Source organism: Rhyacophila brunnea, unplaced genomic scaffold, assembly GCF_057557595.1.
Source record: "Rhyacophila brunnea isolate RB1 unplaced genomic scaffold, BYU_Rbru_1.0 scaffold_16, whole genome shotgun sequence".
In the NCBI taxonomy this organism is placed as follows: Eukaryota; Metazoa; Arthropoda; class Insecta; order Trichoptera; family Rhyacophilidae; genus Rhyacophila; species Rhyacophila brunnea.
Window position 1 is genome coordinate 39,491,462 of NW_028232816.1, and position 140,365 is coordinate 39,631,826.

The window sequence follows — 140,365 nt, forward strand, 5'->3', positions numbered from 1 at the left end:
ACAATAATTATTATTATTGTTAATTTTATTTTTCTCAATATCGCAGGTAAGGTTTTTTTAAACTGACTACTGACACATACCATTATTATACAAAAATTGGATTTTAATTTATTGGAAACCTGTATTATTAATATATTATTGTAATTAAGTAGGTACTAAAATCGTTTAACCAATAACAATATAATATTATGTATTATCATTCATGATGTTTCATTCGTGATGATGAAAACCTAATAACATTGAGGCAAAACAAGCTGACCATAGACTAAGTCAGGCCTTCTCCTTCGTCCGACCTTCTGTAGGGCCAGTACACATTTACTTCACCTTGCCACGTCCTAGCATTGGAGCATAGGGCAAGGTCGCACCACTTCCCTCGGTCTGATCTGCAGCGCCCAGATCGCTTTGTAGTATCGCTACAGGGTGAGAGGGTCAGCCACAGCGATGGAACCCTTGAGGTTATGCTACAAGGGTACGGAGTGTCAAACTCTCTGGCGGCATATCCCAGCCACGTGAAGCGTCTCTTCATGACTTTATCATGTATTATCATACATAATCAATACTTTAATCTCTAGTGTATTTAATGGATGACTAAGTGTATCAGCACTTTAAAAGACTACAGGCAGGTCACCGTGTATTGATTGTTTGCGGTCCGTGTGTACATAATAGACTCCCAAGTGTCTAGTGCCAGCAGTCTGAGGATATGTTCAAAGTGCAAGGCGAGGTGAAGGATGCAAATAAACACAAACTAATACTTTTAAAATTTATTTAAGTACATACTAATAATTTATGATTAACAATTGCAAATTCTCCTAGAAAACGTAGTCGATAATAGTTTTAACGTTTTTTCTTTAGGGGGTTATCCATCATTCTCTCACGGTGGACAACATTACATAGTAAACTATAATATAATTTATTTTACTAAATGCCATCATTTATTTTGAATATATTCAACTTTTACCTTTTGGTAAGATATTTTAAACTTATTTTGTAGTCACTACACATGAAAGTGTTTAAGTTTTACATTATGTGTTTCGTTGTTGTTTATTTAATAAAACGCATTTTTTTTTGTAGTACTTATTCCACTTTTAATCAATAAATTAGGACCGGTTTCATCCGCCTCAGAGGGACATTTTCAACTAAATACATTTTTTTTTTTAAAAACAATATTTATCAAACAAAATCCAAAGCGACAGAAATGATATAACAATAGGACCATAAATTATTCGTCCATGTACCTATTGTTATATTATTTCTGTCGCTTTGGATTTTGTTTGATAAATATTGTTTTTAAAAAAATATGTATTCAGTTGAAAATGTCCCTCTGAGGCGGACGAAACCGGTCCTAATATATTGATTAAAAGTGGAATAAGTACTACAAAAAAAAATTGCGTTTTATTAAATTAAACAACAATACAATGCAGTTCCACCATGAATTGACAATTAACAAAATAAAAGAAATTATGTGTTTCGTTTACGAAATTGACTTTACTTTGTAAAATGAAATTGATTTTAAAATAGTACATAAAAAACTATTGGAAATTTATAATTGTGGTCAAAGTAATATTATTTTTTTTTTTAAATATTACATTAATTTACATCTCTGTGTTACGGAATGTATCGTAATATAAAAAAAACACGTTTGTTTGTAACTGCGAAATGTAAATAAACACATTCAATTAATTATGTGACAGAATTCATAAAATTGACAAGACCTTTATAACTTTTAACCGTCACAATCTACTATGTAATATGTCCATACCTCTGACACATGGAACCGATTTTGTTTTATCTCGACAAAGACAATATTTTAAAAAGTGTGGGTCACATTTCGTTTACATTAAACATTTTTTCAGTCTTCCAATACCTCATATTATTATGATGACGGCATGTTTATTGCGATGCGTTATCTTATATAAAATAAAATCAATTCTTTATGTAAATTGTAAAGCTTATTTAGTTGGAGAGATATTTAGTTGTTAGTAGTGTGTTAATAGTAAAGTTAATTATTATATGAATGCTTTTTTTGTAGAACATCTACGAATACATATTATGAATCAATTTACATTATTTCATATTCCTTAATTAAATGGAACAATTCAATCGGTGATAGAATCACATTCATAATCTATTTAACTGCAATGTTACACAACCACAATATAGAGCATTCACTATTGAATAATTTCAACAAAAGAAACCATTTTATGACATAATATGTACTTTCTAAAACAGTAGAACATTCATGATCAATATTACCAGGTTAGCGTTCTTCACGTAAGATCTAGCACTTTTTAGCAGACATTAAGAATACTAAAAACGCATCTGGCATGTTAAAATCTCAGATTATCTTTAAAGTTTTCATAAAAAATCAAAATTTCATTGCCTGCCCGTTTTCAGTTAAATTTAAAACGTAGACAGTTTTTTGTATAGTCTTGTAATAAAAAAAACTACTGGCGATGATTTATTTTTGAATTCTTAAAATCTGCTTCACGTTGACCCTTACAGTAGAAAAATAATGAATTTTTCCCTGACAAAATTTAAGATCTTTTATATAAAATTTAGGACAGTCCTCGATCAGTCCTCCGAGACAACAATAACTTATTGAACAAAAACAGCTGAATGTAGGTATTTATGCAAATTTTGGGCTGTATTTAAATAATATTGATTTGATTTTTATGCCATAATTTAATATTTATTACATAACATTCCGGGGAGTGCATTGTTTCCATTTTAGTTTACAGTTTGCCAAATTAATTATTGTCTATAAGTTTGTGTTTAAATATTTAGACAGGATTTCTGAAATTTGGCTCGGTAAACCGACATCTGTTGAGGTTTAACACAGACATACTTGAAGCTAAGATTCAGAACATATTTAAATTAAGCATTCCGATTGCAAATAAAATTGAGTACTTATTGAATACAGCGCCGACATTTGCATTTAGATATTAATTTAACCTAGATATAGTATTTAGAAAACGGGCTATAAAGTCTCTCATCACATCTAAAATAAAAGGAGTGTCTCCGAGCCAACTATGTCACTAAATACTATTAATTTATAAGGTGATTGATAACTAAAACGATTTGTTGTCATAGGTTACTAAAGCAATACGAATAAGCATATTCCGCTTGTGTCGCTAATATTTGCTGTATTCTTAATCTAATAAAATCAGCTATAGAAAGGTATTATATTAATGGACAATATAATTATAGGAGGTATCATATTTCTGTCAGAGTCTATTCGTATATATATGAGGATAATAACCCTATTTATTAATTAACTAATTGACTATGAGAGAATTCATATTTGTTTAAAACTGTTACATATTATTATAAAAAGATTTTAGTGTAAATAACAAGTGAGCCCCGTTAACAAATTCATACCCTGCGCTATCTGACAAATTTTATAATACATGAAAAGATAGCACGTTCACATTGTAATATAATATATATATCAAACAATTAAAAATATATTATTTAATGTGTTTTTGGCCATATGATTTTACAGTGTTCCTCAGTGGTGATATTCTAATCTACTATGTCATCATTAATAACGGGTATTTTAAGACTGTTTGAAATTACAGTACACTCTCAGTAATCCGCCGCTCGATTATCCGACAACTACTATAACCCGCCGTTATTTTTACTAGTTGAAAGCACAAAATCAAGCTCTATAATTCGCCGGTATTCGATTGTCAAATTCAGTAGTCCGCTGTGTACAAGTATACAACGCTGATGAGACGGGTTTATTTTGGAAACATCTCCTTCGTAAAACGTACGTTCATAGCGAAAAAAGTAATGTAAGTACCAGGGAGGAAAGTGCTCAAGGACAGCTTCACAATTATGCCGTGCTCCAATGCTACTGGGACACAAAGAATGAAGCTTTTGGTCATAGGGAAAGCCAGGAATCCTAAGCCATTCAAGAATATCTGCCTCACTGAACAACTGGTTGTGTCAAGTGATTTACTGTTTAATATTTAGTTAATAAACTCAGTTTATAAATATGTATAATTTAGTAAATACTTGATTTTGATTATAAATAATAACGTAATTTGCTAGTACGAATATCTCAAAAAAACTATTTTTACGAAATATTACCTATTTCAATTTTTACCATATTTTGTATGTATGCACTATAATCCGCCGCTTTTACTAAATGAACGCTTGTCTGTTTTTTGGGGTGGCGGATTGCTGAGACAGTACTGTATACATTTTTTTTTTTAATTTTTCCACGATATATTTTCCATTGTTATTAAAGTTATTATTTTCTATTATTATCTTGCTTATAAATTTTCAATCCATTCTAGGTCATCAATCAAGCTGATCAACATCCTTTTAGACGTCATCTTTTTTGCTAAACCTGTTTTAATGGGAAGATCGCAGAAAATATGGTAAGTTGACAGTGCCTGGTCAGGAAAATATGACGGATGTGCCATGACTTTCTAATTAAATTGCCTTTTTTTGGAGTATCTATTGTGACGTACAGGGTCTGCCATTACCTTGATTAAAAAATTATACATCGTCTGTTGGTCTTTTTTTTATTGATTGCATAGGCCGGCCCATGGCCCATGGCACACCCGCCATATTCTCCTGACCTGGCACTGTCAGATAACATTTCCTTGTTTTCTGCAGTCTACAAATTCATATTACATGAATATTGAAGAGCAAGTTAGGAAGAAATCTTACATAAAAATGGATGATATATCTTGGATTAAAAATATATTTTCTTATATCATTTCAAACACTTAAAATACCACAATATTCATGGAATGAATTAATATTATGGTTTTGCCTCAAAAACGGGAGATTATGTATTTACCAGCGTACCCATTAGAATCTTTGAGAAACACAGATATGTGAAAATATTTAAAATTCAATCATTAACAGCAGATATTGATAGGGATAGGGGCGGATGTGCTGCCTCTCTGTGAGGACTTTACCCACAAGAGAGAATGGCATAAGCATGATCCTTTCTGCTGTTAATTGAATTTTTACAAAAAACTGATTTCTGGCAAAACCTTTTTCTTTCTTTCTAAATTTGGGTTTTCCCAATGTCAAAGTAATTAACTATCATTATAATATATTTTATAATAAAATGTATAAAACTTTTATTTATGAATATGTCACGTTAGTTGCTCGGTTAGGTAGACACAACATAAAATGAATCATCAAAAATTCAAAACATAATAATTAACGGGTAACCTAGAATATATTCTTTTTACAATAAAAGTGTGAGTAAAATCCTTTTAATAATATCTCCCGTACAAACACTAGCTACGATGGTCTCATAGCGTTCATTTTGAGAAACTTGTTATGGGTTAATTTGATATGCATGAGATGGAAATTTCAAATTACATGTAAAAAATTCGAATTATACGAAAATTTTAATTACAGGTGAATTAAAGAGGTAAATTTAATATTTCACAATGAATTCTTTCATCAATTAATTTCAGTTTATGAGATCTGTTATATATATGCATTTGCGAACTAAACAAATACTATATGGTTCTAAGGTTGACAAAATGGGCCTCTACAAGTATGTAATCTCAATAAACATTCTCACGTAGTAGTCTAGTCTTAATAAGTGCCAAATTTGAAACACTTGCTGCACTGGAACTAGTCTGTATTCTATAACCTGGCGTACACGTCACACGGAAAGCATTGTGCCATCGGGTTCAACTGTTGCAAGTTTTCAATGGGTGGGAACAGGTTGGATACTGAAATAGGGGGGAAACCGGCACGCCAGCTTATAGAAAACAGACTTTAAAGAGCAGCGTTAATTAATTACAAAATCCAGTTTGTGAGAAAAGCATAAAAAATTTTAAACATGACATAGGAAATTCAGAGCAAAATACCATGCGACCAGCAGAATGCAAGAAGAGGGTTGGCCGAGGTAGTTATACTACGGGGTTTATTTTTACGTCAGAGATTTGCTTAACTCAATGGGGTCTATCCCCTGGATTCAAACAAAAATAATTGTAAAATTAATATGTGAATTTGACCTGGTAGCAGTATAACCAGCCTTCAGATCTGCTGATTTAGAAACAGGCTTTCACGCCATAAAATGAAAGCTACAATATACAGTCGAACCCCGATTTTACGTGCCTGGAATTCAAATTTTCCCGCTATTTGCGGGTAGTTTTTGCGCTCTCAGTGCATTTAATTCCCGGTTTTATGTTTCTATTTCCCGCAATACGTCTGAAATATTCATTCATAATTTAATTAAAATTATGTACGTATTGAAATTAAAAATAAAATTAATTTGTATAATCCAAATTCAATTAAATGCATTGAAATGAATTTCAGATGAATTTGTACAACGCCCATGATCAAGGTTATACTATTGACCGAAGGTACTTGATGGAATTTGAATTTAAATTTTGTACTATTCCATTTGAGTACTCAAAAACTCAGTACTCAAATAGAATACTACAAAACTTACATCCATTACAATTTATACAAATTGATTGTATAAATTTGTTGTTTTGTTCAAATAATGTCTGAGCAATGAAAAACATTGTCGTTTCTAGAGAAAAGAAGGTCTCGAGAAAGTTGAGATAATGTATTACCTACTGTATTTTTAATAAAAAAATAGATTTACTTCTTACGTTTTCCCTCTATTTACTACATTTATTTGGTCAGTCCCTTCAAAAACGTAAGATTGGGGTTTCACTGTACTATTTCTGCTTTTAGGCAGCTGAAAGATTATTATGCGCCGGCTAGACAGCAGCGACTTGCCTGCGCGGTATAGTTTGTGCAACAAATACAAAACATTTTACAGCGCTTTTCGATTTGAGCGAGCTACAGTTTTTCTGTCCATACACACGGGCTTCCTGATACAAACCGGTTTGCGCAGGCAAGCTTGTGGTAAAGCATGAGCGTCTAGCCGGCGCTTTAAGGAACATTGCAGATATTTCACAATATTTGAAGTTTATTCTAGGCCAAGTCCACCAAGCTAGGATTTGTCATTTGACGGGAATTAATTCTGAAAACAGTCACATGATAACAATCAATAAACAACATAAAAGGAATGTTTTTTTTCGCATAATCCATAAAACTAGTAAATAAATATTAATAATACATAACTGGATAAAGGATTACATAGACAATAATTCAATTACACACATAAAGTTATTACTGTAAATTTAATCTATCAAAATGTGAGAATATTTAATTAATTGACGAGTGGACAAGTATTTAATGTTACTCATTTATTTAGATCTATACAATATAACACTTACAAAAAGTTTAATAAATTAGCACCGACACATCGAAAACGGCATTATTATTCTTATGATTCACCGTTTCCGGGCAGCATATAAATCTAGATATTATTTTATTATTAAAACTACATGTCTCATTATACATAATCGATAAAAATATTTATAGTTCATAGACAACAACTCTCGAGTGCTGTACACTTTAAAAAATACACATTATTTTTATTGCAGAAAGATAACATTTATAGTTGGCACCACTGAACGAGTCAGTGTTATTTTCATTAATGATTAATACATCTGTGTATGACGAGATAATTTATATTGACCAATTTATATTTTATTACGAGATAATTTATATTGACCAATGCTCAGGACAAAGTTTTGATATTGCGTGCAGTTCTTTTGTCAAATAGATCTGGTTAACCCTTGGTCATCACGGCCGAGAGCGACTTCATTATATTGCGATTGATTTTTACTTGTCCCGCACTTATTTTGACAGGTGCCAAGTGGCAGGAATCGTCATAATAAATGGAATCACGCTTGTACGATCAGATTATTTGACAGTTATCGACAAATGTCCGGAAACTTGTAAGTATGCAGTTCGCCGTATCACACTTCACCGTGAAATGTTGTATCGGAAATATATGGCCGTATATTAAAGACCGTTCAACCTCTTTGGGTCGTATAGTACTGACATAAAATTCATGTCTAAATAAAACACGGTTCTTGTCGGTTTACACTTTACAGGAAGCCAGCAGCAAACAAATTTTGAAAATAGCCAATATAGGTTAGCCTGGTTAGGTTCGGTTTTCATTCTTAAATTTTGCCAAAATCGGCTATGAAAATTGAATTAATGTTCATATTGAATCTAATAAAATTGGAGACCGTATAGTATATGGTCATCTTTTTCCGATCGATACAAAGCTCACGGCGAACTGTGCCACGGTAAAATGTTTTATGTACAATTTACATGTAACCAAATTTTACATAATAAGTGAAGACAGGCCAAGTAGGGTAAACGATGTAGTTTCCTTTCGCAACATGGAACAAAATGAATGTTATTTTTTCAGTTTCTTAGTAAGATACATATTATTTTAATTTGTTTTGTTTTTCAAATCCCATATTTTTTTATTCAAGATTTTTTCATATATGAATGTTGCTGAGGTGTTTCCAAATTATGCATGTATATAGTTGACATACAAATGTGTTCAGATTGTAATGGTACGTTTACATTTGACACTAATATCGTCATATTTATGTATGACACCATATTCACTTAAGTGTAAACAGTAAGTATATTTGTATCTGCCACTTATTTTGCGTGTGTCGACTCTCACCTACCACTTATTCAATCTACTTATATACGCAAATGTAAACACCGCGTATTCGACAAGTTCGAACTTGGAGCGATATATCACCGAAGTTGGACCACCGTCTACTTTTATGTCAAGTACCTGACACAATATTCGTAGTTTGACAGGTACCTAGTGAATTGCATATGTATATTTCTAAAACAACGGACAATCAATAATCATAGGTACACCATGAATGTATGCCCAACGTTTACGTTAATAAATGTACTGTAGCGATCTGTCAAAAATCATAGACAATGAGAAATAAATCGGATGTGCCGTGTTCTATGGATTTTGTTCGAAAATAAAATATCGCTTGTTCTCGGCACATACGATTAATTCTGATGCACTCTGTGAAGAAAAAATGCGCTTCAAATGGTATTACCTAATTCATTTTGGCCCACACCTGCACTCGTATTAGGTACGATAATATTATATTGAATATGCAATGACGATCAAGTGCTAGATATCGCAATGTTACTGTTAATCGTTCTTCTACGCATTTCTGAATTGTGTGTCTTGTTTTTTGGCAAAAGGTCCAATCTTGCAATCTAAAGTTCACAAATTGAGTTGGATCTTCGATTTTAAACTCTGACATTAAACGGAAGGCACCTAGTTCTTCTCGTCGCTGAATCCATTCCCGCACCCATCTAGACCATTTTTTCCTCCTTTTTGTTGCCAAAAGACTTAAAATAATAACACTCGCTGCTTTCTTTTTTAACATTCCCATATTGACAACTGACATAACGTTTTTGAGAAGTATACAAAATAAGTGTCCGAATAAATTACAATATCATATGTAAACACCGCATATATTTATTCCAATGTTGCCATTGAATAAAGTGTCGAGACTTTATTTCAACGAGAAGTATACCAGAATTTTATGTCAGATCCATGCAGGTGTAAACAGTAAATGAAATTTTATGTCCGACACATAAAATAAGTATAACGGTATAAGTGTCAGATGTAAACGTACCATAAGACTATATTAATTGATATTGAGCTGAAAAAATGAACATTATGCTTTATCAATATTGTATCCCTGCCCTACACAGACTTTACCTACTAAGTTTTTCATGGTTTTTAACAATCAGGTTTTTTAAGTTATTTTTGTAATTCTACTTTAATTGAATCATTTACGTTGACTATACAATATAATATAGAGGGTATACTGACAGAAAGCATTAACTCATTAAAACAAGTTCAGAGATAATTGCAAAAAGGACATTAATTTTTTTTTCAAAGCGTTCTCCCACGTAGATTTTTTTATGATTTAAAAACATTTTTTCTACATTATAAAGACTAACCTTTATGGCAAACATAATATACGACATGTTGTAAGTCCTGTATTTTGTATACGCAGAACGCATTAGGTCGTTATCATGCTTTCTATCAGAATAAAAAAATAACAATATGATTTAATAATGTTTCTATTTTCTCACCATTTTATCCTATGCCTTTGTGCGTTTTACCAGGACGTAGAGCGTAAAATTGTATACATTTTGACATTTAAAACGGAAAAACAGCAAAAACTGAAATAATGCGTTCTGTCAGTATACCCTCGAAGTTGACTATAAGTTATAGTAGACTGTTCCGAAGATTGCTTTATAGACCAAAACAGCCGTTAATGTAAATAACTCAATTACAGTATAATTAGAAAAATAACTTCGTTTCAAAGCCATTATAATGTAGTTCTACCATGTAAACGCCAGTTCACTCAGTAAGTTTTTCATTTTAAATGTAGTACCTAAACACTATTAAAAAAAAAAATTAATACATACCACCAATACTGCCGTCGTAAAATGAATACCTTCAACTCACATTTTTGTTATTGTGGAGTTCATGTTGGAGGTCAAGGTATAATATGGAGCTATATACACTTTATGGGGGCGAAAAGATCACGTGGCATATGAAAATGCAGAGACTACGCTGGATCGGCCATGTGCATAGAATGCCCACCGGCAAGACGAGCTATGTATGCAACCCCTGATGACAAGAGAAGACCTAGACGGCCGAAACTGAGATGGCTGGACTGTGCCACGGGAGATTTAAAAATGCTCGGTCAAAGCAATTGGAGAGTGTCGGCGCTGGACTCACCAAGGGTTGTATTGCCATAAATGATGGAGTTCATGTTGGAAAATTGTGGATTTTATATAGTTTTAAAATACATTATTAGGTAACCTTTCAAAATTTTTTAAAAGAGCCAGTCCGGATCATTATTAAATTGTATTATATTAATGTATATCCAGCAATATGAGCATTATTTGATGTCTCATTTCAAATAATACAGAGTTTTGGACATTTATTTTAAGAAGGCAGTTTAGGACAGGAGAGCGAATGAGGAATGAATTTTGCCCAAATGATATTCAATTTTTGAAAGTGTTGTATTTTGTATACATACATTCGCAATATGAACATAGTTAAACACACAGATCAGTGTTTGTGTGTTTTTCCTGTTTCCATCAGCAGATTATTCCAACTACGGACCATCAGAACACCTTTTTGTTATTTTTCTAGAGCCCAACGACATTGTGTTACGGACGTATTCTGTATGCAAGACGGTAATCTAAAATAATTGGTAGCCCGGCGTCAAGTGAATCTTTGAGTTGACACCCATGTTTCTTGAAAATATTTAACATAATAATAACAGCTTGCAGGTATATCTAATTAATGCGACTGGCTGACGTGGTGTTAACCAATGTTATTTTTTACGTTTTATAACCCTGAGATACTAGATCTGCAGTTCACATTTCATCAGGTAATACATATCAAATTCGCTAATCATTGATCTTCTTAAAATATCCAAATGAAGAAATAGAACAGGTAATGTCGAGTCTACACTTATATACATCTATCTGCCTGCAAATTAATTATACGATTGTTTCTACACGTGCAAACAAACGTTTGTTTGAAACAACGCCAGCAAACATAGCTATCAAATAAAATATAGTTTGGACAGTCCACATTATAAAAAATGCGTGCTTTAATGAAAACAACGATCGACGAGACTACGCATCACGCTACTTCCAGTGAAAGAGTAAGTGTTCATACTTATGTCTTGCTTGTTTGTCAGTGCATTTGCACATGTTTTAAATCGATTTAAAATGTGGGAATTTTGAAAAATGGTTATTATAAATTTGTTTGTGGGCAGATATATGTAGTTCTGTATCAACTTAAATAAAAATAACATACACGAGATGGACGCTCACCACTTTTCGATAAATCCAAATAAAGTTTACATTAGTATAACAATGATTTAAAAATATATCAATTTTGATAGCGAATGAAATTATTTGATTCTGCTAACAATGTACCCTAGTTCACAATTTTGCCTGAATAGTAATTACGAAATTGTACAGTTTCCTTGGTCCGGAGACTTGGAAAGGCTCGGCGTGCTCTCCTGCTGCTGGTAATGCATCTCAGAAACTTTGGGAGATTCTTTGCGATGCGACGACTGCCTAGTGGAGTCTGAATTGTTCTGTGAACTGTTGCTGGGATCGGATTGCGCTATCGAGGTCACACTGTTCACTATCTCTTGCTGGGTTTGATGATTGGTCGTCATGGGTATGCTCTTTGCGGCGGCACTGTACTGGCTCTCTCGGCTCTTCAAGATGGTCGAGAGGACGGTCACTTGGCTTTGGATCGTCACCATGAACGGCTTGTAGCCCAGACTGAAATAGAATTAAAGACTTCACAAAGACCATTACGGCAGTAACATAATGTGGAATTATTTCAGGGTATGGACTCTAGATTGAAGGGGTCTTACATGCATTTCGTATTGGGAATTTTGAAGGCAATTCGATTTTTAAATTATTTAGATTATAAATGTGGTTGTTTGGTAACAAGTTCATTACTTTATTAATCCATTTCTTTTATTCAACGAATAATTCACAAGATTTGAGAATGTTACATATATTGAACATACATAACTTGAAAACACCTCAGATATATACCCACTGTCCACATAATGTGTTCAATATTTTATATTACAGTAAAACCTCGTTAATACGAATTCCACGGGACCGAAAATCGAAAAAAAGTGTTTTTATTTATATTTCACATACAATTTGCGTATAAAAAAGTGTTATATTTACAAGTTTTGTTTTAGATTTTACCTACTAAACTTGAATGAAAAGAAAGATTTTCGATGTTTTTAGATAGAAAGTGACAAAGGACTAAGTGTTGTGACTATTTTTTATTTGTATTTCGGATTCGATTTGCGTATACAAAGTGTTTTATTTACGAGTTTAGTTTTACAAATTTTATTATTCAAAATGGATGAGATCGACGAATTTGGTGAAATCGATAACCTTATCGAAACAGTTGAATCTGAAGACGATGGAAGTGATGATTTGGATGTCGAACTTGAGGAAACTTTGGAAGTCGATGAAAGTGAAATTATCACACCGGAATCCACTGAAAGACCGACATTTGAGTGGAAATCGGATATGTTTGAGCCACGCGCATTTTCCTTCGATGCTAACTTTTCGGGATGCAATGCTGATAATTTGACTTCGGATGCACTCGAAATGGACTATTTCAAATGTTTCATCGATATTTCTTTTGTTGAAATATTAGTCCGAGAGACCAACAGACAATTTGTATTTGCCACAAAAAATATCACAGTTTTGAGTGATCGTCTACAGCGATGGGTAGACTGCACAATTGATGATATGTACACATTTTTGGGGCTGTGTATGCTAATGTCAAGGAATTCACGGAATAAAATATCTGAACACTGGTCTATCCACAGATTGTTATTTTCACCACGTTATTCCGAAACCATGTCCAGGAATCGTTTCGAACTGATGCATCGAATGTTGCATTTTTGTGACAATGAAACGCAGGTTCCCGGAGATCGACTATATAAAATTAGACAGGTCCTGAAGGAACTGAAAATTTCTTTCAAGCAGTACATGTGTCCATATCAGAACATATGTATTGCTGAGAGTCTTCTCCTTTTCAAAGGCAGACTTTTATTCCGCCAATTCATCAGGACGAAGGCTAGTCGTTTCGGAATAAAAATTTTTGTAATGGCTGATTGCAAAACTGGTTTTGTTTTAGATGTAATCATTTATACCGGAAAACAAACTGAAATTGAGAAAAATAATTACATTGGTATATCGGGCAACGTGGTGGTAACGATGCTTGGACCATACTTGGAACTAGGGCATACATTGTACATTGACAACTGGTACAGCAGCCCAACGTTATTCAAGTATCTTTATGATCACCGGACGAATGCCTGTGGAACCGTAAGGAGAAACAGAATTGGGATGCCCAAATTTACTAAGAAATTGAAAAAAGGGGAAACCGATACATTCCATACTGACGAAATTATGGCTTTGGCGTGGAAGGATAAAAAGGATGTTACGATGTTGTCCACAATTCACAACAATGCATTCAAACCTACTGGAAAAGTAGACTATAAGGCTAAAATTCCGATTTCCAAGCCGGAATGCATTGTTGATTACAATAAAAACATGGGTGCTGTGGATCGTAGTGATATGATAATTTCTTCTGTAAATTCGACAAGAAAAACTGTCAAATGGTACAAAAAACTTTTTTTCCATTTGATAGATTTATCTCTGCTGAATGCCCATGTATTGTTCCAACAAAAAACTGGAAAAAAACAACCGCTGGGTGAATTTCAATTGAAAGTCATCGGACAACTTATCGAAAAACATAAGTTAGAACCAAAAACTCTTTTGAAGCGAAAAGCACCCTTACCCTCTAGGCTAACAGAAAGACATTTTTTGGGTAAAATACCACCTACTAACAATAAAATTAATGCGGCAAGAAGGTGTTATGTATGTGCCAATACAAAAAATCAGAAAAGACGGAAAGAAACTAGGTATTTGTGCAACCAGTGCGACATTGCTGTGTTTTGAACCGTGCTTCGAAATTTTCCATACACAAGAAAGTTTTTAGTGATTTTAATGTGTTTAGTATACTTCTTAGTGCTATAAGTATTTATGGTGACATTTTACAAAAATACTATAAAATTTATTTTTCAAAATACTTATATTAAAAAAAAAAAAAATTCAACTAATTCTTGTAAGTGCAGTGTTGTGAAAACCCTACCATACCTGAAAATTTTCAGACATTTTCACGAAATTGTGTATGAAAAACTTTTTCGCCGAACTTCAATTGAGGTCTCATATATGTAAGTGCATTATATTAAACTTTTCACTATTCTTTTAATTTTTTTGTGTATACCTAGTACTTTCAGCTGGGCTGTTAAAAGGTTAAAATAAGTAATTTATGATGTTTTACGAAAAGTCTGTCATAATTTTCAATGACTGGCTCATGAAATAGTGTAGCGTATTACGATTTATTGAATATTTTTATATGCCAGGACTCTGAAATAAGTTCGAATTACGAAATTCGAATTAAAGGTATGGTTTTATATGAAAAAAATGTTCATGGGACTTTTTTTTCGCGAAAATTTCGAATTACGGAGAATTTCGAATTATCCGTGTTCTTATTAACGGGGTTCTACTGTATTGGCATCAACAAAAACAAAATGACAGCTGCATGCAAAAAAGGATCTCTGCTTAGTATATAGTCTTTTATAATCATTAACTATATAATTTTTTGGTATACAGTGATGTGAAAAACTGCTTCTAACATTAATCTAACAATATCCGTCATTAATTATACTACTTTATTCATCTGCATTTCATTATAATTATTGTACGTTAATGTTAATGGAACAAATTTATTATTAAATACAATGTTTCAATACTATTGCAAATTCAATTATCTAATAGTGACATGAAACATTAGAGGAACAATATTTAGTGGAAATCAGTCGCTTTTAATACACTTTTACCACGTAAAAGTCAGTTAATTAATGCTATTTATTAAATTGATAATATGGAGTCAATCAATAGTTAAAAATTTAAATAGGTACATACCATTCAGAGTTAATCCAAAAGCAGAGATCTTGAAAAGCCTTTTTCAGCCTGATGACTGCTTCGATGGTGATGTCGGGTGACCTGGCCGCGTTTGTGGTTCGCAGTACGGCCATTGCATCTTTCAGCAAGAACGCGATCAAAAAGGACCACTCCAGACAGCCAGCTTCCGTCATTAATTGGAGCAGATACCTATCGGAGCACAAACCATCATTCAAATATAGCCAACTGTACTATACTTTTTCATTAACTTTTTCAGAAAGACTTTTACACAGGTTTTTTATAATATCAAAAAAGGACAGCAACACTGCTTGGAGGGCAAAATACAAAATTTGAAAGTCGCCGAGGACATAATAATATATAAGTACACTAGAGCCTCGAGTTGTGTCGTTTCAACTTGCCTCATTTTCGAATTGCGTTGCTAAATTTTTTTGTACTCGAGTTGCGTTGTTTTTCAAAGCAACTAAAAAAACATTTTTTCTTATATTTTTCGGGGATTTCCTCGATACATACATATGAACATTGTTGTGTTCAGTTCGGTCTTAGTTTTCTTGTTGTTCTTGGACATCCCGCAGTTTTTAATACGCAAATCATAGAGGTGTGTATTTTATTATTAGTTTGGTTTAGTCTACATATTGTTTATTTTTGTATCACATAATTGTTGGTTTACAGGAATTATGAATCAAACCAGACAAGACTAGAAAAAATTAGAGAAAAAGAAAAAAGTAATATCAATGTCTAGGAGTCGTCAAAATGACTGTCGATGGTGTTGTAGATGAAAGACGATCGTGGTTATTCGTAATGATGGGAGTGAGTTTATTTATGGTTACATAAGTACAAGAGTACAATCGGTACAATAATATAGATAAACTGACAGTACATAGACTGAGATAGTAACGGACCAGGTACTTAGATTCGAGTGACATGTCCGATGAATTATTATTCGCTATTTATACAATCAAAATAATATCTACCCATTATAATTTAGGAAATAACTATATTAATCTAGTCAGCTACTTACTGTTATTTGTGTCAATGGACATACGAGTAGCTGACTAATGTATAAAATATAGCGGAAATTACTTATTGTACTATAATGTGAGACTACGGAAATGCATATAAAAGAATTTGTAATTGCGGTACAGTATTTAATATCGCCTATCAATCTGCTGACACAGCTAATGCGTTGTTTATCGCCATAAATGGATGTAAAACTTGATATTTTACAGCGGTTTGAAACAGGAGAGAAAGCTGCACACATAGGGAGGATGCTGAGTTTAGGTCCAACAACAATCATAAATATTAGTAATCGGGATGCAACCAATATTAAACAATTATCCGAAGTAGCAACTGGTTCATAGATAAAAAGTACTTAAATGTATAAATGGAATCTCTGCTGTCAATTTGAATTCAACACCAAACTCACCGAGTAAGATAGTGATTCAAAGATAGCCCTCAAAATTTATGACGATCTCCAAACCCAACTATCGTTATCCAGCAAAGCGACATTCGAAGAATTCACGGCCAGTGGCGGTTGGTTTGAAAGATTCAAATATCGAGCTAACCTCCACAACATTAATTGTTCAACAAAGCAAACCTAATATTCTCTAAAGAAAAAGACCGTGTTTTTTGTATTTCAAGAAGTATGAATTACACAATAAATATATAATGTAACATAAGCGAATATTTTATGTACATAGTTATATCATAAATTTACTAAACAAAATTGCACCTATCTTACTGTACATCGAATACATTTAGCCACTTCATACATACAAAATCGTCTCGTCTATGATATAGTCATAAATTAATCCTCGAAGGATGTTGCAACTCTCGCCCGAAATTCACACCGGTAGGAGTAGCAGATATGATGACTGGCAAATTTGACGGTTGGATTAGAAATGGCCGACTTGTAGTGTCTGCGCAATCGTATCCGCCACCAGCTGATTTTTTTCATACTAAAATGTCGCATTCAAGCTGTGTGCGGAGGTACATTAGGTTACATGTGTTTTGCGAATACCAAGGAAATCACAGCAACATATTCGATGTGTTGTGGTTGAGACAAGTTTACACGTGCGACTAGGCTTCCAAGAAAAATATAAGAAATATGACTAGATTTTAATTAAATAGGACGACATTTAAAGAGTTAATAAAGTACACTTTTCCCATTGAGTAAGACAGTATTTAGATATTTAGCGGCTGGTAGTTTACAACTTCTTTGCGAGTACCGCATTGCCGACCTCTCCTATTGATTGTATCCCGGTCAGGTTCAAAGTTGTATCCTCATTATTCACTTCATCTCTCTCTTATCTTATCATTTCTAGCAAACACACGCTTTTAAACTTTAAATATAATTTCTTCGATAACGTGCAAGCTAACCTGAGTTGTACTTCGGCACGGGGCGTCCCTGCCTCAGGTTGCTGATGGGAAAGTCTGTCCATGAGAGCAGCATATTGCCTTTCCCCGTCGCCCCATACGCTCACTGCTTCCGCCTCGCTGACTACACTCATCGCTTGGCCAACCTATAGGATATATTGTCAACATTATAATAATCCAAAGATGGGAAAATGGAACCTAAATGTGTATTAATTAAATTATTAGCAAATGCAGGAACCAATGACATTTATATGGACGAATCATCTGGAAAATAAAATGACACTCACTTTGTGTCGGGTCTGCCGGATGGCGAAATTCATATTTTAATATCGGTATCCTTCGCTCAAATGAACATTCCGCTTGCAAGCGGTCTGGCGACACCGCTGGGTCTGCCCATACAAAATATCGAACTAGTTGCCGTTCGCGTCCGTTACATTTCGACACCGCCGTTATTATTGTGTTACAAAATGCCAATGTGCCTAGTTAAAAATTGTAAAAAAAATTCTACTAAACACTCCAAGAAAGATGGGATAACTTTTCATGTGTAAATATTATTTATTATTGATAAAATGCCATTTTTAGATATTGACGAACGTTTATTCAATGACAGAACAATTTGACAGAAATGGCCGAACATATTTACGCAGGCAGCGATGATTTCTCCGTTCCTATAAGGGCTCAACGCACAAATGGTGATTTATAAATTTGGTCCGTATTGTAATGACAGTAAGGTATATATTCGTTCAATTTTTCAAATATGGTAGTACTGTTTGCACCGTACTTCAGCTAATTGATTTGCATGAACGGATTGGTAATATTATTTTCAATTTATTATATGTAATTAAACATATTTTTTGAAATCGTTTGTTTAATTTAAAATACTTTTTGTCGCGAAATCGATAAATGTATTGGGAAGTATATATTTTTATAATTGAATCGCTACAAATTAAAAAGTGAAATAATGAAGAAGGGAGAATAGTAGTATTATGTCAATGGATTTAGCTTTTTATGACGGCGTTTTTTTTTTTTTTTTTTAAATATATCTACTTAGTTAATTGCATGCAGAACTATATTTTAAATTAAAGATATCATCTGTTTTTTTTTACTCCCGAATATTCCCATTTACTTTCTTCTGTTTTATCTGTTAACTTAATTATTGTTGTTCATTACGGTTATTTCTTCTTAGAACGCCATAATGAATCGTAATAGAATTGTTATCATTGTCATACTTCAATAGTATTTTCCACTTTTTATGTTTGCCAATAAACCGATACTGGTTTCGTTTTTAATCTCATATCATGTGCTCCATTTACTTTTTATGAATATTTCTATTTACTTTCTGTTGTTTTCTCTGTTTGCTTGCTCTCTGAATTATTAAAACATGCACCTATAATATAACGTTAAGCGTGTATTTTTTATAACTTGATTCTTGATCATTTCTTGTTGTGATTCTATAATATTTAAATAAATAGTAATAGAATTGTTATCATTTTCATGCTGAAATAATATTTTCTCCAATAAACTGATACTGGTTTTGTCATTAAAACATTTTCAACGGATCAATTTTCAGTTTCAAAATATTCTTATTAAACGCCGCTTCAAATTATACCAAATTATTATATTGCAATTCAATAACCATCATAATATGTTATTGTTTAATCTCAAACATCTTAAGCAAAGCAATATGATCAAAACGTGAAAATCTAATTACATATTCGTTGATATTTATTTGTACACTGTATGGTTTGTTAGCGCCGTAGCAAAGAATATTTTGTTTAGACAAACAACTTTTCTCAAAACTACGTAATATTCGTATTTCTTCCACAATTTGCCGCCCCTCATAATGTGGCGCCCCTAAGCAACGTTTGGTCTGCTTATCGTGTATTTTTTATAACTTGTTTTGTGATATTTTTTGTTTTCATTGTTTATGTCATAATAATTAAATTAACAATACCATTGTTATCATTACCATGATTTGATAATATACGGGTATCGTTGTTATAACATTTTCCACGGATCAACTTTCAGTTGAAAATGTCGTAATGATGAAACTGGTATCGCCTGTTTGAAAATAAATGTACGAAGGTACATACGTCAAACATACAATAATAATATATTTTTATAACTTGTTTTTATCTCGAATAAATGGCGTTCAATAAAAATTTAATTGTGTTTGACTATTTTTTTTTGTTATATTTATCTATCTCCGTTCTCTTGTATTATTATCATAGGTACCTATTTTCTTTTGTATTCATACTTCGAAACTGTGTTATTAATTGATAAAAGGCATGTATTTATTATACACACAACAAAAAGAATAATAATATAAATAACGAGTTACAAAAATATTTAAAGTTATTAATTAAGGGCAGAATTCCCAGTTTGCGCCTGGAATCGTTTCGCTGAATCTCCGGAAGACGTAAGTAACCCGAGAATCTATTTCTAACGCGATGACATTAATACGCCATTACAATAAAGGCTATATTACTCTAAATTCTCGAAGCACGATATCGTATAATGGAAATGCAACATCATATGATCACGTGACGTCTACCTATACATCTATGAATAAGTTTCGTGCACTATTTCTCGTGCTCGCCGATATGAAATGAGTTGTCCATTTAATATGTCTTTGGCAGGAACATTATAACTAAAATTTGAAGAGATCCTGATGTCGGCTAGCGATTATGACAAGTACCTATTATTTGTATCTTGTTTCAAACCACAAAACCTGATTGAAAAAATTAATGCAATTTGTATATACAGCTAGTTAATTTCGTTGTAATTAGATAGGACGCATGTGGTTCAATTGGTAAAGCATATTGGCGTGAATCCAGTCCAGTCCCGTTTAAAAATTAAAAAAAAAAAATTCTAGTGAGTAATATATCTGCGGCAATGACATTATTAATGGACAACGCACTCCGTACAGTAGCTAGCAAGTAAACAATGCAATTTCCATTATGCGATATCACGCATCGGGAATTTATAGCAATATCACCTTTATTGTAATGGCGTTAGAACAGTGTTTCTAGTGTCAATGTTCATTTGAGCGAACCCGCTCGAACCGAACGATTCGGCAGACCCGACAAAGAGCATCGGGAATTTATAGCAATATCACCTTTATTGTAATGGCGTTAGAACAGATTATGCCATTCGGCAGACCCGACAAAAAAGTGAGTGTCATTTTTTTGTCTAGATGCTTCGTCCATATTAATGTCATTGATCTGCGGTATTTTATATTATATAGGTTTAATAAAAAAATGTTCGTTGAAAAAAAAAGGTTATAAAATTGAGCTGTAAATGTTATGTGGCTACAGACATTAAACCAGAATGAAATCCTCCATTTTGTTTTTGGGGCTGCCGATAGAAGAATAAAACAATGAACTTATTACTGATACAACCACAAGTTAACCACAAACAATCGTTTGATTTGAAAGATCGGAATGTCTCCAATATTCCTAATACGGAATGCGTATAAAGGTTGGTACTGACTTTAGCTTGCACGAACGAACGCAGCGGATGCTGCGCTCGTAAATTTACGCATTTCAGTACAAGGTCAAATTTGCATGCGGGTATACTTTTGCACGCACGAACACTATCCGTCGTTTGTCAATTTTTTCGATTTCATCAAAGAACTTGTGTGCTCAGTCAGGTGTGCTTAGTATTCACTCCTATGTACGGCTGTGCGCGTACAACTAAAACAACTGGAGTGGGATTTTACGCGCACGAAATGTAAAAAATGTAAGCTCTAATTACGAGGGTGGGTCAATAAGTCCTTAGAAAAGCCGACAGGTGGCGCGACTAGTACTGTAAGCGGTTTGTTTTCGTGCAGCGGCACTACCGATTCAGTATGCTGCGAAGTTTCAATCAGATTGGTCGGGTTGTTGTGTGTTTCTCGTACATTTAAAAAAAAAATTTGCTTGTGGAAAATGGAAAAATGGAAAATGGAGAAAATTGAGTTTAGAGCTGTTTTTAAACATTTTAATATAAAAGGGTTAACAGCAAAGGAAATAAAAAATTTGTTGGATTTAGTTCACGGCATATCTGCTCCTTCACTTGCAACTATTTATAACTGGTTAAATGAATTTAAACATGGTCGTACATCAACAAAGGATGAACCACGCTCAGGACGTCCTGTAGAGGTGACTACACCAGAAATGATCAATAAAATCCACGATATGGTGTTAAGTGACCGAAGATTAAAGTTGAGTGAGATAATTGAGGTTACAGGGATCTCAAAAGGTAGCGTCATTTCTATTTTACATGACAAATTGGGCATGAAAAATATTTCTGCAAGATGGGTGCCGCGTTTGCTCACAGTCGACAATAAACGCAATAGGGTGGTGGCCTCTAAAGCCCTGTTGTCGCTCATGCACCGCAATCCGGATGATTTTTTTCGTCGCTTTGTGACTGTAGATGAAACATGGATACACCACTATACTCCCGAGACGAAAGAACAGTCAAAGCAGTGGATTGCGAAGGCAAACCATGTCCAAAGAAGGCGAAAACCGTAAAATCAGCTGGTAAGGTTATGTCTACTGTATTTTGGGATGCACGTGAAATTATTTTCGTTGACTATTTGGAAAAAGGAAAAAAAAATAACAGGGGATTATTATGCATCTTTATTGGACCAGCTAAAAAACAAAATTGAAGAAAAACGGCCTCATTTAAACAGGAAAAAAATCCTCTTTCATCAGGACAATGCCCGTGTTCACACATGTTTACGATCAATGGCTAAAATTGAAGAATTGAAGTTCGAATTGGTCGACCACCCACCGTATTCGCCAGATTTAGCCCCCAGTGACTTTTTCCTTTTCCCAAACTTAAAAAAATGGCTAAGTGGACAACGTTTTTTTTCAAATGAAGAAGTCATCGATCGGACAAATGCTTATTTTGAGGACCTTCCGAAAACTTATTTTTCTGACGGTTTAAAAAATATTGAGAAACGTCTAACCAAGTGTATTGAGCTCCAAGGAGATTATGTTGAGAAATAAAAAAAAAATACAAAAATAAAAACTGTTTTAATGCTTTTTTCTAAGGAATTATTGACCCACCCTCGTAGCATCGAACATGGTAATTTACTTTTTATTTTTTCAAGAAAATGGGTTTCTTTAAAATTCGTGTTTATTCGTTTATAGGTTCCAAAACAACTTGTTATTAAAATATTAGTTCTCTACGTACTCTAGTACGATTGACATTATCTGATGTCTGTTGAAGAAATTTATCGTTTAAAATTCATCTTAACCTGCATCTCGTGGGTGTGACAGTCAACTTGGTGGTCTCCCAGGGCCAGCGAAACATATCCGCTGTCTCCTCCGTAACTGGCACGCTCTGTCGGCGAAGGCGTCGAAGGCACTGTAATCAATGACATCGGCGTTTAGATTGAAATATTTACTAAAATGAGATGTGATTTTACTCTTGAGAACAATTTTGATTGTGATCTTACCGATGGCGTTGCTCCCTTTCCTGTGCATGAGATGCGAGAGAGGCTGGTGCAACACGGGATAGGGCCACTGGAAGTCGTCGTGCAGCTGCTTCAAACACCCCACGGCATTCTCTACGCGTGCCGCCCGTTCCTTCTCATTTCCCAGCCACGCCACCAGGTGGAAGTCGAGACGAGACGCAAAGTGGCCCAGTTGCCACATTCGCCCGCCCGCCAGCAGTTTGCGGGCATGTCGCTGTAGCATCACGTCGATGAAGAACTCTTCAGCTGTTCCCGAACACGACTCCCTATAAAAAAAAAGTAAGACGATTTCGTTCACAAAATGACGACAGCGGACATATTCTAGCAGGCAGATAAAAATACCACCTACCCACTAATACGGCTTGAAACGAGGACCCTCGGGATAGAGATGGACGATGGTTGTGAAGTTGGTCATGGACTTCAATGGTCTGTAGCACCAGCTCAACCCATTGATGACCAACTTTATTTTTGTATATAGAATACTAAATTGACTTCCAACAATCAAATATTAATAACTCAAAAAGTATAAAAAAGTATAAATGGAAATCACTTGATTTTGTTAATACGAATAAAAAAAAGCATGCTTTAATATGATTTAAAAGACAGAAAAGAAAAATAATATATTAAAAGCGAGACACGGAAGTTCAAAGTTCAAAAAAAAACTTTCATTTAATTTTCTTCAGAATTTTAAGTTAAGTGCTAAATAAAAAACCAATTACGTCCTAAAGATTTAAAAAACAGCTTGTATTATAAAGTGTAAACTATTTTCAAATGATAACCTATAAAATATCTAAAAATTATTGACAAATGACGTACTTTTCGCATTTCTAGCAATACGTGTAATTTCGCGAACTTATTCTGAAGTTGCAGAAGATACGATTTTTTGTTCCATTACTTAAAAATACAAATGACAATTTGTAATAAAACTGTTCCCTGTATTAATCCTGTATCTAAAATCGCTTCCAAAGTTTGTAAATATTTTAACAGATGTTCATTCTTAACGGCGATAAAAAAAAGTCAACAACCTCGATGGCACTCATTTTTAAGTGTATTCCATAACGGAAACATAAAAACTTCATTTTATTCTGTGCAGTGAACCATTTTACTAAATATTGGACTAAATATTCACTCAACAGATGTCACAAACGGAAAATTAAAAAAATATTTCAAAAGTAGTAGTATTTTTTTATATACTTCTAAAATGCAATATTTTAATACTGGTTGGTAAGAATCCCTGCTATCTAATATGTTCACCTGTAGCGTTCCTGTTTATAAACATATTTAATACCAGCAATTTTCAATAGATGCCCTAATATAGTATTATGACACCGTCAGGGTTAAGTATCTATTTCTATAGCCTATGCCAGAGATACAGGTGTCACAGACTTCAGCATTTCTATGAAGAGGAAATGTGTTATAGCTAATCCCATAATGGAGAACAAGAAAAAGTATGCACACTGAATAGCCGGTGCGGATGGAGAAGATAATATGAAGACAGAAAGTAATATATGAACTCACTTATCAGTGCGTCCAGTAGGTACAGATTTCTTTCTCCTAGTGACCACACTTTGATTGGCAGTGACAGTGTTGGGGGTTGTGGTGACCAGTTCGCTGTTGCCGTGCTTGCTGGAGTCCACTGTCACGCGGGGAGTCACCGTTGTGCTGAAACTTCGACCTCTGCTGACCTGCGCAAAACATATTCAATATAATACGGCTGGTATCGAGGACATTGAGAGACTATTTAGCAAACTCATGAAGCATGGTTAAGTTTTGTTTTTCCAATTAAAAAGTAATGCAATATTATTAGCTACGTTTCTACTCATAGTGGCGGATTGTCTTTTCATTCACCCTGCAAATTGGCAAATAAAAGTCATAGCAATAGTTCGAAGCTCTGGAAATTAACTTACACTGCAAAGTCAATTGTAGTAAACGTAATCAGTGGACCATAGTTCCTTTTTTTGTGCTTCAATTTCATACATTTAGGCTCAATCTCAATTAAAGAAGGTTTTTTTTCTTTCTGCATATAGCGTGCATAGGTAGAGATTAAATCTGACTGCTTTGTGAGTGAAGATAAATCCAAAACATCGTGCGTACGGTTGAGACCTGGGTCTCGTATACTTTTCTTGGGAAACTTTCTGACATCCACTGAGCTGTTGAAAATCTGAAGTATGAATTGTTTCTGACAAAGTGATTTTGTTAGTGTCTGTGCGTATTCGAATGCTGTCTTCTACACCCTGTCGCCATACGAATGAATAAAAATAACAATGTTGATATGAATGTGTACGTGCACGCGATCGAGTGAATTACAAAACACCAAAACCGGGAGAACTTAAATTGAGTAGTGCTTACCTGCATACTGCCTAGTATCACCGACAAGTCCTCGGCGTTTGGACTGACGGGAGCATTCTGTTGGTTGATTGAAAATTTGGGGCCCATTATAACGGATGTCCGCGGCGATTCTACGTCATTGGGATCTGAAATTAATTGAACTAAATGAATAGGAATTACATGAAATTGATCAGCTTTCATCAAATCCGACCTGAGATTCGATTTAAGCAGAAATTGAGAATGACATTGACCAACGCACGGATATAATTTTATTCTATAGTTACTGACCGATCTAACCCCTTCTTTAGATAATTTGATTTAAGAAAATGTTTGTAATTATATTTACCGATAGCTCTGAGGAAACGGACAAGGTCTCTGGCCAGGTCCCACCGTCCGCTTTGTAATGCCGTGTCCAATAGAACAGTTGCCAGTTTGCGACTCACTGCCGAGCTTTCTAAATTCTGTAATAATAATAATAATTTATAATTAGAAACAAGGAAGAGCGCCTTGAAAATGGATGGACCAAATCGAGAATGCTACAGGTTTGCCACCGACTTAACTTCTATGTCATTGAAGGCGAAGAGGGATAGAACCGATCCGTGAAGAAGGCTGTCAAACAGCCAAATTATTTGAGACACGATCCTTAGTTATGAGGTTCTGACAAAGAAGAATATGAAGTATATTTAACATTATGCACAATGACACCTGTCTCGATCCAGACTACCCTTTGATCAGCCATGGACAGAATATTGAGAATGTTGGAGAGTTTCAGATACATTGCAAATCGCTATCCGTTATCCAAATGGAAGTGGCTAAAACAGCATTCAACATGATACGAAATGTCTGGGATTTCCAGTGGTACCTGGTCTGAACTAAGCGACACTGGTTCAAGTCTTTCATTCTGATAGTACTTCTTTACCTTACAAAGACTCCAATAATTGAATGCTGAGCAAAACACAACAAAAACTGGAGATGCTGTCTCTCGTTCACATGCTATGGATGCCTCACTCTGTCCTGCCTTTTATTCAAGCTAACCAGATTACAGAGCACAAGACGTGGCAGGATGTAAGAATACTGTTGAGTAACAGTGATTCTTGGAGGCAGCATATCGTGTCCATATACTCCACCTAAGAAGTGGACATGGACTAATCTAAAGCAATTATTCCAGATACCTACGCTACTCCAAGTGATCTTTTCTAACAAATAGTAATTATAGATCTATAAGTAAAAGTTGTCCACCGAATGAGGGCGCTGCATAGTAATGTTTGGCATATCATTCAGAATTTCTTACATTGTGCCAAGCTTAGATCCATAGTGAAACACCAGACGATTTATGTTAGTACATAATGTTAGTATATTTATAGTAATATGGACTGCTTCCCTACCGTACATTCTTTCACCCAAATAACTTACTCACCGCCCCAAAGGGCCATTGCTCTGAGTGCACAGGTATTTAACAAAAATAACACATTCAAAGGCAATTAATTCAAGTTTCACGAAAATGAAGCTTGAACAAATAAATGCATACAGGACGACTTATGTAAATATCAATCAAGTCATATCAAGAGAATAATTCATTGCTTTCTTACCTGAAGAATTATAAGGTAAGAGGCAGCCGTGTCCAGCATTTTTCTACTCAAGCACATCTGGAAGAGTTCTTTGGGTTTGCCAGCGGCAGAAAATAAATATGACCAGAGCGCTATCTCTGTTTTTCTAGCGCACTGCACCACTGTCTGTAAGGAATATTATTAATTAGATACCACTAAAATATTAATCTTCAAATGCAAATATATATTAGTCAGTCAATATAGTCAATATAGTCAGCAGATTTTTATCTTTATTTAGTAGAGGTTGTCATTGAAAGTAGACGTTATGCACCTGAAGGTATACTGGAAATTCTTGGATGAATTCAATAACGCTGGGTAGCTGAGCATCGGGAATCGGTTCTTTGCTGGTGGCTTCTTCTTCCAAAACCTGGAAAATAAACATTACACTCATTGGAGGTTACATCTCGACTCATGATGTTACAAGATGCTACTCAGTTCATCTTTTAATTTTTTATTATTGATAAAGTCAATCAGGTTATGCCCAAACTACACAATTGACATGGATCCGGCTCGATCGAGAAATGTTACTTTGTCGCACTGTCAACGCTGTCAAATGGCTGTTAACCTTTATAATAACAGTCGCTGGACTTAATAAAGGACTTAAAAATAATCAGACAATAATAATAAGAAACAAACATAATATGCAGTATGAAACGGTGACGTTTGAAGTATGTAACAAAATATGAATGTAGACTGCTTAGTGTAACCGCCAACCTGATCAATCAATATTTTTTGGTATAGGTACTTATAATTTTTGATACTAGCAACACAACATAATATATTATGAACCGATCACAACAAGTGTTGAGATGATCGAATTGGAACCTGGATCATTACATGTAATTTCTATTTAAGGTTGGCATTAATGATTAGCAAGACAATGAGTCTGCTCATTTGAATAGAGCATTATTAGATAACAGTGGCTTGTGGGAACAATAGCCCAAATCTAGGGGTCACTTGCTTATATATTAATTTTTATTTCATTGTGATATATTTTATTTTTCCATTCATCTTGGGGACCCGAGCCCAATCAAATAATTTCAGGTACACATAATTATACATACAGTACTCTCTCAGTAATTGACCACCCCTTTACCCAATTACTGAGAGAGTTCTCAGTAATCCGCCACCCCAAAAACCAGACAAGTGTCCAATTAGTGAAAACGGCAGATTATAGTGCATACATACAAAATATGGTAAAAATTAAAACAGGTGTTTCGTAAAAAATAGTTTTTTGAGTAATATGACGTACTAGAAAATTATGGTTTTATTTATAATCAAAATCAAGCATTTACTAAATTTTACATATTTATTAACTATTAACTAAATATTAAACAGAAAATCACTTGACACAACCAGATGTTCAGTGACGCAGATATTTTTGAATGGCTTAGGATTCCTGGCTTTCCCTACGACCAAAAGCTTCATTTTGTATGTCCCGGTTGCATTGGTGATGCGGTCCTTGGGCACTTTCTTCCCTGGTACATTACTTTCTTCGCGATGAATGTACGTTTTACGAAGGAGAAGTTTCCAAAACAAACCCGTCTCATCTGCGTTGTATACTTGTACATGGCGGACTACTGAATTTGATAATCGAATACCGGCGAATTTTAGAGTTTAATTTTATGCTTTCAACTAGTAAAAATAACGGCGGATTATAGTAGTTGTCAGATAATCGATCGGCGGTTACTGAGAGTGTACTGTACTTATATGTAGATAATATTCAAAATGAAACAACATGTATGACAAGTGAAGTATTCTCACTTCATGAAGCAACAGTTCCAGGGAATGTGGAAAATATGGTAGAGATGAGCAACTGCGAGCTATTTCCCAGGCGTGGTGGCCCAGATTTCTCCTCAGCAGCTGTCTGAGTATTTGATGTAGGTACACTTGACTCTGAAAAATATAAAACAAATTGATGGCGGATTGTACACTTATATATTATAAGCTGTCAAACAAACTCTACGTTTGCACTCGAAAATTAAGGCATTTCAATAGATATTTGTCTCAGAAAGACAAAATTCAACCTCCGTCGCCAACTCTCTCTCACCCTGCAACAGTGCTGCACAAGGGCTCACATAGCGATAGGAGCAAAATGTGACAATGGACCAAGGGACGTGCCCTTGTGCTTGCCTTAAGCTCTGATGAGCGGGGGTTAGAAGTATTGTACAGTACCTGAAAGATTCTGCATTTTTACTTTTATACATTTACATTGACGAAATCATATAGTGATTTGGAGAGCCTTAACCCAATATAGTCAAGAGAATTTTTAAATGCAATGCTGTCTTGTACGCAGTGACATCTCAGTACAGCCATGTCCTGAGCTGGCGTTTGTCTCTTATCAGGATGCGGTGTAATCCGGGTTCAATAATCAAAAAATATATGCAATACTTTAAGCTGTCTGGACTGTATTACAGGGTAGGTATACTAGAATCATCATAATATCTTGGCTATGATTTTATAGCGCTGAATGCAGTGTTACGGACTATCTCGGGGGTCGGGGGCATAGATTTATACCTGAAAGCGCGGGGGGGATTCTTAGTTCCCCAAATCACCATTATGACGTCCATAACCAAGATATAATGGTAAGACTTTAATAGGTCCAGCCAGGCTATTGTATATTTGAAGTCAGTGGTAAAATTGTTGTAAACAAAGAAAGAAAAAAGGAATGATTTTTAAGGTTGGTGGTACTCACAGTTCGGTTTAATACACAGAAGGGTAATGAGAATACTGAATCAGAATCGGAAGAATAAAGGACGGTATCGTTTTCAGCCCCCAACAGGATTGCGTCTTCAAATAATATTGCTGAAACAAAGGAGACAAGAAACAATAACATTATAGCAGCTCTTGTAGTCCAGTGCGTAAGGCACTGGCCATTCATCCGGGGGCCCCGAGATCGATTCTCGATGTCACAATATATCTCTTCTATTACTTAATACACTAGTCATTGGGCCTCATGGGCGGTTGAAGTGTTAAAAAGACACATTAATAGTTTTGCTCGGTATACCCGAGAAGTAGCTCGTTATAAAAGTGAATAAATGTATAGAGAAAATCATAAACTAAAATGTCAACGAATGTTTCCTCATTACATCCGAAATCTCGCTATTTCCGTGATCGTAATAACCAAGTTCGACTGTATTTGCAAGCCTGCCATAATATGAGTGCTATCCTGGAGTTCGGGTATTACAAAATTAGTACCTAACAATTTTTAACAGCTAAAATTCAGTAATCAATCAGTATATCAGATATTATCCCGTCGGAAAGCCCGCATAGCGTCTGTCTGTAAAAATACCTGATTTATATTATAACATTGAACAAAGTTTTTATTTATTTGTCTTTGAAGTTGATTCATTCGACTCGGTCACCGTTGCACGTGTATTAATCCACAAGTTCCCAATTTATGGTCTTAACAGTCCATCATTCTCACCTAGAGGGTATATCTTGAGGTGAAACGGCAGCATGATCCTCTTGGACATAAAGGTGTGCGTGCGGCAGGAAGCTGGCGGAGGCGGGGGGAACAACGGAAGCCACACCCTCATTCCGAGCGCACCGCACCAGATCCACAGGGCGGCTGTCAAATGAGGCTGCTCTCTGCTGGAGTGGCGCGCTGCCCACACTGATTCCACACATGACGCCAGTACTGTCCCCGGTAGACATTTGTAAGCCTGTAGAAGAAGATAATAATTAGAGTAAAAAGAAATATACCTCAAACGGTTTTTAGTCCTGTGTTGAGTTTGTAATACATACGTATTATAATGATACAAATGAATTAACTTTAATAATTTAAATTCTAAATGATTGAAGTTTTCTACTATTTTTAATTTTTACTCATTTTTTGTGACCCGGGTTTTGGTTTTGCTTTTTGTCATCTTGCACACTAATCTTTGGCAAATGCACGTTTATACAACAATAGAATAAAAGAAGGTGAAAACCATATTATTATGTAAGTGAAGAAAGAAGTATAAAAACTAGTGTTTGGAAATACTATAGTGGATACATTAGATACCCACTAACCTGATCCGTGCCACGGATGAATTAACTCGTCAAAGCATGTATGTCGCATCAGGCCACGGACGAATATATTCGCGGGTTTTTGTAAACGTCATAACTTCTGAATAAACATTCTGTGTATATTTTCTAAACAATATTTATCATTTTAGTGTGAACATATTCACGATAAACTTGATAAACATGTTGTGTTGCTAAGTTTGCACAAATATTTATCATTCCGTTCCTATTTCATATTTTTTAAAGGATTTATTTTATTCCAAAAATAGCTGGCCTAGTCAAAATTGGCTGGCACTGATAAGATACAATTAGCAAGCACATTAAAAACTGGGCAAAGTGTTGGGAAAAACTAGGTAATGTAAAATATCACTGAATATATTAAATAAATAATGTCAGTTTACCTATTATTGTGGAGTGCGCTTAGTGCCTGAAGATGCCGAAAGGCGAATCTCGAATCGCAAAAGAAAATACTCTAATGCAGGGGGGGGCAAACTTTTTGGATGGAGGGCCAAATTCAAGAATTCAAAATGAGCGGCGGGCCGCAAGTAAAATACCATTTTTAGATATACACCTACACTATTTATTATCACGAAATATAAACATTACAAAAAATTAATGAGAAGAATGAAACTGTTGTACATTTTTTAACATTTTTTTAAATTCAGGTGTTAATTTAGTAGTTGATATTCTCAAAACTGCTTCTAAATGGGCATCGGAGATATTTGATCGTAAAGAATTTTTATTGAGGTTCATGATCGAAAATGTTTGTTAACATTATATAGTATTATATATACATTATATAGTATTATATATATTATATATACATTATATAGTTGATCTAAAAATAACGAACAATTTTCTTGAATAATCTTTAAGTTGGTCGAATTTGTCTGAATTAAGGGCATTGCGACGATGCAATTCTCTCAAATCAGTGTCACACTGCAGATCAATAATCTCAAGTTGTAGCTCTGTCGGTACACTATCAATATCTATTGATCTACATACAATATCTACATCCAGAGCGAGATTACAATCCGAAATTTCTTTCCATTCATTCCCAATCGATGTTCAACGTAGAAAATAGTGGTTACATAGTGTGAGACGAGACGCAAGAAAGACGTACTGAGATAATACATTTACGAAACAACAAATTCTTCAAATTTTAATCTATTGTCAATATTTTTTTTAAAAATTATAAAAAAGTTATTCGTAATCAGAAGTACAATTATTGATGGCAGGCAGCAAACAAATACTCGGCGGGCCGCAGTTTACCCCCCCCCCTGCTCTAATGGAATAGTACAAAATTTAAATCAATAATTATAATATTATGGTCAGATGTCAAAGGGAGGCATCAAAGAACTATATGAGTGGCGGTGAACAAGTTCAAATCCACTTAATTTGAAAGGATTATTTAATATTGAATACGACAATTCTTGAATTATTGAATAGGTATAAAGCAAAGTAAAGTATTATTTTCATGCTCTGATTAGTTCATGAATCATGAAGTCGATTAATTCATAATTGGTTAATCAAGATATGTTCACGGTCTATTGGCATCTCAGATGCAGAAGCGTGCATCACCTGTGCTGCATGTGGAAGATTTCACTTCTTAATTATTATGCTAGCAGCTAGGTGTTACACATGCTATGCTAGGCAGAGGAAGGATGCAATTTAAGTGCATCTGTAATTTATACAAAACTATAGATTAATATTAAATGGAATCATGTCAAAGGTAATTAAGGGAAACCTTTATGATAATTTATGGCAACTCTAATATATTCAATGTGAGCATCCTCAAGTCTAAATTAATATAAATTGATGTAACGTCGAAATACTCAGTTAGTAGTCATTCGATTTCCTTAAAGTGGGTTTCCTTAGACATGGTGCTTTTAAAGGTATGTCATTTTTAAATAATAATATCCGTAATCGATTCTGAAATAATCTATACTATTATTAATTTGGTAATACATAATATCTATCTATTTATTTGATAATGTAACATTTTTCCACAGATTTTTTGTCTAGGCCTTCTGGCAACAGTTGCCTGTACCAGAGATCCAATACATAAACACATTCTCTATGCCCCGGGTCACGCTTCATTGGACTATTACGTATGGACAATCTCTAATTTTTATTTCTTAATTATTATGTAGAACCCCGATTTTACATGCCCGGAATTCATGTTTTCCTTCTATTTTTGTGTAGTACTGTGGTGCAGTCTGTTTCATTTTAGTATATTTAATTCCTGGTTTTACGTTTTTATTTCTCGCTATTTTCATCTGAAATAATCAAAATTCAATTAAAATTAAAAATCAAACTCGTGCATGACATCATCGAAATGAATTCCAGACGCATGGGTGCAGTGTGCCCAAAACTTCACAGTTTTTTTATGTTTACGCCCCTGTTCAATTATGTCTTAAAAAAAAGAATTTTCAATACGTTTTTATCCCTTGATAAAATTGGGGTTTCACTGTACCTATACATATCGCTGAAAATTTACTGCAGTCATTTAGATTTTTTATACATATTATCTTTGTTTACTTTATGGCTATTGCATTATTACAGAAAGTATAAAAAAAAAAAACAGCTTGTGTAACCTATTTAATTGGTTGCACACTCAAATTAATCAGTATTCTAAAGGAAACATTGAAAATCTGTATTACCAAACGTAATTTGTGGTGAAACAATGTGTTTAGAAAGTTATAAGTTTTTTTTGAGGGAAAAAAATCGTGTGGAGGTTATATCTTAATATTCTTTAATGAAATTCAGAGCACAGGTGACTTATTACTCAAAGATTGAAATGCAATTTTACAAAGTACCCTTTTTTTATATTTTTTTTTTGCAGCCACTGCACATGACTGACAAAATTGTGTACATGTTGTGTACAATAATACACAAGTGACCTTTATTTTCATTCGTAAATTGTGATTTAATGGATTTAGTTCCACAAATACATTTTGCCTATAATGTAGAAAGAATAATTACGAACAAAACTACATTTATAACCCAAAATCGTCAAAATGTCACAAGTGCCCTTTTGCTTTTGGGGCGACGATACGAACTTCCAGAGTGAATGTTAAATTAACAAACTTTTTAATGTGAAATGGTTGTCAGCCATTCGCCCGACTCATTTGATCCTTGTACTGAATGAAATAAGCATTAAAAACAATTCAGCTTTACGGGTGGACACTTCACTGACTACACCACTGCGGGTGTTAAATGTCTCATGGATAGTCATTATTAATTCTATTCAATTTCAGTAAATAGGTAATAATTTTATTTCAAAAAGTATGTGAATATGATCACATGTAATTGTTGTCCAGGTATGATCGTGTGATATTATATGAAAAAATGCTGTCATATTAATGGGTCTCTTGAATTAGGAATTCACACTTATTCCCTAATGAGCTGAAATAATAAATTTCCTTATATTTTAGGGAAATCAATACAAATTCTATAAATCTAACCTGATAATATTTAATATATCTTTACATTATTGATACTGTAGGCTTATCCCAAGTACGCTTTTGACTATGGCGTGAACGACCCACATACGGGAGACCATAAAACGCAATGGGAGAAGAGAGACGGTGACATTGTCAAAGGTAAAATTATAATAATAAAGCTCACCATGTTCAAACTAATTTTCACTTAATCAATTTTCGGTAATCCGACCATATTAGAATATCTTTAAAGGCATTAACTGTCAATTCTTGTTGAAAAAACATTGTATTAGATAAAATAAAACAGAATATTATAGTTACACCACAAAATTTAATAATAAGCAGGAATTCCAACACTTTAATAGGACATTGTCAACTGCTGCAAAAGCTACAATATTATACTAATAGATTAAAAAAAAAACACAATTATTATTTGTTCAAGGTATATATTTTTTAAAGATGTCCGATCCTAAGAAGATCGAATGGGCCTCCACTGAGTGGAGGTTGTATAACAGATTTTCGCTTTTAAGAGAAAAAGGATGTTAGCCACTTAACCTATGACATTATAGGCCGACACATTATCCACTCGGCTATCATTGGCGTTAAATTGTTGAAGATATGGACAATAATAAATAAAATGGGATTCTAAGAAATCCTTTCTTCAAAATATAATTTTCATTTTTATAATTTGTTAGTTCGGTAATAGCTGTAACATTGTATATTAATTTATACCAGTTGAGAATTTCCTATTTAAGCAGACAAAACTGGTCCTGTTGATAAGTAAATCATGTGAAATAAGTACTACATTTTTTGTTTTATTTTATACATACTACTAGGATTAATATAGTATCACTCCGGTGAACGGAGAATATGGAGATCCTCTTCCCGAGGTTACTACCACAGAAGTGGAATATGCTATAATGTGCATGAAGAGTGGGAAAGCCCCGGGAGAAGATGGGCTGACTATCGATGTTCTCAAACGGGCCGGGAGGACGGTGAGCGAAGTGCTCGCACGTCTGTTCACGTCTTGTCTGCACGAAGAAAACATCCCAGAGTCATGGAAAAATGCCTCCATTATTATTCTCCATAAGAAAGGAGACACTGAAGATCTGAAAAACTATCGACCAATTAGTCTACTGCCAATTCTGTATAAGGTTTTCACGAAAATACTCTCAAACCGTCTCGAAACAGTTCTAGACGAGAACCAACCAAGAGAGCAAGCCGGTTTCAGAAGAGGCTACAGTACTATGGATCATATACAGGTCGTCAGGGAAATCATAGAGCGCTACCAGGAATACAAACTGCCATTATATCTTGGTTTTATAGACTATGAAAAGGCGTTTGATTCCATCAAAAAATTCTCAATTATAGACGCCCTTAGCAACCAAGGAATTTCCAGACGCTACATAAACATATTGAACAGTATATACAGTGATGCCACAGCATGCGTGAAACTCCACAAACGGTCATGTAAATTCCCCATTAACAAAGGTGTCCGGCAAGGTGATACCATTTCACCTAAACTATTCACCGCTACTCTTGAGGACTTATTTAGGAAACTTGATTGGGAGGAAAAAGGTGTTCCAATTAATGGGGAGCACCTCAGTCACCTGCGCTTTGCAGATGATATTGTTATACTCTCACAAGACCCGAAAGACCTCCAAAGTAGAATGCAAGAACTCGCGGATGTCAGTCAAACGGTCGGTCTAAAGATAAATGTCTCAAAGACAAAAGTGATGAGGAACTGTATTTCGGACCCTGCGATTATCTGTATTTCTGGCACCCAACTCGAGCAAGTCAGCAGCTACGTCTATCTCGGACAGCAGGTGTCCATAGACGGAAGCATGCACGATGAAATTGCTCGAAGAACAAAGCTCGGATGGAGTGCTTTCGGACGTCTGAATATTATCTTCAAGAGTGACCTACCATTATGTCTTAAGCGTAAGGTGTTCAACCAATGTGTGCTACCCGTGCTCACGTATGGCTGCGAGACGTGGACCCTCAACACGAGAGATGTCCAAAGGCTAAGAGTCACACAGCGAGGCATGGAGAGGTGCATGTTGGGCATCACGCGAAAGGACCGTAAGAGGAACGAATGGGTTAGGAAGCAGACAAGAGTACGCGATGTAATAGACGTTGCCAAACAACTGAAATGGAGATGGGCGGGACACATTGCTCGCCGAAAGGACGGCCGCTGGACAAATGCCGTCATCCAGTGGTACCCAAGGGGTACGAAACGGCCACAGGGTCGCCCTAAAAGCCGCTGGATTGACGAACTGGTAAAGTTCGGCGGAAATACGTGGCAGCGAACGACACAGGACCGAGAGAGTTGGAGAAAGCTTGGGGAGGCCTTCATCCAGCAGTGGATTGACCCCGGCTGATGATGATGATGACTAGGATTAATGAATTACACTAGTACAATGACCGCAGTTAACTTCACAGTGTTCTGGCAGTTATTGACAATCATTGCTTATTTACTACATATGCACCTGAAACGTAAATATGAACTTTGAAGACCTGAAATTATAATATGTATCCAGGTTTACGAGGAGTATGTGAGCACCGGCTTTACAAGTGTCTTATAGCATTCTTTAATACATTCGCAGACACATGTTAGCCAATAGCGATATGACACATTTTTAAATTTTCGATTTAGATATATAGAAATGAAAAAGTCTTGAGATGCGATACTATTTAATGGAAATATGTTCGCACCGTGACACAAGTAGCCGGCAACATATTGTTTTAATCCAAAATACGACTTCTACAAACGTTATGTCGTATTCTGTTCCATAGTACAGGACGTCTATGGACGTCCTGTCATATCACAAATTACTATGTCTACAGACGTCGTGTCCGCGAATGTGTTTTAAGGATGTTATTGCAGAGGCCATTTTTAAGAAATAATGTTGTAAAATACACTGTACAATACACAAACTGCAGTGTTAATAGAAAAGAATCTCTTGCAAAAACCCAAAAAGTGCAATTTATATGTAGTATTCCATTGACAAAGATACAGAAATATTTTGTTTTTCAATAGTTAATTGTTTCCTGTCACTTTCCCCTATTCAGACAATAAGTTTACAAAACAATCATATATCCGTATTTGTTAATTTCCAGGAGCCTATTCGTTGGTAGAGCCCGATGGTACAATCCGGGTTGTGGAATACACTTCCGATCCCCACAACGGCTTCAACGCTATCGTCAGAAAGATCGGCCATGCAATCCATCCCCGGAAGCGTCTGCGCAAGCCACACTTTTTGCCGTACCCATTATCCCTGGCGAAGAAACACCTGATCTCAGATTACGTACCAAGCGTACCTCTCTTCAAGCCCACTATTTACAGAAATCTTATATCTTAATAATATGATACAATCGGTGATCAACTAAACAGTATAAATAAAATTTACGTGTCTATTTTAACTGACGATAATAATATGTATCTATTTCTGTTCTATATAATATATTGTGATTGTGAGCATTGAATAATTAATAAATATATATTTTATATTCTATGAGTACCTGGTTTTAAATTTAAGTGGACTGAATGAATGGGTGGATCGAAGTACCTATAAAACACACAGTGTGGACAATGTATAACAATGGAGATCATACACTTTTGCGATGTGGACGATTTAAGGATCAGTCTAAAAAACAGTGTACGTGTAGGAAAAATAGACTTACCGGATCACCGTCAGAATCATCTGCTTCGGTTTCTTCTCTTTGTACCAAGAGGAGTCTACCGCTGACGTTTAATATCTGGGGAAAAAAAAACCAAATAAAACTTTCACTTAACTACGCCACAGACGAATGTGAGTTATTCACGCCGCTTGTGAATATTTCGCATTGCCCTCATGATGTTCGTATTGGCTAACGGATAAGATCAAGCTTGCACGTCAGTCTTGCATCTAGTCTATTGTGTTTTTTTTCAATGCGTTGTGAATTTTGCAATAGCAAAGGTGGAAAAGTTAATAGAAATAGTTTGAATGTTTCAGTTAAGAGAAGCTTTATTTTTCATCCAAATTCAACAATCATTATTGATATAATTCATAGTAAGAATTGTAGTTTTATAATTTACTAGCTGAAGTACCCGGCTTCGCATGAGGTTGCTTCATCGTTCAATATACATTTATCTTACTTCCCAAAACAATAATAATTACATTTTACAACATTATTATTAGGTCATATTCTTGTTTTTCCAGTACAAATCTTGCAATTGATTTTTAACTAACTTCCCGACTAGCTAGACATTTGAAACTTTTAGAATACTATTGCTAAGGGGGTGGTCCTAGCAACTAAATTATTAATATATACGTGTGTTACTATGGAAATCAAAATGAAATGTCAAAATGACATTTCAGTACCGTCGATTGGGGTGAATAGAGACTGTGGGGTGAAAAGAGACAAAAACATGGTATGAATTTCAACATAACTTTATTAAGTATCCTACGTATTTATCATGATTATGTGAATATTTTTTGACTGCTGGTAATTTCATATTTCGGATGACAACACCAAAGCAACTCTATAATCTGTCAAAATTTAAACAACTGCGTTAGACTTCGGTGTCCGTGAATCGTTACTTTTCGACTGCTCGAAAACTTTGATATTATTCCAGAAAACATAAGTATAACTGTGTTAACATAATAATTTACATTTTACTGCAAGTGTTTTTTACACTATAAACACAAGTTTGTATAGTATTTCATCGAATTTCGGCATTATTGGGTTCTTTATACAGAACTTGAAATTTTCACATATTTTGGGGTGAATAGAGACGAGAAGGGGGTGCATAGAGACAGTGATGATACAGAAAACTGAAATTTAAATAGTTTGAAAAGTGACTATGTTTGGTATAATATTTCTTCTTTTTCTTTGTTTAGAAAGATCACTGTACAATATAAACATGCCAAGTGTTTTAAACCAGATCCCCGAAGCACCAAAAGACACCTCAAACACAACCCATAGGTTTTGAAGATTGCTGTACAAGCTATTATATTGGAAAAACTTCCAATAATACTAATTAATATTAATAACTAAATAATAATGATTTTATTCATTGATAAATATCTTTTTAAATAGTGCACATGTAAAATTAATAATTTCATTTAATACCTCAACTCCATAGATTTGAGCATTTTTAATTTTCAGTTACCTACTCATCTACCTAATAATCTCACAATATTAATTTTATGTAACTAGATACCTACATATATTATAATATTTTCATAATTGATTGATAATTATCTTTAAAAAAGAAACCTAGTGCAATAATTGTAAAATAAATATTTTGATTTTATAAATTCCATAAATGTATGTAAAATTAGTGTAAGGAAACGAAATGCTTATATTTATATTTTATATTATGTTTTATAAAATTGCACTTGTAACATTATAATTCGATTTAATAATCTCAAATGTATGCATGTTTATAAATGACCTACATCTACCTACCTCCCTATACATTTTGTCTCTATTCACCTTCCAAGTCTCTATTCACCCCCCCTCTCGTCTCTATTCACCCCAATTCAAGTTAAATAGAGACATCGAACAAAATTGGCTGTTCTTTAATAACCTTAAAGGATATTTGAAAAATATGTCCATAAACATGTAGAAGGACTATAAAAACAAGTTTTAAGCTAATCATGTTGATATAATTTGGAATAGGTATGCAGATACATTATCGTCAAGGGAAAAAAGTGTCTCTATCCACCCCATTCTACGGTATTCTATATTTGTTTGTTTGCTTGTTTTTTATTTACTTCATATCAAGTACAAGTTTGAGCATATTGAGCATGATAATTCAACAGGAAACTTAAAAACGTTGTACATAAAAAGTTCTTTTTATCCTGTAATTATTTCAATATTAAAATATTTGTATCTAGCCGTACAACATGTCAAAATAAAAGTAATTCTGACAGCGAAGTCAAACAAAAGAACATCAAATAAAAATCGAATTCAAAATATCTTTATATTGATCTGTCGTGGAAATTCAAAATTGTAATTGCCAGGGAAGGTAATTTGAACAAACAAACTTTATATGTCACACTACGACTTATGTGAGCGACGTCTGCGAAGCGTTGAGCGGCGCGCGCAACTCAAACGTATAAACGTACAACCAAAAAAAGACTGTTTATGAACATTTTCACACACGGTTATACGTTTGAGTTGCGCGTGCCGCTCAACGCTTCGCCGACTTCGCCCACGTAAAACGCCCCGTAATGTAAGATGTCAGTTGGGGCAAAGTAGGAACATACTTTGACTTTTACATTATATATAGAATAAATTCGTCAACTCAACTGCTGCCGTTACATGTGAAAATCGCTGTGCATAGTTTTCATAGAATCTTTATACTGTGGCAACACTGATTAGCTATTTGTATTTTGCAACGGATAAAGAAAATATTTTTATGAAAACATATTATATTCTATGTTTTTGAGAGACACTTGTAGGACATTTATAAACAGTTTAAATTTGAAACAAATTATTTTAATCAATACATTGTCAAGTGGGGTATTGATACGTAGTTTTAATATAGTATTAAATGTAAAAAAGGACACTGCTTTCGGTCCAAAGACTAAATGATTATTTACCATTGAGTATGTAGGTTTGACAGGGTGCTGTATGAGTGAATGATGCGAATGTCTGGAGGTCTCGTGTCTCAGATCCGACAGGCTGACGGATATGACGCAGGCGGGGTGTACGCACAGGCCGGCCAAGTCCACACCTTGCAAGCATTCTATATCAACATTCCCAGCTGAAAAAAATTTCAAATAATACAGATTTTCCATTTTTGTGATGGTTTCAGAGGCGAATATTTAGCACCCACGTTGGCCTAGTTGGTAGAGTGGCCATCACTGTGACGTGGATTGAAGGCTCGAACCTGTGTGAATTTGTGAGCACTGGAAGTTTACATTGGTTAAACACGTACTTAAGGCACAATGGGAAGTAGACATTATCCCTTCAAAGCATCGTCTGTCGAACTGTGTCGTGAAAGAAGGAGCCACTCAGTTATCAACTGTACGAGACTTTTGCAAGATACAATGGTACACATCTAATGTAAGCAGTGGAAGAAAATTAAATAGACATGAAAAACAATCCTATGCACAAAGCCTCATTTTCTGAGCTAGAGTTGTTGGCATTTCGGACTTTGGTTTGCAATCAATATCCTCGATTAGCTACTGCTGTTTCCATTTGGATCGTCATATCTTTGCAAATTAGGTGCCTTGGCGTTCATGGAAATAAAATAAAAAAACCGGAACGATTACAGATGGTAGATCTTTCGTCATCGTGTCAGGTCTTCAATAGCTACAATGTGTCGCCCCAGAATTTGGCGAAAGCAACACTATTTTCCTCGGCTTGTAGGATCTCGTTGAAATTGCAGTTTACTGGGAAAGCAAAGCATGAAAAAAGGTGCTCCATGCTTTGCATTTCACCGCACTCGCAGGTTTGGTCATTGGAGAACCCCCACTTCACCATGTCGTTTTGAGTGCGCCCTACCATGGTTCTCAGTCTGTTTAGGGCTTTCCATGTACGGTACTCGAGACTGGCTGCGGGTGGGAGATGCTCTGCTGGCTTTACCCAATCTTCGAGACCCTCAGAGGCTAGGTTCGCCTCCCATGTGGATGTTAGATGAGAAGTTGTCATGTTTGTTTATCCAATTTAGAGCCGCATTTTGACATAATTCTTTCTCAAAATCATTTGCGTCCTTCTCAATAATAAAATTATCACCTATATTACTAGCTATGTTTATATGTTAGTGAAAAAATATTATTTTATTTGGTGTGCTGCGAAAGAAATATTTTCCTTTCCCAGTGTGCTGTCAGGTAAAAAAATTTGGCAGACACTGCCTCAAGGGCAGATACATTTAGGAGGTAACAATATCCATGATTTAATTACCTGAATCGACTGCTTTGAGAGTGTAAATAAAGATTTGCGCATCAGCCCCGAAGACAATGAGCTGATCCTCCAGCATGTCAAGTAGAAGCACTTGCGATTGCACAGTGTGGATTTTAGCAAATTTGTTGTCCAGTTTACAATCTTTGGGATACAATCGCAACTCATCGCTTCCGTCTAAAATACTGAAACAACCTGTAATCAAACAAAATGCATAATATTAACCATGATTTATTTATATATTTCTACTTCTGCTTCTTCGGCCATATCCACCCCTTAGTTTGAGCATATGGACACCATGCGGTGCCTCCAAGAATCCGTCGCTCGCCAGTCTTCTTGGATCATTCCAGGTCAAACCAGCATCCCGTAGCTTCGCCGTATACACTCTATAGATAGTATTTAGCGGTCTTCCAGGACGCCGGAATCCAGTCGCTTATGCTTTTAATAAATATATTACATAATATAATATTATTATGTATTTATACATGACGTGAAAGGCGAACTAGAAGTGTACCTAATATGTAGATATTTTTTTTCTACATTTTTTTCTATTAAGTATGTTTCTGAGGTTTTTCAAAATTATGTTATTTCTAACATCTATATTATGTATACCTTCTAAAAGTTTGATATTTTGTACCACAGCTGATGTATTCAGTTTACCTATATTATGAATACCTTAACGTTGTGTTGTTTATTTAATTACATTTGGTGCCATTTCTCATAACCTTATATTATTATATTAATTAATATTAATAAGTTCCAAACACTTCACGTAGTTCCGTTATTTATAAGTAATGACATTTTAATGTGGTTGCTGAATATATTAATAGTGGGAATCTAATGTATCCACTACTGACTACAAGTTTTTATGCTTGCTTCTTTATTTGGTCCATATTATTCTTTCGGAAGAATTATTTTTACATTTTGTTTTATTCATAAGATGTTTGTTATGAAAAATGGTGTCTATCCATTTGTGACGAATTCAAGTTTCAAGGTTTATCTTGGCAATATTTGTAGATTTATACATGATATCAGTGTGAAGTTTGCCACATACGAAATAGCAATGTGAAATAATTTGCTGCCAATTTTGACGAATAATTCACATTCATATAAAATATTATCAGAAGGTATTGTATATAACTAACCGACGAGAACATAGTCCCTCCACCAAAGCATTCCTCCGGTGACGACAAAGTCTTTCTCTTGCGTCTCATTGCCGAAGAGTTTCCACTTTCTAGAGAGCATATTGTAATGTGCGATTCCAGTTCGACCGGCTACGCTGAGGTTCTGGCCCGATGAATCGATTGCGCTATACTGCAATCAGATATGAATATACACAAGATAATAAATCAGAACGTCATATGAGTGCATATGCTCATACACTCATTTGCGATAACCATCAGAATATTTAATAATACAATTTGTAGCACTCTTCCATTTTATCACATGAGGTCGGAGGTTTGACATAATACAAGGGATGGGACTGCAGCGTGATTTTGGTACATGTATGTACAGTATTTTTGTGGGGCGAGTTTACAGTGAACTCTCCATTTTTCCTAATATTTTAAACAAAATATTTTTATCAAATAAACGAACAAGTTACCCTAATAGGCCAATTGGTCGCCGAATATGTGGCGGGGAGCGGTAAGATGACCCACTGTTTCCCGTCGGAGATATTGCTGCTACTCAGGGGAACCCCGTTGTCTGAATCATAGCCGAAACCGCCGGGGCCCATGGTGTGGCTGCCTATAGTAGAGCTGTACTGCGCCGATTCGTCATTTTGCAGACTGTCTTCCGGTTCTTCAGGCTTGTGACGGCGATTGCTCCTGGCTAGATTGTCGCCCAGATTCACATACAGTCTGTCGTCGGCTTGCAGATATAAATGACTCTGATGATTCTGCGGGATTGAATATGAAATAATTAATACTGATGATCGGTTTAGCAAAGAATAGAGAGAAGGTTAGTTATCAAATCGATACACGCACATATTTATTATCCCAATTCAAATATACATGTGCTTTATGTCAATATTGGTCACCGGGAGTAAACTTTTCCACTCATCTCTCTTTTTCCAGCAACACCCGCCTCTCACGGATCTGTTATAGATCTGCATACCATCAAGGCACCCCACCCGCACCCGGTTCCACTAATTTTCCATTTTTCTCCAGGTCTAATAGATTTGGTTTTGGTTAGAGACAATTCTATTGGTAGCAATATTATTATTCACTTCAAAGAACATTTTAATTTAACATATTCACTCTCAGATGAAGCATAAGGCCATCACAATACGATATTCATTCATTCAAACCTAAATAAGGCAGGTGGAAGGAAGTAAAATAAAAAATTATCATATGAAAATGTTCATCCGGATGGGATTTCAATCCACAACATTCTGTATGCAATATTCCATCGAGTGCTCAGAGCTAAGTCTCAATTGCAGAAGAGATGTTTCATTTTTCCAATCGTGCTTCTCAATAATGATCTAAAATTCACGATTTGGGCTCTAGTCTTCATGTAGACGGCGATCAAAGTATTTTACATGCTCCGCTCTCTTTACAGGCTTGCCCTTAATGTGCAGGCGGATATCTTATCTTATTTTATTACTTATTCTCTGTATTTTTATTTTTAAAAATTATTAACACTTATTTTATGTCATGTCGTGATCGCTTTGAATTTATAATTTGTTATGTTCATTATATGTAAAATAAATAAATTTGATTTGATTTGATTTGATCTCCAACTTTTTGTCTACAACAACTATAAAAATGATTTTTTGCATATTCATACTAAATCCGAATGTGTTACTTTATAATAACATCTATCAACATAAATAAAATTAAAACTAACGATCTCAGACAATAATTAAGTTCTCATCACTCGAACATCATATTAATCAGTCGATATCAAACCTTTTCACTCAATCAACTAGTGGTTCTTCACATACTCTGTTTGTCCGAGAAAGACATAATCCTTTTAAATACTAAATTAACATAGATGACAAAATTAATATTATCTAAATATATACTTATACATCCTCAAAAAGTAATACAGTGTACAAGAGCATACAATAAAACAACCATAAACACAGTTATGTATATCTATCAATCAATTATGTATCCACATAAAAATCAATCAAAAATTAAGTTAGTGTTGAACTTCTAAAACTTACGGTGTTTATACTAAGAATACAAATATATAATTAGTTACTTACCATACATGGGTTAACGGAGAGAGCACTTTTGACAAAGTCTAATTGGACCAAGCTCGTAGAAACATCTTTACTTTCCCTGATCATCCAAAGTTGATAACCTTCCGTGCACCATTCCTGAGAAAAGTGGAGATAACAGTTTTTTCAGAATTTGGAAGTTATATTAAGGGCCCACATGCTCAGCGTAGGTCAAAATGGAGCTTTTTTGGTATTTTCAGAGCATAACCCTGGACATTCCTTAAACGTTGTAGATAATTTATTTATATAATTTTATATTTATTTTAAACATTTGATGACTGCATAAAGTATTTTTATTACATAAAATAGTATTCTTTTAAACCTCTCGCTCTAATGTTTTAGAATATAGTCATATTTCAATACGTCCATGTGCAGTGGTGTTGAGAATTTTTAGATCTATTAATTTTTAAACGCATTTACAAAACCATCAGTAAAATTAATGTTAACATTATCTAGTGACATATTTACGATAAAAAAATATATTTTATAATCTTTTTGATCCCGAATTTGACAAGAATTAGGCATTTTATAATTAAAAAATGGGCACGATTAACACATTTGAAGATAATTCTAAAGATACTGATTATAAGCTATGTCTTTGACCATTCAAATGTGATAAACGTCCTACAAACAATGTTTGCTTTATAATAATTATTGACCTAAGAATAAGGTATTATTTTTTTGAAATACGCCATTTCTATTGGCATTTCCCAGTGGCTAAGCTACAACATACGGCCGTACATAAATTGACAAACAAAGGAAGTAGCGAGTAAGATGATTTTAACGCACGTGTTTGAACATGTACCGTTTTAGAAAAATATTTTTTTTTTCGGTTAGGTACATGTTCAAACACAACAAATTCATTCAAATTCAAGTTCATAACAAATCCGAGTTTCATTGTTTATCTTGGTAATAAAATCTAAATCTGTACATACATTCAATAATTTATGGAATCAACAGAATGAGTGAAATGCTTGTGGGTTATAACAGATGCGCTCGAAATGAATCTGCAACGCGATATGACTTGCAGCTAATTTACTCATTAGCCTTAAGCCCATATTCCATTGGCAGATTGCGTCTGGCCCGATCGTCTGCCACGACTGTCAAACTCTATTCTCTATGGTTTTCAAGGATCGTGAGCGATCGGGTCGAAAGTGGAAAATTTTCTATTATCCGTCGTGCGATCCTTTCATTATCAAGCGAAGATTGCCGAAAGCGTACGAAAATAGCCGAATATGCGCCTGAGTCATGCAAACGGTCGTTCATTTCATTCTACTCACTACTGGTCGATTTCAACTGAACAACTACAAGATGGCGAAAACTTAAAAAATATATATGGAGTATCACCGAGGACACAGTCCTCGTCGAATAAATACACGCCAAAGATATAGTGTGGAACGTAAAAAAATCCGCCATATTCAATGGCGATCACGCTGTTCTTCAGTTAGCCAACTTTTGACCCAGTGTTTTCGTTTACGGCGAGTCCTGACCGCCTGAGCCAGTTGAAATATAGCCATACTTGCTACAATAAATTAGTCTTTGGATTATTCGATTTCGATATTCGAATAACTCAATTGGTTTGGAGATTCAAGCTCGCCCAGTTATTCATGATGTAAATTAACAATAAGTATACAAACTTTCTATAAATGTCAAACGGCCGCATAAATTTTAACAGATCTGATGCTCGCTAGGTTTGACAGCTGACAGCTCAGTTTTGTTGACGTAAAATTGCGCGGGAATGCGTTCAGTGTAGCCACCAATCTAAGAAATATCTAGTTTTCACTCAACCTATATTTTTAATAATAGCAACACTAGTATTATTTTAACCAATCAAATCAAGGACCAACGAGATTGAATCGTTGCGTGTAATTGCAAATAGCTAGCGACAACGGTTGGCGTTGATCGTTGGATCGGGTTGGGTCTGTGCGTCTGCCAATGGAATATGGCCTTTAGTAAATAACCCTTTTTTCCAACTTTGCTTCATATTCGTAACTGGCTTTACAATCCTATGTGGATCTGGGTCACACACACACACTACGTACTTTACGGACGTCAGTTAGTAATTACGTTAATTAATACCTTCTTTTTCTTATTGTGCCATCCTCTAGAGGAGGTCGGCCACCATCAAGGCGATCTTTGATTTAAAATACAAAAGCCGATCACCAATAGTATCTCAATTTAGAAAGCGCTTCAGAGAGTATTGTAAGAGCCATTAATTAAAAATTTGCCACAATTAGATAAGATGTCTACAGCATTGTGGTCGGTTGTGCGTGGGCGCAGGTTCAATTCCTGCTGGGTGTCGTATTTATTTCTATTGGTTATATATTTTCTCAGAAGTGTTTTCAAATTATGTATGTACAAATAGCTGTCTTCAGCCAAATCACTTTGAATAGTGATATATTCCATCTACGTGAAGACGAGTTTAAGTGGATGTTGTTTTACATATTTTAAAAATAGGTTCTACATAGCAGTATTTACTTGACAAATGAATTATGAATTTACATTAAATCATTTTGAATTTTTCTAGTAAATTGAATATCCTACCATGCTGTATACATTCAGGGGGTTGTCAGTGGTGAGATCGTGATGTAGGCCGTAGTCCCAAGCGAGAGAGCAAAGCAGGAGTCCGCCGAAAGTACTCCAGAGTGCCACGCCGCCACCACTCCAAGCCACACACAACGCCCGCCCGTCCCCCGTCCATCTAATGAGTCAACCACATGCATTTAAACTTGAAGATTGGACAGAGTCTGAAGCCAGTGAGTGTGGTGTTATGATTCACTACTATTCTATATAATTCAGGGGGTCAATTGTTTGGGGGCCTTATCAGTTGAAGTACAGTTTTTTGGTGGAGAAGGTTCATAATACATTATTGAGAACTCTTTATGGAATTTCTTCATCTGACTGACTTTCTCTTAGGCATGCTTACATACTGTAGTTAGAGAAGATTTTTATTTTGATATACACATCCTTCCAATGTATACGTGGTCGAACAAATCGGGATCATCAGTTGTTTGTTCTCCCAAAGTGTTAAATGTATTGCAAAACACTCTTTCCAATCTTAAATATATTTTTATAAAAGTTAGGTAATGTCGTGTTATTACCATTTGTAAAAGATCTTTTATAAAAGATATATTATATAAAACATACGACATTTACACTGTAAAAGATTTTAGAACAACATACGAGGGTGGGTCAATAATTCCTTAGAAAAAAGCATTAAAACAGGTTTTATTTTTGTATTTTTTTTTATTTCTCAACATAGTTTCCTTGGAGCTCAATACACTTGGTTAGACGTTTCTCAATTTTTTTTAAACCGTCAGAAAAATAAGTTTTCGGAAGGTCCTCAAAATAAGCATTTGTCCGATCGATGACTTCTTCATTTGAAAAAAAACGTTGTCCACTTAGCCATTTTTTTAAGTTTGGGAAAAGGAAAAAGTCACTGGGGGCTAAATCTGGCGAATACGGTGGGTGGTCGACCAATTCGAACTTCAATTCTTCAATTTTAGCCATTGATCGTAAACATGTGTGAACACGGGCATTGTCCTGATGAAAGAGGATTTTTTTCCTGTTTAAATGAGGCCGTTTTTCTTCAATTTTGTTTTTTAGCTGGTCCAATAAAGATGCATAATAATCCCCTGTTATTGTTTTTCCTTTTTCCAAATAGTCAACGAAAATAATTTCACGTGCATCCCAAAATACAGTAGTCATAACCTTACCAGCTGATTTTACGGTTTTCGCCTTCTTTGGACATGGTTTGCCTTCGCAATCCACTGCTTTGACTGTTCTTTCGTCTCGGGAGTATAGTGGTGTATCCATGTTTCATCTACAGTCACAAAGCGACTAAAAAATTCATCCGGATTGCGTTGCATGAGCGACAACAGGGCTTTAGAGGCCACCACCCTACTGCGTTTATTGTCGACTGTGAGCAAACGCGGCACCCATCTTGCAGAAATATTTTTCATGCCCAATTTGTCATGTAAAATAGAAATGACGCTACCTTTTGAGATCCCTGTAACCTCAATTATCTCACTCAACTTTAATCTTCGGTCACTTAACACCATATCGTGGATTTTATTGATCATTTCTGGTGTAGTCACCTCTACAGGACGTCCTGAGCGTGGTTCATCCTTTGTTGATGTACGACAACGTTTAAATTCATTTAACCAGTTATAAATAGTTGCAAGTGAAGGAGCAGATATGCCGTGAACTAAATCCAACTCATTTTTTATTTCCTTTGCTGTTAACCCTTTTATATTAAAATGTTTAATAACAACTCTAAACTCAATTTTCTCCATTTTCCATTTTTCCATTTTCCACAAGCAAATTTTTTTTTTAAATGTACGAGAAACACACAACAACCCGACCAATCTGATTGAAACTTCGCAGCATACTGAATCGGTAGTGCCGCTGCATGAAAACAAACCGCTTGCAGTACTAGTCGCGCCACCTGTCGGCTTTTCTAAGGACTTATTGACCCACCCTCGTATCTATCGAAGATCTTTTATAGTCTAATACCGGCCCAAGACACCATCCCTAAACTTCTCACCCCATTCAAAACAGGCTTCATTCATCTCACAAAGAGTCATGGTAATCCATGGGTGAAATCTATTTACTATTGGGGTAGGATCAAGAGAACTTATCGATTTTAAAGCTAGCTTCCTTGATATGGCAGGTTTATAATGCATCCCATAATAAAGAAAAGCAAATGAAATGTTTGAAATACCTCATACACCGGACTGGACCCGGTGATCCTGGAAAATCTTTCGAACTGAGCACCATATTGTGAGAACAATCTAACCCTCCCGTCTGTTCATCTACCGTGTATACACCAACGTACGAACTGAAATGTAAACAAAAATTCTTTAATTTAATAATAATTTGATATATTATATGCTACAGTTGAACGTTCAGAAATGTTTTATTATTTTATAAGCAAAACGGAAAGAGGAAACCTTATGAACACATAGAATTATGGCACTTCATGGTGGTTCTATAGAGCGGTTGAGAGAAAACGTTGTCTGTGTAGAACACATATGGTGGTAGTGAAACTTTAAGAAGATCATATTGGCCTCTATTATAAAAAAGAATTTTACAACATATTTTTTGGTATCTTGAGCTGTAACTTAGTGTTCTTTCTTCTCCTTATTTCCTGGACGTTTTGGGCTCATTGCAGAGGCCAAGAGATAATGACAATGTTACGCATGCTACATTACACCATGTTTGATCCTAAGAGGATCATATGGGGCTCCACACGGTGGAAGTTTTATTAACAGATTTTTGTTTTTATGAGAAATGGATGTTAGCCCCTTGCTCAACCTTTTAGATCCACACTCTGACTCCAAACACACATTGAAAAACAATATGTGTATTTGCCAGACCCGGGATTTGAACCTGGGACATACGGCATTATAAGCCGGCGTGTTACCCGCTCGGCCATCGTCGGCACCATCATGAAACCAAACCATAATAGATAAAAAATATTCTTTAATTGAATTTTAAAAAGTAACCAACATCATCCGCAATTAGTATTTTTCATATTATATAGATAATTGTTTGAAAAATATCTCACTTCTGCCTTCCGAATGCAATTAATCTATATTTATGGTTGACGCTGGCACAGGTTGCATCTTCGATTCCCTGCGCCCAGATGCCTTGTACTTGCTGAAAATTATAACACCAATTTGTTTTATACATGCATACTAGAGGTGGGAAAACTGGTTGATTTTGAAGACTAAGTATACTTACTAGCAGTATAAAAAAATAGACATGGAAGATAAAGATCAAACGTTAATTAAACTGGCGTTTACGTGGCAGCACTCCAATAATAGTTTAGAGACATTATTATTGCAAGGACCTAGCTTCCTATGTGGATGAAATCAAAATGGCGGTAGGTTGAATGCCTACTGAATTTGCAATAATTTCTAAAGTAAGTATAATTAATTTAAATTCAAATTAGTTATTGATTTCTAAATAAATTGGTATATGCCAGGGGTCGGCAAACCGCGGCTCGCGAGCCACATGTGGCTCTTTGGGTATTGGCGTGCGGCTCTTTGCCAAATTCCCAATTCACATTTTTTACAAAAAATGTATGATTGTTGTCGTTTTAAATCCGCCCATTGCAAAAGTCGACAAATAAAATTTTTCTCCATTTCATATCGACACAAGCACTTTTGAAATAGATTTTTTTTTGTGGATTTAACAAGTAAAGAGTTATATAGCTCCAAATTTGTAGGTCTTGCCACCAAAATTGAGGATTTGGAGAGAGAAAAATGCAATTTAATTTCACAACACAGCGGAGCGCTCTAAAAGATCTACATAATAAGGTAGATACTATAATTTTTAATACATGGTATAGCTTTCCGAACTCATATTCGAGTCGACACAATATGTATGTGAAGAATCATTTTCAAACATGAACATTATAAATAGAATTTAGAGAATCCAAATAACCGATGAGAATTTGGAGTCGCGCCTAAAATCGAAAACTACAAGTTACATACCAAACATACAGACCCTCTCCAAAGGAATGCATGGAAGGTCATTGTTCACATTAGTTTTAAGGAATGCGTGAAAATTGTATGTAACTCATTTTCTGAAAAAAATATATTTATAATTTCAACAATAAAAAAACTTATATGTATTTGCGTTAGTTTTATTCGCAAAATCTGCTTCACTTGATAAATAAACAATAACATTCACTGAAATAAATCATATTTATAAAAATATATGTATGGCTCACGAAAAAAAATTTAACCGTTCTGATACTCATATTTGGCTCTTTTGGTCTAAGAGTTTGCCGACCCCTGGTATAGGCTAATTGATTTAAGTAATGCCATTTTAATAGGTGTGCTGAATGTATTCTTGGGTATGCAGTGGGTATCTAATGTAGGTACTAAGGTCTTTCCAAACACTTCATACACTAGTTTTTAAACTTGCACATTCCTTTATTGTTGTTATATAAACAATTAACTGTATTCTGTATTTGCCATTGGCGATTTGGATAGTGCCTAAAAATGAGTCACAAAACTAAAATCAATTAGAATTTAAATTTAAATTCCATCAAGTACCCTCTGTGTACCAAGTGTTATTATGTATGATAATATAATATAACTATTCACTACATATTTTTAATGAATTTAATTTTTTTAATTAGCTTACAGAAAACATGATAATATAATAATTAGATTGAAAGCAAAGACGTATGAATAATTTAAGCCCTTATGTCAGGGGTTCTCAACCTAAGAGTCGCGACCCGAAATTGGGTAGATTGGCATATTGCGTGGGTCATGAAATATTGTCAGCAATAACATTATTTTAGAGTTTTACACACCCTAATCGGGGTCGCGGTTTAAAAAGGTTAAGAAACCCTGCTTTATGTGAAACCATGTAAATATGAAGATACATCATGAGAAATAATAAAAATACCATTTTAAGTATTCTATAACTAGCATGTATTGTAATGGTTGAATCCGGGTACATAGTTTGATCACACATACGAATACATTTGGATGTGAAGGAGCGCGAAGGTTTGTGTAGCTCCGACTATCACCGCTGAGACATATGTCGCCATGATTTAATAGTAAAGGTTATAGTGCCAAAATATTGTAAGCAAGGGAACAATACCATCATTTACGGTTCTTACCTTCCTAATTATGGGTTCTGTCCAAAACTATCGAAATAAAAACAATAAAATTATATGTAAAATAAAAAGAAAAAAATATAGATTAGGTACCGAGTGCACATAGACCTCGGAGTGGTGGCGGTAAGTGAGAGTGTACACCAGGGACATCTTGAGACGGAATTACAAAACATGAAATTTATTACTATTTATCGAAAATCATAATCAAATTAAAATGAAGAAATAGAAGGAATACATTATTTCTGTTATGACATTTGAAATTATTTGGCAAACGCATGAAGCATGATTACATTGGTAAACTCCACAAATATTAACATCGCACAGTTGCCTTTCCGTTTTTCTTACTTACGCAATGGCTGCCATTTTGTATTTGTTGTGATAAGTTTCTCAAGTGTAGTTATAAATTATAATTAGTTTTACAAGTTTTTACTAGATTTTTCAACTAAATAATAATGCCAAAGTGTATCGGGCTTATCTACTTTTTGTGATGGATTATAATTTAATACGCCTTACAAAGTGGCAAATAAATATTCCAGCAGTAGTGTGAAGTTCTCTGCGAAAGAACAGGTAATGCAAAGTCAGTCATACCCAACTTAACCAGCGGATCGATGGTCCTTTCTCTTGCTACAATTTCATACATTTAGGCGTCATCTCCATAGAATAAGAGTTTGTTCAATGTCTTTGGTTAAAATAAAGAAAATATGGAGAAAGTCTTCAACCAATTCTCATTTTATAATATTTTTTTATTATTGTAAGTTCACTTTGAATTTAATAACAAATTCTCAGTAAATTGTAATAAATTGCTTGTTTCACAATGTCATCACCGGATGTCCCTAGCAGCACAGCAATATCACTTGACTTCGCATCAATGGAGTTTTTTTACAAAGCATAGTTGTTCTACCAATTGGGTCTTTGCCGTGAGTCTAATCGGCATGTGAATTTTCAGACACGGGATTCGAACCGTGCATTCTGCCACTATGCCACTGCGAGCCTGGTACCATTCAATTCTCTCCAAGTCAATTATACATAATACTATGATACATTCCCATTGAATGATGAATTCATAAAATAAAGTGGTAATAACTTACATTAGGATCGAACTTAAGAGTAGTTGCCGTGAGAAACGCAGCCCGGCCGTCATTTAACGTTATTCCAAAGCCGCCCACTAACGGTGAGTATTCTATGTCACTAACATGAGTATTTTCTTCTATTATTGGTATCGCTGCAAAAGAAACAAATTTGAACATTATGAAACGGAAAATGTTTACTTAAACTTCAATACAACAAGGATGTATGTAACATTTATTTTAATAATTATTTTTAGATTAACTGTGCTACAATCACCCAAGTGTGAAGTAAATTTTACTGAACAAATACAACTTTATATAGCAAAATGTTACTTCTACACAAAGATGTAACATTTATTTTTAGATGATCTGTGTTACAATAACCTAAATGAGAATCAAACTCTATAAATGTCAATTTATATAGCAACATTTCAAATTGTTAATTTAAGGATGTATATAGGTACCTACCTATATATATATTTTTTCATTGTTAAAATAATTTAAGCAGGGCTCTAATTTTAACAATAACATTAGTAGTAAAATGTTATGTTTAATATAATATTATTTTACCGATTAATTATGAAAAAAATAAACATGATCAATAAAATGTTGGCCCAACTGCCGGACGAGTATTAAGTTTTATGAATCACGCCCTCGTTACACGTGTGAAATATACATTACGTGTAAGAAGTCTTATTTACAATACCTACTATTTATATACAATATACTGAGGAATATTATGGATTTTGTGTATCAACATGTGAATTTTAAATAAATTTAGTGAATTTCTGTCTATGATACCCAATGACATTAATATGGACGAATCATCTGGAAAAGAAAATGACACTCACTTTATTGTCGGGTCTGCCGAATGGCATAATCTGTTCTAACGCCATTACAATAAAGGTGATATTGCTATAAATTCCTGATGCTTTTTGTTGGGTCTGTCGAATGGTACGGTTCGAACGGGCTCGCTCAAATGAACATTGACATTAGAAACACTGCTCTAACGCCATTATAATAAAGGTCATATTGCTATAAATTCCCGATGTGTGATATCGCATAATGGAAATTGCGTGAAGTCTACCTATACATGCGAATTTACTTGCTAGCTACTGTATTGAGTGCGTCGTCCATTAATAATGTCATTGATGATACCTAGTTAATAATAAACAAATATAAAGGATACATAATTTGAGATATATGACGCAGGTTACATCCCTCTTTGACATTTGACATGAATGCATTTTAATCAACAACCAATCGAACTTAAATATTTAATACTCGTTACAATAATTTTGGGATTTGTTTGGTGGATGTTGAGTGGAACACGTGTGATTCGATTTATTTGACTTGATTATATAAAAATGTTAATATAGACTTGCGTGTGTGACTGTGTAATGTGCGTGTGTTCTGTCCCGAGGCCTACGATGGACTGACTGAGCCGAGCCACTACCCAATCGTGTCGATTACCATGGAAACTGGCAAAATGGAGAGAATTTATAACATGAAAAATATTGAAAATACCACTACCTTTTGATACTTGTTGATTAATACAAAATGGTATCCGTCTGAGATCGAGACAGTAATCTCGGTTCTGCGTTCCGTCCCAGCGGTACCGTAAAAGATGACCTCGCGTCGTGCAAACCATCAACTCCGAACCGCTGATGCAGGATATCCGAGTGATGGCTCCATCCCAAACCAGAATTTCCTTATCCTAAAAAAGTTGGAATTTTATTTTGTAACTCTCTATTGTTGGCTGTCTTTATGAAAATGTGTATTTTCCAAACATGATTCCTACAGGAAACCGACACCTACTAGCCACATTCAAAAGAAATATACATTATAGTGCAGTAATTCAAACTTTACCAATTTAACCTAAAATTCAATTGGATTAATAATGCCGTGGAACCCAATTTCCCACAATTTAGGTCTGAAATATTCAAAATTCAATTCAATGCACAGCATTGAAATAAATTCCAGACCCATATGTGCATTTCTGTTAATAGACATGTCTGCAGTGCCAAGACTACAGTTCCACAATGCGATTATATAAGTAAAACTACCATTGTCTGTTCAAGAGAAAAGGAACAATACATATCGAAAAAGGTGAAAGAATACAAAGTTGACATAATATGATTGAAACCAATTTACATGATTTTTTACATGGTTTATAACCTAATCAGTAGAATTGGAGTCCTTTTCCCCTTCAATTTCATACGTTTAGTCTGTATAGAAGACGATTTTCTTCAACATCTTTGTTAAAAAACAGACTTTCATCAATGAAACAGCTATGACCGCTATGATTTTCAGTGTATTTAGAAAAGTTACGTAACTTATAAATTATAAATAGTAAAATGTAAGAGTATTTAAAAAATAATGTGCCTAATAAAATAATGATGTATCAGTTAGTTTTAATCAAGCTTGGAAGATAATTGAAGATCCTGAATTATTTCATCACCTAATTAATGGTAATAGTTACGTAATATTGCAACATGTCATGTCAATAAACCAGAAACTTAATTTTATTGCCGCATCTGTTTTTGTAGACTTTAGGCTCATGGTAAAAACATATTTGATGCAATCAGAATAATTGTAAGATGTATCTGAATATTATAATGTAGCAGTCGCTTACCAACACGAGTTTGAGAGGAGGAATGACTTCTTTGACAAAGAGTTCAGCGGAATCTCTCCTGAGGTTGGCCGATGGCGGGTCGCACTGTTGATAAGCGCTGGTCTGCCCGTTCGCTACCTCCACATTGTAAAAGATGAGGTGGCCTTCGGACGTCTGTTGGTTCAAAGCCAAACATTTAATACTATAAACTCATAGGTGTTTTGGGTAGCGTCACAAATTTGGCATGTGTTTAGTTGGTGCAATAATGTCCCTCAGAAGTTGCTCAACATACCTTAAGAGAAAGGCCACACCGGGCGACTCTGGTCTCGAGACCAGTCGCGCGACTGTGGTCTCTCGGGCGATTTGCAGGCGACCAGAGAGGCAGCCATTAAATAATAATAATGAATGTACGACTTACAGCCGACCAGAGAGGTAGCCAATAAATAATAATAATGAATGAACACGCAAGTTATGCAAAAAATACGTCTCTCTGCGGCGTGGCTGCCCGCGACTGAACGCCCAGTGTGGCAGCGCTCAATACAATGCTATATGTTTTCATACATCGCTACCGATCGCCCGACTAGAGAGACCGGGAGACCAGACCGAGCGCAAGAACGAGATTTTACTGATCGCCTGACTTTATTGCTTGCGCGACTACTGGGCGACCAGGTGTGGCATGGTCCATATAACTGCATACATCAGTCTGATCTCGAGACCAGAGTCGTCCGGTGTGGCCCGGCTCTAACTGCTCATATTTATAATTAATAAGGGTCGAAAGTCCCTCGTGATCAAAGTACTAGCAAAGATTTAGATAAAACAATAAAATCCATATCTTATAAATTAATTATGGATATACATATTGGTAAAATTCCATTTTACACAAAGGATTTGGACTCTGGATAGAAGGAGTCTTACATGCATTCCGTATTAGGAATTTCGAAGGCAGTACGATATTCGAATCGGAGAATTATAGATGTGGTTGTATTGGTGATAATTCACTATTTTCTTCTTCTCTTCTATTGGCAGCCCCAAAAACAAGCTTGCGTTCTGATTTGAAGTCTGTTGCTTTGTTTACATAACCTTTCTCGGTGTTTTACATGATTATTCTTGGTCATGGGTTGGCTGTCTACATATAATTGACGAGGAAGTATCTTTCCATGGGTATTTATTGCTAAATTTTATATTCAAATGTCTCCTTTGATACGGCAATTTGTGAGATGTGTGAAATATCAAATTAAAGTTGAATTCAATTATACACTATCCAATCCTATGAATTTAAGTATTCTGGGTTTATTTTGGCAATATCTGTACATAGAATTGTGTACGTATATGATCAACTAATGAAATTAGTAGAAATGAAAATTTGAAATTATAGTTTGGAGTTCTCTTCAAATGAATCTGTAATGCAGTCACTCGTAGCTAACTCAATTACTAAACCAGAGGTCCTTCAATTTCATACATTTAGACTCAATTTCTATTGAAGGATCTTTTTAACATCTTTGATTTTACACAATATTCTTTGTTTTCATGTCATCAACTAAGTCGTCTACAACAAAACTTACTTTTAATATTTTTAGCACTACAATAGGTCACAAGGCATAATGACAGTAGTGTAGTAATAGAAGTGAAAAAATCGCAACGACCCAGGCTTAAAAGCCCCCGGATGAAAGACCAGCGCCTTACGCACTGCACTACAAGGAAATTGTAGAGTAGTCCTGAAATCTCTGCGGTAGTGTCTAACTTGTGATGTCACTATGGAGCGGTGATTCTCAACCTTTTTTGTATGGCGGAACTCATTATGTAAAATCTTGCGGAAACCCTGGGCCTGGCCGAGAAGGGAAAATTACAAAAGTCAATCGAAATGCCACTTACATATTATGTAAAATAAATAACCACCTGGCATATAGCACCGCAGGCGAAAAATTTGTCTTAAATATGGAATCTACTACAAAAAGTTACATTAGAAGCATTTTCTGGCACATTTTCCAATACATGACCTGACTAACCACGCTGGGAAATTTTAATGTACCCATTAATTATTAGGTAACTAGGTAACTATTAATTTTGAAAAGAAAATAATAAAATAGTACTTATTCCATTCACTTTGGATATACTAGTTATATTAACACACTTTCACATTATCCAAAACTAATGGGATTAACAAAAAAAAGCTATAAGTACATCAATGTTTTGCAGTCCCTACGATGTTAACGTGCAAAACTTTGACAGAAACAAAATGAACAGTGTGTGGCTAACTAATTACCTAATTTTTTATTCCTTGTTACTACAAAAATGACTCTATAGTGAAGCTCACGATACTTCAATAATAACTATGGCGTAATATCTAATCTACAATCTTAAAATACTGTAGTGTTTCAAAATACGCTACATCAAACCTTGTGTTTACCCTATTATCAAAAAGGTGTCTGGTTGTACTTTTTTCATAAAATTTTATGAATTCTTGCGGAACCCAGTTGGGAATCACCGCTGTAGAGATTAAAAAAATGCATACCGAGATACATAATTTGCTCGAGTCCGGTTTCCATTCCAAGCCGACGTTTTGGCCAAGTCTGAGTAAAGAATCGGCCGATCGTTCATGGTAGACAATCGGGACGCATGGCTATAAAAAAAATAATAAATTAGTGAGGCCAATTACTGCTGTCATCGTTATGTGTAAACATCGCTTGTCTACACTATGTGTCAAGTTCACTGGAGGGGAAGAAAGGAAGAAATTGAATTTTATCAACCTAATTATTAATGTAGGTAATAAAACTTTATAATCAGAATAGATTTTCAGAAAAATCAATGTGATTGGCTACATTGGTACATATACCCCGACAATTTCATTGGCAGATAATATCGACGGTCGACAGTGGTAAAAGGTGGGCTGTGAAGATCGGACATAAATAGTGAACACTAAACTTTTCCATTAACAGTCCCACGATGGCCGCGCGGCTTAAGCGTCGGCCTATAATGTCGTGGGTCCAAGGTTCAAATCCTGGGTATGCCAAGTACCCATATTATTGTTTTTCAATTTGTGTATGAATCAGATTATCGACCTAATAGGTTGAGCAAGTGGCTGACATCCATTTCTCGTAAAAACAAAATCTGTTGATACAAACTTCCACTCTGTGGAGGCCCATATGATTTTATTAGGAACGGACATGGTCGAAAGAAGAAAAGAAACTTTTCCATCACTTAACACCGTACAAAAATAAGAAGTACACTAATGTTTGCACAAGCATCATTTTCATAATTGAAATACCTCGATCCTTCCATATAGTGGTAAGACATGTCATCGCATTCTTCGTAATCTGTGTGCGGCTTATTATTTCTACTTCACACCCGCCTTTTCCACTAATGGCCGATCCCAGATATAAAAATTTGTCCACTGTTTATAGATAGATCTCAGAGTACTTGCTGTGGGTAGAAAGTTAGCCCGATCGATAATCATTAATTTGGTCTCGGTCCTATTAATGAAGAGGCCATACTCGCGACTCTCTTCTTCTACAGCAGCTCTGTGAGTTCTCTTTCATCAGCAGCGATAAGAATTAGTATCATCTGTGAAGTCTCCAGACTCTAGTCTACTTGTGACAAAATTATTTTGTCGGGTATATAAATAGTCTTCAGTTTTTTTTAACTGGGCTGGATCACATATCAGATTCTGTTTTAAAAAAAGTAGTATCTGCAGAGATTTCATTTTTTTTTGCTAAAAATGACAGAAACGCAAATATCGAAGTATGTATCTAGATCATTTGTACTTCCCATATAATATTATATATAGCATGGTCTGAGTATTCAATGAGTCTATATTTTGTAGCGATGAACTGCCACACTTACTCATTGAGTGTTTTCAATGTGAGTATACACGGTTATCAGTATTAAAACTTTAATTCCTAGTCTGGGATTACACATTATGTGGGATTAAACGTAATACAGTAATTAATAACATCGGATTTGTTTATTTAAATGTAGGCGGAGGAACACATGGGCCTGTCTAAATACACAAGTTAGAGAATAGTAAGCCTTACTTTGCAAAACCAAATGATTAAAGTTTCCTCGGTCAAAACAGCGAACAAAATCTTGTCTCGATTGCATACTACTTGTAAATATTGCCGACCGCCAGTGCCGAAGGAATTGAGTACCTTCGGCCACCCTATTGGAAAATACATACTGAAAAATATATGAAAACCGCTAACTAAACATTGTAAATTCTGACAACCGTCGTATCAACTATCAACCCAAATTAAAATTATGTGACGTTTCTTTTTCTAATTTGAACCATTGACGATAAACAAAACGTCTGACCATAGACACAATAAAAACATAGGTACCTAGTTTATTTATGTTTGAAAATAAAATTATAGATTGAATAAACGCATAAATAAAATGTTATTTTAAGTCAGTAACCTGGCTAATAAATTAAAGTTTTATTTGTAGATTGTGAAAACATTTCATATTATTTTCCTCAATCGTTGTCATTTGTCTATGACCGCCATCGCCATCCGCCATTACTGAATTGCTCTATTCTCTATTGTCTACTTCTATTTGCGCTGAACATCAACAAGCTCGGCGTCTCGTCGGCGTGATATTCTGTAGAAAACCAGAAACTTCAATTGAAAATGGCTAAAAACGAGGATAAGACGCTGCTTCTAGATATATTGCAGCCTTTTAGAAGGGTGGTCAATGGAAATTCTCCGAAAGCCGCCGTAAGTTCGGCGGCTGCCAGGCTCAATTTCAGTGACACCATCAACGATCGTACGTTATTTTTTCGAATATTATTAACTGAATAACAATCGTGAATCTATATACCGACTTGGTTTTTCTAATCGAGCTATGGTAAAGATAGAATACTCCACATTGTCAAAATAGCAGTTCATTTTCTTGAGTTACTCTCTCGGATACCTGCTTACCTGATGAACGGTCAACACAAAAAAAATATCCAACCTAAAAAAGAGTGTTTTGACGATAATTAACTGTAATTCCGATCCTTTTTGGTTTCATGGTTTGTTGTCTTGGTAAATGTGCCGCAGAGGTGGCCATGAGATTTTACAACTTTCTTTTTAGACCAAACCTAACCTAATATTAACTCATGATGAAGGTGCATCAAAATGTATGAAAACGTCAAATTTTCAATTACCGATTATTGGATCGAAAAGCCGATGCGCCGACAGGTAAAGGTATTTATTATAATTGTCTACACTCCACAATTAACTAACTTTAACACTACTGTCACTGGTTTTGTCGGGTTTGTGATTTCTAGTTTACTTCCGTTGCCCTTCGACGTCCTTGGTGACCAGAAACGACACGTGCAGATTTGCGAATAATTAGTCCGATATGTTGTTGGTAATGTATCCATGCAACACATTTCTTAGATATTGGACTCATGAAAGAATGATAAAAATAATGTTAGTATAAAAAAATGAGGCGGCATGTTATCTAGGGATGTCACTGTCGATTACTATTTAAATATGTATTGTTTTTCTTTTCCATTTACTTTTGTTCTCTTGATAGTCTTCACTGCTGTCGATAAAACCGATAAATATGTGAGTAATAGGTATTGAAATTTATTTTTGCAGTACTCAGGAAGAGAAAGTCTAGCTATATTTCCAACAACACGCCAACAAAAAGGTCCAGGACGGAATCGGATACCAGCAATTGTGCTACTCCTAATATTGCCTCTCCTTGGGAGGCCAAGAGGATGAAAGGAGATCTGATTGAAGCAAAGTCACAGGTCCGTGACCGTTCCACTCAACATTTACTGAATAATATCATGACATAACTAGAAAGATTCATATGTCTTACAACACTTAATGGTGATTCTGCAATGTCTTTGAATGGTCGAATTGGTAACCATAGAAAAGCATTGTATTCTGTATGTTGCCACATTGAAAAATGAATAGTTTTTTAGCCGTGATTGGCGAGTAAATCTGATTCAGTGCAAAGCAGCTGTTTCGTGCAAACTCACGCCTTTGACTAGTGTACAAAAATGGTGGCAGCTTAAGATATCTCTGTTTGCTGTTGCAATGCCGTCATTTCGTTTAATTTAAGTCTGTATCATTCAACCTGAATCAAACAAACGAAATGGGACCGTTTGGTAAATGTCCACGGAAACGCTTTTCTGACGACTAATTAGTGTTGCCAGTACTTAAAATTAATTCATATCATATTAGGCTCTAAAACAGAAACATATTTATTGAAACGTCAACTTGTTATGAAATTCTAACCTCCTATCGTCGTCTACAATAATACAAATTCGTATTCATTCATTTTAAATGTACAAAATATAAAGAATACTTCGTGAATAGGTAGCCATTTAGTTAATTTATAAGATTTATAGGTATGATAAGTTTTTAAAAATTACTTTTGATGAGAGCTTTTTATAATAATTATTGTCAATTATTGACCACTTTGTTCATGTCGACAGTATGATTTTGTGACATGACAATCGAACATATTAAATTGATAAAATTCGTTAGGTAGGTAATATAAAGATCATTCCGGGTTGATTTAACACAGTTTGTAGTTTAGAATCTCCGTTACAAAATATAAATAAAATAAATTCTTGGTCTGACATAATAATTATAGTAATGATATTAAATCGAACTCTTTGCATAGAAAATATCGCTGGATTTTGAGATAATAAGACCAAAAGCGGCGTCTTGTTCGCGCATGATTACTTGTGAATAATAAGTATTGATTATTAATCTATAATATACATAATTCAAGTAAACTTCTATGAAAATGTCTAACATATTAATATGAACACCTCACAATATATAAATGCCGAATAATGCTTATCAACACTTTGACAGATTGGCATTAGTCTATGGAACGTCCGAATCGGCTTGACGTTTCATGTCAAACCATTTCTGATGGTCCTAGAACGGTTTGATTTTCAATGATACACTGAACCAAACGTCAAATCTCAAACCATTTCCGGTCTACTTTCTACTCATACAATTTGTACGTATATTGTCTATGGTTTAATTTGATTTGTTTCGTTCAGGTTGAAACGAACCTTTCATTGTGTGGGGTTCGATTTGAGTTACCACTGGGGGTCGGTCGTCGTGTCGTAGGTCATGGTGTTGAGGATGATGAAGAAGTCGAAGATGGAAGCAAGAGCGAGTTTTATTTGCTGCGTAATGGTCGGTACAATAGTATGTTACAGTAGTTATGTTACAATACTTGTGATACGGGTCCGAAGTCCGCATCTCAGTACAATGAGATGTTGTGCAGGACTATAGGGAGAATGAGATTCTAACAGCCTGGGAACTTATATTTGGGTGATATTTGCGATGAAATATTATTCGCTATTTATACAGTCAAAATAATATTCTTTTCATTATTAATTATATTGATCGAGTCAGCGACTAAATTGGCATTTGCGTCAATGGACATCCAAGTAGTTGGGAATTTATTATTGCGGTCATATAATTTGATACTATGGGAATGGATATTAAAATAATTTGTCATTGCGATACAGTATTTAATATCGCTGACCAATCTGCTGACACGGGTAATGAGCTGTTTACCGCCATTGAAAATGTGTCAGATATCGCATATTATAATATTTACAATCAACATATGAATATAATTCTGCATATGTAATACCTCCACAAGGTACGTTGCAATTCTAATTTGTGGAAAAGAATGTTGCACAGTGACACTTATTCCTGGTGCAACAACCTCATTATTATAACATTATGATGTTATGTAGGTTTTTATTGAAAACACCGCAAACAGTTTCACTTCTATTGCGTTTTCTGAACATTAAAATTATTATTAAAATTTAAGGTGCATTTATTGAATTATGAATCAGTAGCCATCAGCAAAGCAAGTAAACGCTAAATCTCTTCAAAAGACGTAACTATTTAGTTATAATAATATTAAGTTATAAGGATGCTGTACATTGTACATTCACTGTATTATTTTATCTTTTCTCTATGGTTATACAGATAGCGGTCTTGGAATCGCGAATCGATCACCAAAACCTGATCCGGAAAGAGATGGAGATACTCTACGAGAATGAGAAGCAGTGCTTGGTGGAAGAGAGGAAGCGCTCCGATAAAACAAAGAGTGAAATGGAAGAGCGACTACGCTTCGTAAGGAATAGGGAGGCAGAAGTCGTCGACCAACTGTCCAAGGTGACCGCGTATATATATCATAAAATTGAATGATGAAATTTTTCTCGGCATATTTAATTGACAACTAAAGCGCAAATTACACTGGCAGGCTTGCAGATCCAATCAGATTCAACGACTCTCGCAGGTCACTTCCCCAGTGTCTGGCGTTGCTATTGACAGAACGCGAGTTTACGTTTACTTAACAAATGTTAATTATTTTTCTTTTTTTTAACCACGCCCGATCCTAATGAGATCATGTGTGCCTGTGTACATTTCGACCCTAAGCAATAAGATCTGACCGGACAGGATGCCACCGGGCTCGGATTACGTTTATGACACTAGTTAAGTGTCCAAGTACCTACCTAATTGGTGTTTCGCTGACTATAATAAAAAAGTATCTACGCATATGGTTGAAAAAAACTCCAAGGTTTGTGAAGTAAGTAGGTACCTACCAGCGTTCATTACAATAAACAACTTCTTTTGTAGTTTATGAATGCCATGCTTGTTTCGGGGGAAAATTCTAATTGTTTATTTTTGTTTGAATTGCGACTGTGTTATGTGACCGCTATATATAATAATGATGTTGAACATGCTGTGGATTTGTGGGTGTATTACAGCTTCTTTGTAATATGTACGTATTGGGTACCTACATAAAGTCAAGATGATAGACCACACTACATTACTGTAATTAATACTGTCAGATTTTCTCACATAGACTGTATTTATTTTGACTTATTCATTTCAAGTCTGTCTACGCAAGTAGTATTCCAAATCTGGATGTTGCCTCAACGTCAGGAAAACCGTCATGTGGTGCCCAATCCGTCGATATTTTTTCAATTAATGAGGGTGATGTACTTCAGTTTATTAAAAAACTGAAAAATACTCGCTCTTTGGGACCTGATATGTTCCTACATTTTTTTTAAAGGGTTGTATTGACTTCGTTAAAGGCCCGCTTTCATATATATTTAATCTCGCAATGGAGACAGGTATCTTCCCGGAAACGTGGAAGATGTCGAAGGTTACTCCAATCCATAAGAGTGGTACAGAGTCATCAGTGGAGAATTGCAGGCCGGTAGCTGTTCTCTCTGCACCAGCAAAACTTCTTGAGATGATCATGCACAACATGATTTATCCAAAAATTGAGTCATTCATAATAAATGAACAGCATGGATTTAGAGCAGGCCGATCAACGGAAACTAACCTGATGGTATTTACCGATTATGTGTCATCGGCACTGGATAGAGGCCACCAGGTTGACTGTTCTTACAATGACTTCTCGAAAGCATTTGACAAGGTCGATCATGACATCCTGATGGAAAAATTCCAACTTATTGGATTGTCAGATCGATTTTTGAAACTATTCGGGAGTTATTTTAGGAACCGTCAACAATACGTATCGTACGGCCTTTATCAGTCACAGACCTTTTACACATTTTCTGGTGTCCCCCAGGGCTCAAACTTAGGGCCGTTGCTGTTCACGATTTTTATAAATGACATAGCATTGGTAATAAAAAATGCTATGTTTTTGTTGTTCGCTGATGACTTGAAACTCTTTTTGGAAGTTGTCACCTTGGACGATTGTCGTCAGCTCCAACTTGATATAGATAATGTATTAAATTAGGGCAGGCGTAACAAACTAGAATTCAATATTGATAAATGCAATCTTTTATCGTTTACCAGAGCCTCAAAAGTGTTGTTTTTCCAATACTCGATGCATGGCAGAGTTCTGTCACGAATATCATCTGTAAGGGATCTTGGCATTACGTTTGAGAGTAAACTGACATTTATTAGCCGTATGGTTACCATTTGTAACAAAGCGCTTAAAATGTTGGGCTTCGTCATGCGTACTTCCCGGGTCTTTTCAGATGTTACGGTATTAAAACTTTTATTTAATTCTTTAGTTCGAAGCAGACTTGAGAGTGGGTCTATTGTTTGGGCACCAGTTGAAGTATGGCCTTATGGTGGAGAGGGTACAGAAGAAATTCTTGAGACTCCTTTACTTGAGGTTGTATGGATACTATCCGTGGCTTTATCCAACTGACTTTCTCTTAGGCATGCTTACATACTGCAGTCTGCAATTTAGAAGAAATCTTTATTTAGCTACGTATTTTTTTCGACTTATACAAGGTATAAATGAGAACTCTGCCATTCTGGGCAGTGTTGACCTGTGTGTCCCTGATAACTATCTTAGAAATAGAGACCACCAGTTGTTTATTCTCCCAAGGTGCAGAACCAACCTGCCACTGGTAATGCCAATTGGGAGAGTGATAACTATGTTCAACGAAATTGCTTCGGGTGTTGATATATTCCACCTACGTGAGAATGAGTTTAGGTGGATGTTGTTTTATAAAATCTTAAAATAGGGTCTGCTTAACTCATCCGGTGTACTTCCTTATACCTATCTAATTCATCTACTGATATATCTCTTTTTTTATGCAATACTGTTATATTTATATATCTTTGTTTCTAAATGTCATGTTGTGAACGTCTTAAACTTATAATTTGTAATGTCCACAATATGTTAAAAAAATAAATGAATTGAATTGAATTGAATTGAATTAATTTTATTTTGGAAAACAAACAGGTACATTGATCATAAAAATGTATAAAAATAGATTAGAGAGAAGATTTTGCAAACAGCAAAGCTTCCACATATAAATTATAATAATACAGTAATGCCTAAAAAGATAGAAAGTAAGAAGGACATAAAATAGAAAGGAATTAGAGAAGGAAAATAGAAAAAGAGTATCGAATAATTATTATAAACGTAAAAGTAACATTTATTAAAAAATAATATGTAATATTATATTATGTGTGTGTAAAGTATTAAAATTTATACATGTGGGTTATGTAAGAGAGAAGAGAAAAAAAGAAAAGAAAGACGTACATTTGAAATTTGATTAGTTTCGATATTACATTAAGGCTGTACCTCAGTTGAGGCACGGTCTAAAAAGATCGTGGCTAGGCGATGCGCGGATTGCGGGACGCGGGTGCTAATGACGCATGCCAAACGAAATATAATTTTTCTTATAAATCCAACATACCTCCATTTTATGTTCTGTTTATTGTTCTATTAGTAACAATAATAATATATTCATTGACATGTTTTCTTTTTAAAGTAAATGGGTAACGTTTTTAGTCATCTTTACACGATTTGAGAATTAATACGCCCGTCGCCATCACGAAACAAAGTGACATGTTTCCAGCTCGACGTTCTCTCTCAGAATGCGAGCGAGTCCAAAATTTCATCGCGCCTATAGTTGAAAATTATTTTCCGTTTCACTGATGTGTCACCTTAATGAAGCATGACGTGTGGAATGGTGAAATGTGATGAATCACGACTGACATGGTACAAAGTTTGAATGCGCGTAAATCTTGATGGACAATGGAAACCCACCCTTTCGAGTAGGTTTGGCGAGTGAACAAAACAATTGATAATTTTGAAAAGAGAATACTGGTCTGATAGAGAACGTCGACTTTACAAAGATGGTACCGTGAGAGACGCAGTGTTTGAAACAGAAATTGCTGTGGTGTTTCTGTTATTATATTATACAACATAACAGCGAGCTATAAAATTGACGTGTTTTCAAAATCTATTTTGAACTCCTTCGAGACGGTTTATGTATGTAACATACTGCGGATTCCGGCATTCCGATGCGGAAGTATGTATAAATTAATACTGTAAGACATTAGTCGATAGAAAAACAGAAGGTTAGTTGAGGAGCTGGGGCTTCAATGGATCCCAGTGTATAGGTAACCGAGTGAATCGACTTCTAAGTTAAATAATATGCAATTATAAATTTTACATAATTACTGTTTTCAATATTCTGTAAATGACGTCTGGTACATAAATGATGCATTATTCCTGTGCTAAGAAAATATTGACTCACGATTCGCATTCTTTATAATGGTTTTGAAACAATGTTTAATAATCTTAATATTGTCGGTAGTACTTAATTCTGTTATTTATTCCACGAAGGCCGTCCGGACCATGGATGAGATTAAGGCCAAGACAGAGAGAGATAAGCAGGTGATGCAAAAGCAGATCGCCGACCTCAAGGCCAAGGTCATCGACACGGCTGTTAGTGGCAACGGTCAAATGTCGGAGATGAAAAAAGACATGGTTGAAATAACACAGGTGAGTTTATTATCTTCTCATTGTGATATTACATCTTTGTAATGCTTTCAATGTAAATTATGTAAAACACACGATAGTAGTCACTTGCGGATTTAAATAAAGTTGACATATACAAATAATACAGTTTGGAAATTGATCCTTATTACAATGCAAGTAGGGTTCAATCTTCTCTCATTTTCACGGTATGATTTTTGACTACAATATTAAAGTCATTCTATATATTTCACACATCCATATAATAATATGTCAATGTATGAGATATGACTTCGATGATCTGTATTCTTAATTATGCCCCACAGGCCTTGGAAGCATCGCAGAAAGAAATAGAGCTGCTGAAGGCAGCTCACGATGCCGCGTCGGTGGAAGCTGCTAAAGTCAGCGGGTTGCAGATATCACTAGACCGCCAGAACCTTGCTCTGCACCAGGCCGACCAGAAAATAAAACAGCTGGAGACTGACAAAGAGTCCTACAAAGACTGGTTGGAGCAGGCCAAGGTACTACATCTTTTATTTATTCTTTTCCATCATGTATGTCGATTGATAATAATTGATGCACAGACATTTTATGTCCATTTTTTGACCATGCATCATTTATTGTAAAGGACAGTCCTCTATTTCAGGATATAGTCCTTCAATTTTTGCTTTCTGAAATACCCTTATTGTGTCCTTTTCTGTTTTGCTTTGTTTTTTGTAGTAGTAAATATACTAGTAAACACAATGATGATCTGGCACATATGCTAAGAGCGTTTTAGTGTCTATGATCATATCTATGCTATTCCGTTTACAGATAAGCGAATATATGTCAAAAAAATCTATGACAGGCGTGGGCATAGAATCTATGACACCCATATTTGCCAATGTGTTTACACACGATGCCGTAAAATCTATTTGACACATATTTGCCACTGATAAATACTACCAACATGACGTTTGATAAACTTTATGGCTGGTACGTCTTCGAAAATTGTAGTTTATGGGTCCTCGTAAACGTAAAATGAAAATCGTTTACATCAGTTGGCTTGCTAGGTACCTAGTAAGATTTTAAATTTATGTTAACTATTTTGTTCTTGTCCACATCGCATTATAATACAGTAAAACGTCATTCATACGAATTCAACAGGACCGAAAATCGAAAAAAAAAATCAAATTACGAATTATGAAATGTATGAGGGAAAAATACAAAAATTTAAATTTTTTTTTTCCATCAATATCGTTTGTGTTCTTATTAACGAGGTTCTACTATATGATTATAATGCCGGCGAATGGAGTTGTTGCAACGGCAAGCGTATTTATTGTCAGGAGAAAATGAAAAAAAACTAAGAAGCAAACGAGTTTGGGTGCATGAATGGATTGCGAGACAAACACACGGATGCTACCTACCATAATAAAATTTAATAAGAGAATTATAAAATATAATATAGTTGAATTCAGTGGCGGCTCGTGGATAAGATATCTGGGGGTGCTGCGGTTGATTAAAAATAAAAAAAATGTTTATTTGGATTATATTTTACTATTAACATCAAAATTAAATATAAATTATTAATTACTTATATTAAAGAACTTTGCACAGTTAAATAATGTTAACCCTTAGACTGCGTATGGCATGTAAACATGCCATAGACTTTATCTCGTATTTTTGACCAAACTAGAAGAGACACTTGTGGATAATATGCTTTAAAAATCAGTTCAAACCTTTAGGTAGACATATCAGGCAACAGATCATAAAAATGTCAAGTAAAACACAAGGAAATATATTTTTGAAAAGAACACTCGTCATTCAGTTGTTTGAATCGCGCGCCATTGCGAAGACGGGTGTACTAGATGCGTCACCAGGGTTATCAAAACAAAACATTGGTCATGCATCGAAAAGTGTGCATCGATAATATTTTTATTTACCTTTTAATTAATTATTATGATTACGTTAGTGTTATGTATTTTTTCTTAGTGATTTGTGATCTCGAAAGAAACATATTGAAGATTTGTTTTTAGTATTTTTTGTCATTATAAATATATGTGAAATAATTATTTCACCCGCCAAAATGTCACTACCACATAATATTATCGAAGAAATAATGCTGGAAAATATTTTATCTATGCACAGCTCTCCAGTTGTTTGGCTTTGTTCATTGTTCCATGTTTGATATTTACATTATTATAATGGGTAATAATTTATATTTTTTATGTGCCACGAAACTGTGTTAGCTCTGTTCACATGCCTGGCGATTATTCGACAGGCCCTTTGTACAATTAAAAAGCCGATGGCGCCTCATAAATTATATTATAATAGTATTTTAGCAGTGCGGTAATTATTTTTAGTGTTTTATTCTCCAAAACATCCTAATGAATAAGTGAATGACAACATTATTTTATGGTGACGAAAATAAATATAGGTTCAGAATTTGAAACGGTAATAAAATTTGAGTTTACGACTTACTAAATGCGATAAGTGATAACCCACTGATTATTCCACAAGTGATTTAGTAATATATCTGTCATAGACCGTAACCAACTACACGGCAGCATGTATTCAACACAGCCCTGTGTATAACAAATACAAACGCGTCGAATTGCTCGGTAGTATGTGTAGAAACCATGTATGTGAAGACTGGACGGCCGCCATTTTGAACGCGCGGTCAAAGCTTGGATAATTTTTAGCGTCTTCACTTTCTTCGATTTATTTTAGTGAGAATGTAACGAATATAGTTTATTTCTTGGTGCATTTGGAATAACTGATATATAGTTCATCTAGTAATCTATTTTTTAATTTTGGAATCGATCTGTTTTAGCTGTAGTGACCGTTTTAACAGATCAGTTGACTGAAAATAAATTCCCGCGAAAATGGCTCGCAGCGAAAGGGTTAATGAATCATTAAAGCTATATTTCTTTCCTCCGCTGTCGCGCGTGTGCTCACGTATGAACGGCTAAAAACTGTCAGTCCGGCAGTACCGATCAAGCTCCCAGCTACGTTCCCCGCTCCCTGCACCCCCCTTCGCCCATTCAAGCATATTCGTTTGAAAACGGTACTGCAGTACCGCGGTGTATGATAATTATTGGATGTATCGGTGGGCGGGCGAGCTTAATTCACGCTTAAATAATATTGATATTTTCATATAATATACATAAATTTATGTATATTATAATATTACATTTTTCTCAATTTGCTTGGGGGTGCTGCAGTTCCGTAGTGCATATGGACGAGCCGCCACTTGGTGTATTTATGTATAATTTCATAAATAAAATAAAAAAATTATTGATTTAACATGCAGTTTTATTGTTGTCAACATCCATCACATAATATGCTTTGCATCACATCACATACTTTGCAGAGCTGTATAAATTTATTGTCAAATATTAACAAAATAAAAGATTGTTTTATTTCAAACATAACATAGGTAGGTACCTATTTAAAAATGTCTCCACAGAATATATCGTGTCTGTTCTGGCAGAACACACTAACTGGAGAATACTAGTTTTGAGTAATTTGACTTTGAAGTTGTTAAAATGTTTGAAATGGTCTATTATGTAAGTTTATTAAGTAATCATAAAAAGAATGACTTTAAAATAAAGACTGTTTATTTATTAAGAATGTTTTAAAGTTTTAATAAGGAACATTTTGGTATAACTAACTCAATATGTCATTTTTTCGAATTATATGTCTTCTGCCAGAACAGTGACGATATATATACAATACATAGTTTTTATAGTCGGATGGATTGTGTGCAATCCCACAATAGTGGATTAGTTTCCAAGACATCAATTAAATTAATAACAGTATATAATAACGGTAAATACTAATTAAAAAGGATTTTTAATACTGTAACATAAGATATAAACAGTACGTAAGACGAAGCCCAACATTTGTAACGCCTTTTTACATATGATAACCATATGGCCACTAAATGACAGCTTACTATCAAAGGCAATGCCAAGATTCCTTACAGATGGTATTCGCAAAAGAACTCTGCCATACATCAAATATTGAAAAAATAATACTCGCGTGGCAGTAAACGATAAACTATTGCATTTATCAATATTGAAGTCCATCATCGAGTAAGAGTTGATGACAATCGTCCAAGGTGACAACCTCCATAAAGAGTTTGAAGTCATCTGCAAACAACAAAAACAGCATCTTTAATGACCTATGTCATTTATAAAAATCACGAACAACAATTGCTCCAAGTTTGAGCCCTGAGGAACAACGGAAAATGTTATAAATATTACGGTTCCTAAAATAACTCCTGAATAACTTCAGAAATCAATCTGACAATCCAATAGGTTGGAGTTTTTCCATTAGGACGTCATGATCAATTTTGTTTGCTTTGAAATGCTTTCAAGAAGTCATTGTAAGAACGGTTGTTATGAATTATTTTGCATTGATTGAAACAGGTATCGCAGAAGAGGTTGGCGGCCATGCCGGCACTAGAACGAGACTTTGCCAGGCTAAATAATGAAAACAGAGAACTAAAGGCAGCCTGCCAACAGAAGATGTTGCTAGAGGAGCAGGTTCACTGCCTCACCTCCCGCATCAAATCTTTGCAACCCGTCCATCAAAATTTGATAGATTTGCAGGTTCGTATCGGACATTCTCTTTGAGACCTTAAGTTTTTGTCTGGTGGGTTTTTTCAATTATGTAAAAATATCGAGATTTTTACTTTTAATTTTCTATTTGAATTTTGCTTATTGAAATGACTTCTAATGTCTAGCGGTGAATTAGTGTGAGTGGCTATAGAAAGGTAAATAATTTAAACATGGCAGTCAGTATTAAAAAATATATAAATTCTTTAAATATTTTGCATATACATATACCTAATCTAACATTAACCATATTAGGTGTTGTCTTTTCTAATGACCAGGATATGATAATGTTGAAGAAAAACCTTCTCGGATGGAGATGAGCCATTATTTTTAATACTGAAGCAGATATGAGGTTACTGGTGCTTTTACTTGCAAGTCATTTCACAGTGTACTTCTGTTTGTAGCAAACTTCTTGCTTGTGTTTTTTGGCGGGGAGCACTGGGATAAAAACACGTTTTCCAATTGTGTTATTAAATTCGAACTGTCATTTAGATGAGCACACTACTTCAGAAAACTACCCAACCGAGGGTGTCAATAGCAGGCCGCCATTTGTATATTGGCGGTCCTCATAGTCCAATGTGTAAGGCGCTGTCCTTTCATCCGCGGGCTCCGGGCTAGATTCCTAGTGAGATCACAATACATTTATCTGATTGTTTGATTTCCACTACCACACAACTGTCATTGGACCTCACCGTCTGTTGTAGTGTTAAAAAGTATAATACATAATTATGGAATATGCTGCCGCCACAGAATATAATTTTTTTTGTAAATAGTTAAAATTCTAAATTTATAAAATTGTTATAATCCAAAAGTTCATAGATTCCCCCAAAAATAATCCACTCAATTTATATTTTTGTCTCACCTCTTTCTGTGTGGCTTTGAGTAATTTCCCCCGCCTTGCTCACCCGCTCTATTAAGAGGATGTTCTACAGAATTGGCCTTGAGAATTGAAAATATGATTTTTTAACATGTGGTCCATAATATCTGGTCTACTAGTTAATATAAAAAGGTCGTGTCAAAGTTGTTTGTGTTAATAAATTTGCTCTATGACTGATCCGACTCATATTTCACATTTATTTCATCAGGGCTGTCGAAGACATAAATCAAAATAATTTATAATTTTTAATTTTTATTTATAATATATATTATTTAAGTTTTGTGCATCTAATGCCGGGTCCACACTGGCAACAAGTTAATTTGCTGGCAACCTCGTTAGATTTTACGATAATTATCGTAAAATTTCTTAAGCAATTATGGTAAGTATCGTAAAATTTAATGAGGTTGCCAGCAACTTGTTGCCAGTGTGGAAATGGCTTAATATCCACTGTGGTTCACGTAGTGGCATGGACCTGGGGTTAGCTAATTCAGGAAGTCAACACCCATGATAGAATTTTTTCCAGTTTTGGTTGCATTATATTCCAAAACTCTTCTGTAAAAATCGTTTCCGAGTTTATAAATGGAAATTTCTCGGTGTACATAGTGAACAAACCTACGAATAAAAAAAGACAAAAAGGAACATACTGATTCATCGCAGTAAAATCTGGTAATCAAATTCGCCATTTTGAAAAGCGACGATTTTGCGTAAACAAATATCACGTGGTCTGTACGTGTGCGGCAAACTTCGAATGTGTTTGTAATTTTGTGCAAAGTGCGAATGTAATGTTTTCATATAATTGATATGGAATTTCCTTTATTTTGTTAACTGTCAATTCATGGTGGAACTGCATTGTATTGTTGTTTTTAATTTAATAAAACGCAATTTTTTATAGTACTTATTCCACTTTTAATTAATATATTAGGACCGGTTTCGTCCGCTTCAGTGGGACATTTTCGACTGTGAAAGACCACTGAAGCGGACGAAACCGGTCCTAATATATTAATTAAAAGTGGAATAAGTACTATAAAAAATTGCGTTTTATTAAATTAAAAACAACAATTGATATGGATTAATTATACCATCGTATTATTTTCTCGAAATCATAAACATACTATAATAGTATTTGAGTATCAACCTATGTTCAATTTGAATTGGGTTATAATAATAATATACCCGTATATATATCAATAGTATGTTTGCTACAAAATCCACCCAAGTTATCAGTACGTACTTGCACAGGTTTGATTAAAAACTATGATGAAATTAACATTTAAAAAATATGAATGCTTAATATTATTTTGACAGCCCTGTTTTCTGATCGGCTTTACATCTAGCAGGTGTTCATTAAAAAAAAATTATGCTCAGCGGCAGAAATTATCAGTAATAATAATAATATTTCTTGAAATAAAATCTCAGATGATTAGTGATTTTTGCGAAAAGATCGATTTAAATTAACGTAGTTACGACACCGAGGTCCTTTTTATACTGAATTATATTTGAACGGCGAGCTCTTCAGCGGCCCCTTAAGAATGTTTTGGTAAATGTCTTAAATAAAAAAAAAATTATGATATTTCAGACTTCCAATGTTGAAACAGAGCGCGTTTTAGAAGAATGGAAAGCTGTCGGTCTCGCTTATAATACTACGGAACCTCGGCTTCTATCGGGGCTAATACAACGGCTGCAGCAGGTAGAATTGTCATTGACCACGGAGAAGCTGCAGGCAGAAACCAAGCTTAGCAATACTAATAATGTGAGTGGACTGTTTAATTAGAAATTGTGAGTGGACTGTTTAATTAGAAATTGTGAGGACTTTGAGAGAATATTTGAAAAATAATAATAAATTAATGAATGAGTTTTGGTTTTGTGAGAAGGAGAGAGTGTGTTTGGACATGCTCGAGCAAGGATTAGATATAAGTAAGATTGGTGTGATTCCCATATAAGGTGTCTTTCCATTCATTTATAGGAATTAATAACAGCCAATCACGAGCGGGACAAGGCAGTGACTAAGATGAATGACATGGCAAATATTCAGCGTACACAGCAGAGTCTCATACACAGGCTACAGAAGAAACTTTTGCTCTGTAAGTAATCAAATATTTTTTTATATTGTTTCCAATCGGCCGGTGTACATAATTGTAAAGTCAGAGCCTATGGAAACCCCATTTTTTCATTATTCACCGCTTCATCCACCACAAAAAAATTAAATGGGATCCGGTTCCATCGGATCAGACGCAGATTTACAAGCTATTACATAAACACTGCGATATTGAAGAATAATGTTGACTATGATTATCTCAGATAAATCTGGTTCTGAGAAATTTTGATTGAATCACTGATAAAATTGTAGTGTCCCGCGAACGCGACAGCTACCGCCAGCAACTGGACTGTTACGAGAAAGAACTGACGGTGTCTCTGGCCGGTGACGGGCACGGGCGCGGTGTAGAGAGTCTCCTGCCGGCTCGCGTCGAGAGCCTCGAGAAGGCGCTGCAGGGCTACCGGGACTTACTCGCCAAGATTGAAGAGGATTCCAATGCCTCAAGTGAGTTTTTAATAATGTACGAGTTAGGTAGGTGTTTCAATTTGTCTGCACAGAAGCCTGCGGTTCATTCAAACAATACAACCCCTGTTAATGCTAAATATGGAAAAACAATGAATTACAATAATTGAAATACTGGTTTTTTTCGAAATATAATCAGTGGTAACCACCATGCTTCAAAAATCCAATATTACGTGAGTCATTAAGTGAGTCATCAGTCATCACTCAATTTTGAAATATCATGCCAACTACAGCACTCGGAATCAACATACCCTAACCAACAAGTGGGTAAGTGGGTAAGTGGATACAATATTGTGGATAACTCATTGTACCTACTCATCATCAGAGGCATTTTATTTAAATCAGTGTTCTTGTCCACTGAATTTTATTTAATGTTAAAGGTCATCATCACATTCACCAATGTTTCTATTTTGTTGGTAAAAATTCCAGATTATATTACTAAATATTCTACCTTACCTAAAACACAGTTAACTCTATAACATCTTGTCATATCTCTTGATCTGAGATAGCTCATATTTTTCGCATCGTTGTCAATATGTCGAGTATGCTGGCTTTGCATTTGACGTCTTTCAAACTTTTTCAGGTGTTCCCCAAGGATCAAATATCAAATCTCAGACCAATTATGTTCCTCATATTTGTCAATGATATAGTGAATGTCATGGATGGAATTGAATTTTTCTTTTTGCTTTCAGATGATTTTAAATTATATGTGCCGATTTGCAATGAGTTGGATTGTTACAAATTTGCAACGAAATCTCTGTTCATTTGAAAGTTGGTCAATAAAGAATAAACTAGAATTTAATACTCAGTGTTTCCGTATCATTTTTTCTAGGTCAAGAACCCCAATTAAATCTAATTATATAATGTCGAAAGAGTTTAGTATAATTTTTGACTCTTCGTTATCTTTTCACTCGCATATAACTTCTACAGCTCGACATGACAAGCTAAACCATTCAAGAATCCAAATGTCATACGTACACTCTATGTTTATTTAATACCTCTATGACTCTACATCTCGTTAGTGCATAGTATTCTTGCATATGGGTCTATTTTTTAGAGTCCTTATGAAGTTTTCTACAAGCTCATTTTAGAGCGCGTCTAGCAGAAATTTCTTTGTCAGACGATTACTTTCCGACTGCCTTTCTACAAGGCATGCTCACTTTTCACTCTCTCGAATCTCATAGGTCACTTCTGCTCTTGAAACATTTTTACCTACGAGGCACGTGCACAAGTACGTGGCAACGCAATGCACAAGACCGAGATAAGTAGAATCAGCTTGGAGAGGCCTTCATCCAGCAGTGGATAGATTCAAGCTGATGATGATATTTTCGACTGTCTGAATTTATCATTACCTGGAGTACTTTCATCCCAATTATTCCGGTTTATTGAAGTTCTACTGTGCCTCATGTTCATATACACATTGAAATTTGCTGTATATTATTATTATGTATATTATATGTCATTATATTATATGTATATGTTATGTATATTATCACCTCAAAAGTGATAACATTTTTATGCTTCACTGTATTTTCCTCCATAAAATATATCTTTTATTGACTACATCTCGTATTAACAAGAGTGTTATGTTAATTTTATTCATCACAGAGGCTGAAGGTACGCCGGCTCTGTACGAACAGCTGAGCCGTCTTAGTGACGAAGTGCAAAACTTGAGGAAGGATAATGAGATATTGAGGAGCACCAAAGACAAACTGGAGCTGCAGGTGGAAAAGTGGGCACTGAAGGGTGGTGACTTTCCGCAGTCACAGACAAAGGTCTGTTCATTTCACTTTTTTTATTGCGATGTTTGAAATCCTTTTGTTGTTTTTGCCTTATAATACTGCAGACATTGTCCTCACTGGAGATTAATCAATATCAGAGATGTCTTTGTCAGCAACTAGAGGTCCACTAGGATTGGCTATTTTTTTTCTGATCCCACAAAATGATTTTATACAAAATTCCACTAAAAGTTCTTGTGAACTCGGTGAGCACTCAAAATGTCATCAAGTCACACGAAAACCATCTCTCCGTCAGGTTTTCAATTTTGTCATGCTTTTCATAATTTTTAAGTGTGTATCAGCCTTTAGCTACTGCCGAGCGTTACTAGCCGCATCCACGCCACATTGGTGTGTTTAAACACGTGCAACTTAACCATACAATATAAATACAGTGAAACATCGTTAATACGAATTCCATGGGACCGAAAATCGAAAAAAGATTCGAATTACGAAATATGAAATGTATGGGGGGAAAACATAAAAAAAAAAATTTTGATTTTCATTAATTTCGTTTCTGATCATAGATGTGCCTACTAAATTTCCGATACAATTCTTTCAAATTAAAATCTGTGCAAATACCATATGTCATTAATCCGTAAATTGAAGTTACCAAGTAGCTAGAATTTTTCCAATTTGTCAACACAATTGTTTGTCATTGGCTCTCTAGTAAAACTTGGTGAAAATCCAATAAACCATCAACAATAATTAAATATATACAGCCCTGAAACATGTGAGTTATTGTTTTTCCTTTGAGTGGAGTGCAGTTGTGCCTCTGATGAATACCGCTGTGTGTGTCAATGGGTCATAAAATGTCAATGACTGGCTCATGAAATAGTGTACTTTATTACGATTTATTGAATATTATCAAGTGCCAGGACTCTGAAATCATTTCGAATTACGAAATTCGAATTATAGGTATGGTTTTATATGATAATAATGTTCAAGGGACTTTTTTTTCGTGAAAATTTCGAATTTAGATTTATCAGTGTTCTTACTGACGAGGTTTTACTGTTTCACAATTAAAAAATATGTTTCGCAGTTAAATAATTTCCATACATATTTTTACTCCATTAATAAGCAATAAACAACAATGGAGAGTTTTTAGTATGTAAGGTAGTAAAGTACTGTACAACAACATCTTCTTGGCTACGTGAAAACTGTGAACTAACAAGCTCCTCCCATTTTCGATTATAGCGGCTTCTGGTTAGCTACGAGTTATCCACGTGTTAAAACTGTGAACCAAACAAGCTCCTCCTATTTATCGACGACAGCGACTTCCGGCTTGTGCCTAAATCTTCTTGTTGGACAGTAGTAATGTTATAAATGTCATAGTTTGTGAATTAAAAAGTAATTCCTTCCTTGAATAGGATTGTGTTTTGAAATCGTTTCACATTTTTGCTTAATTATAAGTACTACAGTAATGACTGTTTCATAAGTTGTCGAAGTTTAACATTCATTTAACATTCATAGGTAAAGTGTTAATGTTAGTAATAATCCTTTAAGTTGTAATAAGGACCATTAAATTTAGAGTTGGCAAACTACTCTAATTATTAATTTATAATGTTTGTAGATTGTGCATCTGATTGATAATCCAACTTCCAAGGCGCAAGAGGAAGTTAAAAATGAACTCCAAAAAGCTCACGCAGAGGTATGTACATTACGAATTTATTGTCGGTTTTCAGTTACCAAAATCATTCTTCAGCCAAATGCAGAGCTACATAATTCGTGGGTCGGGATGTGAAGTCAGATAAGTCACAAATTGTCATTTTGAGATATAGCAAAAACAAAGTTCAAAAAATTCCCCACATTATGGGTAACAAATCAAAGTACATGTAATTGGCTTTCAATTATAAGTCCTAGAAGTATTCTAACTATTTTGTTTCATTAAAACTTAATTGGTTTAAAAAAAAGGAAATTGACTTAACTGGATTTGCACAAGAAATGATTGACTTACCTTACTACGCACAAAGTAATATTGTTATTTTTTCATGTTAATCCGACTAATATTAGCAATAAAACACACATTTTAGACATAAATCTTATTGGTTTATTGAACAAAATATTATATAAATTTAAATGTAGCATTTTTATAACTTTTTTTTTACTTTAATGTTATTTAAGTAGTGAAAAGGCACACAAACCTGAATATTATAAAAGTTTATAGTTATCATTAAGGGGGGACATGCTCGTCGAAGGTCAAAATTGAGTTTTTATTGTATTTTCAAACCATGATCCTGGACACTCCTTAAACGTTGTAGATAATCTATTTATATAATTTTGAAGCCTTATTATCCTTTATAGTTATTTTAAACATTTGATGACTGCATAAAGTATTTTTGTTACATAAAATAGTATTCTTTTAAACCTCTCGCTCTAATGTTTTAGAATATAGTCATATTTCGGTACATAACTGTGCATTGGTGTTAAGATTTTTTACGTTTAATAATTTTTAAACGCATTTATGAAACCATTAGTATAATTTATTACGAGATAATTTTTGTAAAATATTCACGATAAAAAATTATATTGATAATCTCTGTGATCCCAAATTTGACAAGAATAAGGCATTTTATTATTCAAAAAATCGGCAAGAAGTGTTAATCTTGCCGATTTTTTGAATAATAAAATGCCTAATTCTTGTTAAATTTGGGATCACAGAGATTATCAATATAATTTTTTATCGTGAATATTTTACAAAAATTATCTCGTAATAAATTATACTAATGGTTTCATAAATGCGTTTAAAAATTAATAAACGTAAAAAATCTTAACACCAATGCACAGTTATGTACCGAAATATGACTATATTCTAAAACATTAGAGCGAGAGGTTTAAAAGAATACTATTTTATGTAACAAAAATACTTTATGCAGTCATCAAATGTTTAAAATAACTATAAAGGATAATAAGGCTTCAAAATTATATAAATAGATTATCTACAACGTTTAAGGAGTGTCCAGGATCATGGTTTGAAAATACAATAAAAACTCAATTTTGACCTACGACGAGCATGTGGGCCGTTAAATTTCAGTACGGAATTCTTCAATGGTATCAGGTTAAATATCGTTGACTATCTCAGATGTCTCAAGTGACTCATAAAATTCTCTATAATACGGTGAAATGTATGGAAGTAAGTCTATCAAATCTTTCATCTTGTCTCGTCTTATATATGAAATTTGTTAAAATGCAGTCGTCTCGTCGAGAGTTCTTTTAAATTTAACTATTCCCGGTTCGTGTTTGTTGAATTGAAGCCACTTAATATCTCTCCAAACAAACTTATTCCCATATGTGTCTATTTTTCTGAGTGGCAATGGTCCTTTTAATCGATCCAAGTAGTTAAAAAAATCTGCACGCGTCATTTCAGTGACTTTAAAAGGATTTTTCTTTGCAGCCTCACACATTGGTTTGGCCCAATCATGAGGATATTCGATCGTTCCACTAAATGTCTTTTTTTTCTTCTCAATTATATGATGGTCACTATCGCACTCCATATCTGTGTGGCCAGGGACTAAAAAGTGTGATCAGTTTTGCTTAAAGTCTCAGAATGTTTTACTGCTATCATGCACATTACCGCTACGTGGTTATTTTTGTTTTGACCCACACATCTATCAGAATGCATGATCATAATGCTTAATATTATCATGTATCCCCTTGGTTAAGTATTTGAACAGGCATGAAGCGATATCGTTAGCTTTTCTATTAGCAAGAGTCTCATGGCATACATAGCAATATCCCTGGTTATTATCACAATCATGCACTGTCAAATACCGTTTGTAAAAGGCCTGGAAATTTTGCTGCATGTCAAATGTTACAATTTGGCAAGAGTAATCTTGCAAGTACTTTTTATCACAACTTTTAGCTGAATATGCAAAGTCAGCTTCGTCATGATGCTCTTTCTATTCCAAACGAATTTTATTTCTTTCTTCATCGTTGGTGGAATTCTTAATTTAAGTTAAGTTTATCGCATTTTTGGCAAGTATCCTTATTTGGCCGTTTGAATATTGAGTTCATGCCATGGAATATTTCTGCGTATAAACGAATATTGATGGGATTAGAGCTAATAACTCTTCAAATATTGAGAATACATCACAATTATTGTCAAATGTGGCGGTAAATATTTTCTGACAGTCCTTTCTAGAGCTATGAATCTTATACTGATGGAGTTGAGAGTATATGTGTCTTTGCTATTTGCCTATCTTCTTCGCTATCTTTGTTTTTAGAGATATTTTTCCTCTTGTATCTTCTTGAATAAGTCTACCGGAAGTAGTCGCACGTTTTTTTTTTCAAAACATGTTCAAAAAAATTGTGACTTTCACTTAATGTTTTTAGTGTACAACCTTTACAAATTGGTCTCCGTAGCAGTTCAACAGTCAAGTAATATTGAACTGTTACTTGGCGATAATGTTGTTTTCCTGGTTCGCTTTGTCTGATACGACTTTTTTTCGTATTCATAACTTCCATTGTAGGTACTTGTTGTGTAACTTTTGCCAGTATTTCGTGCAACTTTTTTATCATTTCTGAAGGCTTTGTATCATCCCTTAAGTTACATTTTTGGTGATTATTACTTCTCAATCGAGAACGAGGGTAACAGGTTAAAACATCGTTGTGATGTGTAATCGTGGAAGCACTATTTGAGCATGAAGGGCGGGGTTCTTCAATGTTGGTAAATTAGACTGTAATAATTCTTGAATATTAAAATCAGGATCTTTTATGCTATCAATTGAATCGTCAACATACAAGTTATTGGAGTATGTGGTTGAACCTAGAAGCAAGATTATTTGTTTGGATATCGTGTACGTGTTTTTAGATTTAAATAAATCAAATTTCAATAAATTTGGTATATTTTTTATTATTTACAAATAATACACATACTTATTTATATAAGTCATAATTTATTATAATATGACTATTTTACTTAGGTTCTGTTGTTATTTTTTTTCAAAATTTCTCAAAATATCTTAAAAAATACGTTAGATTCACCAAAATCAACACTGAGTAGGTATGATGTTTGAAGGTAAGCCAACTATGAGTAATAAGGTAAGTCACACAAAATGTTGACTTATCTGACTACTCATGTGACTTAACTGTGTACACACCCCGTAAAATAAAAAATATGTTTTGACTGAAACTGCATCTCGCCAGTGGTGAGACGTACGGCTTAACTGACTACACACAACGAAAGATAATTTTTTTTTTAGTATAGTGGCATTCATATCTCATTTTTGCTGTTTTGTGACTTACCTGACTACACATCCCGACCCACGAATTTGCCTATGTAAATAATTAAAGTGGGCTGTTTCCTGTTAAATATTTTAAATGTGAGCTGGAATAGTTCTGCATGCAGCTGACGAATTATCCATGATTGGTTTTTAATCCATTCCTTATGTATGTATCATCAACCTGAACAGTTTTATTTAAAGAGAAATTGTGCACTAAAGAAGTAAAATTTGTTTGATCCAGTGGGTTCACGAATGGCAAATGATTCTACCGATGTTCGCCATAACTCAAAATCTTAATATATCATAATATGTCTATTTTTATTCGACGATTCTGCAAAAAATGCTGTTTTTGACATACATATAATATACTGAGATATCTATGTAAATCTTGGAATGCATGATGGTATATTCTGCATGGTCATATTGTGAAAGACAGCTTATATTAATTTTATTTAAATTCTTTCATCTGTGTGTTGCCAGGTTATAGAGTTGAAGAAGAAATTAAAGAAACTTCAAACAAATGAATTGGAAATGACGCAAAAACTATCAGAATCAATTCGAGAGGGATCGTCCAAGGAAGTGGAGCAGCTTCGAGCACAGATTGAATCAAATAAAATGAGACAGCAAAGGTATATCATTATTTCTATTTGTATTCGTCGTTGATTTCTGACCTTTTTTGTTCGGCAGAACCCTTGAAATATTTTATAAAATCTCAGGGAGCTCCTACCTGGCCGACTCGTATTATGTTCCAGATGGGTAAACTACAAAAGATATGTGTCAAACTGTAAACATTGAAACCCACCACTCCGCACCCAAAATTTGTAAATCCAACAAAACTGGCCTTCGTGGCGACCAGGTCGGACCGCCTAATGGACTTGACTCGCCGGTTGGACCCACACAGGCAGCTCTTCTCTTTCTGTACATATTTCAGGACATTACCTGACGATGCGGTTTGCATTCAGTATTTCTCCACCGCATGGACATGTTAGATGGGTTACAAGCCCAAGCTCATAGAGCCAGCCGATGAAGCCACCGTGTCCAGTCAAGAATTTACTTTTGTAATGGTTTTGAGTCAAAGCTGGGACATTGTGGACAATTTTATTGCGGGCTGATGAAACACTATAATCAATACCATGTAATAGTGTAGAATTAAAAAAAGAGTCTACAAACACTGGGTTTTTTTGTGTTTCATTCGTGTATCCTGATATAGCAATAAATTAATTATTATAATAAAATTGTAACTTTTGCGTGCAAATTTTAAATGCTTTGACAGAATGCGGTGACACTCATTAGTTATTACTGACGGCTTAATAACATTGTATTTCTTTATTACTTTTGAAGATGCGTGTGCACGTCATGTTCACGTGAGGTTCCGCTTAGTAATTAAAAAATATGTGTTTTTCAGAATGAAGGAGGTTTATACATCATTGACGCAGGAATATAGGAATGTTTGTTACATGTTAACCGGATACAAAATGGATCGAGTGGTTGCCAACAGTTACAGGTAATTATTATAAATAATTTCAAACTGTCAAAGATTCCTGGTTTCTTCAATATCAATGGTCGTCATGTCCTCTATTAGTATTTTAACTAATATTAATATTATTTAAGTAATGGCCGAAATTAATATGTGGGTATTGTGTACTAATGTTCTACGCTTGCATTCTGACGGTGCTGCTTTACGATAGATTTATAACGAACTTGATTGAAATTGAGGGGAAAAATTTGAAATATGGTGAAATTCGATTTATGGTTTTTCGAATTATCGAGGTTCTACTGTACATATTACATTAAAGAAAGAAATTATACATTTTTGTTGACTTGCCAACATTTTACAAGAATAGAGATTGCTATATTTGTTTCCAGAGCCTCTAAATGCAGCGTGACGATCGCACAAGTGATTGCCATTGCACTGCAATCATCGCATAAATAAAATCACCACTCTACTGTAAAGTAAATGTTTGATGCAAAACTTTAAGAAATTCATGTAGAATGAATCTGTATTTTTATTATAACATGATACGTTTTTTTCTTTCCAGGCTCTCCAGTATGTATGCCGAATCGCCCGATGAATATTTATCTTTCAAAGTGTCCGAAGGCGAAATCGAAATGGTTCGAACGGACTATTCGTCCACTTTAGATGAGCTAGTCGACTTACATTTGAATCAAAACAACTCTTTCCCCGTTTTCCTCAGTTCGTTGACATTAGAACTTTTTCAAAAAACGACTGTTCTCACCGATAACACAGAATAGAAGAATTTCGCCAAAAATCCTAACATTTAATTATATTAGCAGAACCAATCGGTAACTGCCTGCTGTTCTGCTAGGCCCTGCAGATGTCGCAGTGTCTTAGGCAATTAAATTATATTATCACGGTGACAATATGTTCTGTACACTGTAGAATTTTTATTTGTCTGAAATTGGAACATTTTAGATTGGCAGTCCCTATGCTTTAAGCAGTTTTCAAAGATATCGATGGTACCTACTTGTTAAATGGCCCAAGTCATTTTAACGATTGTAAAAATACACATTATGAACTCGGGTCTCAAGTATTTGTACATTTGAAACTTAAATCATATTAAAGCCTCGTATTCACTAGGGGACAAAATGTCCCACAACATGACACGCAACATTGAGTCTACGTGCCGCCACAATGTCCCCCAACATTGCACGCAACATGTGCTGCTTTTCTATGTGAGGTGGGACATGTTGCACGTTGTCGCTTCGCTTGTGCCTCGTACTCACTAGAGGGCAAAATTTCCCACAACATGACGCGCAACATTGAGTCTACGTGCCGCCGCAACGTTGCGCGCTGTCCCCCAACATTGCACACAACATAGTGCGGCTCTTCTACAAGATACAGTACATGTTGCATGTTGATGGTCCTCGAGCGAGCGCAAGGGGGCAACCCATCGTCGAGTCACGCGTAGGTGTTGTCAAGTGTGATAGTATGGTCCTAACTGCATGATAGGGAATTTGTTTACACAAAAAGTGGAAAAACAATATTAACCCGATCGGCGCGTTAAGTTTCCATACAAAAGATGTGCTGTCCGCGGTAGGTTTTTCGAAATGTTATTCTTCGCTGTATTATAATAAATACGGCAGTTAAAAATTGTGGCTACAACTGTTATCATGCCTAGATACATAAGGATCCAAGTGCCACACTAAAACACATAATAGAGTGTTGAATTTAGCTGTGTTTACTTTAACAAAACTACTGTATTGCTTTGTTCGGATAAACTCTGTAGCCATTTTCGATGACAAAGCACTTGACTTCAAAACAAGTGCGCCGATGAAGACAATTAATCACTGACTAATTTTATTTTACTCGTGTTAAAAACACTTAAAAATGCCATAAAAATTATTGAAAATAATAGCTTTTATTGGTGACTTATGAATTATTGTTAATTAGTGTAAGTTTTATTGATGACAAATCCATTAAAATTGGACGGTAGTCACCAGTTTTATTTCGTGGCATAGATTGTGTCAGCATTTTACATGTTTTATGGGCCATTATAATTTAAGCGTAAAGGTGAGTCCACACTGGTTGAAAATATTATAATAATTTTTTTGTTTTTTTTTTAGTGAAACTTGGATTTTGTAGATTACTTTTCAGTTTTATTGAGCATTGTGTTATGTTAGTGATTGTCATTTTATGTTTTGTAAAAAAAACAATATTTATTTTTTAAATTGCGTAAATTTTTCCAAGTGCTATAAAAACTTTTTTTTTGGGTAAGGTTTTAAAAATTTATAAGCATTAAATTGTACGCGAAGATAATATGTAATATAGTTGAAAAGTCAATATTCCATGATTTATATTTTATACCTACCCGTGTGTTTTTTTAGCAAAAATTTATACGTTTTATATATTCCTTCATAGTAATTCGTAATTTATTTATAAAACTTGCAATCCTCTAAAATATAATAATATATATTTTTTCATTCCGTGTGGACGCATCTTTACTAAATATTTACGACTTTCAATAATGAGCTCGATTTATGACTTTGAAACAATTAGGGAGACACATGAGTAATAAATGACATAATCCAGAACACAAGTTCAAGTACATTTTTAGAAATATTACGACAAATTTCTTTTCGTTTTTTGGTTGTCTTTTTCGTATTCCCGCACATGATGTAAAAATCGCGGTGAATTCAACTTTACACGGTAAATACTCGGCGCACACTCAACTCGAATGAAATATATTTTGTATACCTACTGCGCAGCCGCGAAAAATACCGCGTAGATTTGAACTGATGCAATCGGACCGGCGAATCTCGATAGATCGAAGGGGTTCGAAAGATCGATGTTTATGAAATTAAAACAACATATTTTTGACAGAGTTATCGATATGGCGGTACGAACACGAATCAGAGCATTTTTCAATACAAAAATTAATACTATGCGTGAAGTATTTCCTACTTTACCGACATTTCAATTTTCGATATCAACAGTTGCGACATCCGCCCAGTATCAGAGCTTATGTAAAAAACAACATATGTCCCATCCGCGGCGATCGGGTTAAAGCATCGAAACGATGAAAAATAATTATGTGATTTATATTATTTTTGATGCCGCGAAAAAAAAATCAATGAAAAAAATGCTTATTTTTATTTTGATTTTTTAATCCCATTATGTATTTACTGTTTTTGTATGAATTATTTTGATCTATATTTATTAATAAAGCAATAATATTATCGACCACCGTATATTCGAAAATTAATATATCGATTATTTAATTTGATATTTTTTATATTATACATTACAGAAACATAAATAAAATTTATTATTTTTAATTTTAAAACAAGATATTTTTATATTATTTTATTGACAAGCTCTTGTAGTCCATAAAAAATATTTGCTCGATTGATAATAATATTATACAAAAAAAATATAATTTAATGATCAACCTAACCACGTGATACTCATATCAGTATTTTTACTTCCCTCATATGAAAAATCATTAGTGACAATAAATTACCACAACACCAAAGTTAATGTATAGGGATTCGTCAAATGCGCCTGAAATATTTTTAAACATTCGATTGTTTAACAGGTTCACTGCCACCGGCGCCGATCGGAGCTGCATAGCCACTCATATTCGGTGCCGCTGTATCCGATTGGAGCCGCCTGTATAGTAATCACGAAAATGTCATTCTTTCACTGGCACTACCATTGAGTGGTTTATCCTAGTTGAATACGTTACCAATATTTTTCACTAGTTGGTTTTTATTTTGCATCATAATTAGATTTTTTATAGACATTTTGCGGCACTGTGTTTTATAAGGTCCTACCTTCATACCACTTATCATTATCACATGTTCAGCAGTGGCAGCATTAGGTTATTTAGAATAGTTTTCAGTATGATTTTATAAAGTTAAAAGTTTTTTTAGTCAAGCATGCCACTCTTCAAAGAAAATATTAATTTTTCTTCATATTAGTGTTACTCAAGTGGATTGCTTTGAAATTTAATAGTTTTCATAACATGGTGAGCAACTAATCCCATAAAAGCAATTAGGCAACCAATAAATTTCGTTTTATCTCAGGTCATAAAAAAACCATAAAACAAAACTGCATAACATATTTTGGAGCATTTTACAAGAGCCGACATTCACTAAACCCACTTGAATGTTTTCAATGTGTAGGTACTGTGAAAGTTTTTATAAAATACGACTTGTTATAATATAACTTATTTATAACAAATACAGTTCAAGTGGCGGTGCCGTCTATTATATTTTACTGATGTATTTACATGTTATCGACTAATAAAAAATATTATGAATATAGTCATCACCTGGTTTCGTCTTTTTTTTTTTTTTTTTTTTTCGACCATGTCCGATCCTGATAGGATCATATGGGCCTCCACAGGGTGGAGGTTTGTATTGACAGATTTTGTTTTTTACGAGAAATGGATGTCAGCCACTTGCTCAACCTATTAATATATAACACACACAAATTGAAAAACAATATGTGTACTTGCCAGACCCAGGATTCGAACCTGGGACCCACGGCTTTATAGTCCAGCGCTTATGCCGCGCGACCACCGTGGGCATGTTGGCATGCATGGGGGGGGGGGGGTTTCGTCTACCTTGACCTAATTTTTACATTTTCGTGGATTGGCACATGGGGTCAATTCTATATTATATAGGGTTGCAGCGAACCTGTTAATTATCGCATGATGTAAGGCTTGGTAGTAAAAATTGTTTATTTCTGGAATGGATTCTTTAAAATATGTATGCAGCACTGACTGACATAACCTCCTCGGGCGACATAATATCTAGTGTGTACAAGCAAAATGTTCCCGAGACATCGACGTAGATGTTGCGTGTCACGTCCCGCACATGTTACACGATTTTTTCCCCTAGTGAATCCAAGCTTTAAAACCTAAAGCAACCCACCGTTTCGGTTCTTATTCCAAAGTTACGGTGAGATGTATTTGTTTTTTTTCCTCCAAAATGCAGTATAAAGTGCAACAGATGCACTACTTGCATATTGTTACAGTGATTTGGTTAAGTGGCATCTATTATAAAAAATGTAAATATCTGTTTATTTTCTGTGTTTCATTTTTTAAAACTCAAAACATAATCTGCCTGCCATTGCCGATTCGTGATTTCCTCAATGGTTATTTACTTGTTGGCGAAGCATTGCCTATTAATTATCTATATTTTTTCATTACTTTCCATTGAGATTATTCCTTTATGACCGTGGATAAATATCGTTTCTTTTTTTTGTATTTCATAGACTTGTAATGTATATAATTTACTCGTAAGAGTGGTTATCAATACATTATGAATTAACAATTTTTCTATGCCTTATTGTTTCATCTTGTATGGTCAATATTGAAATAGCAACTTCGAGATTCAATATCACTAATGAGATGGTGTAAAGTGTTAATTATTAAGTTAGGTAGTAACATCTTCCCATAAAGATGTCTTACGTCGAATAGTATGACAGGATGCTTGTACAAAAGTAAGAATGTTATCTCATCGAATGCATTAATTGTATTAAGTTCTGTACTTTCGGCCATTAAAGAGATATTGTATATTATTATATGTAATTAAATATATTATATTCTTTCGTATTTGAGAATGGCTTTACTTTGTTTTGACATAAGCATGAGCATTCCAATTAACTATGATTAATTGTATGTTTTTCTGTATGTTTGTAATAAAAACGATATTATCAATTCTCTTTTGTTTTTACTTAATACCTCCCTCCATTTTCGAAATATTATATTTTTATAAAGGTAGATTTAAGCGAAAACGTTGCAACTCGCAACCGCTAAAGTTTTTTATTACATTGCATCACCATGTTTGATTCTAAGAGGATCATATTAATATGGGCCTCCACAGATTTTTGTGTTTACAAAAATTTATGTTAGCTACTAATAATTATATATTAACCTATTACCATACTCTGGGCCAAACGTACATATGAATTCGAATCCGGGATTCACGGCTGGCACATTACTGAAAGTTTCTTTGAAAATTTTTACCTTCTTTTCTTGTGTTAAATTACTATGTAAACAACAATTAATACATTCACTGTTGAGCTACTAATTACCCCAGTTCGATAACATGCTAATGACCTATAATGGCCTTGGGCCAGGCGCGGTGTGCGCACTCAACGAGTTAACTGTATTCACCCTGTAGACGGCCGCGCGGATTAAACGTCGGGGTCCCAGGTTCGGATCCTGGGTCTGACAAGTACACAATATTGTTTTTCAAATTATGGACCTAATAGGTTGAGCAAATGGCTGACATCCGTTTCTTATTAAAACAAAATAATGCAAACCTCCACTCCGTGGAGGCCCATATAATCTTATTTGGATCGGACATGTTCAAAAGAAGAACTGTATTCGTTGTCATTGTGTATTTGCCATTGGTGAGTGAGCAGATTGCCTAAAGATGCTGAATGGTGAAACCTGAGTTGCAAAAAATGACTCAAATGGAATATTACAAAACTTAAATCAATTAAACTCAAATTCCATTGAGTACCTTCGGTTGATAGTATTCATTTTCTGGATATTAACGGATAAGTTATATAACATTTTTATAATAATATGGATACATATTATATGGATGATATTATTGAAATTTGTACTAGTGTTGGTGTAAGAAAGAACAGAGAAGAGAATTACAAAGACAAAAGAAATCATCCATTTAAAATGAGATCAGGGTCGATTACACAATAATATTGTGTTAGCAGTGACATCCCTAAATAAAATGCCGCCCTTAGGCAGCATCAAAAAGCCGCTAAATTTTTTATACAGTATTTTTATCATCCTTCCATGAGTCCAATATCTAAGAAATGTGTTGTATGAATACATCTTCTAATATATAAAAATCAATATTTGTTTGTTCGTATTTTATGCGCTGCCATACCGTTCATCCGATTGCGATGAAACTTTGTCAACTTATTGCTTGCACTTGCGCGAAGAGTATAGGCTATATCTTATATATAAAAATCAATGTCTAATACCATTCATCCGATTGCGATGAAATTTTGATAAGTGGTTGTATGCACACCCACGAAGGTTTCTGAATTAGAAAAATCTTCATTCTATTTTCTTTTATTCGTATGGTTCTTATATCATTCATCCAATTGCGACGAAACTTTCGTCAGTTATTGTACGCACACCCGCAAAGGTTTCTAAATTAGAAAAAGAATCTTCTTCTTCATTATATCTTCTTTTATTTGTATGGTTCCTATACCATTCATCCGATTGCGATGAAACCTTCGTCAGTTGTTGTGGTAATACCTGCAAAGGTTTCTGAATTAGTACAACCATCTTTTTCTTCTTCTATTCGTATGCGTTCCTATTCCATTCATCCGATTGCAATAAAATTTTCGTCACTAATTGTGCCAACACCCGCGAAGGTTTCTGAATTATTACAATCATCTTCCTATCTTTTTCTATTCGTATGCGTTCCTATAACATTCATCCGATTGCAATGAAATTTTGATCAAGTGTGCTCACGCCCGCAAAGGTTTCTGAATTGATACAACTATTTTCTTCTATTTGTATGCGTTCTTATACCATTCATCCGATTGCGATGAAATTTTGACCAGTTATTGTGCGCACGCCCGCGAAGGTTTCTGAATTAGTACAACCATCTTCTTCTATTCGTTTGCGTTCCTATACCATTTATCCGATTGCAATAAAATTTTCGTCAGTAATTGTGCCAACACCCGCGAAGGTTTCTGAATTATTACAACCATCTTCCTATCTTCTTCTATTCGTATGCGTTCCTACAACATTCATCCGATTGCAATGAAATTTTGATCAAGTGTTGTGCTCACACCCGCAAAGGTTTCTGAATTGATACAACCATTTTCTTCTTCTTTTTCTTCTATTCTATCTTATATTTGTATGCGTGCTTATACCATTCAGCCGATTGCGATGAAACTTTTGTCAGTTGTCGTGCGCACACCTGCGAAGGTTTCTAAATTAGTATTATATAAAATACAAAGTTTGTTGTTTGTTTGTTCCATCCAATTTTGATTTTTTTTACTACATATTAATAACATTAATAACGTTTGCATATCTTGGATTTGATTTTAATTTAGTGTTCTTTTGTTTGACTTTTACTCCTATTAGAATTATTTTCATATTGCCATATTGTATTACACAGATATTTTAATATTAAAAAAATAATTAAGTACCTCTTATTATTTTTTAAATATCTAAGATAAATATAACCACAAAGCGACCCTGTGCGAAGCCGGGCACTTCAGCTAGTTACTAATAAAATATCAGACTAATTATGCGCAAATCTGCACGTGTCGTTTCTGGTCACCAAGTACATCGAAGGGCAATGGAAGTAAACTAGATATAGCGAACCCGATAAAACCAGTGAGCTGATTTTTTTAATGTAAAGATATTTTCGTTATTACTAAGTTTAGGTAGGTAGCTATTTCTATAAATTCCAAATAATTCTCCTCGATTTGCCGTCCCCAAGCGACGCTCAATCTGCCTACCCCCACGTTATGTCACTGTGTGTTAGAAAGGAAGCAGGTGAGTTATCAACTGGATCAATAAAATTATTGCACATGAATGAAGGAATTCCGGGTGAAATTAGAATTATTTCAGTTGGCACACATGGTACACAGTTTGGTTTATGTAGATCTCGGTAGACAATGGAGGTAGGTACCCTTTGTAGTAAGTTTAGTGAGTCAACAAAACAATTACAATTTTGAAAAGAAAATACTGGTCTGATAGACAATGCTGACTTTCTAAAAATCATATTGTGAAAGACAGTGGTCAAAATGAAATTAGCACTGAACTTTCTGTTATTCTATTAACTATTATATAACAGAAGGCTCTAACATTGACGTGCTCTAGAAAATAAGTCTATTTTATACTCCTTTAAGACGGTTTATCTAATACTAATATGTAACATAGTGTTAATTCCGCACAACAGGCAAACTCAACTATTGATTAAATGTATGAAAAATAAATCAAGTACTTTCAGAACTTCGGGTGATCTAATATAATAAATATTAAAACCCCACGAAATGCCACTGCCATGTACTGTTTACTAAGAATAAAACATACTTTTCCGCCTCCACTCTAGCTCAACAGCGATAATAATAATTAATGTCTGCTGTTTTGGTATGTAACTTCAATAAGCAATAGATTGTTATGAAGAAGAGTTCGTTGTCTGAAATGGCCACCAAAAAAAAGCAAAAACATTTTTTTATCGACTGATCTGTGGGGTTATTCTAAATAGTTAACACGTTTCCATTATTTTTATTGCTCGAAAATAACACGGACATAACTTCTTAGAGCAATTCCATAAACAAGGCGGTTATCTACAATAATTGCTAGTACAGTTAACCACATCTTACTTGAATCTAATGGGATGCGTTCGGTATCAAGTAAAATGTGGTAATTGTGTTACTCAATGACATTTGATCGCTTGCGGTTAACGCGGTGTCATGTGCGGCCATATTATCAATTTTCCGGAGCAAATAACTTTATCACCTTTTCTATTGTTGGAGTTACGTGATATGTTAGAATAGCCCTGCTGTAGATTTTAGCTGCTTTATATTAAAAAGATCCAATTTGAGATTCTAATCCGATGCATTTAGAATCAAGTAAGACCTGGGTCGACGCGATCGAACAGCAGTGCCGCGTGTCTTCGCCCTTACGAGAAAAAAATAATCAACTAGCTGCTCAGACGACAAATAATAAGTTCGCCACGCCAGGAAAAATTTCAAAAATATTATATAGATAGAATATAGGTAGATACTATAATTTTGCACTCAAGTTTGCAAAATAATTGTGTGAAAAAAGATTGGAACACTGAATCAACAAATTATAGCTGCACCAAGTTAAAAAAAAGCTCTCAAATATCTCCAATAATATCTCTTTGTCCAACACCAATCTATGGAGAAGATAATGATATCTTGGACCACGTCAAAACTATCTCTGTTGGGTAGTGACCGCGTACTATATATTGGTAACGAAAAGATGGCAACATTGCTAAACACTACATACAATCCTACAAACTTATCTAATGAACGGTCAAAAATGGAACTACGGACTATCATATGGACGTCATTCTGAAAATATCAGATTCTGTCCAGTTGCGAGTCTTGATTGGGTAGTAGTACCTACTGTCATCAAATATATCCTCCCCCCCCCAAAGTATATCCCAAATCACGCATCAAAACTCCATATCAAGTCAACAACCTAACAAAATAAATATCGAAACACCTCCCCCAACTAAAAGGTTGCACAACCCTACCTTACGAACAATATTACAAACATTATCTTTCAAAACGACGATGCGAATTTCGGGTACCCACGGTGACAAAGAAAAGTACCTGCCTGCATCCAAAGGCATTTATGGTCGCTCACTCCGAAGTAAAAATTACCGTAATTTGTTCGAAAGTTTGTCAAGTAACTTCCTCCCACCCCGCGGCGCGAGTGGTGAAGCCCCCTTTGCAAAATAGTTTTGTGGACAGTTCAAACCTACCTACGATGGAGGAATAACACAAAAAAGTTTCGCGACGGCGTGGCGTGAGCCGTGTAATCACGTAATCAATCGTGCCCCTAGCTAATTTTTAAATCAATTATCAAAAAATATTGTAATACATAACAGATGCCCGTGAAATTTAACCAAAAGTGAATACCACAAGGTATCTAATTACAAATGTGCCTAATCTAAGATCCTCGTTGTAGCCTATTGATACACCCCTGTTACAGGCGGGCTTCTCCCGGTGTAAAATAATCATTTAGTAGTCATAAGTCGAAACGTAACCTTGACCTCTAGAAACGGCTTCATAAAACATCTAATCTGATTCCTTGCTCAACTACGTAAATTTTTTTTTATTCATAAGTAAAGGCCTTCGTCCGGTGTGTGAAAATCGTATACTAGGCGGAGGTGTAATTAAGATAAATTTAATTTGATTTAAAAAGTATAAATGATGATGGATGAAAGAGATAATTTTAAGACTAAATATAATGTATAAAATATAAGTATTTAAATCTAATAAATTTTGCCGGCAACGTTAAAATCTCCGCGCGCCTGCGCCGAGGTGGTCCTCGTGATTCGTCAAATCAAAAGGATCACGCGATAAAATTTGGCCAATCACGAGAGTCCTTTTTGCCGGTCGGCATGGGTACGAGGAATTTAAAAAGACAAAAAAAGTTAGTAAGCGTCCTTTGTAAACCATGTACGGACCTGCGAAACTGATTGTAAAAACAAAATATGTAAAAGACTACAAAATAACGTTGTCCAACTAAATATTAAAATATATAACGCTAAGACCCGCACAAGAAAGACTTAGTGTTTTATTTAACCTAACAAACATAAATATATCGTTCTTTTTTGTGAATCCGGGGTTCGATGGACACCTAAGCTAGCCGCTGGAACCCCGGACATCTCACTACGAGGGTGGGTCAATAATTCCTTAGAAAAAAGCATTAAAACAGTTTTTATTTTTGTATTTTTTTTTATTTCTCAACATAATCTCCTTGGAGCTCAATACACTTGGTTAGACGTTTCTCAATTTTTTTTAAACCGTCAGAAAAATAAGTTTTCGGAAGGTCCTCAAAATAAGCATTTGTCCGATCGATGACTTCTTCATTTGAAAAAAAACGTTGTCCACTTAGCCATTTTTTTAAGTTTGGGAAAAGGAAAAAGTCACTGGGGGCTAAATCTGCCGAATACGGTGGGTGGTCGACCAATTCGAACTTCAATTCTTCAATTTTAGCCATTGATCGTAAACATGTGTGAACACGGGCATTGTCCTGATGAAAGAGGATTTTTTTCCTGTTTAAATGAGGCCGTTTTTCTTCAATTTTGTTTTTTAGCTGGTCCAATAAAGATGGATAATAATCCCCTGTTATTGTTTTTCCTTTTTCCAAATAGTCAACGAAAATAATTCCACGTGCATCCCAAAATACAGTAGCCATAACCTTACCAGCTGATTTTATGGTTTTCGCCTTCTTTGGACATGGTTCGCCTTTCGCAATCCACTGCTTTAACTGTTCTTTCGTCTCGGGAGTATAGTGGTGTATCCATGTTTCATCTACAGTCACAAAGCGACGAAAAAATTCATCCGGATTGCGTTGCATGAGCGACAACAGGGCTTTAGAGGCCACCACCCTATTGCGTTTATTGTCGACTGTGAGCAAACGCGGCACCCATCTTGCAGAAATTTTTTTCATGCCCAATTTGTCATGTAAAATAGAAATGACGCTACCTTTTGAGATCCCTGTAACCTCAATTATCTCACTCAACTTTAATCTTCGGTCAATTAACACCATATCGTGGATTTTATTGATCATTTCTGGTGTAGTCACCTCTACAGGACGTCCTGAGCGTGGTTCATCCTTTGTTGATGTACGACCACGTTTAAATTCATTTAACCAGTTATAAATAGTTGCAAGTGAAGGAGCAGATGTGCCGTGAACTAAATCCAACTCATTTTTTATTTCCTTTGCTGTTAACCCTTTCATATTAAAATGTTTAATAACAGCTCTAAACTCAATTTTCTCCATTTTTGTAAACAAGCACATTTTTTTTTTAAATGTACGAGAAACACACAACAACCCGACCAATCTGATTGAAACTTCGCAGCATACTGAATCGGTAGTGCCGCTGCATGAAAACAAACCGCTTACAGTACTAGTCGCGCCACCTGTCGGCTTTTCTAAGGACTTATTGACCCACCCTCGTATATTGTAAAATTATCAGTGTTTATCCTAATGTAATTACAACCCAGGCTTGTATAATTTAGTGTAATTAAATTTCTCCGCACGGAGGCTTGGAATCAAAGTTTCTGTGTTATAATTATGTTCCATGATGTCACACATTTCCCCCAACTTGGAAGTGATGCTGGATGAAGGGTCTACCAAGATACATGTGAGTCCTTCTTCTCGGTATTACTACCTACTATACTTTATTATAGTGTTTGTACTATAATTTTGGTTTGTGTACTAGGTATGTACGATATAAATAAATAATTACAAGATAAAAAGAACTTTTTATATACCACGTTTTTTTCGGTTGAATCATATAAACTTTATATGTATTAATAAATACTTTTTATTGTACTTGATAGAAATAGGTACTGAATAAATATAGAATACTGAAATGTCATTTTGACATATTTTCATATTGATTTCCATAGTAAAGCATGTCTATTATATCTGTACCTCAGAGGCAGACGGATGCAACTCCATTTTTGGGGAAAATGAGTTTTTTTAAGAATCATCATGCTAAAGGCTTTATCTATTAGTGGCAGAGAGATGAAAGTCCAAGATATGCATAGCATAAAGATGCAAATGCCATACCTACCTTAGAAGCAGAAGGATGCAAATCCAATAATCCACTAAGATAAAATTCTCTCAAACCGTCTGCAATATGTACTAGACGAGAACCAGCCAGGAGAACGAGCTTTAGAGGAGGATCACTATGGACCATATTATCCAAGTCATCAGAGCGGTAACAGGAATACAAGCTGCCGCTATCCATGGGTTTTATAGACTATGAGAAAGCGTTCGATTCCATAAAGAAATTTTCAATACTCGATGCACTCAGAAATCAAGGAATCCCCGGGCGCTATATCAATATTTTCAATAATATATACAGTAGCGCAACAACATCTCCATAAACCATCGCGCATTTCCTATCAGCAAAGGAGTCCGACAAGGTGATACAATCTCACCTAAACTATTTACAGCTACATTTGAAGACTTATTTAGACAACTTGACTGGAATGACACGGGTCCCCATAAATGGAGAATACGTGAGTCATCTACGCTTTGCCGATAACAATAAATAGCAGTTTGCAAGACTCAGAAGGTCTCCAAAGCAGAATGCAGAAACTCGCTGGAGTAAGCAACAAAGTAGGCTTGAAAATAAATGTATCAAAGAAGAAAGTCATGTTCAACTGCTTTGCGGGCTAAAAAGAGATCCTCATCAATGGCATTCAGCTCGAACAGGTGAAAAACTACATCTATCTGGCACAATAAGTGTTTATAGATGGATGTATATTTGATGAAATTGTTCGCAGAGTAAAGCTAGGCTGGAGTGCTTTTGGCCGCCTGAATAATTTCTTCGAAAATGCCTAAAGTGCAAAGTGTTCAACCAGTGTGTACTTCCCGTAACCACATGCGAGTGAAACATTGAGCCTAAGTAAAAGAGAGATCCAGAAACTTAGAGTAGCACAACGTGGTATGGAAAGGTGCATGCTGGGCATAACGCAAAAGGACAAAAAAAGGAATGAGTGGATAAGGAAACAGACAAGGATTAATGATGTGATAGAGTTTGCTAAAAACCTCAAATGGAAATGGGCTGGAACATGGCTCGAAGAAAGGACAATCGTTGGACAAATTTAGTCATCCAGTGGTATCCAAGAGGTAAAAAACATCCACAAGGTAGACCTAGAGGCCGCTGGATCGATGAAATGATAAAGTTCTGCGGAAAAACTTGGCAACGCAACGCACAGGAACGAGAGAAGTGGAATCAGCTTGGAGATTAGCGAGGCCTTCATCCAACAGTGAATAGATTCAGGCTGGTGATGATGATGATGACATTATAAAAATTTAGCTTTGCTATATTTATACCTATAAATTTTTTTAACTTATAAATTGTTTTATTTTGGCTAGGTAAATAAGATACAAATCCACATTAACAAAATATTTTTAGAGGCAGAAGGATGCAAATCCACACTACGTTTTTTATTTTATTTTTTTTAGATATAAAATTGTATTATATTTATTCCTTTCTTACATATTCCAGAAGTACTTTAATTGAATTAGAATAAAAAAAATAATGATCATTCTATGTATATTTTAAAATAAAAATTGTTTTTTGGCTCTCCTGAACAATTGGGTATTTGGATTTGCATCCGTCAGCCTCTGAGGTACAGATATTAATAATTTAGTTGCTAGGACCCCCGTAGCAACCAATAATAATGTTTTACTTTTAACGATTTTTTTCCGAAACATACAAAACAGAATTAACTGAAAATGAATTCAATTCTGCTTATGGATGGCCAAAAGTATTGAAAGAATGCATTGTCGTCGTGTTCTGATATAGGTATTCTAAAAGTTTCAAATGTCTAGCTACTCGGGAAGTTAGTTAAAAATCTTCAATCGACCAATACAAATCTTGAACAAACAAGAAAAAATTTGTACTGGACACAAGAAAAAATCTGTACCGGACAAACAAGAATACGAGCTAATAAAAACGTGGTAAAATGGTGTAGACGCCCAAAATACTTTAATTTTGAATATCGGAAAAATGTATTTTTCTCAGATTTAATTTCAAAAATAAAAAACACGCCAAAAGAACAAAATTTTCGTACCTACTCTACTATCAATTGGTGAAAAATATAATATAAAAGAAAATTTGGCCAACATAGAAAAGAAGTGGGTCGAAAAAGGTAAAAAAGTCCTCGACTATGGAATTTCTTGAATTCACCGTTATTCATCTTTGGTCGGAAGAGGTAGATACCTAAATGAAAAAAGGTCTTGAAGTTTCTCAAATTATCAATTATTTTTTTTGTCAAACTAAAAACATAACGTCGTTTCCGGCACAATATAATATCCTATGTGGATTTTAGCACATTGGGAGTTAACAAAGAAAAACTGTTTTAAAAATTATAGACAAAATTTTTTTATTTATTATTATTTTTATTAATTGTAGAGTTACATTCAACACCTTATTTCTAAATGAAGAGTAAATTTTTTGTAAAATTTTCATAAACACCGACTTTTTTTCCTTGAATTTTGCACATAGGATTTATTGTGGGTCCTGTTTACTACACATAGGATATCGTAATATGTACTGACTAATTTTCTTAACATAGTCTAGCTCTAACACTATAATGGAACTTATTGATACATTGACATGATTATGAAATAAATAAAATATATATAAATTCTAATAGATTTAAGTTTTGTACTATTCCATTTGAGTACCTACTCAAATGTAAGTTTAGGAGTTACTCAAATGGAATAGTGCAAAACTTGAATCCATTAGAATTTTAATTCAAATTCCATCAAGTACCTTCGGTCGATAGTATCTCGTATATATCATTATCCTAAGAGATTTTGGAAAATACGTCAACTTTTTTATTTAAATACCACTTTGTTGATTATTAAAGGAATTCACTTCAATTTTTGGAGTCCCGAATCTACTTCCATTTGAATCGGGCACAATCTGATAAAACTCGACACAATCACAGATACTATCGTTTTTAAATCGCGTTTTACATCCGTCACCATACATTTTCGCATCTTGCTGTCCGTGTACCTCAAATTGATTATAATGTCGTTTAATACTTTCTATATAATCAATATTGCAAAATATCTAAATTAATATTCCACAAAATTATTCAAATCTGTAAGTAGCACATTGGCGCATTCTTGAGTTTTAACACAAAATAAATACATATTTCCTCACTAATTATTACGAAAATATAATCTAAAACCATGCCACTGCTTTTTATCTGTCAATGTGTCAAACTAATAGACTGATGATTGTCATTTGTTTTCTTTTGCGAACGTTTTCATTTGACGTGTCAGAATTCAAATTTAGAATTTGCAGAATTAATCGAAAAAATGTGGCATTTATATTAGCAGCCATAAATAATCAATTTCAATCAAGACATTTTTATTGTAAGATGAGTTTTCTATTAATTAATAACAAATTTGTTTTTTTTAACTACTTCTTTGTGGCTGTTTACGCACTATTTTTTTTATTGAATAATTACCTAGGCTACTAAATTCCATAGATATAGTCATATTAAGTTGCCATTGCAAACAATGAAAGAAATTAATACGAATTGTTATAGTTAACAAAATGTGTGATATTGTATAATATCTACCTATTTTTATTATCCTTATCATCATCAATCTTGACCTATCCACTGCTGGATGAAGGCCTCCTTAGCCTTATTCTACTCCTTACTTACACATGAATTATTATATTTATCAACATCAGTGATATTATACTATCTACCTATCTATATTTATAATGCCATTGTTATCACGATCCTTAATAAATCCACTGCTGGATGACGGCCTCTCTACGTTGATTGTATTATTGACAGTCTTGAATTTCATCATCATCAATCCACTGCTGGATGAAGGGTTCCGCAACGTGATTCCACGACTATCGGTTTAACGAATTTGTGATAATTATACCTATTTCTATCATCTTTATCATCATCGACCTGAACCAATCTACTGCTGGATAAAGGCCTCCCATAGCCTGATTATACTCCTTTCTGTCATATGAATTGCTGTATTTATCAAAATCGGTGATATTATATTTATCTACATAGTCATATCGTCATCATCATCAACCACAACCAATCCACTGCTGGATAAAGGGTTCCGCAACCTGATTCTACTACTATAGGTTCAACGAATTTGTGATATTATACTTATTTCTATCGTCCTTATCATCATCGACCTGAACCAATCCACTGCTGGATAAAGGCCTCCTTAGCTTGATTCTACTCCTTTATTTCATTTGAATTGCTATATTTATCAAAATTGGTGATATTATATTATATCTATTTATATTGCCATTACCATCATGAGCCTAAATCAATCCACTGATGAATGAAGACCTTTCTAATTTGTTTGTATTTCTGTCGGTCATATGAATTGCTATATTTATCAAAATTGCTGATATTATATTTACCCATTCATAATATCGTCATTATCATCATTAACCAAGATCAATCCACTGCTGGATGAAGGTTATCCCAACCTAATTCTACTCTTCTTAGTCATATAAACTGCTAATTTTTTATAATTTGTGATTTTATAAACCTACTAATTTATATCGTCATTATCGTCATCAACCTGTATCAATCCACTGCTGGATGAAGGCCTGTTTAAGCAGATTCCACATTTTTAAGTTTTATAAATTCCTGTTTTTATCAGAATTAGTCCATTCCTCTCATATATAATATGACGTATTGCTTTATTATTTATTAACATTTGTCTCAATATTAATGTCCCGCACTGGGAAACTATATTGGTTAAGGTTAATTTTGAATTCAAAATTTGATTTTTTAAATATTATTCTATGGCTGCAGGCATTTATTTTTTATAGGCAATTAAACAAAACAATGTTTAAATTTGTTTTTTATGCTGCTAACCTTTTTCTATTATGTAAATGGGATCCGAAAGAGATTAATATTTGGATATAATGGATCGCTTTTTATGATAATCACATAATATTGCTGTATATTCGAATGAATGAGATGTATAATTATTTATCATATTTAAATGCACACACCATCACATATATAGAATTAAAATTAAAATGTCATTGGTAGCAATCGGCGATTGCCAGCTGTTCTGCTAGGCCTAGCAGCCTGAAGTGGTGTCAGATGATATTGTGAAGGCCAGACTCCAAAATAGACTACGCATATGACTCCAAATTTGTATGGCAGTGACGACATGCAAATCGTAAAACTGACAAATCAGGTTTACCGAATTTGTGATATTATATGTATTTATATCGTCCTTATCATCATCGACCTGAACTAATCCACTGCTGGATAAAGGCCTCCCATGCCTGATTCTTCTCCTTTATATCATTTGAATTGCTATATTTATCAAAATCGGTGATATTACATATGTATATCTATTTATATTGCCATTACCATCATGAGCTTGAATCAATCCACTGGTGGATGAAGGCCTTTCTAAGTTGTTTGTATTTCTGTCGATCATATGAATTGCTATATTTATCAAAATTGCTGATATTATATTTACCCATTCATAATATCGTCATTATCATCATCGACCAAGATCAATCCACTGCTGGATGAAGGTTATCCCAACCTAATTCTACTCTTCTTAGTCATATAAACTGCTATATTTTTTTAAATTTGTGATTTTATATACCTACTTATTTATATCGTCATTATCGTCATCAATCCACTGCTGGATGAAGGCCTCTTTAAGCTGATTCCACATTTTTAGGTTTTATGAATTCCTATTATTATCAAAATTGGTCTATTCCTCTCGGATATAATATGTATTGCTTTATTATTTATCAACATTTGTCTCGATATAAATGTCCCACTCAGGGAAACTATATTAGTTAAGGTTAATTTTGAATTAAAAATTTGATTTTTAAATATTATTCTATCGCTGCAAGCATTTATTTTTTATAGACAATGAAACAAAACAATGTTTAAATTTGTTTTTAATGCTACTAACCTTTTTCTATTATGTAAATGGGACCCGAGAGAGATTAATATTTGGATATATTGGATCGCTTTTAATGATAATCACATAATATTGCTGTATATTCGAATGAATGAGATGTATAATTATTTATCATAATATATAAATGCACACACCTACACATATATTGTATTAAAATTAAAATGTCAGTGGTAGCAATCGGCGATTGCCAGCTGTTCTGCTAGGCATAGCAGCCTGAAGTGGTGTCAGGAGATATTGTGATGGCCTGACTCCAGAATAGACTATGCATATGACTCACAAATTTGTATTGGCAGTGACGACATGCAAATCGTAAAACTGACAAATCAGCGAAATGTCTGACGTATTGTTTTATACTTATTTTATATTTTTATATTGTTTTAGCATAAAAAATATTAAGTAGTTAAAAAAATATAACATTAAACATTGTTTTTGGTTTTGATGACCGATCAGATATTATGTATAACTTGCAACATGAATAATGTACCTACTATTGATATGGTAGGGATGGATAGATTATAGATCATAAAATAGATGATGGTCTTTATCAATTACATATTTCAGCTCCTGGAGATGCTTATATTTTGATAAAGTCAAAAGAAGCTGATTTCTGTAGAGTGATGATAGCATTATTAATGATGGTAAGTATTGATACGCCTTATATCCGTCACCACCGCACCGCGTCTTCTACTTTTTTCCCAGGACGCAAATATGCCAAATTTGTAGGTAAGAACTTATAATGCACATTTTTTATAATATATGGCTGTTTCTGACGAGCCATTTGCATTCGTGCGATATATCACTAGTTGAGTAGGTTTAATATTATGGAAGGCTTGAAAATAGTGTTCTACTACGGAATGGGCATTATCCGCTTCCATCAATGTATGTCCTTTCTCAAGGAATAATTATTGCTCCACTGTGATCGATGCACTCTTCGCATGATCACTCAAATCACTTGCCAAAATACGATTTATATTCTGGTAATTGCAGTCATCTGAAATCAGAATTACCTTCTTGACATTTTGTGGCAAATTCTGCAAATGATCCACAATGCAGCTGGTCAATTTATTAGCTGTGACTCCTCTGTCTGCTTCGTGCTCATATTATATAAAGCGTTATATCGGCGTAAAATTTGTTGAAACCTTATCTGGATAGGTACTGTGACACCCCCGTATGGTCCCCATTTGGGGATGTCTTTGTGTATCTGGAGACGCCCGAATCGGTATCAAAGCCAACAAATAATAAAGCGCTGATTACGAAAATAAATAATGTTAAAAGTCGGCCGGCAACATTGTCTTTGACTGTTGGAGATATGCAACGTCGCCCAAGAAAAAAAAACCGTTGGGAATGATTTTTCAAGATGGCGCGGAGATCGCGACAAGCAGCAAAATCGCGAACGCGTACATTTCGCCCTCCGTAGAATAAAATTATTAAAAAATGTAACCATATAGTATATTAACGTAAATAAACTCGCCGCTTTCCATCATAATTCCGGTGTATCAATTATCTACCTCCAAATCCTAAAACGCAGACGATAAACCAGAAACTAAAAATAAAAGTGACAGTTGAAATATTCTCTTACAAAAATGGAGGTGAGTGATAAGTGGCGCCCCACGTTGGGCGCCACATGATAAATCCAGGGTTCCGGTCTAGCTCAGACAAAGTTCAATTCGAACCCTGGTATCACAATTTTTTGTTAGTAACTGGTAAACTGTCCTTTTTTTATCTTTAGTATGGTTTTTTTTTAGGATTTGGGCTGGGCAAAATAACGCACCGGAATTAGTTTTATAACGGCAGGGTATATTTACGTGGATGTTATATAATTATTACATTGTTTTATAATTTGTTTTACGGAGGACAAAATTTCGTGAGTTCATTGCTTGACTGTTTTCCGACACTATATGTTTTTTTTAAAGAATTATTATAAGTTATTTCAGTGCTCGAAGTGAAAAATTTTACAACCCGGAGCGGTTGTATGAGGCAGAATGGCGTTCCGGTCCATTTCGGGCCCTGATATATTTTTAAAATTATTTTTATAAACTTTAAAGCCATTTAAGTATTAAATTAAGTTTTCGCATATTATATTAGTATAATATCAGTGTAGTGCGTGTAATTCGATAGCCGCGGCAGGGCAAGCGAGCAAAAAAGGGGGTCGAGTAATGCGCCGGTATGCATTTTCGTGAGGGATCGACTGATTTTCGGACGGTCGCTGTTGGGAAGGCTGGGTGCGACGTCCTCTCTCAGCATCCGCCCGTACGGTAGACATGGGGAGCCGCGAACCACTACGCCCACAAAGCGGCGTAGTGCTGCATCCGAAACTCTCCGGTTGCCGTCGGTCCGAGGGTGTTGAGAGGGCTGGGCGCGACGCCCTCCTCTCTCAGCAGCTTTACGGTAGGCCTGGGAACCGCGAACCACTATGCTACAGCGCTGCATCCGAGTCTCTCCAGCCGCCGACGTACCGGGAGGGCTTCGATCCTTCAACGTCTAGAAATGCAACCCCCCCTTATCAAGCCGCCGCACTGTCCAGTTACACACGCTATCGTAATCAGCCCTTAGTTGGCCCGATCCCCATTCGGGCCTTTCCGGAGAGGTGCGCTTGTGACACCCCCGTATGGTCCCCATTTGGGGATGTCTTTGTGTATCTGGAGACGCCCGAATCGGTATCAAAGCCAACAAATAATAAAGCGCTGATTACGAAAATAAATAATGTTAAAAGTCGGCCGGCAACATTGTATCTTTCTATGGAAAGTTTCCCACTCGTCTGCTGGTCTCTGTAGCATCACCTCATGGGTAGATACTGCGCTTGTATCCGTTCCTACCGCTGTGGGCAAAGCGTCATTTAGCGGTACAACGGCCAGGCTCGTTGACGGCATGTCTTTCCCACCGGTCGTAGGATGGTTCTTAGCCGCAAGTATTCTCTTCCACATCCTCTTTTTTCTTCTCTTCGTGGATGGCAACACTTCGAGAGTACCTCCCGTTGTGCCACGACATCTTTCAGGCGTCACGTCCCTAGCCTCCTCATGAACCTGCGACGAGAAAGGAGAGTGCGCACTCTCCACACCATCAAGCTCTGGTATCATAAGTTGCCCGGTTACGCTGCCTTCAGATTCGCTCACTTCGAGAGGAGACCCCCTTAGTGCTTCCAAATTATCTTCATCTGTGTTTATTCCTTTTCTTTCTTTAGTCATTTATTCGTTCATTAGACTTCATTGATATTAAAAATTTAAATATTTCACCCTCTCATTATATTTATTTACTGAATCAGTACACTGTTGTAATTAACTTTATTTTTAGTAAACCCGTTTTATTTTAATTTTTTTTTTTTTGATATTTCGTTTTAGCGCCCGATTCCCGCGTTATCGCGTTTAGTCGACATGTCATCCGATTCCAAAGGCGCGCCGATTTGCGGTGCCTGTCACGTTTTCTTATTAACTTTTTTTTTTTTTACATTATTGAAACCCCGTTGAGAAATTTACGGCTTGACTCATTTTTTTTTTTTTTCATCACAAGCATACAATCTCTACTTTCATCCTCTTATACCTAATTTTAACCTATTATTAAAATTTCACTTATCAACTATATACACTTCGTCGAGTGATGCCGTATTATTCCCGTTCCGTTTTCGCTGTGTTAAATTTACGATTGGTAATTTGTAAAGAAATAATAGTGACGGTCGTATACTATTTTCTTCGTTTCTCTTTGGATTCAAATTATTAACACGGCGTAACTTTGAAACAGGTTTCGCGCTACTGTAGAATATCCTCTTTTTCTCGTTTATCCTCTTGAGACCCGAGATAGAACCAGTCATGAGAAAAAATATTTGTGCATTTTACTGTTCAATAAATATTATTAAGATCACAAAAAAAAAATTAAAATATTTTTTTACTATATATTAACTAAAATCCACTACGTGCACGTGAGTGCATCTCAGGTCACAATAGAGTACAATATTGGATACAGTACAAACAATGAAATGAAACAAAAACAATGTGATATCCATATAATGATACAATTTTATTAGAAAAATAATACAATAATCATAATAATATAATGGTGATTGGAAAATTATATTTATTTAAATTAAAAATATAGTACATTAACGGTCAAAACCCTAAAATACTACACATTAATTAGCGCACTTCAGGGAATAGGTTTAGGGACAACCATTCTTTGCTGTAGAAGTAGATCTGTGTTTACTCAGTGTGTTATTGAAGCTAATGGTGAAGAGTTTCTTTCATACCAAATCGTAGGGTTTGCAAGTCTGATTTTCCATGACTATGAAGTATTCCAATCACAGTGAATATTTTCTTTCCTATAAGTTTGCATGTACAATGAGCAAACAATTTCATGTCCATGTCCAACAAGTCCATGTCCACAGTGGTCAAAGATCCTCACAGTTTACATGCTTGATGTCCTGTGAAGGCAAACACACCACTGTGAAGATTAATGCGGCTCATCGACTTGTAATCAGTATTTTACAACAGCTGACTGAGTGATGCATATCGTTCTTCGTCTTCTTTGAATCATAACACGTATTGGCCTGAAATAACGAATCGGTGAGGTTGAAGCTGGTAAAAAAGTCATATGTGTAGACGTACAAGGGCAGTTGTTGTGAAGCCAAAGTAACATCACAGCGTTGCATTGAGATTGTATCGTATCTTCATCAGATAGGTAGGATTCACTTCCCCACATGGAGAATAATTTATAGAGCAATTGGAGTCCAGCACCCAATAAACCATATATGGCCATGAACTGAACTCTTCAGCTCAGCATCATTCGTCTTATTAGGCTCAGCGTACTGAAACAATAGAAAATACAATACCTACTATGAATTAATCGATACATTTATTCCTATTTATTAAGTATTCAACACCAGGAATATAAATACTAATGGCCAATAGTATTAATCACTAGGTATATTAAGTATATTAATTATTCTGTCCATCGAATCCTCAATATGGAGATCACAAAGCCCTTTCATCACAAACTGTATCAATTTAATTGGTACTTAATTGATTTTTTAGCAGTGCATGCACTTGCCTAATTAAATGATAAGTTTGATATTTATGACTAAATGATAAAGTAATATAATATGAGCATTGATACCTTATGGTTTCATAAGCCAGGATAGGATCCTGGATTGTGATTTTGAAGGATGTATCTCAGCCTCTAGCAGTGAATAAAGTTCACTGGTTCTCCAGAATAAAGTCATCATCTGGGCCCAGGAGATGAATGTGAACATCATTACTGTCGTCAGGGTTATATCCTCCACCAACTTCGACATCATTATCATTCAAAATATCACCAATATGCTGGCTATTCAAGGATTCGTCTAAATGTAAACAAAAAACATAACCTCAATAAATCAGATATACTAATGTCAAAATATATCACTCTAGACCTGAGTTACTCATGTGTGTACCGAATTTTGAAACTATGATTATAATATTTTACAAAAGTGTAAAGATAATTTAAAGTATACGGAATATTACTATGATTCATTGTGAAACTAAATACAGCATTGGTTTTTAATATAAATAAATATTAATATTTAATTAAAAGCACTTACTTGTCAGAGTTGACTTTTTAGCCGCCATTTTTGTCTTGTGCAAATATCCATAACTTCAAAGTCAAAATAACAATTTATTTTAAAACTACATAGGCTAGTGTTTTGCTCTAGTGGTAGAAAAATATACTATTTATACCACTGTAGTCAAATGCGGTTCAAGTATCCATTCAAATCATTACTAAAAAATATTTAAATAACGTCCACATACGTGTACCTCAGGACGCAAGAGGAATAAAATTGTTTGCGATTTTCAATGTTAATGTTTTCGAATTCATTCATATTTACTTTATTTGAACGGAAAGAATTGGCGTCACTTTGTGAAGCGTTATTTTTAAAACTAGAATGTACATTTTTCTTACTAATGAACTTAAGTTTACAAGGCTCAGAAAGTGGGTCCTTAATAACTTTGTATCCGTAATTAGAAGAATTTCCGGATGTTTTATTCGTATAATCTACATATTTCACTTCCAACAGGAACTCGGCGTTCACCCTTGACTCGAGGGTTGGCGACTGGTTCTGCTTCATCTCCTCGTGGTCGAGCCTGCGCCCACACAGCTTCTTTGATTCCTCTCAGCTTGCGCGCCTTCTCAGCCCTCTTGTGAGGCTCCCTGGCCTCGCGATTCCTTTTTCTCTCCTCACCGAATATCCCGTGGTCGAATAGGGTACACGACATGTTAGTGATACCCTAGGAAAATCGGCATTTTGCTCGCCGTTTTTCGTCGCGAGTGGGCCGTGGCCTCTACGAGCCCTCCTCACTGGATACCGTCGATAATGTGTCTGGTCTCCATAGGTGGGATTTGTGCAGCCATTCGTCGTACTGAAGACGCGCTGGTGCTACGGTCTCCAGTACGATGCTAGGCGCGGTCAGCTCCGTACTTGGACTGTCTTCGAACACTAGAGGTCTGACATTTTCTGGCACGAAATTAGTTTCTAGCGGCGTAGCCACAACTCTTCGATATTGTTCGGCATTGTCACTATTTCGCCACATACTTCGTATTCACTAAAGTATTATATTATTATTATTATATATTATTTATATTTTTATCTCGTGGATTCGGAAGAATCCATGCGATTCTTCGAGCTTCACGTTGCCAAGGCGCCACTTGAGATACCCGGGGTTCCGGCGGCTAGCTCAGGTGTCCATCGAACCCCGGATTCACAAAAAAAAAATATTTTAAATTGAGGAGAAATTATATGAAACCACGTCTGTCTCGTGCGTAACTTGGTATTCTCTTATATTTTACATTTTCTTTACACGTTTACATATTTTGTTTTAACAATAAGTTTCGCAGGTCCGTACATGTTGGAAAAGGGACGCTCACTACCTTCTTTTTCTTTTTCAAACTTCGCGTACCCACGCCGTCCAACAAAAAGGACTCTCGTGATTGGCCAAATTTTATCGCGTGATGTTTTTGATTTGACGAATCACGAGGACCACCCCGGCGCAGGCGCGTGGAAATTTGAACGTTGCCGGCAAGCGCGGCAAAATTTATTATATATGAATAAGTACTTATATTTAATTTTAAAATTATCTCTTTCATCCATCATCATTTATACTTTAAAATCTATCTTAAGTACACCTCCGCCCAGTAAGTGATTTTCACGCACCGGACGAAGGCCTTTACTCATGAATAAAAAAAAATAAAATTACGTAGTTGAGCAAGGAATCAGATTAGATGTTTTATGAAGCCGTTTCTAGAGGTCAGGGTTACGTTTCGACTTATGACTACTAAATGATTATTTTACACCGGGAGAAGCCCGCCTGTAACAGTGGTGTATCACTATCATTTTTTATCTATGGCATTCTAATCGAATGCGATTGATTTGTATTTTTTTCGTTATTAGTATACTTACATGTATAGTTGATTTAAATTAATTAATTGTAGTTGTAAACAAATGTTCATTTTTTATATTTTCATTGGTTATAATTCTCAAATCATTAAAACCGATATTGTTTTGGTTCTACACGAACTGAACCCATATTATCGCAGAGAAATTTTGATTTTGATTCAGTAGTTTTAAACGATTTTTCAATATGTTAATAAGTTGTATTCTAATGATTATAACATATTTTTAAATATGTATAGGCATATGTGTAGTTAATTTAGTTTATTGCAGTTGTAAACAAATGTTACTTTTTTATACTTACTACTATGTTCAAAAAAATTCATAAATAACTATTAAAATTATTCCACATTAGTTTTATTGACAAACTGACAGAAGTTTATCTAATGTATGAAAACACGCCAGAACAGGTTCGGTACTTCGCCTACTACCAATATCTTGCTAAATTGAACCTTATACACCCATCACTATGGTTCATATTGTTTTGAACACATCTATTTACTATTAAATCTTTTCCTTTATTTATATATATGGCTACATTTGAAAAATACGACGCTGGGCGAAGTTCGGGTAAGTACACCATGCTTCGCCTGGTGTCTTTCAATGATCAAAAATTAATGTTTTTCCTACAAAATGTGAAATTTCATGTCACTTGTACAAAATTGACAACGCAATACATCATTGGATATAATTACTAGTTACGAAAACATTTTAATTTTTATGATATTACGCAAAATCACACTAAAACTAGGCGAAGTTCGGGGTCACGACGGTACATAGATAAAAAAAGGGCCTCAAAATTTCTCAAATTAATTTTCTATTTTTTTGTGAGAAACAAAAAACCTGTACATTTTCAACAGATGTAATTTTTGCCGAAAATCGAAATATTGGACCGCATACTATTCGGTGACCAAAAGATGGCAACACTGGTTATGACTCTATGGTTATGACTGACAAGACTGACAAGAGTGACAAGTGACAGTTATCAAAACGTCAGATTTTAATTTGGTTTACAGATACAGACAGTAAAGTTGTCTTGTATCTGCCATAATTTTGGGTAAAACTCGCCATATAAGTTGTAGGGATGTCATCCAATACATTTTTAAACTTAGTGGAAGTTAATGAAAACTTTAAACTAAGTCTCGGCGATGGCGGTGATGTGAAAATTCCTAAATACATCGAAGGATACAATGAATTAGTCAAGTGAGCGATCTTTACATATGTTGTGAATGCAAATGGAAGACGGGAACAAAGTTTTATTTTATTTTATTTTATTGAGAATATGTTTTATTAATTAATTTTCATAGAAAGTACACAGTGTAGTACATCACTTGATTTAATCTGCTGCACTGCTTATCTTTTACCACTTCCGACACTTCGGGTACGTATTATTTTCAAGGTTTTTGTTTAAAAAACAAATGGGTATATGTTTTTTCGTATTAGACATATAATATCAATCTGCCATACATTTGCATGTATTTCATGTCTGCTTCAACTGTCTTTCTAGTAATTGAACCAAATCCTGAGAACCCATAATTATACAAACCGGAATCCCTTAAAATCTCAACGTTCTGTTTTTTTTTAATATTCTATTATTTTTTGTCATCGTCCATCCTGCTGGAGCTAGTTATTAAATATATACTTTACGATTTACTCTCTCAGTAATCTGCCACCCCAAAAACCAGACAAATGTCCAATTCATGAAAGTGGCGGATTATAGTGTAATATGCATATAACAAATTAAAACAGGTATTTCGTAAAAATAGTTTTGAGAAATTTGTACTAGCAAATTACGGTTTTAAGTATTTACTAAATTATACATATTTATAAACCAAGTTTATTAATTAAATATTAAACAGTAAATCACTTGACACAACCAGTTGTTCAGTGAGGCAGATATTCTTGAATGGCTTACGATTTCTGGCCTTCCCTATGACCAAAAGCTTCATTGTGTCCCGGTTGCATTGGAGCACGGCATAATTGTGATGCGGTCTTTGGGCACTTTCCTTCCTGGTACATTACTTTCTTCGCGATGAACGTACGTTATAAGAAGGAGAATTTTACAAAATAAACCTGTCTCATCTGTGTTGTATGCTTGTACGCGGCGGTCTACTGAATTTGACAATTGAATAACGGCGAATTATAGAGCTTAATTTTGTGCTTTCTACTAGTAAAAATAACGGTAGATTACTTATAGAAGTTGTCGGATAATCGAGCGGCGGATTACTGAGAGTACTGTATATCTTTTATAAAAGTTTTCTTTTAAATGTGGTTGAATACCTACAATCTGTGGTATGTGTATGCAATGTGTGCTCCACCTGGTGAGGATATCTTGAAAAAATAATATGGGCCATTTTGAAATTAAAATAAATTATCCATAAAGCCTCGCTTTCATTGGTAGAGTTAACAGTAAAGTATCGTGGAAAGTACTTACTATCCTTCTAGTTCTACCAATGAAAAGTAATTGGTAGTGTAGAATGCAGGACAATTGCACGGTGGGATTGTAACTTCGCATCTTGTCTTTCCCCATTACCGATTTCCACAGCCTAATGGTACTGTTCATGATGACGCCAGGTATTTTTTTTTTGTTTCATTATCGCGTGTTTGAAAATTTTTATCTAATGTGTATGTATGGGTACCAGTGGCGAAGGCTCCATACTAAGCGATTATTTAAAGCTTACCTTCTATTTTCAAGTATTTAATTTATATAAATAAATATCTATATTGTAGGACATTGTAGTTTATAATAAAAATATTGATTGCCATCTATCGTCGTTATTTATAAGTAGAGCTTTTAATTTAGTCATGTTTCAAATCAAAAATAAATGACGGAACGTCCAACGTGAGTGCTATTTTTAGAATTATTTCAACGATAATCCAAGCCGAATTTTCTACCGAAATTCAGTTGCCAACTTCATGCATGTCTGGGTTTTTGTTCGAGACTCAGAAGCGTTAACAGACAAGCTTATTCGAAATGTTGATTTGTTTATTGTCTTTGCTTATCTTTAAAAGCAAATAATAAATAATAAGGATGATTAAAAAAAATAATAACTATTGTGTTCGATCACATATAATTTATAAATTGTTATTAAAAATAAATATTGTATTAATTCGCGATTATTATTTAGGTTACTTCAGTCATAGACAGACATAACATGCTATTCACAGTTTATGTCATTTTGACATGTCAAAGCGGTGGTAAAGGTTTATTTTATAATACAAAATTCATTGTGTTACTGTGAATGTGGATAAATTGTCTCATATTGTACCGAAATCATTCGCCAGTGCTTTAAATATATAAGTATTTATTAAATTGTGTAGTGTCCCGGTAGAAAATGTGCGAACGATTGCATTTAAAAATTATCAAAGCTTGACCTTCCAAGGGTTCATTTAGATTTGAATACAGCAAAAAAACTTATATTAGACATTTTCACAACAATTTATAAATGATAAATATTTGTTTTTAACTGGCAGTTATACATTAAACAAACTTTTTTGTTGGCGATGCGTATTGTTTGGTAAAGAAAGTATGCGTGGAATTCTACTGCCATAAGTGATTTAAATAATTTGACAAATTCGGCGGTGAAACCTATGACCAGTGTGTCGTTGTCATTAGTGTGCACCTATTCATCAGTAGTAATATCGTAAGTATTATCTTCTTATTTCCCGTAAGTTACCTGACAAGTGTGCTCTTTTTCTCTGATCTCCACAGCTTACCTCTTTCCAAAAGTCACCCTTCGCCACTGATGGGTACTCTATCAAATAAGGTCGAGTCGACTAGCTTGGATAGTAACTATGCTCTACTACTAACTACTCTACCGCTAACTCTACCAATGAAAACAAGGTTTAATGTACCTATAATTATAGTATATTGGTTTTTTAAAGACCCAGAACTAAACCCTATTTGTTTTTCTACATTGAAACCAGGGGCAGAGTTAACCGTTCAGAAGTCCTACTCGCAGCATCAATTAGTGTCCTCCAAAAAAATAATACATGAGAATATTTATAATTTAATCAAAAATGAACCCAAAAATCCATAGTATTCATAGTTATTAATGTAGGTACATTTATTATTGAATGCAATCAATTTCCTAAAATAGCTCTAATATTGATTTCATTGATTCTTTTCTTTTCTCCGTATTCATAACGAAGGCTCTTTATAGTCTATCTATATAATATAGTCCACAACATAGTGTTTTTCATTTGAACATTTGTTTTTTGAATAGTATTTCAGATACATATACAGTTTCGTTGCAATTTCATTATGCATCATGCATGTGTTCATTATCTGTAATTAACATTTCCATAGTAATGTCAGAACAGCAATTTCTTGTTTTTTTTTTTTAAATATTTCAAACATCTGGCTATTTTTTTGAAATGTTTGAATTGCGGATGCACTCAGTGTACAGTAAATCTAACCGATCAGAACCGAACTTTAAAATCGATTAGGGGTTTTAATAGTCCCAGTTATAACCTGCATGTCCGTGAAAGTGTTCATTAATATATTATTTAGTTTTCCATTGAATGGATTATTGATATGGCTGCATTATTTTATTGTTTGTGTTTCTTTAGATAAGAAATATATAATAATTCACGATTAAATCGGTTATCTCATCATCGTTCTGCCGATGGGTCTATAGGCCAAAACAGCTGTCAACAAGAATAACTCAAATTTTGTGGAATTAACAAAAATCTTTATTTTTCAAACCATACTTATGAATTAATTTAATTTCAGGTTTTTGAATTTGATCGGTTCCGTCTTCTCCTTTGTGAGCAGCGACGTGAAAAGTAAAATAAAAATAATGGAAAAACATGCCAAAAGTGATAATTCAGCATATTACGAGTCGTTTAGGACCATGATGAAATTTGAAAAGGACACGGGCATCCATGAAAAGACAGATTTCACATCGGGCTCCAGAACTTTGCTTCGGTTGCACAGAGGGCTAGGTGTGTAAAAACAAATTTTAATTCTATTTATTCAGATAATTATTATCATCACGGGCACCGCAGCCGCTGATGCCCTCTGTCCCAGATCGTGGTTGAACACTGCGACAACCGCTTCTGCCATATTTCATTTTCGCAGGTCGGGCCGAGAATCTTCCTGAAAACCCTGTACTCGCACATCATCAGTTGCCGGTAATCAGTGGAGCGCATGGTCCATGTCAGTGTTTGCCTTGTGAGAGCTTTGTACAGCCGTATTTTATTTTCCTGGATAATAATTGTTTGAATTTAATTTGTTTTAACACACCGTAGAAGCACCTAATAGTAATGATCATTCTGCGTTTGATTTCATTCCCCACATTATTTTCAACATTTATTAACGAGCCTTGAACATGCAGTATTTGGTTTGCCGTCTTTTCGATCAGGACAGTTTATAATCAAACAAGTCATCATTGAGGCCAATATGATTGTAGAAGACAGTAAGCAAGTAGCATCGTTATACTTCAGGTTATAAATTCAATAGATGTTAACAACCTATGCTCATAGTATTATTGGAGAGCAATTGATATGTTATATTTGCATTCTGTGTTTTTAGACTTTATCAGATTGTTTTTAAAAACACTGGGAGAGAGTGATGCTACTGCAAATACTTGCACAGTCTGCCAGGTCGCCTACAGTGATTCGTTAGCTCAATTTCATCCGTGGTATATCAGACAAGCCGCCATGTTCGCCATGCACGCGTTACCGGCACGACAAGATTTGCTGCAAAAGGTATATATATCACTGAGAACCTAACGACCCAACAAAAAAAACACAAAAAATTTCTTTGTTTCTCTACATAGTCTCCTTTTAGTTCGATACACTTTTCCCAGCGATGTTCAATAGCTTCGATACCCTGTTTATAGTGAGAATCGTCGAGCTCCTCAAAATAGCCATCAACCGCAGACTCCACCTCTTCATTGTTGGAGTCAAGTTTGGAAACAGAAAATAATCCGAGGGGCTAAATCTGGTGAATAGGCTGCATGAGGAAGCAATTCGAACTTTAACTCATTGACTATGGCCATCACGATAACGGATGTGTGAACTGGTGCATTGTCTTGATGAAACAAAACTATCTTTTTCTCCAAATGCGGCCGTTTTTTCTTGATTTCATCACTCAAACGCTTTTGATTATTCTTTAAAATCAATCGAGTTTAAAAAATAGGTTTACCAAACAAAACTACAAAATTTGGTGCCGGCTTTAGACTGCCCTTCTGATATGGCCCGGTTATATTTACATTACAGATATTCGGTTGCGAGGCTGCGTTGGAAGACGCCATGAACATTCTTCCGGAAACGTTGAGGACTTGCGACGAAGTGTACGAGCGGGTGGAGCAGCTATACACTGACTTTGACTTTCACGGATTGCCATGAAACATTCTGCTCAAAAGTGCTCTGACAAATCAAAATATTAGATTTATCACAATTGATTTATTTTGGAATCGTTTACGCCAATACTGTGATAATTTGAAACAATTTATTCTAAAAATATATTTTACCGTTGCCACCCGTTGTTTTAGATTTAGATAATACCTATTTAAATATTGATGCAATGAACAGGGCATACGTAGAATCCGCATTTTATAATCCACATTCTCTATGAAATAATACTTATTTGTCGTCTCCCTTTGAGACGGTTTTGAATTGAGCTCCATTAATTTGATTTCGTAAATATTTCAGAAAAGATTAGATTAGATTCGCAAAAGTCTCTATTGACCCTAATCGTATAACTGATGCTTTGATATTAATAAGTGCCCAAATGACAACCCTATTATTTTGAGAAACACCTTAGAGTGAAATCTCAATTTTACGTTTTTTGAAGGGTCTGATTAAAAATCATACAAATTGAATTGTAGCATATTATGTCAACATGTTCTTTCACTTTTTCGAGATTGTTAGTTTTCTTTTGAACCAAAAATAATTTTCTTTGCCGAGACATTGAAAAAACAACAAAATTATACAATCGCGCTGTGTAACCTTGGCTTGGGCACTACAGACATGACATCTATAAATAAAAAGCATGCATGTATCTGGAATTCTTTTCAATTCTGTCATCCGTTGAATTGAACGTGTTAATAAAAAAGGATTTTTAATTTTAATAAGTATGTAATATTAATTGAATTTCGAATATTTATAAACGTAAATAGCGAGAAGTATAAATGTAAAATCTGGGAATTCTACTAAAATGAAACAGGAATGGAGAAACTACATGCAAATGAGAAAACGTGAATTCTGTGCATGTAAAATGAAAATTTTTTCTGTGTTTGACTTGTATGGGACGTGTATATACTATATAGGTGGGTTAGGTTAGGTAGATAGGTAGAATTTGTGCAATGTATGCTCTATTAAATTGCTGTATTGCGAATTCCCATAAATATTGCTATTATACGCCAGTCATATTAGGTGAAAATAATCCCTTACCTTGAAAGAATTCCCTTAAAAGGGAGGCTCAGTGTTAATGCAGTTATAATATTAAGAAATACAATTAGAAAATTAACATTCAATAAGGGAATTATTTCCAGGTAAAACCCTAATAAATATGACTGGAGTAATTAATTTAAAAAAAATTATCAGATTGTGTAAAATTCCACTGACTCAATTCCTATTAATATTATTATACTATGCTTATTTGGGAACTTAAAACAAGCTCACCCACTCGGTAATCGTAAGAAATATAGTCGTATATTTAAAATTGTCTGTTATCCTTATCATCCCGGTGGAAATCAAAAATGTAATCACATTATTATTATTATAAGTATATAATATTATATTTACATTGTGGCTTATTGGGGGCAACTTCAGAATTTTTAAAGCTAACATTCTATGGTAATCGTTATCAAATAATCAAAGTTTACGTGCGGTAAAAATGTCTACCTAAGATAGAAAGAACTCAACTTTTTGTCTACTCTGACTGAATTCAATTTTACAAATTTATTTTCAAGGCTATTTTGCTTTCTATAACATTATCAGAAAATTTACCCATATAACTTGTTCTAGGAAATATGTACTGGCTTTTGAGACCTTAACTCAATACTAAATGATTATTGATAAAGTTTTCGACATAAAACTGTTCATATTTCCTCAATCACATTATTAAGTTTCTATATTCACAAATGTAGCATTTTTTATTGAACAAGTAGCAAACCTAATAGAAAAAATATTGATGCCTCGCCGAATTCGAACCATGATTCCAGCTAATGTCCTTTACCAATTTAGGTACCTGCACCATAATATGAGGCGTCTAATTACAAAAAGCGACAACTCCACAATTCAATATTTTCGGGAAACAACGTTTTTATGTTTCAAGCTCCAATTATTTGTTTTAACGTGAGATTATTTTCTCCGTTGTATTCTATGTCGAAATTCGAACCAAATGGCAATTTGTTTCATCCGATAAACTCTTAAATGTAATAAATATAGGCAAAATAAAATTGGATGTAGCGCTATTTGTACTTCACTTTTTAATTTACGCCGCATAAGGCACATATTTCCGTGGCACTGTCATAAGTTTACCAGATGCTATGGCATGGGAGACGCCCTTTTCAATGTTGAACGTTCCCTTATTGGTTGAATTAAATACGCGCGAAATAAACCAAGCTTTAAATAATATGAAACACGGACTTGACGCTTTTTGTAATAAATCGAGACTTAAAATACTTTTTTTCGTAGGGTTATGTCGCGTTTTGGAATTTATAGATCAATACATATTGTGTAAAATTATACAAAGAATACGTGCGTATTTTTTTCTCGATTTTGACCAAATGTGGACTTATCGCTTTTTGGAATTAGACGCCTCATATCTAATCATGACGAACCAATAACTATGCATCAGAAGTGTTTATCAAATTTTGTTAATATCGGCGACCATCTTTTTGTGATTTTGAATCATGGTATTAACCATAGATATTTGCCTTAATTCCTAGATATTATAGCATCTGGATCTTTCCTAATTTTAGTTTTAACGTATTTGCACTTGCTAATATATTTTTTTTAACCGGCATCAATATTTTTACTAATAGCCATGTTCCTGATTATGTATGTTCAATAAAGTTTTTATTAATCAAAATTAAACACAATATTATGTAGTACCCAATTCGTATTATTTGATAATGAACACGTCTGCTGACACGTGACATTTTTGGTGGACAGTATTGTAAAACTATTAAAAAAAAATGTCCTAACTGTAACCCTATTCTTACAAAAATCAGTTACGGTTGTGATTCTATGAGGGCAGAATATACAGCTAAGCAACTACAAAACATTAATTTTTATAGTCTGTCTCATTGTAAAAGTCAAACTTGCCATCAATTGAAAACAATTGTACAATTTGAATCAGTGTGATTATCACACTATTTTCGTAAATGCCGTTGTAATTGTTAATTTTTTTATTAAGATCTGTTATTGTTTTTTGTTATTTTCATTTATCAAATCGGAGCATCACGTAACAGGGAGTCGGTTGCTCAACATAAACATATAAATGTATAAATTTTATAATATTCCTAAAAGATGCTATTTATATACTAAATCAATAAGTCGTGTTGGCAGTTGCTATTATTTATATTTTAGCTAAAATATGGAACACTTAGGTACTATATTGTTAATCAATAAGAATTTTATTTTGTAATACTTCACATTCTAATAATTAGGTATATTATTATATGTACATAACTTGTATTCACGGAAGTATATGTCAAGAAATAATCCTGGATGAGGATGAGCGGAAAGACCTACAAGAGGCCTTCATCCGGATAGAGATCTATGTCAGGCATGTCCGACTTCATGTAGGTTGTGATCTACATCTCTGGCAGCGATCTACCGCACCATATTTTTCCATTGTCATTCTTCATCTTGAACAGACATTATATTTGGCTCAGGAAACTGAGACGTTATAACATAAACTATAACACTACACTTACAAATACCCTTTCACCTTAGTTGTCATGAAAATTATCAGTATTGGTCTTCTTTTGGACGATCATTGCATTTTTTGTCAAACTTTTTTCGTACTTTGCGATGGTAAAGGGGAACCTATGCCTCACTTTAAATTGCGGGGATTCACATCTCTCTTTCTCTTGCTCATGCGGCAGTCCGCGAGTGATACAATACAAATCTGGTGAGGTCACTTAGGGTTCCTCATTGTTCATATGAAATCGGCTTTCACGTAAGCCAGATAGGGAAATAAAAATAGGAATGATTAATCTTTTCCCTTTTAAATCTCTATGACATCATATTATTATATTACAACTGAATGTACACGCTTTTTACATTTTCACGACTCGATTCCTATGGTGCAATCGACGAGTCAGACATGCCAGACGAGTCAGACATTTCAAATGAATTAATGTCTGGAAAGGATCCTGCAAACATTTTTTATCACATTAAGTTTGATAGGGTCAGCATTTAGCATGATTGAATCGATAACAACGTCAGTGGTTTGGTTCAGTTATTTATTTACATAAATCCAAATAATGGCGGATAATTACGGCCCTGGTCAATAAATGTCAACGCAACTGTGAACTTACAATGCAAAATGATTTGCAGCTAATTTAATCATGATTATTGTTAGTTTCACCTTCAGAATATAAATAGTCCATCAGCGTAAGAGGTGCTTTTTGGATATTTGTTTTGTATAGTGGTAAATGTATGTATATTTTATGAGAACTTTTGATATAATATTAAAAAAATGCACTCATTTTATCATTAAACTTCCTATCAATATCAAAATATTGCATTATCAGATAAAAAAAATGTCAATCGCTTAGATTATTTGCTCAGATGGTTTATTGAATTAATACAATCTATCGACAGGAAACATCTGCATACTTTCATACACATTTTATGTCTTTATAATATATTATGCAGGTGTTCAAAATTCATAAACCATTTTAAAATTATTTCTAATTACGGTGATAATTGACAGAGTTGTTGAATAAAATGACAATAAAAATCATTCGCTAAATAAGATATAATATGTCAATAATTTTATCTAGAATTATTATGTACTATAATCATGCATTTGTGTAATTTTATCAAATGTCAATGTTGCCTGAATTGAAAAATATCATTTGACACATGAGGTTATTAAAAATTAGTTTTAAATAATATATTATCACACATTATCATGAATTAACACAGTACAAAATATAATTATCGGGTAATTATATCAAAAGATGCAATTATTTCCAAATTTTATTTGTATATTTCAAAATGAGTTGAAGATTTTCCAAAGATAGCTAGCTATTTATGTTTAAATTATTTTAGTTAGAAAATATGATTTTGTACATGACTATTGTATTTATTAATATTAAAAATAGTATTAACTCGCCTTCTCACGCATACGATAAATTAATACTCTTAATATGTGAACCGTCTATTTTCAATATCCGCTGTCTCCATGTGCCTCTTGGCCACATTTCTTTGATCAATATACATTTATCTACAATCATAATTATTGATTCATTAAATACGTCAGAAGAAAAGTTTAAATCCAAAGCGGGGTTAGATCTGCATTGTTCTATTTGTATTGAAAAGTTATAGTTTTGATGACATGCGGGTCGTTACTGTTATAGCGATAATTCTTCATAGTCGAGGCAGTGAGAATGTGAGAGATGCTTCCGATAATGTTATATCCTAATGTTGATAATTTAGTAAATCACACTTTTGGCACACCCTGTAATATGTTTGATGTACCGTTACTTTGTTTATTATAATGTAAGCGGTAATACTGTATATCTATTGCTTTATTACTTAAATTTGCCTTATTGAGCTTGGCTACTAAATTTGCCTTATTGAGCTTGGCTACTAAATTTGCCTTATTGAGCTTGGCTACTAAATTGATAAATAAAACAAACAATTTGGCGGACATTAAAAATACACGACTCACATAATATTGTAAATCCTTCAGGCTAGTGGTGCATAATAAAATTATGTTAGTACCTACTAACATTAAATATAAAAATTTCATTTTAAATCTTGAATGGTCTTTTGAAAGTTAAATTTGAATACTGAAATTTATTTCCATTGTTTCTCTTCCTTTATAAAGTGTAGACAAACACTTTGTGTACTAAATTGGTTCAATTTGAGCTTTCGTCAGGATAACTGTGTCATTTACAATATACGCTGGAAACGATAATAGAGGTTTCTACTTTTCTATAAAAAACTTTTCAAGCGACCCGGAATTTGTATTTCGACATATTCAAGCTGTATTTGTATACACACCTATGAAATTGACAAAGATTCAAGTATTGTTATGTTTCAAAAAGAAATTAATTGAATAAATTATAATAAAAATATTATAATAATAAGCCACTCTTGCAAATATAATAAAATTCTTAACAAGATTTTAAATATATTTTTTTAAACATTGGTTAAACACATAGCCTGAAGACACCGAAATGTGAAACCTGCAGGCCTTGATTTACTATAGGACTAAAAGGACTACGGCACTATAGCTCAGGGCCTCCAAAAAGTCAGTAAAGTTTCATGTCAATAGGGTCTGAAATAACATGTATTGTGATTTTTCGAATAAGAAATCAAATGTATAATGTGGTATTTTTAGAAATTTGTCACGTTTAAATAATTTTTTGGAGTCTCTGATGTATTAGCCCAGGGCTCCGTCGAGGGCAAACCAGCCTTCGGAAACCCAGGTCGCTAAAACTGGTGTTATGCTTGTTATCAAAGTGAGCTGTCATTTCCCACAACGGAGAGATCTGGATATTTTTTGTGTCACCTTTTCCATTTATTGCGAAGATATAATTTAGGTTTATAGGTGATAACTTCATCTGTCAGTATTTTTGTAACAGATTGATTGTAGATGTAGATATTCACTATCAATTAACGTCACTCAACATCAGTGTGTGAAATAACAATTTTTTGATGGACTTTGACCATATTATTATGAGTTAGGTACACCCGATCCTCTTTGCACAGGGGATATGTACCAAAGACTAACGTGAAAAACAAAACCGTGTAAAAAAAAGATAAGGTGCCCATACAATAATGGTAGATAGGTTCCATTACATAAAATCAACTCAAAATACGAAATTCTGGAACTCAAACATAAATCAAAATTATTTATTATTTATACATAAAAATACATAGTTTTCGATTTAAATTAAATGTAGCATAGAGAAATATATTCATTAAGTGTCGCTACTTGACAATAAACGTGACCGTTTACTGCTGTTTTTCGCTGGCGAAAAATCACCCTCATCGCTAGAAATATTTAATGACGCTGACGCCGAAGTACGCTGCGTGTCTCTCCTATCGGACCCGAAGTGACTGACTAGTAGCGTCATGCATGTACGTATGTATGTCTGGGCGGCATCTGGTGACAACATATGCACTAGTGGTGTGCGGTCCATTGCAACGCAATTTTTTGATAAATTTATGTACATACATATGTATTTTTATTATTTTTAGTTTTTTTTAAACCGTGTTAAAGCAAAAAAATCAGTGTAAATAAAAAATAATCGGTACTTTTTTTAAACCGTGTTATTTCGTAACCGTGCAAAAAGGGGATCGGGTGTACTTATTTGTTTGCAATTGGTAATTTTCAGTAATTAATTTCTCGGATGAATTATTCCATTATTCATATCATCTTTCTTATAAATAATATAATTAATTATATTATTATGTAATGCCTGTATTTCTGAGATGTCATGGCGGCGTGGACCATATTGTGTTGTAATAAGTATTAAAAATAGATTTTTCTATTGCAGTGTGTGCTTAACTTTAATAAATGCATTGAATATTACAAATGGAGTTTTTATTTTAGATTGTCAGATTGGACTCCCCGTTCCCAGGCTTCTTCAAAATATCCTCGCTAGTCAGGTTTGTCTTGTCTCCATGGTAACTTTAAATGCTCAAATAATGTAAGGAAACATTTGTAAGTGAAGGCAGGCTTACGATTTATGTTCAATAACTGCTTTTAAAAGTCAATTTCGACTGTCGCATAGCTAAATGAACCTCAGTATTTTCCCTGTTACGAAATTTATATATAATTTATAATGTTTAAATATTTCGAAAAATCCTATTATGGATGATTTTTAATAAGACTTTTAACATGTGGGTCATCAAACTTATTGTTCTAAACTCGCTGCACTCCTTTGCATTCGCCTTTTTTGGTAGAGTGATGAATGTCGATTTCAACCAATCATCGGGAATTATGCCCGTTTCGTAAATTTTATTAAACAAATCAACGAGAATTTCTAATTGATCTTCTTCTAATAATTTTATCATTTCGTTGTAAATATTATCAGGGCCGACAGCTTTACCATTTTTGAATTTCGTATTGCGTTTATTATTTCTGCCCTATTTGTGCATGGGGCTGTTTCACGTTCATTAAAAGTATAGCCAATAGGTCCCCTATCATCATCAAACAGATTTTCAATATATCGTCACTGTTCTGGCAGAAGACACTAATTCGAATAAATGACATATTGAGTTAGTTAACAATTTAGTAAAATTGTTCCTTATTTAAAATTTTACCGTCTGGAAACCTCCTTAATAAATAAACAATCTATTTATCAAATATTTTAAAGTCATCCTTTTTACGATTACCTAATAAACTCACATGATACACCATTTCAAACATTTTAACAACTTCAAAGTCAAATTACTCAAAACTAGTATTCTCCAGTTAGTGTGTTCTGCCAGAACAGAGACGATATTATGTCTTACAACGAATCAGCTTCTTTTCTATATCTAATATAACACGCCCATCTTCATCTTTCAAGATAGTTGATGAGGTTCCTCTCGTAATTCCAACGTTTCCTTAATCTTCTTGTGCATATTAAAGGAATCGTATTTTTGTTGGAGATTTTCAATTTCTTTGCATTGGTCGGACATCCATTCTTCTTAAGCTGTACGAATTTTTCTTTTAATGAATTCTCATATATTCATTTTTTCCTAGTTTCATTTTTATTTTTCCATTTTCTTCTTTCGTCCATTAAAGACAGAATCTCATCTGTCATCCATTTTTGCTTCTTAGCTGTTCTTTTATATCCTAATTGATTATTAGATATGGAGGAGAACACATCTTTTATCCTGTCCCACTTGTTTGTTATGTCAGATGATGTAATGACTGAAGTTTTTATTTGTTCTATTTCTGTGTTCAGTGCACTTTTCACTTGCTGTTTGACTTCGGGATCTTTCAGGTGATTAAAATGTCAACACGTTGGGTTGCGCATGGTTCCCTCAGTAATCTTTTAAATCTAATTTTTACTGTAGCTACAACAGGATGGTGGTCAGATGAAATGTCAGTTCCTGGATAAGTTTTAGTAGATGTTATGCTATTTCTGTAACGATTGCGAATTAATATATAGTCTATTTGATTTCTTACAATGTTATTGCTATCATCTTGTGGGGATTTCCATGTATACAATCGCCTTGCTGGAAGTTTGAATAATGTGTTACAAAAAACCACATTCTGTTCCTGGCAAAATTGTAGTAATCTTTCTCCTCAATCATTTCTTTGTCCTAAACCAAATTCTCCTACTAACTCTCCACTTTTACCTTTACCAATCTTTGCGTTGAAATCTCCTATAATCTAGGTAGCTTCATTATCTTTCGTCGATTTTAGATTTTCATTTATCTGTTCATAGAATTCTTCTATAACATCGTCATCTTTGTCGGCAGTTGGAGCGTACGCCTGTATTATATTAACATTACCCATCCACGATTTGAGTTGTAATAGCATTACTCTGTCAGAGTAGGGAACAAAACTATTGACCGATCTGTTAATTTTATCGGTCACTATGATGCCCACTCCATTTCGATAGTGGATATCATCATTTCCCGAGTAATCCAAGGTGCCGTTGTCAGTTTTAAATCTGCCGTTTCCCTTCCACTTCACTTCGCTGATACCAAGTGACACATACCTGTTATCAGCAGGCTTTTGTTGATTTCTATAAATAACTAATAAAAACGGGCCGAACCGCTACCCTGATCTCTATAAACAATTGAATAAGACATCTGATCTGGTTCCCTGCTCAACTACGTCAATATTTTATTCATGAGTAAAGGCCTTTGTCTGGTGCGTGAAAATCACTTACTGGGCGGAGGTGTAATTAAGATAAATTTTGAAGTATAAATGATGATGGATGAAAGAGATAATTTTAAGACTACTTAAATATAAAATATAGAATTCAAATTTTGTAAATTTTGCCGCGCATTGCGCAACAGTAAAATGTGTGCCGGCGCCAGGGTCAGGCTCGTGATTCGCCGAATCCAAAGCCAAAAATTTGGCTAATCACGAGAGCTCTTTGGTAAGTCGGCGTGGGTTCGGAGGGTTTCAAAAAAAGGAACCCCGAGAAAAAAAAGTCAGTGAGCGTACTTTTTTCAATGTATACGGACCTGTGACTGTAACTGTAAAAACCAAAAATATAAACCTGTGAAACCAAGAAAAATATAAGACAGACCGTCACGTTACGAACACTAAAGACTTCGTTTTATTTAAATTCCTTTCGTCTCAAATTATTTTTTTTTGTGAATCCGGGGTTTGATCAACACCTGAGCTAGCCACTGGAACCCTGGATATCTCACAAGGATGTCTAATTTTAACTGATTCATTTCCATAATAACGATTTGCAATTTTCCACTTTTAAACATAGATCGCACATTCCAGGTCGCAATCTTCATAGCCGGCCCGGGGATTCTTAGCACCCTCTGACCATTTAAGGCCTGCCGGGGACTGAGGGCCATGCAATTTGATTTTCAAGCCATGATGATTACTAGGGATATAGTAAATGTGGTAGTTTCCCGTTGCTTTCCACATCGCAGTGTCAAAGCCATTAAAGCCGTTGCAACCATGCCTTCAGTTATCTAAATGTAAGCTGTACCGAAGTCCATCCTCTCCACCTTACATCAGTACTGGTAATTGCTGCTGCCCAATACCAGGGATATTTATTGACTTCCCAGTCTAGATCCGCTGTGTTCTGCGTTACCAGGGTCACCTCTAGGAGGATGTGGTGCTGGCACCACGCACAGGCGGTCTCGGTAAGGGAGAGGATAATGATCTGTTTTAGATATATATTACGCATCCACTTGCCTTGTAGGACAGCGAGGACCAGTGTCTGGTTTATTCAGAACAAAGGTACTACCTCTGCGGTCCAACTTAAACCCAACTCTAATAAACTTGGGCAATTATTTTCTGCTTTAAAACCCTTCCGCTTTTGATATACATATTCTTTAATGGTTTGAACTGTCGATTGTGGCGTCTAATTATAAAAACCGATATTTCAATAATAGTGTAATGTTTAAGACTTTCGTGGTTGTTTGTAATGGTAATAGATTTTTGGGTTTTCGCCGGTCAACCAGAACGTGTAGTGTGTACGTCGTGGTCGAGTAAGAGACTTGTAACAATAATTCGTAATCGAGTTGTCGGAAGAAAATTGTTTAGCTCTCATCGAACTACATATATCGAAACAATCCGGTATTGTGGATCCTCAAGAATAATAGAGACAGAACAAGATCCTAAATACACAACTGTATATATATGTATTGTCTTTCGATGCACAGATATAGACTTACAAAGTTTAGGAACAAATTTGCTGATTGCTTGCTTCAAAACTATCACCGGTGGCTAAAAATAGGTTAAAACCAGCATAATATATTGAGCCGATCAGCCTTGAGGCCTTTCAGAATTTAGTATCTTTTCTTTGGATTGATGGTGCTACCAAACTAAGTAGATGTTCAAAATTTGACAAAGACAATCAAATCAATTTTCTGTAATGCCCATTTATTCTTGAGATTTTAGGTACAATAGTAGATAATCTTTATCCCTGTAGAAATGTAGAAATCGGCACACACAAAAACGAGGAAGCCTTTTATAATCGTCTAGCAAATATTGAATGAATATGAAAGCAGTGGTACTTCACTAATTCAGACATGTTGGCTTAACGTTCAGATCTACGAATAATTATTTTTTATTCGTTGGTTCAGATCATGAGATCAAGTTAAATCATAAATAATCACTGCCGACAAACTAACCACCCTGTAATAATAAGTATGCAATTCAAGAAAACAAAAAAATATGTGTGACTGAAAAGGTGTGTAATATTTTATTGCAGAGCACCACGTAGGTAGGTATTGTCATACTGACACATACCTGTTATCAACAGGCTTTTGTTGGTTTCTGTAAATATTAAATAAAAGACGGGCCAAACCGCAACCCTGATCTCTATAAACAATTGAATAAAACACCTGATCTGGTTCCCTGCTCAACTACGTTAAAATTTATTTATGAGTAAAGGCCTTCGTCCGGTGCGTGAAAATCACTTACTGGGCGGAGGTGTAATTAAGAAAGATTTTAAAGTATAAATGATGATGGATGAAAGAGATAATCTTAAGACTAAATATAAGTATTCAAATATAATAAATTTTGCCGCGCATTGCGCAACGGTAAAATCTCCGCGCGCCTGCGCCGAGGTGGTCCTCGTGATTCGTCAAATCAAAAGGATCATGCGATCAGATTTGGCCAATCACGAGAGTCCTTTTTACTGCTCGGCGTGGGTATGAGGAATTTGAAAAGAATAAAAAAGGTCAGTAAGCGTCCCTAGAAAACTGTACGGACCTGCGAAACTGATTGTAAAAACAAAATATATAAACCTGTAAAGAAAATTTAAAATATAAGATAATACCAAGTTACGCACGAGACAGACGTGGTTTCATTTAATTTCTCAATTTAAAAAATATCTTTTTTTTGTGAATCCGGGGTTTGATGGACACCCTGAGCTAGCCGCTGGAACCCCGGATAGTGTTCAATCACATACTGATAATAGTAATAAGAGTGTGAATAATGATGATAGTGTTAAATTAGATAACGATAATAGTGATTAAATATATTTAAATACACTGTGTAGAAATAGTTTTAGTAGTGTACATTATTTAAAATACGGGGTACAAGACGACGTAGCCTCTGCTGGGGTATGTGTGTCTGGGTATGGGGTCAGCTCATATAACGGAGGGGCGCCCCTTATCAGATTGCCTTTGAGCATCCACGGAGTAACCGGACGTTACGAGGCCGTCGTCGATACTGGAGCCATGAGAACTCTCCTACGGAAGGCATTGGTATGTCCGCCATACAAAGTTAAGGGCGCTCCTCAAACACTCGTTACCGCGAGTGGCGAAGCTTTGAGCACAAGCGGGGACGTTTTACTCAGCGGATATTTACGTGACTGCCCCGTGGAATTCGATGCTCTCGCCTTGAACAATTTGCATGTCGATCTTCTCATCGGCATGGATTGGCTGGACAAACAAGAAGCGGTCATTGACATGAAGCGTCGCCGTGTACACTTTGGAAACAACATACGACAAACTGTTCACTGTCAAACGACGAGACCGCCATTGCCTAGCGAACAAATTACCTTGGCAGAACTGTCACCTGACATCCCTGAAAGGGCGCGCGTTGCCTTAACTAAAGTTATGACGGACTTTAGCGACCGGTTTGCCGAACACGGACCACCGAGTAGAACCACGGAATTTCGGATTCATTTAAAGGATACTACACCCTTCAGGTTGGGACCTTTTAGACAATCCGAAAATAAGCGAAGGCAAATTCAAGAAAGCGTGCAGCATATGCTTGCGGACGGTGTAATAGAGCCTAGCAACTCTCTGTACTGCTCTCTTGTACACTTAGTACCCAAACGCGACGGTGCCACCCGGTTTTGTGTGGATCACCGAAAACTCAACGCCCTCACTAAAGAGGAGGCTACTACCCTGCCTCTTATTTTAAAGACACTCAAGGACTTAAGAGCCTTTTACGAATGGTATTTGAAAGACTACAATACCACGAACTAAGAGTGGCACCGAAGAAGTGCCAAATTGGTCTCAGAGAGGTCGACTACCTTGGGTACTACATTACAGCCACCGGAAATGAACCACAGTTGCATCACCTGCAAGAAGTAGAAGCGGCAACCCAGCACACAACTAGGAAGGAGGTGCGTAGCTTTCTAGGATTATGCGGGTGGTTACGGGAGTACATACCTAGATTTGCTGAAATAGCTGTCCCTCTAACCAAATTACTTAGAACAACGGTAAAATTTCACTGGACTAATGAAGCCACGGACGCTTTCAAAAAAATAAAAGAGGCCATGAAACAACCACTAAAGCTGGCCAGACCGGATTTTGAAAGGCCCTTTGCCTACAGACGGACGCTTCGGGACGTGGGATTGCGGCCGTGCTATTCCAATGGAAACAGGACGGTGGACACGATGTCATAGCCTATGCGAGTAGACGCGTGAATGAAGTCGAGAGTAGGTATCACAGCAATGAACTTGAAACCCTGGCGGCGGTTTTCGGTATTACAAAATATCGGGGATACCTCGAGGATCGAAAGTTCACGCTGATTACCGATAACCGAGCACTCACTTGGCTAAATACGGCGAAAAATTATAAGGGTAAATTAGCCCGGTGGGCGATGCTCTTGAGCGAGTTTCGTTTTGATACGGAACATTGCCCAGGCGTTGAAAACCACCTGGCCGATCACCTTTCAAGATTTCCTCAGGGACCAGCAGCTAGCGCTGAGGACGCAGAGGAAATAAACAAACGAATGGAAGCACCCACGCGGAAACCCGCACCAGTGACAGCAATGTTGCTCACAACGGTCGCGCTGTGAAAAAGAATTATTGATAAACAACAAACGGATGCGACGATAAGAGACTTAATACGACGTAGAAATTCGAATGCCGGGTCAAGTAGAGGACTCGCCGGCCTGATTGTGAAAAACGGTATATTGGTACGAGTAAGCGAAAGTCAAGCGCAACAAATCGTAGTGCCGGCCTCGCTTAAAAGGGAGGTTATGAAGATTTTTCACGACGAAAACGGTCACCCAAGATCATTGGAGACCGACTACGCTATCCGCGATGAGTTCGTGTGGCGCAGGGGTAGACGCGAAGTGGAAGCTTATATACGGGCCTGTGGCATTTGTGCCACCCGGAATCGTGGTGCGTTGCAGCTTAGGGCAATTGAAACTTCTCATACGGAAGCTAAGCGGCCGTGGGAGATCCTGGCATTAGACCTGATGGGACCTTATACTACCAAACGTTTAAAAAATAGGTTCATTCTGATAATCACCGACTTGTTTTCGCGGTGGGTTGAAGTCTTTCCGTTGCGATCAGCGGTTGTATCGAATATCATCCAGCTAGTTTGCGAACAGATCATCCTGGGGATCATCACGGGCGCTTTTAACGGACAACGGAACGCAATTTAGTCACCCGGCATGGCTCGCAGCCTTAGAAGAATGGGATTGTATACAATGGACAACTGCCATCTACAATCCCAGACAGAATCCGACTGAATGCCGTAACCAGGAGATTAAGAGTGGAGCCACACCGGGCGACTCTGGTCGCCAGACCAGTCGCGCGACTGGTCTTCCTGGGCGATTTACTCGGGCGACTTGCAGCCAATAAATAATAATAATAATGAATGTACACGAAAGTATGCAAAAATACGTTCTATCCGCGGCGTGGCTGCCGGCGACTGGTCGCCCAGTGTGGCAGCACTCAATACGTAGCTATATGTTTTCATACATCGCTACCGGTTGTCCGACCAGAGAGACTGCGAGACCAGACCGAGCGCAAGAACGTGATTTTACTGATCGCCCGACTTTATTGGTTGCGCGACTACTGGGCGACCAGGTGTGGCATGCTCCATATAGCTGCATGCATCGGTCTGGTCTCGGCGACTGGTCTGCTGACCAGAGTCGCCCGGTGTGGCTCGGCACTAAGAAAGGGTTGCGTATTCGTTAAGCAGGCTTAGACCAAAATACGTGGATGCCCATCTCGCAAACGTACTGGGTGATTTACGATGCCGGCGCAATGCAGCCACGGGATTCACCTCTGCTGAAGTACTTTGGGGAGCGAAAATGTGTAGGCCTGGATATTGATCCAACCCATTAAGATCGAGAGAGAGTAATGGAGTTGAGCAGAACCGTGAAGGTATGAATGAGGCTGTCCTTGCCAATCAAGAAAGGTATTGCCAACGCCGAAGACAGGATAGTGCGGCTGAACCACCGGCTTATCAAGTTGGGGAATCGGTATACACGAAGGAATATCCCAAAACAAGGCCAGGGGCAAGTGCGGGACTTGAACCTAGATGGACAGGACCTCATAAAATTATCTGGAAAGTTGGGAGAGTGACGTATTACGTAGCTCGGCGTGGCCGACCTTATAAATTTCATGTGGATCAAATCCGTAAACATTACCCTCCCGCTGAGACGGAAGCGGAAGACGATATAGGAGATGACGAATAAGATAATTTGGAACCACTAAGGGGGTCTCCTCTCGAAGTGAGCGAATAAGGCAGCGTAACCGGGCAACTTATGATACCAGAGCTTGATGGTATGGAGAGTGCGCACTCTCCTTTCTCGTCGCAGGTTCATGAGGAGGCTAGGGACGTGACGCCTGAAAGATTTCGTGGAACAACGGGAGGTACTCTCAAAGTGTCGCCATCCGCGAAGAGAAGAAAGAAGAGGAAGTGGAAGAGAATACTTGTTGAATACAATTTTAATTTATTTTACATATTGTGGACATTACAAATTATAAGATTAAGACGTTCACAACATGACATTTAGAAACAAAGAAATATTATTAAAACAGTATTATGTAATACTGTAATTATGCAATATTAAGTTATTCTACAGTATAAATGTGTAAATAAAAAAAATATGAAGTATATAGGTACAAGGAAGTACACCGGATGAGTTAAGCAGACCCTATTTTAAGAATTTATAAAATAACATCCACCTATACTCATTCTCACGTACATGGAATATATCAACATTCGAAGCAATTTGGTTGAACAGAGTTATTGCCCTCCCAATTGGCATCACCAATGGCAGGTTAGTTCTGCTCCTCGGGAGAACAAACAACTGATGCTCCCGATTTATAAGATAGTTATCAGGGACACACAAGTCAATATTACCAAGAATGGCAGAGTTCTCATTCACACCACGTATTAGTCGAAAAAAATACGTGGCCAAATATTGATATCTTCTAGCACTTAAACTACAGTATGTAAGCATACCTAAGAGAAAGTCAGTTGGATAAAGCCACGGATAGTATCCATATAACCTCAAATAAAGGAGTCTCAAAAATTTCTTTTGAACTCGCTCCACCATAAGGTCATATTTCAACTGATGCGGGGCCCGAACAATCGACCCACTCTCAAGCCGGCTTCTCACTAAGGAATTATAAAGAATTTTTAATACAGTAACATCCGAAAAGACCCGGGAAGTACGCAAGACAAAGCCCAACATTTGTAGCACCTTTTTACAAATGATAGCTATATGACCACTAAATGATAGCTTACTGTCAAACGTAATGCCAAGATCCCTTACAGATGGTATTCGCGAAATAACTCTGCCATGCATCGAATATTGGAAAAAATAATACTCGCGAGGCTCTGGTAAATGATAAAATATTGCATTTTTCAATATTGAAGTCCAGTTTGTTACGCCTGCCCCAATCTAATAATATATTGTCTATATCAAGTTGGAGTTGACGACAATCGTCCAAGGTGACAACTTCCATGAAGAGTTTCAGGTCATCAGCGAACAACAAAAACATAGCATTTTTAATGACCATTGCTATGTCATTTATAAAAATCGTAAACAGCAATGGCCCCAAGTTTGAGCCCTGAGGGACACCAGAAAATATATTGAACGTCTGTGACTGATAGACGCCATACGATACGTATTGTTGACGATTCCTAAAATAGCTCCCGAATAGCTTCAGAAAACGATCGGACAATCCAATTAGTTGGAGTTTTTCCAACAGGATGTCGTGATCGACTCTGTCAAACGCTTTTGAGAAGTCATTGTAGGAACAGTCAACCTGATGGCCTCTATCTAGTGCTGACGCACATAATCTACAAATACCATCAGATTAGTTTCCGTTGATCGGCCAACTCTAAATCCATGCTGCTCATTCATTATAAATGACTCAATTTTTGGATAAATCATGTTATGCATGATCATCTCAATAACTTTTGCGGGTGCCGAGAGAACAGCCATCGGCCTGTAGTTCTCCACTGATGACTCGGTACCACTCTTATGGATTGGAGTAACCTTTGACTTCTTCCAAAATTCGGGAAAGATACCCGTCTCCATCACAAGATTAAATATATATGAAAGCGGTCCTTTGACAAAGTCAATACACCCCTTTAAAAAAAAATGTTGGGAGATTATCCGGTCCTAAAGATCGTGTGTTCTTTAGCTTTTTAATGAACCTAAACACAATGGCAACATCAATCGGAAGGATATCAATAGATTGGGCACCGCGTGATGGTTTTATTGACGTTGAGGCAACATCCAGATTCGGACTACTACTTGCGTAGACAGACCTAAAGTGACCGGCAAATGCCTCTGCCACTCCAGATATGCCATTCGTGTTTAAACGAATTCAATTTCCAATTCGTCTTGCATTCGGCATGACGATCAACAAATTACAAGGCCAATCCTTGAGTGTTTGTGGCCTGAATCTATAAAATGAATGTTTCTCTCACGGTCAATTGTACGTAGGTAGCATGTTCATGTGTCGGCACACCATCTGCATTGTTCGTTTTCGCACCTGACAACGAAACGAAAAATGTCGTATATCACAAGGTGCTTCAATGAAGGGAATCGACCCGAGTGCAACCCATCCAGAAAATAGTTTAACAGAAAGTAGTGCAACAATGCTACGCGAATCATTTCGATCCGCTTCAATAAAGCAAATGCCTCGCTACCACGTGAATTACATTCATTTTTTTCTTCTTTTGACCATGTCCGATTCTAATAGGATCATATGGGCCTCCACAGGGTGGAGGTTTGTATTAACAGATTTTATTTTTACGAGAAATGGATGTCAGCCACTTGCTCAACCTATTAGGACCATACTCTGACTCATGCACAAATTGAAAAACAATATGTGAACTTTCCAGACCCAGGATTCGAACCTGGGACCCTCGACACTATAGACCGGCGCTTAATCCACGCAGTTATCGTGAGTATACAGTGTGTACAGTTCAATGTAATTAAAATACTTTTCATTTTGATTTGATTTTTGCACATTTATTGAACTTATTCATTTTGAGTATTCATTTTAACTTAATAAAAAACTGAATTTAATTCAGCTAATAAGTGAACACAAGATTATTGATTCTGAGGCGGTACGAAGTTCGCCGGGTCAGCTAGTAATACACAAAAGAAAGTCGGGTTAGTTACACCATTATTTTATAACTCGAGAACGGCTGGACTGATTTTTACGATCTTTGATTTGTTGGATTTGTCTCAGCCCCGAATAGCAGAATAACTATTAAAACATCGGAAAATTTACGGAAAAGGAAATTATGAAGAACATTCATTGTCTTATACATTTCGTATGGAACGGCTTTTGTGATAATATCCCGAGAACTGATTGACTGATTCGATGAATTTTTTTTTGTTCGTCTCGGCCTCGAGAAGCTTCCTCGCGTATTGGAAAAGTAAGAAAATCACAAAAAAAATTAAATCCGTATACAACGCCATCTCTGATACATGAGTATTGCAATTCAGTAAAGTCCATCAAATACATCTGCAAATATATCACCAAAGGCAGCGATATGAAGGTTTTTGGCTTTCAAACTCCCAATACCAACGATGAAATCACGCACTATCAATTTGGTCGATATGTGAGCTGCAATGAAGTAATTTGGTGTATTTTCTCATTCCCCATTCATGAACGTCATCCCACTGTTGTACATTTGGCAGAGCATCTGGAGAATGGTCAACGAGTTTATTTCAACGCATCAACGTGCTCAACGTGCTGAAACATCTCCAGCGACAACATTGACCAGTTTCTTTTCGATTTGCCAAAGCGATCCGTTTGCACGAACGTTGCTCTACTCTGAGATGCCACGTTATTACACTTGGTACGCTTCATCGAAGAAATTTCAACGTCGGAAGCAAGGCGATGCGGTTCCTGATAATCCGGATGTGCGTTCTACTGATGCTCTTGGTCGCATTTAGACAGTTCATCCGAAGAATGACGAATGCTTCTACTTGCGGTTGTTGCAGGTGAATGTTCGTGCGCCGACATCATTTGAATTACTTCGAACTGTCAATGGTCAACAATGTCAATAGTTCAATTTGCTTGAAAACGATACTCATTGGAACATGACAATCGCTTAAGCCATTATTTCTGCATCTTCAAGTCAGATACGCACATTATTTGCTATCATTATTTCGACATGCTTCCCATCGAATCTACCTGAACTGTGGAACAAGTACAAGGATGACATGTCAGAAGACGTTTTACATAGAATTCGTGTCAGTTCAGGGAATCCCGATCTCGAGGTGAATGAGGAAATACATAACCAGGCTTTGCTTTTGATCGAAAACATGTGTTACCTCATGTGCGGCAGTTTGTTAGTCAAGTTAGGAATGCCAACGCCACATCGTGGAATGTACGACGCTTTCAATCGAGAATTGGAACGTGAACATGAATATGATTGAGATGCATTGAACCAATAAGTTCGAACGAATGTACCACTGTTGAACCCCCAACAGAAGAAAGTATACGATACGTTAATGAAGGCAATTGATGATGGAAATGGTGGCTTATTTTTCCTCGATGCGCCCGGTGGAACTGAGAAGACATTCCTCATGTCTTTGATTTTGGCCACTGTTCGCGCGAGATCGGAAATTGCTGTAGCAGTTGCTTCTTCTGGGATAGCGGCCACGTTGCTAGAAGGATGCCGAACGGCTCATTCAGCGTTGAAATTACCTTTAAACCTTCAAACGACTGGAAAACTGACATGCAATATTGCGAAACACTCAACAATGGCCAAAGTTTTGGTAGCAAGTAAAATCATCACCTGAGATGAATGCACAATGGCGCACAAACGCGCATTGGAAGCACTCAATCGAACTATTAAAGATCTGCGCAATGACTCAAGATGTTTTGAAGGCGCAATGATTCTACTATCTGGCGATTTCCACCAAACACTACCGGTCATTCCAAGATCAACCGCTGCCGATGAAATAAACGCTTACCTCAAATCATCGACTCTGTGGCGCTATGTGAAGAAACTTCAGCTGACGACGAACATGCGAGTTGCATTGCTAAACGATCCATCTGCCGAAGATTTATCCAAGCAATTGCTGACTATCGGTAACGGCCGTGTTCCTGTCGACGAATTGAATGGATTGATTTCGTTTCCGCTGAATTTTTGCAATTTCGTCTCAACGAAGGACGACCTCATCAACAAAGTATTCTCGACCATCATTGCTAACCACAAAAATCACAATTGGTTGAGTGAACGAGCAATTCTTGCGGCAAGAACAAAGATGTGGTTCACTTAAACTTCACAATTCAAAATCAAATCGTTGGTCCACTGCATTCCTTCAAATCTATCGACTGTGTAACAAACAATGACATATTAAATGTCATTGGTAACAAACGAAGACGAAGCAGCTAACTATCCAGCTGAATTTTTAAACTCATTGAATCTGCCTGGCTTGCCACCGCACAATTTACAACTAAAGGTTGGCTCGGTAGTCATCATGCTTCGAAATCTTAACCAACCAAAACTATGTAACAGAACGCGTTTGGTGGTGAGAAAACTCACGGGCAATGTGATTCACGCGACGATAATCAAAGAAATGATCAAAGGTGAGGAAGTTCTCATTCCGAGAATTCCGATGATCACAACCGATATGCCATTCAAGTTTAAACGAATTAAATTTCCGATTCGTCTTGCATTCGCCATTACGATCAACAAATCACAAGGCCAATCCTTGAGTGTTCGTGGCCTAAACCTATAAAATGAATGTTTCTCTCACGATCAATTGTATGTAGTATGTTCACGTGTCGGC

General features: G+C 35.2%; 4 protein-coding genes and 1 long non-coding RNA gene across 5 annotated transcripts; 3 read left to right on the forward strand and 2 right to left on the reverse strand.

Annotated features, from left to right (window-relative positions):
- Nucleotides 1-775: 775 nt before the first annotated feature.
- Rich (Guanine nucleotide exchange factor subunit Rich) lies at nt 776-61,412 on the reverse strand. Its single transcript, XM_085943492.1, has 27 exons — nt 61,183-61,412; nt 59,664-59,771; nt 57,173-57,325; nt 56,071-56,254; nt 54,559-54,692; nt 51,401-51,492; nt 50,555-50,671; nt 48,376-48,532; nt 45,817-45,930; nt 44,209-44,502; nt 43,751-43,919; nt 42,609-42,800; nt 41,303-41,466; nt 38,394-38,468; nt 30,686-30,923; nt 29,954-30,063; nt 29,023-29,154; nt 27,530-27,625; nt 27,241-27,384; nt 25,998-26,112; nt 25,673-25,797; nt 24,842-25,008; nt 23,306-23,589; nt 23,105-23,214; nt 17,863-18,005; nt 15,487-15,675; nt 776-12,237 (listed from the first exon to the last, which is right to left on the reverse strand). Exons 1-27 carry the CDS (start codon nt 61,321-61,323, stop codon nt 11,910-11,912), a joined length of 4,275 nt encoding a protein of 1,424 aa, XP_085799618.1. The 5' UTR covers nt 61,324-61,412; the 3' UTR covers nt 776-11,909.
- Nucleotides 33,147-38,071, forward strand: LOC147074717 (cuticle protein 7-like). Its single transcript, XM_085943909.1, has 4 exons — nt 33,147-33,161; nt 33,261-33,377; nt 34,775-34,871; nt 37,830-38,071. The coding sequence occupies exons 1-4, from the start codon at nt 33,147-33,149 to the stop codon at nt 38,069-38,071; spliced, it is 471 nt and encodes a 156-aa protein (XP_085800035.1).
- Nucleotides 61,413-61,690: 278 nt separating the features above from the next.
- Nucleotides 61,691-87,406, forward strand: Mad1 (Mitotic arrest-deficient 1). Its single transcript, XM_085943758.1, has 14 exons — nt 61,691-61,909; nt 62,731-62,885; nt 65,110-65,298; nt 69,257-69,415; nt 69,715-69,909; nt 73,801-73,983; nt 76,443-76,616; nt 76,830-76,947; nt 77,214-77,405; nt 79,032-79,198; nt 80,772-80,849; nt 84,901-85,049; nt 85,826-85,924; nt 86,460-87,406. Exons 1-14 carry the CDS (start codon nt 61,774-61,776, stop codon nt 86,671-86,673), a joined length of 2,208 nt encoding a protein of 735 aa, XP_085799884.1. The 5' UTR covers nt 61,691-61,773; the 3' UTR covers nt 86,674-87,406.
- A 26,085-nt stretch (nt 87,407-113,491) lies between these two features.
- Nucleotides 113,492-120,256, forward strand: LOC147074719 (ceramide-1-phosphate transfer protein). Its single transcript, XM_085943760.1, has 4 exons — nt 113,492-113,754; nt 117,287-117,498; nt 118,088-118,263; nt 118,777-120,256. Exons 1-4 carry the CDS (start codon nt 113,636-113,638, stop codon nt 118,903-118,905), a joined length of 636 nt encoding a protein of 211 aa, XP_085799886.1. The 5' UTR covers nt 113,492-113,635; the 3' UTR covers nt 118,906-120,256.
- A 3,973-nt stretch (nt 120,257-124,229) lies between these two features.
- Nucleotides 124,230-124,469, reverse strand: LOC147074720 (uncharacterized). The gene is made up of 2 exons (XR_015070258.1): nt 124,343-124,469; nt 124,230-124,288 (listed from the first exon to the last, which is right to left on the reverse strand). It is a non-coding gene; the product is annotated as an uncharacterized LOC147074720 (long non-coding RNA).
- Nucleotides 124,470-140,365: the final 15,896 nt, after the last annotated feature.

Coding starts and splice junctions, on each gene's coding strand:
- LOC147074717 (XM_085943909.1), top strand. Junction 33,378..34,774: donor ACGCTTCATTGGACTATTAC/GTATGGACAATC, acceptor TTGATACTGTAG/GCTTATCCCAAGTACGCTTT. Junction 34,872..37,829: donor AGACGGTGACATTGTCAAAG/GTAAAATTATAA, acceptor GTTAATTTCCAG/GAGCCTATTCGTTGGTAGAG.
- Rich (XM_085943492.1), bottom strand. CDS start 61,323: ATGTATTTTCCAATAGGGTGGCCGAAGGTACTCAATTCCTTCGGCACT. Junction 59,772..61,182: donor TAATCATTTGGTTTTGCAAA/GTAAGGCTTACT, acceptor TTTTTTTTATAG/CCATGCGTCCCGATTGTCTA. Junction 44,503..45,816: donor TCTCCGTTAACCCATGTATG/GTAAGTAACTAA, acceptor TCAATCCCGCAG/AATCATCAGAGTCATTTATA.
- Mad1 (XM_085943758.1), top strand. CDS start 61,774: ATGGCTAAAAACGAGGATAAGACGCTGCTTCTAGATATATTGCAGCCT. Junction 62,886..65,109: donor TGATTGAAGCAAAGTCACAG/GTCCGTGACCGT, acceptor ATGGTTATACAG/ATAGCGGTCTTGGAATCGCG. Junction 76,617..76,829: donor AGCTTAGCAATACTAATAAT/GTGAGTGGACTG, acceptor ATTCATTTATAG/GAATTAATAACAGCCAATCA.
- LOC147074719 (XM_085943760.1), top strand. CDS start 113,636: ATGTCATCCAATACATTTTTAAACTTAGTGGAAGTTAATGAAAACTTT. Junction 113,755..117,286: donor GGATACAATGAATTAGTCAA/GTGAGCGATCTT, acceptor ATTTAATTTCAG/GTTTTTGAATTTGATCGGTT. Junction 117,499..118,087: donor TCGGTTGCACAGAGGGCTAG/GTGTGTAAAAAC, acceptor CTGTGTTTTTAG/ACTTTATCAGATTGTTTTTA.